The 140,386-nt window shown below is 40.4% G+C and overlaps 13 protein-coding genes, 4 long non-coding RNA genes and 1 pseudogene across 27 annotated transcripts in view; 10 read left to right on the top strand and 8 right to left on the bottom strand.

Moving 5' to 3' along the window:
* The window catches only part of LOC119028974 (hydroxylysine kinase-like), a 17,268-nt gene extending 16,656 nt beyond the window's left edge, over window positions 1-612 (bottom strand). For 3 of the 4 annotated variants that reach the window (XR_005077870.1, XR_005077869.1, XM_037115466.1), the window contains exon 1: window positions 479-596. The gene's annotated coding sequence lies outside the window, so the exon portion shown is untranslated. Of the gene's footprint in view, window positions 1-478 lie in introns of all 4 variants that reach the window. The other variant, XM_037115467.1, reaches the window with a different exon arrangement.
* LOC119028975 (hydroxylysine kinase-like) overlaps window positions 1-612 on the bottom strand; it is a 15,440-nt gene extending 14,828 nt beyond the window's left edge. Inside the window, exon 1 of the mRNA XM_037115468.1 lies at window positions 479-612. The gene's annotated coding sequence lies outside the window, so the exon portion shown is untranslated. The remainder of the gene's footprint in view (window positions 1-478) is intronic.
* Window positions 613-10,825: 10,213 nt separating this feature from the next.
* Window positions 10,826-13,731, bottom strand: LOC119029319 (vicilin-like seed storage protein At2g18540). Of its 3 annotated transcripts, XM_037116068.1 has the most exons (7): window positions 13,405-13,730; window positions 12,795-13,115; window positions 12,429-12,692; window positions 12,053-12,298; window positions 11,658-11,921; window positions 11,267-11,530; window positions 10,826-11,133 (listed from the first exon to the last, which is right to left on the bottom strand). In XM_037116068.1, exons 1-7 carry the CDS (start codon window positions 13,432-13,434, stop codon window positions 10,939-10,941), a joined length of 1,584 nt encoding a protein of 527 aa, XP_036971963.1. In that variant the 5' UTR covers window positions 13,435-13,730; the 3' UTR covers window positions 10,826-10,938. The 3 variants fall into 3 exon arrangements, with proteins under 3 accessions (XP_036971963.1, XP_036971964.1, XP_036971965.1); XM_037116069.1 differs by lacking the exon at window positions 12,053-12,298 and having other exon boundaries at window positions 13,405-13,731; XM_037116070.1 differs by lacking the exon at window positions 11,658-11,921.
* A 17,797-nt stretch (window positions 13,732-31,528) lies between these two features.
* nmur1a (neuromedin U receptor 1a) lies at window positions 31,529-41,321 on the top strand. Its single transcript, XM_037114950.1, has 3 exons — window positions 31,529-31,602; window positions 35,700-36,647; window positions 39,897-41,321. Exons 1-3 carry the CDS (start codon window positions 31,596-31,598, stop codon window positions 40,280-40,282), a joined length of 1,341 nt encoding a protein of 446 aa, XP_036970845.1. The 5' UTR covers window positions 31,529-31,595; the 3' UTR covers window positions 40,283-41,321.
* A 17,695-nt stretch (window positions 41,322-59,016) lies between these two features.
* dynlt2b (dynein light chain Tctex-type 2B) lies at window positions 59,017-61,755 on the bottom strand. Its single transcript, XM_037114874.1, has 5 exons — window positions 61,597-61,755; window positions 60,968-61,101; window positions 60,140-60,209; window positions 59,723-59,786; window positions 59,017-59,622 (listed from the first exon to the last, which is right to left on the bottom strand). The coding sequence occupies exons 1-5, from the start codon at window positions 61,647-61,649 to the stop codon at window positions 59,575-59,577; spliced, it is 369 nt and encodes a 122-aa protein (XP_036970769.1). The 5' UTR covers window positions 61,650-61,755; the 3' UTR covers window positions 59,017-59,574.
* A 1,586-nt stretch (window positions 61,756-63,341) lies between these two features.
* Window positions 63,342-64,937, top strand: LOC119028713 (annotated as a pseudogene).
* Window positions 64,938-68,169: 3,232 nt separating this feature from the next.
* Window positions 68,170-71,003, top strand: LOC119029100 (receptor-transporting protein 2-like). Its single transcript, XM_037115690.1, has 2 exons — window positions 68,170-68,424; window positions 70,425-71,003. Exons 1-2 carry the CDS (start codon window positions 68,237-68,239, stop codon window positions 70,750-70,752), a joined length of 516 nt encoding a protein of 171 aa, XP_036971585.1. The 5' UTR covers window positions 68,170-68,236; the 3' UTR covers window positions 70,753-71,003.
* Window positions 71,004-74,954: 3,951 nt separating this feature from the next.
* LOC119029099 (receptor-transporting protein 3-like) lies at window positions 74,955-77,272 on the top strand. The gene is made up of 2 exons (XM_037115689.1): window positions 74,955-75,313; window positions 76,354-77,272. Exons 1-2 carry the CDS (start codon window positions 75,165-75,167, stop codon window positions 76,721-76,723), a joined length of 519 nt encoding a protein of 172 aa, XP_036971584.1. The 5' UTR covers window positions 74,955-75,164; the 3' UTR covers window positions 76,724-77,272.
* A 240-nt stretch (window positions 77,273-77,512) lies between these two features.
* On the top strand, window positions 77,513-81,347 carry LOC119029101 (receptor-transporting protein 3-like). Its single transcript, XM_037115691.1, has 2 exons — window positions 77,513-77,784; window positions 80,283-81,347. The coding sequence occupies exons 1-2, from the start codon at window positions 77,636-77,638 to the stop codon at window positions 80,635-80,637; spliced, it is 504 nt and encodes a 167-aa protein (XP_036971586.1). The 5' UTR covers window positions 77,513-77,635; the 3' UTR covers window positions 80,638-81,347.
* A 546-nt stretch (window positions 81,348-81,893) lies between these two features.
* LOC119029102 (receptor-transporting protein 3-like) lies at window positions 81,894-83,892 on the top strand. Its single transcript, XM_037115692.1, has 2 exons — window positions 81,894-82,231; window positions 83,355-83,892. The coding sequence occupies exons 1-2, from the start codon at window positions 82,074-82,076 to the stop codon at window positions 83,680-83,682; spliced, it is 486 nt and encodes a 161-aa protein (XP_036971587.1). The 5' UTR covers window positions 81,894-82,073; the 3' UTR covers window positions 83,683-83,892.
* Window positions 83,893-85,273: 1,381 nt separating this feature from the next.
* LOC119029265 (5-hydroxytryptamine receptor 3C-like) lies at window positions 85,274-96,961 on the top strand. Of its 3 annotated transcripts, none has more exons than XM_037115976.1 (20): window positions 85,274-85,695; window positions 85,879-85,953; window positions 86,128-86,182; window positions 86,476-86,639; window positions 86,997-87,041; window positions 87,144-87,250; window positions 88,073-88,242; window positions 88,369-88,532; window positions 88,900-89,110; window positions 89,327-89,527; window positions 89,646-89,836; window positions 91,744-91,807; window positions 92,183-92,346; window positions 92,577-92,621; window positions 93,978-94,084; window positions 94,197-94,366; window positions 94,551-94,714; window positions 95,846-96,056; window positions 96,196-96,405; window positions 96,502-96,961. In XM_037115976.1, exons 2-20 carry the CDS (start codon window positions 85,927-85,929, stop codon window positions 96,756-96,758), a joined length of 2,727 nt encoding a protein of 908 aa, XP_036971871.1. In that variant the 5' UTR covers window positions 85,274-85,695; window positions 85,879-85,926; the 3' UTR covers window positions 96,759-96,961. The 3 variants fall into 3 exon arrangements, with proteins under 3 accessions (XP_036971871.1, XP_036971872.1, XP_036971873.1); XM_037115977.1 differs by having other exon boundaries at window positions 85,274-85,777; XM_037115978.1 differs by lacking the exon at window positions 86,128-86,182.
* Window positions 89,353-93,029, bottom strand: LOC119029269. Its single transcript, XR_005077943.1, has 3 exons — window positions 92,951-93,029; window positions 92,552-92,716; window positions 89,353-89,491 (listed from the first exon to the last, which is right to left on the bottom strand). It is a non-coding gene; the product is annotated as an uncharacterized LOC119029269 (long non-coding RNA).
* LOC119029270 lies at window positions 96,628-101,126 on the bottom strand. The gene is made up of 3 exons (XR_005077944.1): window positions 100,920-101,126; window positions 100,423-100,514; window positions 96,628-96,749 (listed from the first exon to the last, which is right to left on the bottom strand). It is a non-coding gene; the product is annotated as an uncharacterized LOC119029270 (long non-coding RNA).
* Window positions 99,254-102,231, top strand: LOC119029266 (5-hydroxytryptamine receptor 3A). The gene is made up of 8 exons (XM_037115979.1): window positions 99,254-99,401; window positions 99,532-99,576; window positions 99,758-99,867; window positions 100,032-100,201; window positions 100,358-100,518; window positions 100,991-101,201; window positions 101,335-101,625; window positions 101,752-102,231. The coding sequence occupies exons 1-8, from the start codon at window positions 99,300-99,302 to the stop codon at window positions 101,967-101,969; spliced, it is 1,308 nt and encodes a 435-aa protein (XP_036971874.1). The 5' UTR covers window positions 99,254-99,299; the 3' UTR covers window positions 101,970-102,231.
* A 695-nt stretch (window positions 102,232-102,926) lies between these two features.
* On the top strand, window positions 102,927-109,792 carry LOC119029267 (5-hydroxytryptamine receptor 3A). The gene is made up of 9 exons (XM_037115980.1): window positions 102,927-103,224; window positions 104,134-104,294; window positions 104,390-104,434; window positions 104,657-104,763; window positions 105,093-105,262; window positions 106,558-106,718; window positions 107,232-107,442; window positions 108,678-108,887; window positions 109,184-109,792. Exons 1-9 carry the CDS (start codon window positions 103,170-103,172, stop codon window positions 109,492-109,494), a joined length of 1,431 nt encoding a protein of 476 aa, XP_036971875.1. The 5' UTR covers window positions 102,927-103,169; the 3' UTR covers window positions 109,495-109,792.
* LOC119029268 lies at window positions 105,135-107,318 on the bottom strand. The gene is made up of 3 exons (XR_005077942.1): window positions 107,175-107,318; window positions 106,385-106,676; window positions 105,135-105,268 (listed from the first exon to the last, which is right to left on the bottom strand). It is a non-coding gene; the product is annotated as an uncharacterized LOC119029268 (long non-coding RNA).
* A 1,938-nt stretch (window positions 109,793-111,730) lies between the features above and the next one.
* On the bottom strand, window positions 111,731-135,038 carry rubcn (rubicon autophagy regulator). 4 transcript variants are annotated; one of them, XM_037114112.1, is made up of 23 exons: window positions 134,818-135,038; window positions 132,787-132,940; window positions 132,032-132,115; window positions 129,926-130,085; window positions 129,610-129,716; window positions 129,102-129,333; window positions 128,060-128,485; window positions 127,301-127,348; window positions 126,465-126,557; window positions 125,835-125,950; window positions 125,469-125,667; window positions 124,805-124,912; window positions 123,860-123,934; window positions 121,283-121,343; window positions 120,990-121,122; window positions 120,746-120,891; window positions 120,029-120,093; window positions 119,508-119,746; window positions 118,085-118,146; window positions 117,799-117,952; window positions 117,518-117,611; window positions 114,557-114,700; window positions 111,731-114,469 (listed from the first exon to the last, which is right to left on the bottom strand). In XM_037114112.1, exons 1-22 carry the CDS (start codon window positions 134,853-134,855, stop codon window positions 114,567-114,569), a joined length of 2,928 nt encoding a protein of 975 aa, XP_036970007.1. In that variant the 5' UTR covers window positions 134,856-135,038; the 3' UTR covers window positions 111,731-114,469; window positions 114,557-114,566. The 4 variants fall into 4 exon arrangements, with proteins under 4 accessions (XP_036970007.1, XP_036970006.1, XP_036970009.1 ...); XM_037114111.1 differs by having other exon boundaries at window positions 111,731-114,700; window positions 134,818-135,037; XM_037114114.1 differs by lacking the exon at window positions 123,860-123,934 and having other exon boundaries at window positions 111,731-114,700; window positions 134,818-135,037.
* On the top strand, window positions 135,018-137,129 carry LOC119028296. The gene is made up of 3 exons (XR_005077658.1): window positions 135,018-135,135; window positions 136,065-136,164; window positions 136,551-137,129. It is a non-coding gene; the product is annotated as an uncharacterized LOC119028296 (long non-coding RNA).
* The last annotated feature ends 3,257 nt before the right edge of the window (window positions 137,130-140,386 follow it).

Raw genomic sequence — 140,386 nt, 5'->3', positions numbered from 1 at the left:
CTTATCATCCTACATAGTAAATTACTGAACCAGGTAAATTTCAACTCATGTGCAGCCCAACATAACGTTGAATTCCTAGAGATGATTTTCACACGTGCAGGCGGTTATTTTTCCAACTGCTCTCTTGCGAAGTGTTGAGATTCTGCACGGTCCTTCTCCCTGAACGTTAGGTCGTCAGCAGGAAACACGTCCAGTAATAACAAGGGAGAGGAAAATGTCGACGTGACCCGCACTGACATGCACCACGACAAACTTAAAGATGAGGACGGTGCCTGTTAAATAACGTGACAGCGTGAGGGTTGGAAAACCCAACCTGTCACATACCGAGTCACATTTGTTACACGTTGACCGTCGTCTCTATATATATGGCGACGTAATTCCACACACCGCACCAGATAACGGTCCGCTAGATCCATGAAATAGCCACCATCGCGGTTTAAAGTGCAAGACAAGGTTATTCATATGTTAGTCGACCTACCTCAGGCTGTGCGACCACACAAGGGGAGTGAAATCTAAGAGGTAAAAGAAAACGGGACGGCTCCACTGCTGGCACCCCGCCAACTCCACGAGCCAGGACATCCAGCCACATCCGGGGGGGAGTTTTCAAAATACAACTAACTACGTGCAGAGCAAAGGCTTGTGTGAAGAATGAAGGATTTGTGAAAGCGATTCAATTCCAATTTAAAATCCTAGTGCTGATTTTAAGATGTACGCGTCTTGTAATTAATGAGTTCTTTTCACAGCATATAATTGATTGATTGATTTTAGGTCTAGCATGTCAAGTGAGAAAAAAAATAACTTCCGGTGTCCAATTTGGACGTAGTGCCATTGACAGAATAAAGTAAATGTATTTCTTTTGTTGGCAAATATTTCCCTAAAAGTTGATCATTTTCAACTGTTAAAAAGAAAAAAATAAAAGAAAGAAAGAGAGAAAAACTCGAAAATAATTTTCAAAATAAAGTAGAGGCCAATGTGTAATTTCGACTTTCTTTTTGACTTTTTAATCTCTAGATCTGAAGTAATTTTTTTACTAAACATTCTGATCAGAAATCACCTTGCTTGTCGACCCTTTTCACCTTGTGGATCCATATTGACCTCACACAGTCCCAATTTACACTTTAAGGGGTCAATGTGTAAACACTCTTTTTGGTAATTCTCTTAACATCGCGGGTGTAATCTATAAATCAAATGTTGTGAAAAATTAAATTTAAAAAAATCCTGCATCTGTGGCTGTTTAAGACGTGTCTATATGAAAAGATCCGACAGGTTACCTTACTGTCTTAATATCTTATCAACCTCAGCTATAATTAGTCAATCAGTTGGTCATCAACATTGAAGTTGAGGTTAGAGGAGGACCTCACTCTCCTGTGCTTGCTTGGCTTGAAAGACACCAACACTCTATCATACCTCTCCAAAAAGAACCATTTTACAACGTGGGAATGAGAACGGGTTGAAGAAACTATCATAGATCTTTCTTTTTTCCCCATACTCAGTAGCAACTGCTGGCAATCATGGGCACCTGTGCAAGACATTGCACAAATTGCACATTCACACTGATGTGGGCTGCCTGCCATTTTGCCTGTCTGCTCATTTTCCTTATCTTGGGGGCTTTCAGATATGAGCGGGACTTCTTTTCATGAGCCACCCCACACTTTGACGGTTTTGTGGTAAACTTATGCGATGGTAAAGCTGTGTTATAGAGATTATTTGAATTATGTTAATGTTATGATTCATGACAAATTTGATTATATGAAATATGCTGGGCATGGATCACTATATTTATTTACTCCATTTGTTTCATCTCTCTGTCTTTCTTTGCATTGATAATTACATTTTTTTAAAATGGTGAAACAGCAGGAAACTTCACTGTATTGTTGTTATTTTCACTGATAACTCACAGGAAGATGTGGATGTTTTGTATCTTATCATTAATACATCCTGCATACTTGACTGTGATGTGCCAGCTATAACAATGCATTGATTGTCGGTGGAGATGAGCTTCACAATATATTCAGAAATGTTCATCAAATTTGTCAGCTCCTTCTTGGCTGCAGATACATAGGCGTCTCATGCTGACTTGGGATGCATACAGATTAATACTTGGTTCCTCCCCTTCCAAGGGGCAAATTAACAGGACAGAAGAAGCTACGGCAGATGCTTGTCATACTGTCACATTGCTTCAATCAGTGGATGTGGCTCTGCTTTGATCCTGATTACACTGACATAATGAATTTGGCTTCTCATACAGGCCAAGTAGCAGGTCTTTGAGCAAAACATTTGTGCATGTAGGCCAGCCAGGTTGTAACATTTTTACTGATATCTCTGTTTTGCATTTTTCTTTTGGGCTGCATATTTCTGGTTTATTTCTCAGAGGCAGCTCCTCCCTCTGTCAGCAATAAATTAACAGACTTTGAGCTTACAGCCCTCATCCACAGTACTCCACATTATCTTTTTTTATCCTCCATCTGGTCCTCACCTGAGAGATAAGCCTCGCAGTGTGACTGATAAATGTTCACCAGCTCGTTGCTAACTTTGCCCTCTGCCATATAATGCCAGACAAGCCCAGTCTCAGTCCCAGGGTGTCCAATACGAATGTTTTGTCATGTCCCTCAGGGTCTCACAAAGACACAGAAGGTATCCTTTGCAGTCAAATTCAGAGATGCATATGGCATTACCACTGGAATATGACATGATTAGAGCACCTGCTCCACTAGTCCCAGCAGGGATGGATGTGAAGTTATACACAGGACCCTCACCCTGGGGACGAAGGTTTGTGTCGTGTCAAAAAAAAGTTAATGATCTTTTTTTTCAACATTTGTGTCAAAAAACTAACTGATGTTTAGAGGACTTTCATTTTGCAGATGCTAAAGGTTTACTTTGCATCTATTTGAAACACCAGGGGGCTGCCAAAGCAGGATCAGCATAGGTGTTGTGCTGCGGCCAGCTCTGCTACTTTTTCTATGTAAAGGAGTGTGGATATTAAATGTTCACATTTTGAACAATGTGGTTGAAAATCATGCACAATATAGACACTTTAAGATCCAATCATCACCAAAGGGGCTGTCATGCATGTCAGTCAAAGATACTAACAAATAAAATACAAAACATGGCTCACAGGAGCATGTTCACACACACATTGAGGGTGCGCTCCGGTACTTTTACAAATAGCACTACACCCCTGGGCATCGGAACTTGACAACCTGGAATGACAACATGTTGGCTGGAGTCTTTAATCAGTCTTTTTTGCCATCTGCTGTGGATTGAATGATGTTGATTAGTGAGACTGGATCAAATTATTGTTGTGGGCCATAAAAAAACAAATCATGGCTGTGATGGTGTGTGTGTGTGTGTGTGTGTGTGTGTGTGTGTGTGTGTGTGTGTGTGTGTGTGTGTGTGTGTGTGTGTGTGTGTGTGTGTGTAGCATCAAATTAGCTGTCTAACCCTAACCCAACCCTAACCCTAACCTGAGAACAGTGGACAAACACATTAATTGAACACATTTGCATTACCTCAACCAAAGTTTAAAGTCCTGTGCTTAGCCGTGCTATACTATGCTATCTAAGCCCAGTTAAATGTTGCCAGTCTTTGAAGAAAAGGTGGTGGTGGTTGCAGGAGAAGGTTGGGATTCCAAAGTTGAATGCCGTTCTTGCTGTGCAAGGACTGATGAAAGTGGGAAGAGGAGAAAACAGTTCACTCGTTTCCTTTGCAAAGATAGCACCTCGGTGCTAACTTAATTGGTGTTCCTCAGATTGTGAAGTTAGCTGGCAAGCTTTGCACTGCAGCTGCTGGAGCTGACTGATCTGAAACACTGGCAGGACCTCGTGTCGCTGCAGTGAGGAGAAGTTCTTTAGGCCTGCTGCAGCAGCTTGCAGCTCTCCACAGCTGTTAGGCTTAGTAGAAGAGATCTTGAGGGCAGACAGCCCCGTGGGGGGAGATGAAGAGGAACCCTTGAGGATAAGAAGTTGAAGGAGTAGAGGACGTCGAGTGAGAGACTGAGTTTTGACTATCTGGTCAGAGGGGGCTCTGTCACACCGACGAATAGTAGCTCAAAGCTGAATGTTGCACCTAGGTGTGAGGAATGGCAAACTCTGGGACACTAAGTTCTGTTCAGAGTCCATTTTGAAAACTACAATGAATGACTTCATCTGTGGGTCCCAACACTACCAACACGCTGAGGCAGAAACCTCTCCATCCCAAAGACAAAACATACAGACACAAAGTATCCTTAGCAAAAAGTAGTATACCTGAAGTTCATTTTATTAAGTATGCTTGAGTATAAGTATAGCAAGTATACTATGAACCATGTACTTGTAGCCTACTAGAAAGTATACTAATTTAATACTTCTTCGGACTAAATTGGAACATTTTAAGTTTATAAAAGTATACTTAAAGTATACTTTATAAGGTCATTTTAAGTTTACAGAAGTACACTTTCAAGTATACAGCAAGTACACTCACCTATATACTACCAGTGTACTAAGTATATACTTCTAGTCCACATTTTAGTTTATTAACATGTAAGTTTATAACAGGGGTAATACCTTAATGCAAATACGTGTACTGAAAAACATTTTTACTCTGTTAACTTAAATGTAAGCACAAGTCAATGACTTGACCTTAATCTGCACTTAAATGAGGATATACTAAGAATTAGAATTTGTTTTTTGGCAAGTTCCGGCCAGAGATTCACCAAATATTATCACACCCACAGATAACTTAACTGACGGGAAGTATCTTCCGGAAAACATCCCTTCACTCACGGTGCCAACATTTTTCTCATCTTTGTTTACTTGACACAGTTTAACCACAGAACAATGATGTGAATTAACCACAACTGTCTTACACATGATCTTATTCACAAACTCATTCACAAACCATAACACTAAGGCACACTGACAACAGAGCCGAAAAATGCCCCACCATTGCCCACGTCAAAGAGGAGAAATAAGCAGACTGACCAAGAAAAGCAGTGTAAAAAAAATTGGACCGAGCCAGAGAGAAAACTAGAATGAATATTGGAGCGTCATTTCAGAGGTGGAGGGAGCTGCGAGATTTGTAAGGACTCAAGAGCGACACAGAATTAGCTGTTTTTCTGCTGGACAAGTAAGGACCCCTGCTTGATATATGTTTTATTCTATATTTTAACCACAAGGCTATGGTGGCAGCAGTTACAGTAATACTCACAATGGCGCATATGGCTGTACAATGCTGCAGTCGAGCTACGTAGCTTGTTAGCTTGTTTGCTGACTCCGATGTTTAGCTCTGTCTTGATGGCTTCTGGTTAGCAAAAGTGTCATTCAAGTGACCGGGCAGTTGTAACATTAATTGTGTTTGGTATGCTCTTAAGTGGTTAAATTGGTTTAGAGAAATAACGTTACTTATGCTTAGCTGTTAACTCCGTCTACCGCGATATGAGGAATACAGTTTTTATTCAGAATATCTACAGTGATCAGCATGAGGCACTCATCATTGTAATTTATTTGTATTGGTCAGAAACAGAACAATCGGGGCTTATGTTGTTATTGTTATATTGAATGCACCATCATGGTTATCTGGCTTCCTCTGTTACCGTGGTTACATTCCTGCTCCTGCTTTGAAGGCAGGGCTGAAGCGCAGCAGAGAGGAGGAAGGAGGGACCTGGGAGCTGTGCTCGTTCAAATATTCTGGCTAAGTGCACTTTTTTCTCAAAACTCGAGACTGCAGCTTTAACAACCATACACACCTGGGCTCACGTAACCCTAGCAACCCCCATGAAGGCCAGTTGAGTCAATGACCTACAAGTGGCCCTCACGACTCTGAATTTCAAAGCTCACTCTGTAATGACATCCCCACACAGAGTTTCTAAGCCTGCCAGTTCCCCTCTGATTAGTTAGAACTGATGAAGCCTCTTGGATGAGAGGTGAAACAAGCCCAGTTGCCTACGATACAGCACTTAGAACATCCACATGATAAATATTTACTGCATCTACATTTTAGTTAACAAGAGATACATTCAACTACGACAACTTCAATATGTTTGAATTATCAGAATCAGAATCAGAAACAGATTTATTGCGAAAAAGGGTTTTATACCAGTGAGGAAATTGTTTTGGTGAATAAGGTGCAAACACTGAGACAATTAACAATAAACAAACAGTGACTATTATATATATAGTATACAATATAAACACTACAAATAAAGGGGGACATAAGTGTGGGATGACTGATAAATAAAGATGGAAGAGCTGTACAGGAATGACAAAAAATAGATGAAAAAATAAAAATAAAGGATAGCTAAAAATTACAAAAAATGTACAAATTCTGCATAGATGCCTAGATTCAAGGGCAGTGATTAGTATGAGTGCACGAGTCAGAGTCAGTGGGGGTGGGGGTCCCTGGACCTGTTAAGGATCCCAACTGCAGAAGGGAAGAAACTGTTCATGTGGCAGGAGGTTTTGGTCCTAATGGACTCCTGCCAGAAGGGAGAGTGTCAAAATGTCTGTGACCAGGATGGGAGGGTCCAGCCACAATCCTACCTGCATGCCTCAGAGCCCTGGAGTTGTGCAGGTCCTGAAGGGACGGAAGGTTGCAGCCAATCACCTTCTCACCAGAGTGTATGATACGCTGCAGTCTGCCTTAGCAGCGGCAGCATGACAGCTAGATTAACTTGTTTTCTATAATAAGAGGGCAAATAAATGTTTGGATAATGTCAACAGTGGGGTTTAAAATATATTTAATGTATATTCTCATCTGGAATCTACTGCAAGCTTCATCTTGTGAATGCCTCCTCTTCATCAGACTGCTGGACAGACCCTGCAGTAAAACAAATGATGACACTCTGACACTCTCTAAAGTATCAATGTGATGCAGTGATGGAAAGACTGCCATTACACAAGGATCCACCATGCAGCCACTTACTGTGACTCATTTTCCTTTAGATAGCGTCATAATTGATATTGAGGTCAGGAGTCCCTGGCCATTACTTTATCACTCCTCAAACTAGCAAAGTGGGATAACATTAAGTAATCTCAGTGGGATCATGTATTGGCTAATGAACTCTTGGCTTACAAGAGAGATTCAGAGGAGGCCTTTTGTTGTTTCACAGTTAAATTTGATTTCCCAATTCATGTGCTGCGGAGCACTAAAAGAAAGCAAAGCAGGTCATCATCAAGCAAGTCAAGGTGGTCAAAGTTTCAATTATGTTAGTCGGTGGGATCCCATCAAATAGTAGACAGCCGCTTGAGGTAAACACCAAAGGTGTAGTACAAAACTATGACAATTCCCCGCCGGGGAATCGCGAGAGTGGGCTGTGCGCTTTGCCCCGTGACAAAAAAAACTATGAAAGCTAAGGCAAAAGTATGATATCATGTTGATAATTTGGAGTTTTATCGACAGTTTAAAGTTTGAATGGTGTTTTTAGGTGAATGTATGCCAGAGCAGGAGATGTTACAAAATGCTGAAGATTTGCGACTTTTTTTACCCCGTCCCATTCATTCCTTATGGGAAATGTTTGGCAGTTTTTCGCGTCGTAAGAAGAGGAAATTGATATTCTGAAAAACTGAATGATAGCATACTGAGTCAGATCGAACCGCACGTTTTCATGTAATGTTTGTTTGTGTGCGCTCAACGGTGCGGGACGAGTTAGCGACAGAAAAAATGGCTCTCAATATACAGTGGCTTGTAAAATAAACAGAGAGAGAGAGACACAGACAGATAGAGAGAGAGAGGCAGACAGACAGAAAGACAGATAGAGAGAGAGAGAGAGAGAGAGACAGACAGACAGATAGAGAGAGACAGATAGAAAGAGAGACAGAGACAGACAGACAGGTAGAGAGTGACAGAGACAGACAGACAGACAGACAGACAGAGACAGACAGACAGAGAGAGAGAGACAGATAGAAAGAGAGACAGAGACAGACAGACAGGTAGAGAGTGACAGAGACAGACAGACAGACAGACAGACAGACAGAGACAGACAGACAGACAGAGACAGACAGACAGACAGACAGACAGACAGACAGATAGAGACAGACAGACAGAGAGAGAGAGACAGAGAGAGAGAGAGAGAGAGAGAGACTGAGACAGACAGATAGAGACAAACAGATAGAGAGAGGCAGACAGACAGATAGAGAGAGAGAGAGACAGACAGACAGATAGAGCGACAGACAGACAGATAGAGAGAGATATATGTATAGACAGACAGATAGAGAGAGAGAGACAGACAGACTGTCTGTGCTGGCCCAGCTGATCTCGGTTGCCACGGTGATCGTGCTGCTGCGCGAACATTCCGCCATACACACTCATTGAAAACCCTGAATTTTCCCCAGATCACTCATCATCGTTAAGGGGTCAGAGTTCAAAAACTATACATCGTAGGAAAAAAGTTCAAATACGTTTTAAAGTTTGAATGTTGTTTCTAGGTGAACGTATGCCAGAGCAGGAGATGTTTGAAAAATGTTGCAGATTTGCGACATTTTTGACCTCGTCCTATTCATTCCTTATGGGAAATTTTTCGCAGTTTCAAAATCAAAATTTCAAAAATCTGAATGATAGCATACCGAGTCAGATCGAGACGCACGTTTTGATATATTTTTTGTTTGTGTGCAACAAACGGTGCGAGACGAGTTAACTGCCAAAAAATCACAGGAGGAAGAATAATAAGAAGAAGAGGCGCGAGGAATAATAATAGTTATTATGGACACTATGTTATAGTTATTATGTTAATAGTTATTATGGACACTATGGACACCCTATAGCTCTGCTATAGAGGTGTCCATAGTGGGCTGGCGAGCACAGCCCACTAATAAGAAGAGGCGCGAGGAATAATAATAGTTATTATGGACACTATGTTATAGTTATTATGTTAATAGTTATTATGTTAATAGTTATTATGGACACTATGGACACCCTATAGCTCTGCTATAGAGGTGTCTATAGTGGGCTGGCAAGCACAGCCCACTAATTAGGGTGAAAATAATTAGATATAATGTTTGCTAGTCAGTTGGACTGAAAACGGATGCTGTCGTCATCTACTCAATCAATCAACCTTTATTTATATGGCACTTTTCATACAGAAAAAAAAAATGTTTCCCTCATGTGGTGCAGATCTGCTTCTAGTCCACACGGACCACACAACAGCTCTGTGATTGTGTATTTGGCTTTTAGTACTGCCTGTGCGCACCTGTGTAGTCCTGAGAGGTATTGCAATGCTCGGTTTTGTGCTGTAACAACTTTTCAAATTCTACTTTAATAAGACAGGGGCATTTCACAATAACAGGTTGTCTTCATAAGGATTAGTCTAATTCAAATATTTGTCAAAAATAAAGTTTCCAGAGTTCAACAAATAAGACCACCATTCAAGGATTCAGCAATAGTCATGTCAGACTTTGATCAGTAATGTTGGTTATTTAAGATGTATTTGGAGTACAGCAATAGGATTGTATAAGGGCCGCTGAATTTAATAGAAGTTTCAACATGATTTTATTTTTCCAAGAAAATCCATGCTGTACACCATCACAGTTTGGCCTGTAAGCTTGCCTGCAGGGGACCACAAAGATAGTGAAGTTCATAATGAGAGGTATATGAGAGACCAATTTTCTCTACATCCCGTAGATATTTCACCAAAGTGGAAGAGCGACTGATGGACCAGCAGTACAGGTCTAGAGCCAGGCTGTTATCATGGACTAATATCTAAAGTACATGATGTAAATCTTCAGTTATTACTGTAGTTCTCCTCATGTAAATTCATTTTGTTTCCCATGTGGTATGAAATCCATTTTAAAAACCTGAATTTTGCTTCGGCTTGTTTCTTTTTTGTCAGATGACCTTTTCGACTTGAAGTTCATTTGCCCATCCTCACCCAGATCATTCTATCTAACTCCCCACATCATGGCAGCCAAACAGGCGGCCTTTCAATTCAATAGCAGCTACATGGACAGATTCTGGAGAACCACTTAGAAACAGTTCATATGAGTGCTGGCTTTGAGACCAGCTGTTACACTGTGTGAGTGTTAATAAACAGACAGAGAATTCAGTATTTATTTTTAATATCATACATGTATTCATGTATCATATATTTATTCTTAAACATAAACATAACATAAACATATATATATATATATATATATATATATATATATATATATATATATATATATATATATATATATATATATATATATAATAGTACAAACAATATTACTAATAATAAATATAAGGATTAAAATACTAATTGTAAAAATTATAACAGTAAAAATAATAATTTCAATAATATATTCAATAATAACAATAATAATAATAATAATAATAATAATAATAATGAGAAGAAGAAGAACAAATCTAATAATAATACTAGCTATAATCCTAAAATAAATAAATAGAGAACTATCTAACTAAATAAATTATTTAATAGATAAATAACTGACTAACTAACTAAATAAATAAATAAATAGATAAATTACTGAATAAATAAATAGATAGATAAATAGATAAATAACTAAGCAACTAAGTAACTAAGTTACTAAATAAATAAATAAATTGATAGAGAACTAAGTAACTAACTAACTAACTAAATCGATAGATAACTAACTAACTAAATAAATAAATTGATAAATAACTAAGCAACTAAGTAACTAACTAACTAACTAAATAATTAAATAAATAAATAAATAAATCGATAGATAACTAACTAACTAACTAACTAAATTGATAACTAACTTACTAACTAACTAACTAAGTGAATAAATAAATAATTCGATAGATAACTAAGTAAGTATCTAACGAAATAAATAAATAAATGTGGATGGAGACGGTAGCGGGTGGGGCGAGGCTGGTGCGGAGGGTTTAGGGTAGCAGGGTTGTGGGTACAGAGTAGGGAAGACTGAGCCAGGAGAGGGTCAGGTAGGAGGCAGGTTGGAGTTTTGGGGGGAGTCCAACCATTCCTACTTACTACTGAACATTTCAGTGATTCCTTCTTCTCGCTCTCCTTTTGTGATGACTCTTTGTATGTTTCCTTTCTCTCGCTCCACTTTTAACCTCCACATTAATATCCTCCACATCATTATCCACCTTTGTGCTCTCTTCCTCCCTTTTCTTCTCAATCATCTCCTCCTCTTTCTTCTTCTCCTCCTCCTGGTCCGCAACTTTAGTGACTTCCTATAGAAAGAGAAAAGAAATGTATATTTCTTTTTACTTTACATAACAAAAGCTGATTCTGAAGCAGCCCAACACAAGATGTTAGAATCCAACAGGAGATTATTAAGTAAATTGATGATATAAAGCAGCTTACCTGCAGGTGGGTGGAGTTAGAGACATGGTTCTCTTCCAGACGGTCACACCGGCTCTTCTGCAGTCCTTCAATCCTGTTGAGCTCAGTTTCTTTGAGAGAAAGCTGGTGCAGGGTCTCTACGTGGGCTTTGGTTCTCAACCGACGTTTTTCTATTTCCCTGTCGAGGAGGCCAGTTTTTTCCTGAAGCTCCTCTTGGAGACGGCTCACCTCCACCTGCCTGTTGGTCAACACCTTCTCCTGCTCTCGTAGTTTGATGTTGAGCTCCTGAAAAGATAAAAACAGTATTTTTATTTTACTTCACATAAAAAAGCTGATTCTGAAGCAGTCCAACACAAGCTGTTAGAATCCAACAGATTATTTTGAAGTAAAGTGATGATATGAGGCAACTTACCTGCAGCAGGGTGGATTTGGAGACATGGATGTCTACCAGACGGTCACACCGGCTCTTCCACTGTTCTTCAATCCTGTTGAGCTCAGTTTCTTTGAGAGAAAGCTGGTGCAGGGTCTCTACGTGGGCTTTGGTTCTCAACCGACGTTTTTCTATTTCCCTGTCGAGGAGGCCAGTTTTTTCCTGAAGCTCCTCTTGGAGACGGCTCACCTCCACCTGCCTGTTGGTCAACACATTCTCCTGCTCTCGTAGTTTGATGTTGAGCTCCTGAAAAGAGAAAAAACAGTATTTTTATTTTACTTTACATGAAAGACCTGATTGTGAAGCAGTCCAACACAAGCTGTTAGAATCCAACAGGAGATTATTGTGAAGTAAAGTGATGATATGAGGCAGCTTACCTGCAGCTGGGTGGAGTTGGAGACATGCTTCTCTTCCGGAGCATCACACCAGCTCCTCTTGAGCTCTTGCTCTGTCTGAGCCGACTGGTCCTGGGTATCCATATGGTCTTTCGTGTTGACCCTCCTTTTCAGGACGGCCGTCATGAGGACGTGTTCATTGTGGTTCAGTTTTTCTTGGAGACGGCTCACCTCCACCTGCCTGTTGGTCAACACCTGCTCCTGCTCTTGTAGTTTGGCGTTGAGCTCCTGAGAAGAGAAAAACAGAATTTTTATTTTACTTTACATAAAAAAGCTGATTGTGAAGCAGTCCAACACAAGCTGTTAGAATCCAACAGGAGCTTATTGTGAAGTAAATTGATGATGTGAGGCAGCTTACCTGCAGCTGGGTGGATTTGGAGACATGGCTCTCTTCCAGAGCGTCACACCGGCTCTTCCACTGTCCTTCGATCCTGTTGAGCTGGGTTTCTTTGCGAGACAGCTTCTGCAGGGTCTCTACGTGGGCTTTGGTTGTAGCCTGATGTTTTTGTATTTCCATGTTGAGGAGGAAAGTTTTTTCCCGAACTTCCTCTTGGAGACGGCTCACCTCCACCTGCCTGCCATTCAACACCTGCTTCTGCTCTTGCAGTTTGATGTTGAGCTCCTGAAAAGAGAAAAACAATATTTTTATTTTAATATTCAATGCAGCTGTTAGAATCCAACAGGAGATTATCGTGAAGTAAATTGATGATCTAAGGCAGCTTACCTGCAGCTGGATCGTGTTGGCGGCGAGGCCCTTCTCCATGACCTCACATCTCGTTCTCCACTCCTCTGATGCGTAACTGAGCACACTGTTGGCGGTTTTGGCCCTTTCTAGAGCTTTCTCCTTGCTGGTCAGCTCTTTCTTGAGTTCACTATTCTCAGTCATCAGAGATTTGTTCTGATCTCTCAGAGACTTAATCTCATTGATGGCTGAGTACAGGGACTCTCTGAGTCCCGGGTGAGGGGGCTCCTCATGGGTCCTCAGCTGTACTACTGCCGGCATGTCTGGGCTGTTAGCGACAGCAACAAACTGCATTTGCAATGGCTGAAAGACAGAAAAACATGCGTCAGTCATGAAGTCTCGGGTTGACATTGGATAGACAGAAGGGAAAACCTGTGCACTCGTTAACACAATAAAATATACTGTAGTCTACGGCCAGCAGTTCATACAGAGCAACATGACATTGTCAAGTAATTAAAATCAAACATATTCTCCGAAAACATTGAATAAGACAAGTTTTAGGACATATTAGTCCTTGACTTAAACATTATGCTGGACTAGAGAGGCACACTGCTGAAAAAAAGTCTCTTCAGGTCAAATAAGAAAATCTTACCAGGTTATTTTCACTGAAACGTCTGTCCATGGCAACACAGTGACTATTTCAAAGTTGGAATGAGAATAGTCGTCAAAATCAAAGTTTAAAAGCTCAACTTGTGAGCGAAACGGAGTTTCGATTGTCGAGCAGAGAGACTTTGATAGATTGCGTTAATCCAAAAAGGTATCCGTTAAATATCGAGTAATCCAGAAGGTATCCGTTGAATACAAAATATCCAGAAGGTATCCACTGAATGTCGAGTAATTAAACGCTTCTTCTCAGAAATGACAATAAGACCTTGACAGCTCAGATTGTCGAACGCAAATGAGGTTTTTACAGGAGCACAGGCAATTTAAAGTTTCACCGTGGTGTCAAAATTCCGATCGTCGTGGCAACAGGGGTTCTCAAAGTTCTAAAAATTTGAAATCAAAGTCAGAATTCAAATTCAAGCAATGAACAAAGGCATGCAGAGACAGTGTTTATATTTAAATTGTGCTGGGGTTCAAAAGACTTCTGCTCTACATGGTACAGATGGAGACAGTGAAGACGACAGAAAATAAAAACTTTCACGGTCTGGCCGTCAAATCATATATTAGAACTCACTAACCCAGAGCCCACGTTCTTAAACACATAAAACAAGTCTGTGATGAAAATATGTCTAGTGTTTATCAGATTTTTAAGAGATTTGTTTGTATAATCAGAGGTAGACTATATCACTCACATACATCATATACCTGATTCTGTGTACAGCTTCTTCTAGCTTTGTATGAAGTTATCACAGACATCAAATATCTTAAGTACCAATCTGTATGGCTAGAGATGAGGTGAGAGGATCACTACAGTCGTTAGGATGCATCCTCTGGGAACCATCAATGTCTGTACAATGTTTTTACTGAGAAATTTTGAGATATTTCACTGGTTGGTTTTAGATGAAGAGTCAGGGCTTCACCAAATACAAGAGGATGAATCCTCTGGAGAGAATGAATGCCTGTACAGAGTTTGCTGATAGACAGTCTGTTGAGATATCTCAGTGTGGACCACAGTGGTGAAAGCCAACTACTTAGTACAGGTATCAAGATTCCCCAAATCCTCGATTCGATTACATTTACGATTCTAAGGTCATGGTTTGATTAGATTCTCGATTTTTACATTTAAAGACAGGTTGCTATGCCAGTTTTTGTCTAGACTTTTAAGAAATATAATATCTGACCATTGTTCGCAATGTACCACACTACATTGTCAAATTTAAAACATTTATTAACTACATAATATAACACCTGCCATCTAGTTTCTGCACAGCTTTCTAAACTGTGACTTTTTTTGTCAACATAACTCAATATCCAAATTACTTCCACACCTGCAACTTCAGTGAAAGAGGAGGGGGTTCAAGTTCTGTCGATGGGTTTCCAGTTGCCATCGTTGTAAGAGTGATGTAGCCCCTTTCAGGAATAGGGCGGCGTGTGAGGTGTGTGTGCGTAAAGTTCGTAAGGTGTGAGTGGGCGAGTGAGAGTGAGGGAACGTGCGTACGTGCGGACAGTGAATGAATGGGAGAGGAAGGAGAAGCCACGGTGTAACACCATGCTATCGTTTGGCTGGTTGTAGCTAATAGCTACTGGCTTAGCTAGTAGCTAAGTTGGAGGAGGTTGACTCGCAGCGCTTCAACACGTGTGTGTTTTTTTCCGCTTGGCAAGCCGACCGGACGTGACATGGGGGTGTGGCAGCATCGACGATCCCATTTTTTAATTCAAAGTTTGAGACTGTGACTTCATTTCGGTCTATTTTGATTGCAAATCGAAATCATGACACCCTTACTACTTAGTGGAGCTGTTAAGATCAATAATCTTGCTTTTTATGAAAGAAACATGAAAGTTTCAGGGTTTGTTCTTCAGAACATAAGCTTTAATTTAAGATGTACAAATATGTATTTCCAAGCTTCTGGGCATGAGGAACTCATTCATGCCACTGATAGCACTCTAACAGGTCACATCATTAAGTGCAGTGAAGGTTACAAGGAATGTGAGCAGTGGCGGTCCTAGCTTTCATGACGCCCTGGGCGAACCTCAACTCCAAACCCTCCCGGCACATTTGCTCCAAGGTGAGGGCGGCAATTTGCCAGCCTGTCTTTCTAAAACGGAGGCGTAATATTCCTCCTTTTCAGAAAGCCGCCTCTGTGGTTGGCATAAACATGTGACGTGAAGCTCGAAGTTGGGCTGTGAACGGTGACCAAAACAGACCCCCAATTTGCCGCCCTGTCTAAAACCACGGACCGAGCCGCCAAAAGGACGGGCGGCTTGGTGCTCTGTCTAAAAACGGCTAGTTATGGCTACAATAAAACATATATACAATCAAAAATACAAATAGGTACCAACAATCAAAACAACTAGTATAGTAGAATGAAATACAAATACAATAGTGAATCAAATTTTTAAATTGCTCAAATCCTTCATCACACAAGTACAATAACACTTAAGAGAGTATAATAATTTTAATACACTTTGTACAAGTAACACAAAATGAATACCAACCAACTTCTAGATATATTTTCCCCACTAACCAATGACTTCCTGAAGTATTGATGGTGGCAACTTCTTCCATCACTGTCATTTCAAGGGAATACAAAGTCAGATGTTACCTGACTTGGTCCCCTGGAAACCAGTTGCGTCTGTATTCTCACAGTCAGAACTGAAGGCCAGTTAGCAGGTCAGTGCACAGAGGCTCATTCTCAAGAGACGATCCTGCTCCAGGCATTTCTAATGGAGAGCACAAGGGCATTAGTATACACACATTATTCACAGCGTTTATATTGCAGAACATCACACATACCAAGTGAGAAATTACATAGTCTTCCTGTTAGTGATCAAATGTGCTGTAAGGACAGGAGGAGGAAGTTGGAGAATGACATTTTGCTTGAGGTGTCGTAAGACAGGATACACCCAAACATCAAAGAGTCATTATTATGTAAAGAAAATGTTTATGACTGTTGTAAATAAAGGTAACCTCCTCTCTGATTCTGTACTTAAAGGATAACAATTTAGAGTTTGAGAGAGAACGCTTTTGCCTTCTTCTCCATGCTGCGTGTTATTAAAGAGATCTGATTCATACACTGAAGTCTTAAGTTCTTCAAAACTTAGCAACTCTACCTCACAAAGGAGAATTTCCACAACATGCTTTGCAGGGATGTACACACACACACACACACACACACACACACACACTCACAGACATACCTGCACACAAACTCACTTGAGTTTTGCTTAATTACATGACACTCCAAATGACTCAGCAAGCTACATCACGAAATATCTGTGCTTTTGAATTAGCTTACAGACTTGATAATTCACTTTACTGAGCAGCACAGGGCCTAACGTGATGTTTAACAAGCACTATGTGAGCTAGTCATATTCCTATCTCACTAACTGTTTTAGAAGTGTGACAAGCAACACATGAAACCTATTGCAGGATGTGCTGTCGTTGTATTGGCATATTTCCTGAAGACATATATTACTTTGGAAAAAACACCAAAATGCAGATGTCTGAACCTTTCATATATTGACACTGAAGAGTCGGGTGGACATATCGATAGCAGCATGTTATAATTATGAATAGAATTGAGTAGAAGATATAAAAAGTGCACTGAATGGAATATATATTATAAAAAGATAGTAATCCCTTTAGCCCCCATTTCCTTGGCAGTATAAAGGGATTGTATACAAAATTGCAAGATCTAGATGTTACCCATAAATAGTTATTTTAAGGCACATTATAAACTGAGAAGGAGCAGTGCAGGTGACAAATACATAGGTAACAAACAAGATGCCATCACTTTTGTTGCCCCTGTTAATTTGCTTGAAAAGTGTCACTAGCATCAAATTCAGAATAAGCAAAATCAGTGAAGTTGATGAGGTGAAACAATAAATATATAGTCGTTGTACTGTTATTGATTTCTTTTTAAAACAGGGTTGTGTGTGATGTACAATAGAATTCTGGCACATTTATTAGAAAAACTTCACATGACCATCAGTAACAACAGGCTGCTATCAATTTTAAAGCTGCTTTAATCAATACCAGTGGCCAAAATGGCTATATGTATTGTGACAGCCTTAAACAGAATGTGACAACAAAAGAATATGATTATCTTTATAGAAATGGGAAACCTTAGTGAACTGCTCCTGCATTTGACCTCTAATGGTGCATCAGAGCCTCTGAGTGGAAAAAAGAGAAAAAGGTCAAAATTAAAATGCATTGTGTTTGTAGCCTCCATCTGCCATCTTGCTCCTATTTATGATATGGCCTTAACTAGTCCAGTCATCACCCTGTCTACCCTCCCTTTGCTTATTACTTGAGAAATATCCCATGAGCGCCTTGCATCTGGCATTGAAGCTGTGAAACAGACACTGGTGACAGTCAGCGTAAATACTGCATATGAAAATCCTTCAGTAACCAAGGACAGTGACCACCATGGATCATGTTAAAACTTACCTTGCCTATTCAATATACCTTCAGCCATATTAAATAATTCATTGAACTAATCTCAATTCTGAATTGTAAAAACTGAACAGTTATTCATGCTAATAATGCTAATCTCTATTTTCCTCATGTTGTTTTTTAAAAAGTGGGATAAATGCCCAGTGAGCAGAGATGGTTTCCTGTCTCTGCAGGATGGGTACATTTTTTTTAAATCTGAGAAACAGTCCTAACCTTTTGAGATTATTTTGGATACTAAAGGTTCCCTGTGGAGTATCAGACATCTAGTAGCTGTTTTTCCACAGTCTTGTCAATGGTGTTTTACTATTCCACCAATCAACAGGTAAGCAAAGTCATGTTAGAAAAAGACTGCACAGCCAACATGGATTAACCACTGAGGGTATTAAATACCTCAAAAATCACCTGTAAAGGATTATCTCAAAATTTACAGAGATAAATACATATACAATATGTGTTCACTTGTGGGTTGTTGATTAAAACATCACACACCATCATACACACCACTTTTGTGATGAAATGTCATGACTAAAAACTAGTACAGTCATTTTCCCTGCTGAAATAACATATTGGTACATACAATTTTCTGGCTACATAAATTAGCAACTGCTGTGAACCATTTTTTACCAATGACTGCAGTCAATCATCATGTTTCATAAATAATCTCCATTTTATGCATTTTTAGAACTGTAGTAATTTGCAGGCAAATTAAATATCTGTAATATCCCAGTTAGAGTTCTTCCCAGTACATGTTTTCCAGCTTAGCAAAGTAAATGTTTCTCACAATAGTAAAAATCCATAAACATGAGCATTTCAGGCAAATACCGGAGGGATTGATTTGATGAAGCTGCTTTTCATAAAATGATTAAGATGGTTTATGAATAAGAGGATTCTTACGGCACTATAGTGAGTGCTCCTGTAACAATGAGTGTGGCTAGTACATACAGTATATACATAGTTATGGTTGGACAATGGTGTGCTTCAGGTTTGGTTACAACTGGCACAAAACCACCTAGTCAGGGTCAGGACAAAATCATGTTTTGCCTCACTAGGCTCTGTCTTGTCCTGATGTTTTGTTAAAAATATCCAGTGGTGTTATGCGCAGAATACAGATCTCAGACAGTGGTCTCTGGCTTGGCTCTGGTAATATGACACTTAAAAATGTTTATGTATCCAGCGTTTGCAGACACGTTAAATAAATAGCAGGATATTTTATTCTTGCGACTGTGCTGTAGGTAATGGTGTCGATGTCTTCCTAAAAATACCCACCACCATTCTGTCCAGCTCCCAACATGAAAGTTTGGTCATAAACCTGTAATATGATCCGTTCAACACAAACTGGGATTTCAACCCGTAGATTTTCAGTCTGAAGATCGCTTTTTGCTGTATTTTCAACTTCTAAAATGCGCTTATAACATATAATATCTGTGTACTGCTAACAAAAAGCTCCTTATGTAAGATAAGCGACTGCACTTGTTCACGCACAGGTTCTTAGAGCTTCACAGCCTCATCTACTCCACACCATGAGTTGCAGAGCAAACTTCACGTTATAGAAGTAAACAGGAGCTGTCAGCCATTATTATTGTGGAGGCTGTGCTGGTGATATAAGTTTAGTGCCAGTGTTGTGAGAAACTTTTAATGGTGAGGATAGCGGTTTACAAGGTACGTATCATGAAGTGGTTTGCAGAAATGTTAATGACCAAAATTTTATTCTCTGGACTGGGCTGATGGATAGTATTTATAGTATATGTCTTGTCCATTGTTATAAGTGAGGAGATAACATTTTTTTTTTTTTTTTAATTGGAAAATTGAAGTCTAGATATGTGGTTCATGTGTAGTTGATGTTTTTACCATTAAAGGCCACCAGTATGTGAGAACGTGCTTCATGGAACGTGACAGAAACATCTTTGTTGAGCATACCATTGCAACCTCTGATGTTGAGGACTCTCAAGCAGCCGATCTGTGTTGTCAGATATAATGGATTTCACTGAAAGCACAAGCTTTCAAGTTGTCATGGCTATAACTGAATCTACACTGACAGCATAGTGCCCAAAACAAGAAATCTGCCAGTCCTGCTCAGCATGTCACCCTCTTAGTGCTGCACTATTAGTGACTTAAGTACAGAATTGTAATGTTTTGAATATAAAATGGGATCCATTTTGAGCAAGAGCAAAGCTTTATACAGCTGCATACATACACGCACAGGTAATGTGAGGATTTCACTGTATCTGTGGCTGATGGTCTGCATTTGTTTGTTCACACAGAACCAAGCACCTCTGGCATAAAGCCGGACCAGTGTATCAATTCATACAGCAAGCTGGCGCTGTGGATCGAAGAGAGGCGTGACAGTACACGTCATGATGTTTTTTTCAACGTGCTGCCCCCAGTGCCCTCCTGTTAATCTAAACATGTACCGATTGACTCTTTATAATCATATGGATGCTGTTATAATGTGCTGTCAATGAAATCCTGATCGACCATGCATCCTGGAAAGTGACAAATTTACGTTTTTCGCTCTTAATTACATAGCTTCATGATCGGTATCAGTAAACTGGATACTGTCTGACTTTCTCACTCGCAGGGCTGTAATCTGGGAGAAAGTTCACTGAAGTCTCGGTCTGGAGGGATGACAGTCACAGTGATTTTTTTCAAGATAGTTGCTACAACAACACAATAGTGGAAGGAGACAAAGTTAAAGTTTTTTTTTTGTTTGCGGGAGACAGGTGCTGTTTTTCAGGCAGAAATGTGACAAAGAGTCGCTTGGATAAGATGACAGATGCTTCTCTGCGTGTAACTGCGGTATTTTTTATGCAAGTTGCCAAAGACACGACCAGTTACAAATACAACATTACTGTTGTTTGGTCCTGCAACGTTGCTTTGTGGATAATTTTTCTCTTTTATTTGATGAGCGGAGGATCTGTTTCGTAATCAGACTGTGAACACCATGAGATGGACACGCTCCCGCTCTGTGCCTCCAGTTTATCCATTCAAACAGATGCCAGCTCACCTCTCCTGGGGCTTTGACACTACCTCCAGAGTGCGCATCAGAGCTCCAGTAAAACTTTCCTCCTCTCCGCATCTGAAACTTTCACACAGAGGACAATACGGGCAAAGGGCAGTGTAAATGGGGCTAGTGATTAGCCAGCAGTTCGCGATAGCATTTATACTAATAACAAGTCCATCTCTGAAACTTTGTTGTCAGCTCAATTTTGCTCACTGCAAAATACAGGATTCTCTCTTTTTTACACTACAGTGGTGTATGGAAATCCACTTCTGTCATATGAATTCTCATAACTTTTATCTCATAATTGTAACTTTTTAATCATGATGTGGGATTTATTCAAAATCAAGTATTCATCAATTTATTTTTACTGGCAGAAAAGGGCTTTCTAACTAGAAGACAATGCAGGGCTGATAGAAATGTAACATCTTATCATTACTGTTATTATGATAAACCTGAATTATTTATTATTCATATAAATCAAACAAAATTCAACACGATAGCTCTGTTTTGACATTTAGAGTCAAAGGTGTACTTGGATCTGATTATTAAACCCTGTGAAACCCCATGTAAATGATATACGTGTGCGAATGGTCAGTATGATCACTTGTTAACATGCATCAGTCTTGTCAGTGCTCGGTAAACATCTGCTCAGCGGACATTTATTATTCATGAAAAACAGAAATGCTATGTGATACCATGTGTGGTATTAAATTATTCACTCTTATCATCTGTATCATTTACACATGAAATGAGGATTATTTCATGAAGGTTCATTAAACATGACATGATTACCCACCAGTGTCAAACTGATCACTGAATACGGAATCAGGCTCTTTGAGGTGGTGTGATTACTGCAATAGATAGTCTAGCACACTGGGAGCTCTCTCTCTCATGGAGTCATCATGCCTCAGGCTTCTGTGTTTTGATTTTCAAAAGTATCTGCAGTTTTTTGTTTTTGTTTCAATTATCAGTACTGATTGTAAATGAATTAACATTTCCTTTCCCACAGACTTTGTAAATTTTGTGATATGGTCCTCTCTTTACAAATCACAAGAATAATTATTCTGTAGTAATTAGTTGTCAGAGGTATTTATCAATCACAAGGACATTTTAATATAACTAACTGGTGAGGACCTGGCTGGCTTCAAAACTATGTGTGGGAGTGTCCTTACAGAGTCATTATGGATGCTTGAGCGATCTGAACATCAAAAATGCTGAGGCAGAAACTTGTCCATCCTAAGGACAAAACACTCAGGCATAAACAGAGTAATGCTAATGCTAATTTTTGCTGTTCACTATGGGGTGGCGAACACAACAATTCAGTCACACTTTTCTAGCTGATATATTTTGAATATTTAGCTCACTTTTCTCACATTTAGCTCACTATCCTCACATTTAGCTCATTTTCTCCACATTTAAGGTACAAATTAAATGGCCAATCTAAATGGCAAACTTAAATCTAAATGCTAAATCTAAATGTTAAATCTTAGTATAAATGCTAAATCTAAATGTTAAATCTAAATGTTAAATCTAAATATAAATGCTAAATCTAAATGTTAAATCCAAATGTTAAATCTGATCTAAATGTTAAATGTTAAATCTAAATGTTAAATCTTAGTATAAATGCTAAATCTAAATGTTAAATCTAAATGTTAAATATAAATGTTAAATATAAATATAAATGCTAAATCTAAATCTAAATGTTAAATCCGAATGTTAAATCTAATCTAAATGTTAAATCCAAATGTTAAATCTAATCTAAATGTTAAATGTTAAATCTAAATGTTAAATCTAAATCTAAATGCTAAATCCAAATGCTAAATCTAAATGTAAATGTTAAATCTAAATGTAAATGCTAAATCTAAATCTAAATCTAAATCTAAATCCTAAATCTAAATATTAAATGTAATTCAAATGTATCAAATGTAATTGTTTAATCTAAATGTAAATATAAATGTTTAGAAAATATTCAAATAGCCCATGCCTGTCAGCATGCACAGACCCATCCATACCCCTGACCGACTGTGCTGTGGATGCGGAGGCAAAAAGAAGAAGGACCGAACATGGCTGGCTCACTCCAATTAGGAGATATTGAGCAAGTGGCTATGGAAGTTGTGCATGCTGCACTCCAAGGTGCACTTCCACCGGTACTCTCCACACTGTTAACGGTAAGTTACTTAGCTAAAAGTTGAACTTTTTACTGTATTCTGGGGGAAGCTATTGTTAGCTAACCGACCTAGCAAGCTAACGTTTGCCATTAGGGATATATTAGGGAGACAAACTCCTCAGTCCTCAGGACTCTGCTGTCCACTTACATCTGGAAAAGTAATTTCCTTGAGGACAACAATGTGTACATCTTGGCCAGAGAAGACAGATGTTTTGAAGAGGAATAAAATAATTTGTCTATGTCAAATTGGAACATCTGTCTTTGAACAGAGGAGGTGCTCTACGACATCACTTTTCACCCACCTACAATGCTGTACTGAGTTCTCTCCCCAGACAGCTTGACAACCATTCACACCTGGGCTCACCTAGCCCTAGAAACCAGTCATAGAGGTCATGGTAAATCTAAGTGCTGCATTGTAGGCATCTGGAGTTGTTTCAGATTCTCAAAGACATTTCACCTCTCATCCAAGAGGCCTCATCAGTTCTAACTGGAGGGGACTGTGCGGGAGTCTCCTCACAGTGTCCTTAATGACACATGTGAGTTTTCAACATAATATGAAATCCATGTCTATGACTTTCGCTTGTATAGTGTCGGAGTCACAATTTGAAGTTAATTTGCCCTGATTGTTTTATCTACTCTCAGCCTTTCTCTTCACAAGCAGCTACTCTGACAGATTCAGCACAAGCAGCTCCCCATGGGTGAAGGACTGTTGACCTAGAGACTGGCTGCTACAGTGTGTGTGATTGTAATTGTTTGTGAATAAACACCGAGTTAAGTTTAAATTGAAGACCCTTAGGAACAGTATCGATCCTGCTGGTGCTGACCATGACTCATTCGATCAATACCACTCTCACACAAAGAAACGTAGGGTTTTTGTTAATAATCTTAAGACGAAAGTTTCTTTTTAGCATGTTAGCAGCCTCATCTTCATACCTATTTTTCCTCCAAAAAGCTGCCCTGTCCAATCAGCTGCTAGCCACAGTAACACAAAAGCAGCACAGTGCACTTTGGTTCTGGAAGTTGAGTACCTCATTCAACAACGGTGCAGCATTTACTGATAGTGACAGTGATACAGTAGGAACATTATTCAGTCACTTGTTCCGATTCTCTCTGCAAGTCTCTCTCTGACTTTAGTGACACTTAAACTACATTCATAAGAATATGTTTCTATATGATGCTCTGAAGTTAAAGGTACTGTGGAGATTTTGACCACTGGATGCCCAATAGAGTAATGTTTGTTAACATGGAAGTAAAACACCCACATCTCAAATTATTTTTAAAAAATCAGCTTGGCAAATGTTTCCTAATTGAATAAATGCACTCATCAGATTAAACAAAAGCATTGTGCTTAAATAAGAGAAGCATGTCATGAGCTTTTAGCAACATGTATTCATTGTTGTTTTGAATCTGACTCCGTTGAGCAGTGTTCTGTCTGAGGTGCAGTAGGTGTCAGAGCTTTCAGTATGTCCCTTCTTATGACGACAAAAAACAAGCAAACCAAGATTAGGCTCAGATGAAGATAATCAGTGTATTTTTCTTTCTGCTGTGAGACACCTCCCTCCCTTGGTCCCTTGAAAGAGGGGAGAATAAATGACAGCAAAAAGGGCAACGTTTGGATTATGGAGGGTGCTGAGATAGAGAGACAAGGAAGATGCAAAGCTTGCTGACACTTAAATGATGCTGTCTCTCATCATTAAGAATTCCAAGTAAAAAAAAAACAAACAAAAAAAAAAAACAATGCCTTACATCAACAATCTCACATTTTGAGAACAGAGCTTGGTTCCCAAAAGCCATTCTAAAATTAATAATACAGTGCAAAATATGACTTTAGTATAAGTAAGAGCAATACATGCACTTAATTATCAAAAGTAGAGGTAAAAGTAAATCATAGGCTACATATATTTACACCGATGTAAACTGTATACTATATGAGTTTAGCCCGCCAATTAAATACATTATTTTCAACCTGTGGTACAGAAATGAACAAATTCCAAGTACCTAAATATTGTACTTTCAGACATGTTACCTAGACAAACCTAATCATACGCACATACGCATTTTGGAGCAGTCTACAGTGAATGACCTCACCTGACTTAGTTCAAATCAATCATATCTCTCAGAATATCAATTGCTGAATACCCCTCATTATAAAGTACTGCACACACACACACACTCACAGGTGCTGTAAGGGGTTGTGTGCACTGGCATGTTAATTAAGCAGCTGGAAAATGCAGATAACACAAGCTTGGAACTTTTCATTTGGCCTTTTCTTGCCCATCAGATATGAATAGTATACATGTTCACAAACTGCAGACCCACTGGAGAAAAATAAACATGGGCATATTAATAAGAAAGCAACAATTAATTTGTCTGTAAAGTGACATCCAGAACATTTAAACAAATTGATATTAGTCTATTAATTGATGTTATATTGAATTGAAATTCCTCAGTGCTTTTGGTAATTGAAGCGATTTCATTTTATGTAGCTGAATCATATTCCACAGTTTTCCCCAAGGGGCTTTTACAGTCTGGACAGCATACTACAACCTCTGTCCCTTGAGGACAGAGTAGGGATCCTGCTCCTAGCATGTACACACATGCCAAAATAAAATTGCAAAATAAACTTATTTTGATGACAAAAAAAATGCAGATTGTAAAATATAGTCCTATAGTGCAGAGTCAACAGGTACAGCATTCACAAAGATAGAGGCGACTGACTAACACAGTGGGAAGAAGAGAGACATGATTGCATGCAAACGAGAGAGGGAGAGGGAGAAGAGGTGAGGCTGAGTCTCCCGGGGGCTATGGTCTAGATACAAACATTTGGATGTGGCACTTACAGCCAGTAGAGAATATACGGGCCACTGAACCAATGGTAGTGCGCCTTCACCTGACATTAATTAAGGCAGAGTTGGTGCTTTGGGCAAACCCAAATGTCAGCCTCTTATCTCCAGGAGGAGCATCAGCCTTTTGCCACCTGTGGATGCTGCTCTCAGCCACAATATAGCCACACTTCTGCTACCTCATACTTCGTATCCACTACATTTATGTGATAACCTTTGTTATTAGCTACTTTGCAGATTATCACATTTTTAAATCAGCCTATTTTATCAGAAATCTGATGGAAAAAACATTGATATAAATTATTAGAAAGTTCTGAATATCGGCCCTGATTACCAGCCAGGTCTAGCTCTATCTTGTGCTATGAAGGGAGTACCAACTTTACATTTTTGCCCCTGAGCAAATACAATAGTATATCAATCACCATTGGAGTCACTCTGTATCTGCTCTCAGTGTTATGAGTGATGGTTTGACTGTCAGTAAGTGAGTTTACAGCTGCTAGCCAAAGCTCACGTCCCTTCATCACTCATGCAGACTCAAGGTAAGACACTGTTCCCCAGTAACTATGGTACCCTCGTATGAGAACGACAGTATAGTGATCTGTTGATCTTATTCTTACTGCTCTGTTGTATCTCTTGCCAGGCTATCTCTCTGGGGAGGAAAAATATCAGTGTTTTTTTCATGGACACCCATTAATCTGATCAGCCTGTACCATGTTCCTGATGTAAAGGAATTGCACTGATTAAGCAAACTTGGTGAATACAGTCATTCGCTTTCCAAAATCAAGTGAAGGTAGGTGAGCACTACGTAAGGTTTCACCTGCTCACTCGTAAGTCTTGTCTATTTGTATGAGACCGCTCCAATTAAGAATCCTTTCATTCCTAGTGGGCACAACATACGTATAGCAGCCCACCTGTTTCTTCTAATGTGCTTCTTTATGGACCATTGCAACCTAAAAGCCAATCAATTAGCCCCGAATTACAGGGTGCGTACGGTACAGCGGGTGCCAATCGGGCATTTAATTATATGCCTGCCACATCCGACAAATGTATATATATACATAACAGGCAATGTCACAAAAAGGGATGTGTGAATATAGATTATGTGTCTACATAACCTCCAACAATGTCTCTGGTTGCCACAGGGTATCAGTGAATCACTGTTTATATCTACCTTTAAATCCTTACTGGTACTCAGTAGGTCCATTACTGATTAGGGCAGAATAATTTGATCACCCGCCCCCCCTCTATCAAATGACAGTCACTCGTGGACTGTGGTGGCCAGCTCATGCACAGCATCATCACTCCTGGATCGCTGTTGTTGGAGGATGGTGGAAGGACGGACAGATGGCAATGGTCTAGAGGTGTGCAGGACAGCTGGTGCTTTTTTCTTACATGTTCACACTGAAAACAAAGCAGATTTTCATCCTGCATTACTCTTTATTCACTTTACTTGCAAATATTTGTTTGCCCTAATCAGCCAGAAAACGTTCCTGTGCATTAGCCAGTAAGTAATGGCATGTGGATTGTGTGTGTTTGTCAGTGTTTCTGAATTCTAGTCAACCTCTCATTCAACTCAGCACTCACCAGAATTTCCTGTTCGCTCTCCTCTTTTCACCATCTCCTCTGTAGGTCCTCTGAGATGGACCTCTGGCTCTTGTCAGCAATCAAGTGCAGATAGTCAAGGCAGTACATTAACATTCAGCAAAGGAGCTCACCTAAATCCCCAAATTTAAAAAGGTAATCACTGAGTTTTCCTCTTGCCTGTAAATGGCTCCACATCAAATAAAGAAGCAACCTTGTCATTTGTGCCACATAGTTTGAATAGAGGTGAATTTGTGTGCATTGATTTTGATTGGAGTTTTGGATGCTGGCTGTGTGCTGAAAGACATGCCTGCAAGAAGTCAATGCAAAGTACTTAAGTATGCATAGGAAGCGTGTTGCAGGGATTTTTTATTCTTGTAAGGTGTGGACACAATGCTCCAGAGCTAACCCCAGAGAAGAGGCCAGGCCATGGAGACATCTGCAAGTCTATCTCCTGAATTACTAAACTGGACATCAATTTGACAAGGTTGTCTGCCTATCTTGGCATGCAGAATCGCTCAGGACACAGGGAAAGAGTTTCATATAACAGTACAGTAATGCAGCTATTCCTAAAGAGGAACTTGTCAGTCAGGAGACAGGTAAGCTGGCCCTGTCTAGAGTAGATGAACAGACAAGAGCAGTAATTACCAACGGAGTGCGGCACTTTGGGAATCACTGCTGTAGCGCTTCCCAGCAGAGAACCAACACATTCAACTGTAACGCTGTGGTTGCCATCTCCACTGCCCTCCACTCAGTCTTCACACTTCATTTCAGAATTTAGTCGTTTTTCTCCACTTCTTCACCTGTGCCATTTGCGGCTATATTAGTGAGAGTGTTGTCAAATTAATCATAACAATGGTTTGTATATCCGCATTCCCAATTCTTCTGGTTTCCCTTCTTTGAATGGCAGTTACAGAAAACGTCTGCTTGGTGGTGTGGAGAATTATTGGCGACACAACAGTTAGCTTGCATCGCATCGCCAGGAAGCAAAAATTCCTTTATGGAGGAGTGAAAGAAAGCATCCTGACTGCAAATAGTAAGAACTGGCATGGGGTATGCACTGCCAAGGACAGGAGGGCTCTGCAGCAGGTGACTACAACCACACAGAACCAAAGGATGCTAAGAGACACCACGTAGCCAGCCACAGCCAATCTATGATACAGAGGTATCCGCTGCTGTATCATCAGAGTAGCTTCTTTTGTCCTGCTTTGAGACTTCTGAGCTCATCCTTCACACCTCACCATAAGAAGCAGTTTTTCTTGCGTAGCATAAAGTGACTCCAACTAATATTTAATTGGGTGACCATGTCTTGTAGAATGACAAAGAAATTAACTGTGAACCGTGTAGGATTCCATGTGGATTATGTGAAAATGAATACTGAAGCATGAGGCTACAGTACACTCAGCTTCGTCCTCAGCAGGTGAGGGAGTGTTGACTTACTGTGATGGCACACAGCCCAGATCATTATGCAATTAACATACATTATAGTAATATAATTATAAGGTTTGAATGTCCGTCTGTTCATGTGTGAGACAGGTGAGGCTGGATGAGGGAGAGAGAGAGGGAGAGAGAGAGAGTGCGCGTGTGTGTTTTTATGTGTGTGTACTGTATGTATGTGATGCGATTGTGAGAGAGGCTTGAGGAGGGAGCAACAGAGCAGGAGGAGAGTAAACGGAGAGAGAGCAGCACATTGTTCACACTCCAACCAAGACACTAATCTGTGTTTACACCAGGGAAAAACAACAAGGGAGCGCATTAGAGGTAAGACGAATTATACTCTTTGGATAGCTAATTATCACTAGTGCAGGGATAAATCATTGTCATCCATATTAACAATCTGTTATCGAACATAATTTCATCATTGGGTACCTCAAAAATACAGGGTTGTGGTCACACAATACCATTTGTACTTCAACTTTCTTTTGAAGTCTCTTTTAATTCAAAGCATTTAAATAATCAAAGATATCACATTTTGAGTTTTAAAAAAACACTTTTAAAATAATACAATTAAGTGAACAGGGACTCACCATCTACTGAATCTACTGAATGTGATTACCAAGTATAGAAACGTTCTTTTATAATATTTGTGTTCATAAATCATTTGGTAAATTGATGGTTCATGTCATGGACCGTGCGCATTTAAAACATATATGTTGCTGTTTTATTTATGCATTAAATCAACAACATGGGATTTGGTTAAGGCGGTAATTGAATTTGTGTCCAGTGCATCACCTTCATTTACGAAGCGTTGCCTTTCTGTAAAAGCCAGAGCCAAGTTGAGCATAACAGGATTGCAGGGAACAAAGTCAGTGAGCTAAAACCACTAAAATGTAATGAGATCTTGACAAGGAAGAGAAACAAAATCTCAAAATCATTCTGCCTCTCTATGTGCTAACCTTTTCTTAGTCCTGGTGACTCATTCAACTAAAAATCGTACAATGTAAGAAAGATATTCTGAGGTTAGGGGGTCCTCTGTTGTTAGCTCTCGTGCCTCGTACTATCTAACTTTGAAATAAAACCAAATATGAATAAATAAGTAGACCTGTATAAATGAAAATGAAATGACGGTGACCAGAAAACCACATTGTCTTGAATTAACTGGGGGGGGGGCATAAATATCAAGTGAAATCCTGACAGATGCAGCTTGCACATATAGAGACAAAGAAGGTTTAAAGGACTTGTGGGTGGAGACGAACGCCTGGAAAATTCTACATTAAAGGCATTATTGCACTGGAACACGTTTGTAAGTGATGACATTTATGTATAGAGCACTTTTCTTAAGAGGTGAACAAGTGCAAAAGAAAAGAAAACAAACAGACGAGACAAATCAAATGTGAATAACTATAACACTAGAATAACAATAACTTTAATAAAACAGTTTAAATAAATATATATCCATTAAACAATTCCAAAAGCTTTCACAATGATATGAGTTTTAAATGATTTAAATAAAGCTAGCGATCAGGTGTGTCTTAGTTCATTATAGACAGAGAGCTCCGTTAAGTCACATTTTCTACCTGCGTAGTCAGCAGGATCATGATGACCCCCAAAAGCTGGAACACAATTTTATTTGGGTCTGTGCCCTTTTCTCAGGGTAGACAAACATGCTTTGGTGTTGTGATGTGGACTGTTCATGAAATCATTCTTAAAATCTCTTGGGAGGAGGCTGAGAGATGTTTGCTAGATATGAATTTCTATGTCCCAGTGATAGTTGTGAAGTCTCCCGGGTGAAAAGCCATTTTGAAGACTGCAGTGGTTGAGGTGTTTGTAGGCTGGTCATATAAAGGTTGAACGACTGTATCGACTGCAAGTAATAGGCAACAACTGCAGCATAGCTTTTGTGAGTGTGAAAAAAACCCTGTTTAGGAAATGAATTTGTGTAGAGAGGTGAAGTCGCAGCCCTTCCTGTGGACCACCTTATTTCAGAAAAATGTGCATAGCATTGAACGGCAGTTTGAAATGTACCATGAATCACACATATTATGTTTGTCAATTCAAAAGGTATTTTTTTCGACTTGAGAGAGTCACAGTTCGGATGAACACCCTTCATGCTCCATCAGTGATTAAAATTCATAACCAAAAGATTCAAGGGCCGGCCTGTACATAAGTTAGCTCACAAAACTGACTGACCATCAATTCACATGACAACACTTTCAAAATGGCAGGATTTAGTATGATTTTCACCTTTCAGGTGATGTTGGTGTTGGTGACGTATATTGAGCATGACGATGTAGTTCACTCTGTCATGTCTCCTGTTTGTGTTGTCCTTGTTTCTGGTTTTTGGGTTTTGGGTTTTGATTCAAGTCCTTTTTTCTATGTCTTGTTGTGTTCTGTGTTTTGTTTTTCCATGTCTTGTGTCTCATGTTTTGATTTTTCCATGCCTTCATGTGTCCTTTAAGTTCTCCTGTGTTCTCCCCTCTGGCTCCCTCTGTCTGTCGTCTTGTTCCCTCCTGGTCTGTTCCTCTGTGCTCCTCCCCCTCATTATCACACCTGGCTTCCTTCCTCCTCTCTCTCCTCACCTGTTCCTCGTCATGTCATTAGTGTCTGTGTATTTAGTCTCTGTGTTCCCCTCACTCCTTGTCCAGTCATTGTTTTCTGTTTTCTCTTGTCCAGGCTCTTGTCCAGGCTCTTGATGAATGGTATGTGTTCTTTGGATTTTGATTTCTGGTTTCTGTTGTTTGAGTTGAACTTTGATTTCTGATTTGCTACTTTGTCTTGCTGGTTTTGCTTTGCTACTTTGTCTCGTTCTTGGTTGCTACTTTGTTTTTCATCCCTGTTTGTCTGCTTTTGGTTTTTGTAAACAGCTTTTAAATAAAGCTCGCCTTTTGTTTACCTGATCCTGCCTCCGTTAACTGCGTTTGGGTCCACTTCCCCTTCCATAGTCTTCCCTTTTTAACCCAACCCTGACACACTGAGTGGTTCAACACAAATCTAACGATTAAGCAGAACACAAGGTTCCCTCATTTTTATCGATCTTGCTGAGAAATCAATGAAGTATATTCTACCACCTAACCTGTAAGGTTTTCGTCTGTGTCCGGAGCAGAATAAATTTGACATTCAGAAATCCTTTCTCAGACAGCCACTTTCCTTTATGCATTTCAGGTCAGTGCAAGTCATGACTTTGTTTCATTCATTGCAGATGAAATGAAGTGAAAACACCAATTAACTTTAGAAGCATCGTAATAAGTGCTTTTATAGATGAATGTTTGAAAACTAAGGGCATATCTTATCATTTATAACTTATAACTATAAAAATCTCTGCTCTGTCTAGTTTTCTGGAGAGTTCTCACCAAGCCTATAAGAGATAGATATGTGATGACTTGCAGAAAGCTCAAGAGAAATAATATGATGTGTCATCCATAAATGCATCATCTCCACTGTAGATCCCGTGTCCTGCAGGTCTGAAATATTCATTATAGTCCTAGATCTATATTTATAAAGCATACTATGTTATTCTTTATAATATACACTGTACGGAATGCTAATACACTCAGGCATCCTACATCCCAAGCTCTGGGCTTTCTATCTGTAGATTATGCTAATTTAATAAAACACTTGGGGATTTTTATTCAGCCTCCAGTCAGTGTGACGGACAAGTAACAACAGTCTAATGGATATCGGAGCCTATGGAGAAGTCATGGCCGCACACAAGTCACAGGGGAAGAGCCTATGGGATGCAATTGATTGTAATAATGTGGATGTGCTGCTATAGTTCTCTGACAACATGCCTGTCCACCTATTATGTTTAAAGCTTATTGTTTGACTAGATAGAAGGCTTTAGTCAACAGACACAAAATGCATTCTTATGAGCCACATAATAGCCTCTAGTAATTCTCTGCCAGAGACAGAAAAGACCACTGACTGTTGTATCTAAATGTATGAAAAAATCAATGCTGTGATTCCTGCTTACTGTCAACAGTCATTCCTATGTAACTGGCAGGAAAGTGTTATCCTTCGCTCCATATTTCTCATTTAACGTAAAACTGTACCACAATATTCAAAGTGTAGATTCAGATGATGGAGTCAGGAGGCCAATGTTTTTTATTGTTTGTTTATGTGTTTGTTTTTGCCTATGTCCCTGCATATTTTGAAACAAATGTCTCAGCTTTTATGTCATTAAATTTCCTTTATCTTGTGAAAAAACAACATGCCAAAAATAGAAGCAAATAGAAGCAAACAATCATTAATGATGAATCATCAACGTGTCAGAGTTCAGAAGATTATACTGTATATGGAATGGATCACTGCTTTTTGATGTGCGCTGCTTTCTTCTCAAGGACAATGAGAACCTGCTGATTTGTTCCTGTAATGCACCAGCAGTGGCCTAAAGGTTTGAAAAAGGTCACTGGTTTGATTTCCAGACTGGCAGGATCTGAGAAGTGAAAGTGCAGTGCTGGCATGCCCTCATTATCACTGACTGAGGTGCCCTTAGAGGAATAGTTAAACATTTTGGGAAATGCTTATACACCTTTCTTTTTTTTTTCCCAGAGTTAGATGACCACATTTTTCATGTCTGCTCAGGTCTGTGCAGTGCATTTAGAGCTATAGCCACCAGGATGATACTTTAGCTTAGCATGAAGTAAATTTGAGGAAACAGCTGGCCTGGTTCTGCCTAAGCATAACAAAATCTACTTACCAGCACCTCTGAAACTCACTAAATAACATGTTACATGTCTTGTTCAATTCTTTGATGTGTCCCCCGAAAAGACATGGTCCATAGAGCCAAAGGTCGAACAGAGCGCTGTTACATGAGATGGTCTGATCCACTTTGAATTTCCAACGTACATCACCAGCTCCACCTGACCTGGACCAATCGTGCCCTTTCAACAAGTTTAAATTTCTTTAAAGCAGTTGGGCTGATCTCTGGAGAAACTCTTAACAGCTTGTTGCAAAGTTGTGCGGTTTGTGCAAATTCAATTCCTATTTCATTCTCACAGTTTTATCAGTAATCACCCGATACCTTGATCAATAACTGATATCCAATAAGAGGGTTCCGTGAGGGCTGCTCCAGTGTGTCCTCGCTCGCTCGAGATCGCTCCTTGCTCCTCAGAGCACAAATAAAAACTTTGGGACTAAGTGAGGAAACAGCAAATAAGAGCAATGACCAGTAATCACAAAGTTCATGCTAGATAAGTGATGTACTGAACTATGAAGAATAGTTTGTCTCCTTTGGTAGATAATACTATTAAACCCCCTCTCATGAACCACTTTAGTCTAGTGACTCATAAAGTAATGTTAGGAAAATGGATCTGAACAAACTGTGAACAACCACGCTGAGATTCATTATGTACTGGGTCACACAGGAAACACAGTGCCAACCAATTTGACTGCTGCTCTCCACCCACTGAGCTGCAAAGGTTCATGGGAATCAAATAATACCACAGAGGACCTTTAATGGAAGTCTCTGGGTATTAAGCACATTGCACTGTGCTCCTGCCAATGAAAACAATTATTTGGACAACCAACAACTGATTGGACAAAGAAATGCAGAAATAGGAAAATATCTGGTGAAATTTCATCTTTTTTACTGCCAGTAAATCCCATGCAGAGACTTCACAATGGGTGGATACAGGACTGATTTGTGATATAGCAGCTCATTCCTTTGTCCTCTGTGTTTGTCCAGAACTACTAAAATGACACCACTTGTTGACATGTGCTTACACATTGTGTATCCTAAAAAAGTCACCAATACTCAACACCACTCGCTCCACAAAAAATAATGGTGCCCAGATTTTAGGAACCTTTTCCATAATTTCTATTAAAGTGGCATGGCTTACCTTCAAATTTCACAAAAGACAAAACTATGGTTAACAATCAGACAAATGTTTACTACTGCTAACTCAAAAGTTGTATTACTTTAACTGTGCAGCAACTGTCAGTAGACTGTAAACAATGTGCAGTCGGGGTGATCTCATGCCAGGAGATCTCGCAATATTAAAATGTGACAATAATTTGTTGAACTCAAAAACAGCATAGAAGATGCCCCCCGCCACTTGTAAATTGTTTGTGTGGCAGCGTTCTGGGTACACAGTGGAAACAGTAAAAAGCAACAGAGCAAATGACAATACATGAACATTATGTAAGCACTGTAAGAAAACAGCAGCGTACATCGTGAGATGAGCAATATGCAAAGACACCTACAGAACCACCATAGCTCTGTAAAGTTGACTGCTGTACGGTGCTGAGCAGGTTGTGTTGATGGTGAGAAAAATACAAATTCAACATGAGCCACATTCCTCAAAGTTCAGCCTCAGCCTCAGCCGTCGGCCTCTCATTGCACATTTGTCCTGTTAACCGTATTTTGAGCACTGGCTGGCATCATCTCTCTGATGTTTGCTTTGCAATTGGTTTAAAGAAAATCCTGCACATTTGTGTTTATTGTAGCACACAGGCAAAGCTTGTGAAGGTTTTGAGCCATACTACAGGGACGGGAAATAGATGCCAGTTCAAGCTTATTCAATCACTCAGTCTCCTGCTCACTGTCAGAAGTGAATTCAAAACTCATTGGTAGTAACAGCAGTTAATCAAATTCAGAGTTTTGGGAATTGGTCAGGAAACGTGATGAAGAGAGATGAATGTCAAGCTGTGAAACGACTCCTTCCTCATTTGTGCAAAACTGAACTCTGATTCCTGTTTAACTTTAATTAGCGGTCTGTTTTGTATAATGTCGTTACCCACTGGCCGTTGCTCGAAAATGTCATTTGTGCTGATGAATGTATGATCTTTTTTTTCTCAGATTCCACGCCTGACTACTTCAGCAACATGTCCGCTTCGTACAACTGCTCTTTGGACCTAATTGCCGAGAGAGGTGGGTGGCTCTGTCCTCAAAGGGAAAAATGTGCCAATCTCACATCCAGCATGAATGGCAGTCATGTGGATCTGGATCCTGCATGTCTAACAGACGAAGAGTACTTAGATTATTGCCTTGGTCCTCGTCGATCGCCTGTGTTCCTTCCCGTGTGCCTTGTCTACCTAGTCATCTTCTTGGTGGGCGTGTTGGGGAATGTGCTGACGTGCACCGTCATTGCACGCAACAAAGTGATGTGGACGCCAACAAACTACTATCTGTTCAGTCTGGCGGTGTCAGACCTGCTGGTGCTCCTGCTCGGCATGCCCCTAGAGCTGTATGAGCTGTGGCAGAACTACCCCTTCCTCCTGGGGAAGGGCGGCTGCTATTTCAAAACATTCCTATTCGAGACTGTGTGCTTGGCTTCCATCCTGAATGTGACAGCGCTGAGCGTGGAGCGTTACATTGCTGTGGTTCACCCCCTGAGGGCAAAGTATGTTGTAACGCGCACCCACGCCAAGCGGCTCATTCTGGCGGTGTGGGGTGTGTCGGTGTTGTTTGCCCTGCCTAACACAAGTCTCCATGGAATTGACATGCTGTACAGGAATTTCACCAGTCCTGCTGGAAATATAAGCGTGGTGATCCCTGACTCAGCAATCTGCACGCTATTAAAACCGCAGTGGATGTACAACCTGACCATCCAGGTGACCACCTTGCTATTTTTCATTCTGCCCATGCTTACCATCAGCACCCTCTACATGCTAATCGGGCTGCAGCTGAAGCGAGAGAAAATGCGTCAGGCACTGGAGGCGAAGTCGGGCTTTGGACAGGACAGCTTCTGTAACATCCGAACTCAGCAGCAGAAGGCGCGTCGCCGGCAGGTCACTAAGATGTTGTGTGAGTATCAAAACTTCCTTCTCTTTGCTGAGTCTTTTAACCACAGCTGTGTGCCAAACTCTTCTGTAAACAAACCAGCTCATGGGACAACTACAACCCCAAATCCCCAAAAAGTTGGGACACTGTTAAACATAAGATGGAAGACTGGGAAAGTGGTGAAATATTAAAAAAAAAAAAAAAGCAAAACAAAAAAAAAACATCTGTTTGGAACATTCTACAAGTAAATACAGTGAAGGGATCCTTCGACAGGCTCAGGGGCTGTTAGCACCACAACGTTTTTTTGCAAAAAACTGTGAACTTTTGTTAGGTTTTTGCCATTTGTCACATGACAATGCCGTTTTGAGTGCCAGAAAATACTAACTTTGGACGCTAGACTCCAGGAGGACAACAAGAAAAAAGGCAAAACTAAAATCATCTCACAGATCAGTGTTTCTGGGGGCTTTCTTTTTATAGACAACAAAGGGGAGACAGCCCCAATACCCTAACCCTATAACTAGTGAAACTGGGTGTGGTCATCGGCTCGTGTTTATTTTCTGCAGGAAATAACTTGCTTGGGTCACCACAGGGTGGCCAGCAATGAGAAATGATTACAGATTGTTACTTGGTTTTTACTCCAGAAGTAGCACTTCAGTCAGATGCTGCTGCTGCACATAGTAATTAACAATGTTAGAAGTGAAAATGTTATGCATGAACACCGTCTGAAATGTTGATGGAAGTGGAATTAATGAGGCATTTCTTTTCCCCCAAACATATCTTACTTACAGTTGCTTACAAACATTAATATTAATGAGATGACACTGAAAACTGACACCAACCATGCCCGTAATATTAACCAGGTTATTCCACAGACACATTGACATCTAACGGGCTTCGAAACAGACCGTCATATAAGCCTACTGACGGAGGTGAAGGTGAAAGCATATGTAGAAGTCGAGAGTGGGAGAGTGAGAACGTATTCATCTTGTTCTTATCTTAATACGATGCTCTGACATTGATTTAGATGCTTGGCTTGCACGGACACATAATGTGTTGAGTTTTTGACCTGAATAAAACAAACAACCTTCCAAGACTTGATGTCAGCAAAGTCAGCTGTCAAAATTCAGGCGTCTACAAATCACACTTCTCCTCAGAGACATCACCAATGAGACGTCTGGGGCTGTGATTCTGATTTCAAGCGACATTTGGTCAAGACAGTAAAACATTTATGTTTTCTATCTTTATAAAGATCAGAGTTTTCAACAACAGCAGTGCTGATTTCAGTGATAGTTTGATAGAATTTTTTGCATGATGTCCCAAATTAGCTGCTGTGATTCTCTAGTCTTTAAAACCACACTGAGAGAAACGTGAGGGTTCTCTTAATAACGTTCCTTTTATTTCTCATTATGCAATAGAAGCTCTTTATTACATTACGCCAGCCCATAGGCTGGCCCTGATCACATGTATGTCACGGGGGCCACCGGCCCTCCCCTATTTAAAGAGCTGATGTGCATTCAAACAATCATTATTCAAAAACCTCTTAGCTCAACTGTTCAAAGACGCAAGCAACCACCTCGGTCCCTGAATGCTTTTTTCTGGGTCTCTGCTCAGTCTGTAGGGCAGCTCAAACATGGTAGCCAGCTAGAAGCAATTAAAGTTGTCTGCCTCAGGCTAGCGGTGGGAGTAGCAATACATATCTCTAGCCAAAGACATAAGAAAAGTCGCAATACTCCCCACAGGCTAGCTAGCAATACCTCAGACAGTTGAACATTAGCCCACAGACAAGCAATACTTTCCCAGAGCTCACATTAGCATAAGCTACATGGATAAACATCACTGTTTCCCCATAGAGAAAGAGAGAACAGTACAAGTATTTTTCCCCAACTCACTAACTAAGCAGTAGTAATTCTACTCTTCATACCCTTATACATCCACTGTGTGTGATTTTCCCTCAAGCTGGTGCCGTGAAGGCTAGCACGTCAGGTTGACCTTTGGAGAGGGAAGCCACTCTTGGGAACAGCGAGAACACGACAAGAGCAGCTAGAGCTCACTGCTAGCTTGCCAGAGGTGTTGATGAACAACTGCCTCTCGCGGACACTTACACTGCAGGGTAGTCTGTATACTTAACAGACCTCACTTTCCATGCCCTGAATGTGTCTTGGCACCTGATGGCCTATCAGGCAGAATTGGAGGAAGAGTTGATAGCGAAGCTGGTCACAAAGATGTGGTTAAGAGATCTGCATAGTCACAGACCACTCCCTTCACCTCCATTGATTTGCTGTCCAGGCCACAGGCAGAGCAATGGGCCTGGTGGTCCTACAAGAGAGAGCCAGGTGTTTAAACCTCACCAAGATACCTCACGAGATATAGAGGATCTCCTGGATACACCTGTTGTCCCACAGGGTCTTTTTGGCTCAGCTGTAGCGTAAAGAAGAGATATGAGGACAAGAAAAGGGAGGATGAAGCCCTAAAGCTCTGCCTGCCCAGGAGGGATAAGCAGGTGGTGGCATGACCCCCTCTACCCAGTCAGGGGATGAAGAGGAAGAAGAGGGCTGTTTCACATATGGTTGGTAAAAGAGGAGTGGGCAGACACCAGTGTTTTCCCTCAAACCTACTCCCTCCTCCACCGTTCAAGTTGTAACAGATGTTGCAACCAGGCGACATGCTGAGGGTGCAGTTGATGTTAAAAAGAAAAAAGGAAATTGTGGATAAACAATACAGTATCCCACATAAACCCAGTGGGCAGAGAGAGTATGACGGCCCCACAGATGAGGCCTTGCCAGGTGTCGCCTCAAGAGGGTCCTATTACACAACCGGTGAGTTGGCCAGTCAGCCCCCTCTAGCTGCGGATAATGGAGTGGAGCTCTTGTACAAAGTAAGAATGGGTGTTGAGAACGTAAGAGAAGGGCTACAGGCTTCACTTTGCTATCGTTCTGCCATAGATCAAGGGAATAACTTACTATCAGGCTGAGGGAGAGTATTTTACTAGAAGGGATCCACTCTCTAAGCCATAAGAGTAATCCTGCCTGGTCAGAAGATGGCATGTCGGCACTTTATACAGTGGGAGGCTGGTGGCCCCTATGACAAATACGTCATCAGGGCCAGCCTGTGGGCTGGCAATAACAGAATTAAACCAAAGTCTCTCATTGACACACAGCCTCCAAAGGGGCAAATCAATTTGAGACAAGAGAGAGCAAATAATCAATGTGCTGCCATTAAAATCCCCTCTACCCATCCCACATTGTCTCTTTCTCTCTCTTGCTTTTCTTCCAGTCGTTTTGGTGGTGGTTTTTGCCATCTGCTGGGCCCCATTTCACACTGACCGCCTCATGTGGAGTTTCATCAGCGACTGGACTGACAAGAACCGTGAAATCTTCGAGTATGTGCACATCGTCTCCGGAGTGTTTTTCTACCTCAGCTCAACAGTCAACCCGATCCTGTACAACCTCATGTCCACACGCTTTCGAGAAATGTTCAAGGAGGTCATGTGCCATCGGCCACATCACATCGCTCCAAGGAAGCACTCGCTCAGTGTCACCCGGGTGACGCTCCGCAGCACTCTAAGCGATGCGCCACTCAGCAATGGGGCTGCTGTTGTTGAAGCCGAGGCAGAAGATGCAGATGTGAGGATGAAAGATGAGACGAGTTTCACGTGCTGAAGGAAAAAAAATCTTGAAGGGTATGTCAAGGGGGACATAATACTGGTGAGATAACATGGTGTTTAGAAAGACTGTCCAGTTCAGAACCACCACATTCATCAGCTGTCATCAACATCCTCTTTCAACTGGTGCTTGAGCTACATAACTTAAAATAGTCTGACTGGAGGAATGCAGAAAAAAAGGCCTGCTCTTCTGCTGAGGCTCTCAAACTGCTGCTTTTGAAAACTTTATATGTAGCTCAGCAAATCACTTACTGAAGATGGACTCTTTTCAAGCACACCACTAACTCCAACCTTTGGGAATCATGCATAAATATAGATTTGAATGTCATCCTAAGCTCCCCAGTGTAAACAACATCCAAAGTTCAGTGTTCAAAAGCCATTTTAATGACAACACATGCTCTACTCTTTATTTTTCTGAAAAATATAATATAATACAATTCACAAATCTCTACATTTTCACATGATTTGATGAGCCAGGCAGACCAATGAATCCAAAAGCTGGCCTTCGCCAGACAGAGGTTTCACTTGGTTATGTACTATAAGGATACATGAAACACAATGGTATAACAATACACATTATAAAGGATGAGGATTATACAAAAAAGGGTATTACATGTAAATAATGATGACGGATGGATATAAGATCATTGAGTAGTCAATGTCTATTCCATTCACAAGAATGCTTCTGTAATCATCCATGATGTAATGGTTAGCCACATTGTATACAGTAAGAGATAAATTGTATTGTCAATTAAAAAGATTTCCATCACTTGCATTGTGTTTAAAGATGTATGCTGTAAAGAAAATTGCCATGTTCAGGTAACAAAAATGCTTGTCGGGTATGTTTTGTGCTTACAGTGTTGATACACGTGTTCAAGTAATGTCATCTCTATGTTGTAATGTTTTTTGGGGTTCAAAGTATTCTTTGTGCTGAGACGTTATCCATCACTATGGAAAAAAACATGACTTGACATGAATTTTGAATTAAATACATTTTCAAAAGTTTTTAGATGATTTCAAGTTGTTTTTTTTTCTTTTTTAGCCCTAGCTCTCATTTCCCAGTGTCCTCTTTCCCCTCAGAACAGTTTTAAGGAGTAGTGGTGAAAAACTCTCCCTGTGAAGAAGGACAAAATTGTTATCAGTTGTCGTCAATAGCATTTATGTAAAAAGACATGACTGGACACTCCCAATTTTCCATTCTTGAGCTGTGGTGATTTCTCTTGTGTTACTGTGGCAATCAGGGTATAACCACAAACCATTTGCAATATCTGATAGAGATAGAAAAGCATGGATGCTTCCAAATCGTCCACTTTCAATCACGTCATCAAATAAAGTGATGTTTTATGGTCTAATATTAGCAACGTATGCTCCTCCTCTGCCTGTCTGCACTGACATTGGAGTGGTGTCAAGTAACTTGCAGCACTGCTCAACTTTAGTTAAATTTCAAGTGTCATGTACAGAAATCAGCAGAACAATGTAGCATTAACTAGCTGGCAATCCACCACAGAGACATTAGCAAACTAGTAGTGATTGTTTTATGCTCATTATAAAGACTGGGACCATAACATATTATAACAATAGAGAGTTGTCATAACCCTTAATTTTATGTGTGCCTCTGAAAAACCCACATTTCTATCCATTGTCTAGCCTTCCAACACTTGTCTCAATTACGCACAGATTATTACATTGGTGGCAGAAGCTGCCATGTAATTTGATGATCCGCTCAACATGAGCAATACGGTGCTTCCTATCCAAAGCGCCTCATGATATTTCTATGGGAAGCCATTCACATACACTCACACACAGATGGATCAGCCACTGTGAGGAAATAGGGCTTCACTATCTTGCCCAAGGCCACTTCACACCATCAACCTTCTGATTAGCAGATGACCCGCTCTAACTTCCTGAACTACAGGAGCCTAAAGAAACTTCAAAAACTAAATGTTTACCCTTTCTCATTGTTTGGAACAATCCACAAAATGTTCAGGATGTAAGCCATGACAAAATGACCTGGTGACACCAATGCGCCATACCTGGGGTTGCTATTGGAAACCATTCCCACAGAAGGGTCAAAAATCAACGGATGCCATTTCTCACTGACGCGTTCTACCAGAGGCTCCCGCTTAAAAGAAGTTACACAATTGGAGAAGCTTTTTAGAAGCACTGAAAAACATCAAATCTTTGAGAGCTTACCATCTCTGTGGTGATTCAGATAGTTCAGTGTAGATTTACCAGCTTTGAATCCTCCATCTGTACTGTGGAAGAATGTGATGGATGCGGCTTTCTTCTCCTTGAGTGCTCTGTTAGACCATCATCACCCGTATCTGCTACTGGCAACAAGGTGCTCTAAAGCAACAGCAATTTTCTTGGGTACCTCCTTGTCATTATTTGAAATGGATTCGTCCATTCCACACTAACCATAGTCATTTACTTGTCTTCCACTGTGAAGGATTCAAAGCTGTCACAGTTTTGGTGTCAAATGCTATGAATCAAGGTTTCAATCTCAGTCCTACAGTGGTTTTCTGTCATCACAGCAGCTTAATTTTACTCAAATTCAAATTTACAGTGGTATTCAAAAAAAAAGAAAAGCATTTAAAAATATATTATGTCTGAATTCTACATCAATATGTCTAAAAACTAGTAATTAGACCATAGTTAAATATTTTGTTGAGTTCACTCACATCATCACAAATGTTTCAAACAAAATTTTGTTAATTTTATTTATTTAAAAAATATTTAAATTTTTTTTTAAGAAGCTTGCATTTTTTCTCCAAAACTACATAGTGCCCCTTATTTAACATATAAATAAGTGCATAGTTAAGTGACAATAGATGCATAATCGAACATTGAGTAATTTGATAAGGTACTAAAAATAGCACTAACATTAAGAAATCTGATATCACAGTTCTGTCTATAAAACAATAATGCATTAATTGTGCTATGATTAACTCTGACACAGCCGCTCTAATGTTAATAAGCATCTTCACTGTAACAAATTGCTGTATGTTTATGGTGGATTTACAACAGTATCTTACTGTATTTTAAAATAATTGTAAAATAATGTTAAATATTCATCCCTCACAAGTAAATTAACAGTTAACTCAGTCATTTACAATTACAGTAGATAACTGTAATTTAACAGCATAAAACTATTTGTAATGCATTTACGGTGGATTACAACAGTATCTCACTTTGTATTAAAATTATTGTAAAATAATGGTAAATAATATTATTCTTTAATCTCTTCTCAAGTCCAGTCATTATCCATCAGCATCTTACTTATGATTGCAGGCTTATGTTTCTATTTTGAAGATAACACTTCTTTACTAATCAAAGGCCTCAAACTACTCATTTTTGATTGACATTATGTAACCTAACTGGCTATTCCTGAACATGACTTTGGAGAGCACAGCTAGGTCATATCATTCCAGCCAGAGAAGTCCATGTGGAGTTCAACAAAGCAGGTAAAGTTAAGTTATGCTTATCTCCTGAAATTGTGTCCAGTGTCATTTTGTCTGCATGATTATTGAACTGTTGACATTTCAGATGTTTCATTAGGTCTGTTTCATTAGTTCAGGTTGCTAAATAGGGCTAAGTGAAGCGAGCTCTGTAACTAGCTTGAGCTCAATTAGCCATAGGTGTTGCTGACCTTCATAAAGTTTTTTTTATTTTTTTTTGTTTTTATTGTAAAATGCATGTGTTAGTATCTTATCATTTATTAATTCAACTTCATTAACTTCATTGCACACCAGTGTTCCAGAGGAAACCCTCCCTAAACTATAAATAACTACCCTCTCTCCTTTCTGTCTCTGGCTTTTCTCTTCTTTGCACTTTTCGTCCTGTCTTTAACCATTTTCTCTCTCCCTTGAACAGTTTATTGGCCCATTTCTCTCCCCTCCTTTTTATGCTTCTTTCTCTCCCTCCATTAGTCTTTCATATTTTTATATTTTACCAGAGATGTTATGTTGCTAATTTTATTTATTTATTTATTTACAGGCACTCGTCATCGGTGACTGAGGAGACCAGCTGAACACTGCTGTCAAGCAGTCACTCACTGTTAGCTCTTTCTTTCTCCCCCTCTTTCCTTTCTCCACATCCACTTTCTATTGTTCACATGCAAAAGACGTTTTCAAGCTAGACTGTTACACTGTTCTTGATGGCATTTTAAATCAGTGTTACACAGTTCTTGATGCTATTTTAATTCAGTGTCTGAGGTTATGCTCATGAGTTCAGTAAAACTTGTCACTAATGATTTTACTGGAGACAGTTTCTTCAAAATGTGGTAATGCAATACCTTGTCATTTTTCATTTTTGTAATACAAATGTTCTCTGTTACTAATTATACAAAGTCTGCTGTACAAATGAGCACTTTGTAATAAACAACAGCAATGTTATGGAATGTATATTCTCTTGTGTTCTATACCAGGGTTCTCAAACGTATTACTTAAAGGTCTACATCTGATTTTTATTCAAGGTCAGAGGTTAGGGATGATTGGCAATAGCAACAAAATTTAATCAGTTCAGTTAAGATTATGTCTCTTCATTGAGCCAGCATGCATAGAAACCCTATGTTGATGATAGAAACTGAGGCAGACACAGCTCAGACAGTTTGGTAGAAGTTATTATTTGCAGGTTCTTCCAGTAATTACTTTGTTCTCAGTTATTCCACACTGTACATGAGAACAGTGGCTGGACATGTTCTACTTCACCTACAGCAGCTGATCAGCCTCAGCTGTGCAGTTTCACAGATGGCAAGCAGAGGTCAACAAGGCGAGAGAGAGAGAGAAGCTCCTCAGAAATACACTTCAACACCCTTGTACAATCTACTAGAGAGTCCTACATACTAGGGTCACACAATTTGTTTGTTACACAAGCTCATCTGGATCTTCTTACCATGTAGAATTAGTTAAATAATCCATCTAATTCATTTCAGAAAGGCTTTCTCTACTTACTGTGATGACTCTCACCTGAACCTCTCATGATGCACTTAATGTGTTTTGTATTCACATTTCCTGAAAAGTGCTAAACAGTTAAGAGGTCTTTTCTTGGAGGCGTGTGGCCTTCAGTAAACAGTTCAATGTAAGCAAACCTTTCTCTTTTTAACCCTAACCCACTCCATGGAGATCCCATGTAGGATGACATTCAATGCAGTTTTAGTCTTACCTAGGAAATGTATGAGGGTGTCACAAGTATCAGTAAACACAGCATTTGCAGAATGAGCAGCAATGCTGCCAAAGCTGAACGTGCATGAGTCATGGCCGAACATGTGATTACTCTACCTTTTAGCTCCACACTGTGGGTTTATCGAGTGCAAGAAAAAACGCAATTCATCCTTAAAGCAGACATACATTTCCTTATTGTGACGCACGTTTCTTCCTCACGTAAGTAATTAATTCAGGGAAATTATGGTACATGTAGGACATTTGCATCCATCTTGCAGGCACAGTGTGTTACCCCCCTAGCCCCCGTATTAATGATAGAGTGTTAATGATGACAATGCTTCAATACATCTGATCATATTACACCAATCCTAACCTCACTGCACTGACTCCCAATTCATGTCTGATCAGAATTTAAGGTGCTGCTGATGGCATAAAAAAACTTACACGGGCTGTCCTATCTCATTAAACCATATAGTCCACCTCAGGCATTACCCTGTCACAATTCAGGGCTGCTGATGGTTCCCAGGGTCAAAGAGAAGTCAGGTGGCTGCATGCTTTTTCCTTTCATGCCCTTTCCTCTGGAATAATCTCCCAGCTGACATCAGACAATCTGTCTCCATTGACGCCTTTAAATCTAAACTCAAAACATACTTCTGTGACTTAACCTTTGATAAGTCCTTGACTGGGTCGGTCTCAGTCTCAGTGAATCTCCTACCTCTAGTATTAGAATTCATATTGTCCTGCTAGTATGTTTGTTTATTCAGATTAACACGGCTTTTCTGTACCTTTGTGCTTTGTTTTCTGTCCCATCAAGTTGCAAGCGCTGTTGCTCTCTCACTGTCCGCTCTCCATAGCTTTCTCCTCCTCCTTTTTTTTCAGTCAGGCTCCAGTCAGGCTATATTGGTCCATTCTGATGGACCAATATAGCCCCATGGGAACATTTCAGTCCTGGCTCCCACTGTCTTGCATATTAACAGATCTGGATTGTCATACCCTGGGTTCTGCTGGATCACTGAGCTACTCCTTATATCTGTAAAATATATATCTAAAAATGTGATCCCTCTTCATTCTGAGGTTTTTCTTTTTTGTTGTTAATTATCTTGTGTGGCCTCTTCCAGGTCACCACGGAGGTTCTCAGTCATCTATTGCATGTAGGGATCCCTCCTCTCTTCCTGATGTTTCGTCCATCTGTTTTTTTTTTTTGTTTTTTTTTCTCAATGTGGCAATGTTCTGTCACTTGAATAGAGGGTGTAAGGACAGAGGATGTCGCTCGCTGTACAGATTGTAAAGCCCGCTGATGCAATGTGACAAATAGATTTTGATTTGATTTGAATGTGTGGAGTGATTGCCTCAAAAGCTCACCAGGGCTTCAAATAACACCTTTTGGCTAGGCAAGAGCTTCCTCTGTGACATCAGCTTTAATCAGCCACACTGACAATCAAAGGTAATCTTTTCTCTTATTCAACCAGCAGAATGTGCTTGATTAGTATTACATGAGGAGCAGATGATGTTCTTCAAATATCACTTCTCTTCTGTCTTTCTTACCTGTAGACTTGCGGTTTAGCTACAACGCACCATCACCTCATCTACCATGTCCCTCGGGATTATCTCGGTGAATCAAATAAAAGGTTTCCTCTTCCATTTGCTGGCGCTACTCCACCGGCAGCAACATTCAGACTCCAGGGGATTCCACCTACTGTATGTCCTCACTTCAGCGGCCTGTGCTTATTGAAGATGCGTCATCTAATCAGCAAAGTCAGGCTCTGCTGTCAGTAAACGTAGTTATACACTTTCACCTGATTTCTTCTCATTGATGAAGCACTTAATAGTGTACAAATGCAAATGCAGGGCCTAGGAAATAAATGACGGGTTCTTATCTAAATGGCTTTATTCTCATTGGTGTCAGTTAAATATAAAGCTACAGCAAACAGCAACTTAGCTTAGCTCAGCACTGAGATTAGATACGGGGGAATGGCTGCTGTGAATCCACCTATGCGAGTCACTAATGGCTACCACTTTTTCACCAAAATTAATAGGTATGTCCACAGTCTTTAGACATGGGTAGAGCAACTACAAATATGCCTTTGACTTTTTCAAATGCCATGAGGAAAGTAAGTCTTATTCAACAATATTCTGAATTAGACACATTGGTTTTTCCTTAGCTGAAAAACAGATGTTGCTATGGAGTGAGACATCTCGCATTGTAGCCTCTGTCACCAATGTATGAGTGTGTGTAAAGCCTTTTGAATTGTCGCTAAGACCAGAAAAGCGCTATATAATTGCAGTCCATTTACCATTTAATATTCCCGGAGTCTGTGATGGTTGCCTGTTCGCTCCGAGAAATGAAATTCTCAGTTAGGCACATAACCCTTAGTAAAAGAAAAAAATGGTGGATTCTTGCTTAATTTGCCTCCATTTAAACTCTTAGTGAGGGCGCCAGTGTCACATGGAGAGCAGAAAACAAAACAAGCCTGAAAATATGTAAGTAATAATGCAGTGTTCCAATTTGAAACAAATGACAACAAATAAGAGAATGAGAGTTCAATATGTGCACACAACAAGTAAAGGGATTAAGAAAGCCCATAAACTGCTTTAAACTGTGTGAAATGAAACACAGAGCCACAGATGACTTGAATCATGGCAGATGCTTGAAACCCTCGGACCAGTTGGCAAGTTAGATTAGGCTTCACTAAAAATCTGTGAGCGACAACGGGTACCACTGAAATACTCCTCTTGTAAATAACAGCCAGTGATCATCACATAGCCAGCTCTCCCCAGGGTGGTGGGGGGGGGATTGGAAAATAAGGCCTCATCAATGCACAGACACAACTCCAAACAGAGTCCATCAGTAAATTGTGAATGCAGACACACAACCTCCACTTGGACCCATCTGGAAAAGGGCCAACAAATGCTTAACTCTGAGGTGAAATTACGTTGTCACATTGGAGGAATATTAAACTCAGACTGCTGAATCGAACCCGCCGAGCTCTCAAACAAGGTGGACAATATTTCTAGCATACATTTCTGTTTTTTTACTGTCTCTTTTGAAAGAAGTCATTGTCGACCAGACAATGAAACCAACATTTGGCGTTCATCAGCCATCATCACTCAATATACAGCTCTGAGACCCTAAGGAATAAGGGAAGCACACGCAAGGGATTGACTAAATAAAAAGTGTTTTATTCAACAGGGGTTCTATTTAAAGGGAAGAAATGTGAGAGAATAAAAAGTTATACCTCACAAATTCATCTGGCAGAAAAAAAATACTGCAAAGTTCACTAACATAATGTCTACTAGTCTATACGGAGAATCGAAAGAACAGAAATGCCAGGTTTTCCAGCTGCCTCCGATTTCATGATGACTTCCCCTGCCCATCCTTCCCACATAAGATGCTAGTGGAGGAGTCGAGGAAGAGACAGGAGAGACGAGTCGAGGCAACGGGCACACAAAAAATTAGGCTACTCTGCCTCCCAGACGTTTTTGGAAGCGACATGTGACACAGCTGCAATAAGAACTGGTATAGCAAAGGCAGAGACACAAGTTCCTTATTGCTCCAACAAGAGATCATGTGTGCAACTTAGCTTGGAAGCAGTCTGGCAGACAATCCTCCAGGTGTGCAGGATGATCCACTAGTTACCTGAATCTTGTAAGCAATTAGTTAACAAGTGAAAAGTGTATCATACCTCAGTGAAATACTAATGTCCAGGTGATTGGGTGTCATATTAAAGTTTCTGTCATGGTTCATGATTCAGTGTGTTGTGTTGTGTCTTGTTGTGTCTCATGTTTTGATTTTCCATGCCCTCTTGTGTCCTTTCAGTCTCTCCTGTGTTCTTCGCTCTGTGCTTTCCCTCTTGTGCATATTTGTCTCCCTCTGTCTGTCAGTGTTGTTCCCTCCATGCTTTCTCCCCTATGATTCCCCTTCATTATCGTACCTGCTGTTCCACCTCACCTGAGGGAGTGGGTCCTATACTGCAGAGTCCATGTTGGACTGGCAAGTTGCTAAATTGTGAAGTGAGGAGTATTCAGTTGGTTCTGCTTTTCAACCTCACCTTTAGGTCACACCAAATCCTACATACTGGACCACTCAATGCACTGAGATTCTTTGAATAGAAACTGGGCCCTAGAGTTACTGACCACTGCTAAAAACATCACCCAACAACTTAATCAATAAATAAATGTAAGCTGACAAATTATCACCAACAGCTGTTTCCAAGTTTAAGATTTTTATGGGCTTTTCTTTCATCATTCTTTCTTAAATCACTCCAAATACAAGAAATATGTGGCTCTGTCTCTGGGTAGTGAGTCATTGGAAGATGTTGCTACAGAAACTGACAAATCAATGAACTCAAAGGTGAAGGCAAACATGAGGTGTCCCCTGTGTCCTCTGCAGGTTCATCCACAGCAACAAAGACACCAATTGTGCTCTGAGATGAAATTTCCTCCTCACATTGTGCTCACAGAGAAGGTTAAGGCAATTGGCAATTTACGGAATGAACGTTTTCTGGACTTCTCCGTCCAGCAAAAACCAATTCAAGGTTGTTCCTGAGTATCCTTTTGTTGCAAGAATCAACAATCGCTAATGTCCCTGAGGAGGGTATTTTAAATGAAAGCACTGGAAATGTCCTTAAATTTGCCCTCGCAACAAAAGAAGACAGGATGATGATTAACATTAGAACTGGTACCTATACACTGAGAAGTTGTTGTTCATGATTTGTCATTCGCCCCCCTGACATTCACTTTTTCCATACGAAACTCATAGCAGTAGCATGAACATAAGTGAATCACACAATCATCACATTTCTCTTAAATGCACACAGCAGAGAGCTGACACTTTCATGTGCCGAGGTGCAGTATGACTCTGGAACAGAGATCATTTCACATCTTCCTTAAGATTACCTTAACTTAAATGATCACAGTTGTGTACTCCTATCTAGCAATGCTTGGGCCATTACATTAATTTTAAGGTCACCATATGTAATAAAATTATTTGACTGAGCTCCTGTTTGTTCTTTTGGATTTCAGACAATAGCTTTGTTGTTAAAGCTTGCTTTTTTTGTAATCTGCCCACCTTGGTGTGTCTGACATTTTGGGCCCTCGCATTTTTGCAACTGTAAAAATCTTAAAAAATCAAAATGACGCCAAGATATCAGCCTCAGAAACACACAACGACACCGTCATTTAGATAATAAGATGCTTAACTGGTACAAAAGAAAAGACAATTTCATGGTCAATTCTCTTGTCTGTGTGAATTTCACTGTATTGCACTGTGAATGATTGTGTGTGTCAAAATGAATTTTGGCCTTTTAAAAATAAAGAAGCTGCCATCTCATGATGATAGGCAAAAGAAAAATGTGAGCAGTTATGGCTGTGCAGGACTTCTGTTGCAGATCGGACTAGATTTAAAAGCAATCTTTACATTTCACGCACCGATGGAAAATTGTGTCTTTATAACTTACTTTAATGGTTTTGTCATTGTAATACATGAAAAGTGCAAATCATCAAATGATTGGGCATGTCATTCCTTTTCTCATTTCTTTTCATTGTCAAGTAAAAACATGTTGACTCTGTGTTTATGTGCATGTGTTCATTCTTGTGCTTATATGTTTTCCATATTTTGGAAATGTTGTATCAAAAATAGATAAGCAGCTGAAGCGCTGGATGAAGACTTTAATTATATCTTGTCACTGGGTGTTAGGGTTAGGGTTAGGGGCAATTATAAGTTTGAAAGTTAAACATGGTGATAAGGGAAAAAGCCACTTTAGCACCAGTCAGCAAAAAACAGAACAAAATGGCACTCACAGCACCAGCTCTCTGAGAACACTTAGACAGGCTGCAGCTGCGAAATAAAATAACTGTGAAGAAAAATGTTAAAAGATATAAACAGAGCATATAAGGTCTGTCCAGATGTGTTTGTATCTGTATACTTAATAACATTCTTCTCAGTTACACACAAGCAAAGCGATTTCCACTCCTGTGCAGCAAACTTGCATTGATTTTAAACCCAGATGAATTAAATGCATGCTGCTCTCTAGAAAAATGACTAACTAAAAGAAATATTACAACAATTAATGGAACACAAGAGAGTAACCTTACCATAAGTTATTTAAAGAAAAACTGGTAAGCTTAGTCTATACTGCATAAAAGCAATCTGTCAGGTCAACATTTTTATCCATTATGGACTAATTGTAATTGATGTACATTCTCACACACTCTTTAACCTATCGATGAAGTCTATCACTCTGGCCTGAGGTTCACATCTATGTAAATTAAAGTATACAAGTAAATTGTCACCTTGATTGCCATTTTTTAATTCACACGGGTTTAAAAAATGTTCTGAGTCTTTTGTGCTACATCTATTTCAGAAAATGGTCTCTTGATGATGAATTGAGGAGTCTCGCAGTCTGGGAATAAAGCAGAGGATACTTTTGTATCTATGTGTAATTCTAAATGTCTTGTAATAGATACAAATTTGGGTGTTTACTTGTATTGTAATTTGATTTCAGTCATCTTTATATGTTTTTATATGTGTTGTTATCAGGGCTTCAATGCAAAACAAAATGTTCAGGTGTTACTTTTTAATTGCTAGGATAGAGGGGTGCTTTCACAGGAAGGAGAATATTCACACTGCAACTGAATGTATTTTCACCTTTTAATCATACTAACCACCAGTTTTTAATAGCCAGTCTGGAAATGATGCTTACCAATGCACTGACTGATTTAAAAATATACCTACTGAGAGGGAGTTTGATTACCATCGCACTGCTCTGGGTAATTAAAAGGGAGTCAGCATACATATTGTTATGCTGATTACATGTTACCCTTATAAATGGTGGATTTGAAGATACGTAATAGAGTTTGAAAAGAAAGCCAGCATTTTCAGATTTCCATTTTAGGGACAGGTGTAACACCCACTTTTCAAATCTCCAGCGCACCGGCTCACTGAAAGCATCAGGTTTGCAATCATCTTACAAATACTGAGCAGTCTGATGCATCATTTCTTAAGGTCAAAATCCTATGAGGGATAAGACCGAAACTGGCAACGAAGCAGGTGACAATGTCCCTCCGCTGCATTCTCTTTTGATGAAGACATTCTGTATTTTGCAAAAAACCTTTTAACCGAGTGGAGGCTGTGAAGTAGTCTGTGACAACAATCTAAACATGGAAGTGACCGTGTCTTTTCATATTTTAAGCAGCTCATCCATTCACGTAATGTAGTCATGGCAGAATGAGGTGAATAATCCCTCCCCCAGCTTCACGTTTACTCACAGAATTTAATTGACAGGGGAGTTGTCCTCTTCAGCTTCTTGCATCTCTGAAACGTCTCGCACCAGAGCAGTTCTGGCTATGTTTTGAAGGACGAGTACTGCGGCGAGAGTCTGTCAGTCTGTTGCTGAACATGTGTTTCTTAATGAGTGTAAAGGTCAGTTTCAGTGTAGGGATTTCAGTGACTCATTACATGAAGAAGCTTATTATCAACCCATTTTGTGATGTTTACCACTGTGTCATCAGCCAAAACATGATGTTTTCCCAGTACACTAAAACTGATCCTACAGAATCGTCAAGAAATTTAAGTTTGAACATATATGTGGTTTGCAGGAACATTCTTTGTTAACATTTATTTGGGCAATTGGCTTGCAAATGGAGATTCAGTGTCCTGGCCACTGCCCCTTGTGGACGTGGACAGGATGAGTCCACATGTCCAGAGAGCATCTTTCTGTAGCGTTTCTTGTCCTCTATGCTGTAACCAAGTGGGTTTTATTTGTGCCTAAACCTAACCTAAGCATAAGCACAGTGTTGTGACAGGAAAGACAAACAAGTGTAAAGTTGAAATGGGGTTTTTTTTGGCTTATGTGTGGTTTTGCTGAAATGTACTTAGCTGACATTTGTTCTGGCCACTGAATTGTGTATTCAGGATATTTTGGCTTTGTCTCTTGGACAGTGGAGACATGTGGCCCAAAACCACTTCATACAGTTCACTTTACAGTTTCACGTTTTGACAGCAATCAAATCATATCAGTTTCTTCTTTTCATGATCAAGTCATATGTACTTGTACTTACGTACCAGTTGAATCCTGCTAATGTGGAAAAATACACTCGTCAACCCCTTCAACCTTTATGAGAACAAGGCCCTATTCTAAGCTGCCTTGTCAACAAAACCAGACAGAGCCAGTTTTCCTCAAGCTTATCACAAGAAATTAGGACGACTCAAGGTCTTAGCAGTCTGAGCCGTTTCTCACGCCCAAGAGCAAGGGCCACTTTCAATTATTCAGCAGATGATTTAACAATGACTCAGAAGTTTTAAATATTCATCTCTACCACAGAATTGCTGACAAATGGGAAAATACAAAACATGACCAGTCCAACACCAGGTCCTCTAATCTGAGTTAGTTTAAATTCTGGAAGCCGTTCTTATATGAATAACTCCACGAGCTAGTCTAAAATCCTTTACAAAGGTAGTCATTTTGTGAAACTTACTTTAAATTCAGCTAACAAAACAAAATCCACTGTGGCATCTAAATCTATTTAAGCCACTGAAGCAAATCAAGCCATGCCAGTGGCAATATTCTCCAATGTATAATATACGTGTGTGTGTGTGTGTGTGTGTGTGTGTGTGTGTGTGTGTGTGTGTGTGTGTGTGTGTATTATATATGTATGTATATATATTACATATGTATATGCGTGTGTATATATATATGTGTGTGTGTGTGTGTGTGTGTACATATATATATTTTCTCAAACACAACGGCATTGCCTTCAAAACAACATGCAGTAGAGAGGAGAGAGCAGGGTTTAATAGAGGGTGTGCAGCAGTTGCCACGATCACTGCTCCCTGAGTGGCAAACAACATCTGTCATCCCGGATTCACATCGAAAAACAACATCGAAACAACTGCTTAAATTGTAAAGAGCTGCTGTGCATCAGACTGCAAACAGATTCAGAAAGAATTGAGGCACAAGTACAATAAAGGCTGCTGAAAGAGAAGAGAAGCCATGTGAGGTTAGAATATTATTTTTGAAGTATAACTTCTTAAGGTAATAAAATCAGTGAGCAGCTTAGCAAACTTTCAAAATTTGCAACCCGACACAGCTCTACAGTACTCCTCCTCTCCCTCTATTATCCACATTTGACTTTGATTCATAATCACACAGCAAAAGAAAAAAAAAAGACCAAGACACTAAAGGATGCATAATGCAAATCCTGTTGCCTTCTGCAAATACATGTATATCACACACAGAACAGTTCATACAATTCAAAACATGTCTGTGGAAGGTGACACTGGAAAGCTTTTTTACAGGGACTTCAATCTGATTTTGTCCAGTTACTGCATGTCATCGTAATTGCTCAAGAAATTATTCATCAGAAAGTTCAGGATTCAAAAATTACTCGGGTTGAAATTAAAGACACCAAAGAGGGCGAACATGAACATGAAGCACGGCGTTAGTTCAGTCAGGGAGACGATCTTATTGTTCATTCCTTCTTCTCAATAAGCTGACTGGACGTTTACTCTTTCAGTTAAACCAACCAGATTCTGCTCTCCATTAAATCAATCAAGTCGTTGCATTCAAACTTTAAATCTGCTCTCCAGTCGGTTGTCACTTAACATTTTACAAATTTGTTGGACGCAAATTTGTTCATACACAGGTTGCAGCTGTGCCGACTAGCAAATCAGGAGCAGTTTGCGGTTCAGTATCTTGCCCAAGGACACCTCGACATGCAGATCAGGGAAATCGAACCAGCGACCTTCTGATAACAAGAAGCTGGCTCTACTCTGGAGCCACGGCCGCTCCTCAGTGCAAAAATTGCTGCGACCCTCCGCTACCCCAGTACCCAAGTCCACCTCATCACTTCCAGATCTTCAGCCATCATTTCATCATCTCTGTCCCATCACCACCACCGCCACCACAGCATCTAGGCTCCATCAGGAGGGTTCCCTATATAACACATGGCTTCACCCTCCCTCCTAAAGTACAATGGACATCGCGATGGGGCCTAATCGCAAAAGACACATACTTTTCATCTGACACAGAGCAATAAATATCTAATCTTCCAAAACTAACCTTTGAAGAAGGTTTTTTTGTTTGTTTGTTTTTGTTCAGTGAGTACGGTCATGAAAAGCTATCGGTGGAGACTTTTCTCTTCTTACTTTCTCTAATTCGCCAAAACTGCCATAGTGTACCAAGCGCTGTGCACGTGGAAAAAAGAAATGGGAATGATACAAATTTCTGTGCTATCAACTGCTCTTCACTGTGAGATTAAATTCAGTTAATCTAATAATAATACATTGTGCAACATATTCACGGAGTGTAACTACAAACATATGTACTTTTTGATAGAATGTGAGAGGGGACTAATGTGGTCAGAGCGTGTTTGTGGTGCGTTTGAGCTTCTAGATGATCACACTCACATCTCAGCTGTGCTTGCAGCCAGAATCGGAGCACAGCCTGCTTGCAATGTAAATGTAATCAGACTGAGTCATTTGACTAATTGATTGAGCTAATCTTGATCACTTCAATTGCTCACTTCTGTCTCATTAGTCTTTATGTATAGTCTGAAAAGCATCTACTTTTCTAGCTGAAATTAATGAAAGAGACCCAGGAATAATAACAAAAGAATCAAGACTGTCCGAAATGACCTTCTGCCTCACTGAGCCCAGACATCTCAAAAGACGTTACAGGGAGGAGGAGTTGGCAAACGTCTCGCTGTTGGACTGCTGGAATCTTTGCTCAACAGAAAACTGGCTATTTTTGTAAATACTGAAGTTAATTGGGAGCGTGTGGAGAAATTATAGAGAGGTTTATAGTCAGCCTTTCAAGAGTCATGCATCTGAAGTGAAATGAGCAAAAGCAGTTTGAGACTGTTTTTGATGAAGCAAATGTGCCACAGAACAAGTCTTTCTGTAATATCCTGTATCTGCAAAAAATCAGTCTCCAGAATAAAATATTGTATATACGTTCCTGCAAAACATGGGTAAAGCTTTTCTAGACGTGGTTGAAGCAACAAGACTACATCTTTTAAGCCAAAACATCTTTTCCCGACACTAACCAAGTGTTTTCATGCCTAACCAGACCAAATGTTTCACAGAGAGGCACGTTGCCGACATTTATTCAGACGATTGGGTTGAAACCTCCCTGACATGTCTAACTGTTGTGGTCACTGTTTGTTTGCTGACATGTCACTGGCGCTGAAGTCAACTTTGACAGAGACTTCCAGACATTACTCCTGTCGAAGGGGCACAGGCTATTTGATCTGACAAGACACACTAACGCATGAGACAGCAGGTTATGCTCCCACTGTCTCAGTGGATCCATCATCAGTTGTGGGTGTTACAGCAAATAACAGGAATGTTTGCATCCACCAGTTTTGGACGGTTTGAAATGATGCAGAGACTCTAATGTCCCTCAAACTCAAGCAAAAATGCACCCTCTTCTTCTGCAATGAGTGGAGAGTTAATTTAAGTGCAACACTCCTTATTTTTGGATGACAGGCGTGGATGTAAACCTGCATTCATTTGGATGGAAAATGAATGCAGAACACTTTTGTGTTTGTTGGGTTTTTTACTTCATTGTTTTTGTCCGGTTATGACTTGTGTTTTCCTAATTTGGGTTATTTGTGTGCGTGTGCGTGTGTGTGTGTTTCTTCACCTTCTTGCTGAATAGTTGCTACCTGAGTATCAACTAGATTTATCATGCTGCCAATGACAGACTTAATTGTGGGCCAGTCTTGACCAAGGGCATGACCACGAGGGAACAGAAAATTGTGTTAGCGGAGGCCGAAATTGTGCCTGCATCAGCTAATCAGCTATCGTTTACTAACAGTTGCCAAATCAATCTCTGACTGAAAGCCTTCAGAGACTACAGAGTGCCCTGAGAAGAAAGACAATCAGACATAGAGACTGATAGGTGAAGGTGAAGGGGCAGCTGTTTCCTCCTTCATTACCACCAGCAGACAGAGCACCTACAGTACAGTGCAGCAACACAATTTAGTTTATATTAGTGGACTCCATTTCTTAACTTAAGTTTAGCCACTACTCTGTTAGGGTATTGTGAAAGTGATATGGGAAATTACACGTACACCCTTGAACAACCCCACTTATCTGTACAAGTAGAGGACTTTGAAGGAGGTCCAATCAATCCTGGCAGATTCTAGTCAGCGGCGGTTCAAAAAGTTCAAGGTTCTTCCGTGTGACTGCCAATCTCTGATACGCTCAAGTACTCATTTGTCTCAGCTGTAGTGCGACTTTTTTTTTGTACTCTTCTTAAGAGGTTTGTTTGTTACGTGATTACTGCTGGCTGTATGACAAATTGCCTCCCTGGGATAATGAAGATAACTGATGATGGCTTAAAAGCCTATACTGTCGTCTTATCAAATGTTTATGTGAATAGACTAGTGCAGTATGTGCAGTCTCAGAGCAACAATAGACACATTACAGCTCTTTCTAAACCAATATCCCATCATTTTATCCCTGGTTTGGTTCACGGCTGAGCTCAGGTTCACCAGCAACTCATTTACGCTGCTCCATGCAGGGCAGGTGTGTCTATATTTTTGAAATGGTTTTAACAGGGAGCCTCAGTGGCGGCTCCAGAGATTTTCTGTTGCAGATGCTATGGGGAATGTCACCTGTAGCACAAGCCATAACGTTAGCAAAAAACGATCAATTTTTGGTGTATTATACTTTGTTAAATGTTCAAGCTCGATATCAACAAGCTGCCATGTTGAGGTCAAAGGTTCACCGCACGCTGTGCCCATTGGCCAAAGAAGATCAGCTGTTTGGGCCTAATGTTTTTTTAGACTAAAATATATTTTTTTAATTATTTAATTCCATTTTTTAAACAACATTGAAAAGACTATTCAAACGTGACATGAAATACACATGAAACATAAAAATAAAAAATCACAGACATTTCTTGGGGGTGCTGGGTGGGTGCTATGGCTATTATAGGGGGAGCTATAGCACCACCTAGCTCCTCCCTGGCGCAGCCACTGGTGAACCTAGACAATGACCTGAAAGCTTTGGAAAAATGCAAAGATGTGCAGAGGGGTGGCTGTAGCTCAGTGGGTCGACTAGTGATCGGAAGGTCGCTGGTTCAAATCCCGGTTCCGGGTAGGGCTGAGCTGCATGTTGAAGTGTCCTTGAGCGAGATGCTGAACCCCACATTACTCATCAGTGAGCATTGCCCCTGTGATGAGCTGGCGACTTGTCCCAGGGAGTACTCTGGACATTGGCTCCTTGAAAAGGGATAAGCGGCTACGGACAATGCCATGCCATGCAAAGAGGAGCAGATTTGATTCTATATAAAATTGGCACAATCAGCACTGCGTAGCATCCATTACTCATTTCTCACTTCTGCAAAGATCCTACGATGAGCTGTATGATGTACACGTTAAAGATATGTTGAGTTATGGTTTCTTTGTTTGTGGCAGATCGGCAAATGCTAAATATGGTAATAATTAATTTATTTCATATTGTTACATTAATATATACACTGTACATAAAAAAATGGCAAGGTCAACTGTAGGTAACATTTAGACCACTCAGATTTTTACATGCCCACACTAAGAGAAAACAATGTAATGGTGTCAAACTCATTTAATATTTATGAGGACTTCAGCCATATCACAACACAGAGGCAGATGTGTTTATAAAGTGGTGATCATAATGGTGAGTGCACTTGACAAACAATGGACAACATTTTTTTGTAAATTCTTTCTCATTCAATGCCTGTTGCTGGCTGATAGTAAGTGTCCCTGTCACGATGTTGACAATCAGAGACAAACACTGACCTCTACTGTAGCTGCTGTGCTTAGTCAAGCACCAAAAGTGTAGTACATAAGTATTGTACTGCCTTACATTAAGCTCTTTTCACTGTTTTTGCAGCTGAAAGTACAACAAAGTACTGGATACACTGGGGGTTCCCACTTCACTGTGACATCTTGTTTGGTGACATAAGAAAACTGCCATGTTTTGAGGTATTTCACTGGATGTCATCTGTGTTGATCTCAAGATACAGAAATGACACAGCTGCTTCAGATTAACGCATCCTGGACCCCGAAATGCTGATCGTGAGCAGCATCCTTTGGATTTTCCCCTCACATCTTTCAGAATACTCTTTCATCCTTCCTTTGGTCTTCAGTAGTAATAGCTTCCGAAAACAGCTACCACACAGAACAAGCTGTCCTGCGGAGATAAAGCACAATTAACTGTAAAACAAAAAACAGTCTTTCAGGGTTATTTTTTTTCACTCCCACATCTGAATAACCAGAACATAGGCACTTACATTCATGAAAACATCTTCTGCATAGCTGTCTGTGTCAGCATCCCATAAACACCTTGAAGACATCCTGGTTAAACACAAGAGAAGACAGTGCAGAGAGTGTCTCAACAGGGATTTATTTAACCCAGAATTAGCATCACAATGTTTTAAAGTATACAGGAGGCATTGTCAGTCCTAGCTGATAATACAACTAAAATATCTCTTTGAAACTGTAATCCTGCAGTAAAATGGAAGACCACAAATTAAATAATATTAGTTTACTAATGCTGTCAGCTCAGTAGAATTGTTTTCTAAAATATCCTCTTAATACTTTTGTATATAATGGAGTACAAGCTCAAACCTGCTTTCCCCAGACAGCAGAGTACCCCACTTTGCAAACTGACCACTTTTTTTGTTTACCAGAACTCAATGATCACTCACTTGACTCCTTGTCCTCGCTGCTCTCCGATGACCACCTGCACAACAAGCTTATATCTGTCGAATCCTAAATCTGTTGAAAAAAATGATGTAATGGTGTAAATCAGGGGTTGTGAAAACCCTATGTAGGGACAATAAGGGGATGAGTACTAATATGCTTAATTTCTGTGTAGCATTTACATAAGTAAGACATTGTCCTAGAACGACTTGTTTAACTTGCTGTTATATTTACTGACAAAAATCTTCTTTTTACTTTCATTCAGCTTTATTTTTCTGGCAAAAACATCTTGTGTATGTTGCCTCTACAATCAGGAGGATAATGAATGCATATAACCTTCTATTCAACATTTTCAAAGTAATCTAGTTAAACCCAAGAGGGAACATTTATGTTCCAACTATAGCGTAGTCCGAATCAATTTCACAATCATGTTTTGTTTACATTTTATAGTTTGAGGGCTACCATTCTATTCCACTTGTATTATGAAAATTAAATAAATAAATACAAATATTTGCACTGAGAATTCTGTTTTACATAATCTAAATAAAAAGCACACATTCCTTTAAGCTGAACAATTTGTTTGAAATTTGTGATTTCCTTTATGTGTTCAGTTTATCTATTTTCCTTGCAAGACAGTGGTGATACAGTATTTTGTAATTCAATTTATTTCATGTGTTTTGGTTGATATTTGTAAAAGCGGAAGTCGACGTACATTTGGTATTATGATTGTGTCTTATATATACATAAGTTGTTATCTTGAACCATCCTCTAAAGCAGTCCTTGGATGTTCTGTCTTTCTTGGTGATGAGGCAGAGGCAGAGAGCATTACTCACGCTTCACTTTGTCCTTAATGCTTTCTGCCAGTGAACGGGACAGCTCTGGGACTTCCTCTGGGTCATACTGCATCCCTGACAGTCGCTCCCTCACAATTTCACGAATACACTCCTTCACAATAGCTGGCTTAAACCTGGAAGATAGATCAATAGAAAGACACAAGTCAGGAAATCGACTTCCACAGGACCCAGTGGTAGCAGTACATCAGCCCATCTCAGTGTGGCTTATAGAGTTTACATAGCGTATATAAATCTTAACGTCAGTCACGGTTGTGCACATTATGTGTTTTATATTTTAAACGCATGCGGTTTCCTTGAACTAACGCTGGGTAACAAGTGGAGACGCTGGCATAGTGAAGTGACACAAGTACAGTGGCTAGCTAGCTAACTTACAGAATTGACCCCAAATACTGTAGCTGACGTAAACTTGTAAACGTTAGAGACAAATTAGAAGCTGGTGTAAATGTAGAAACGGCACTGCAAGTTTGGCCAAGCAAGAGGAAACTTGGCTTAATACTGCGTGACTTAAACACTGGCTGAAAATATTTCGATAGCCATAAACTCGCCGGCTAAAATCTAAGTTACCTCCCCCTGATGTAAATTGTATCTAACGACTTTGACTCACTCACTTGTGCTGGTGATTAGGTCGTATGAGGTATGTGTCCGTGTCCGTGTCCGTCATCGCATATTTTCAATATAATGACAATAATAGCGAGGACATAAAGAGGAGAGAGGTTGCTAACAAGCTAATCCTTGAGTTGTATCCGTTACCATAGCGACGCCTTTTACCAACTTCCGGTTTCAAAATAAGAGGGCGGTAAAAACGTTTTTACGGCTTAAGGTTTATTTAGTATTTTCTACCAGTATTCATGAGGTGTTTCTTTTCATTTCATGTTCTTATTTTTTTTTTCAAGTTTAGCTATATAAAAGTCTTGTAAAGCCTTTTTTCTCAATACGCGTCTTGTGTTATTCCCTTGTCTTTCTGGGAAATGGGAATACATTCTGTTGAAAGCTCCAGAAAATGCACGCAATGGACCGTAGGTTGAGAATGTGGGGTCTGTTTAAATGTAATCTTCTGTTTTAATTCCTTGTTTCGGTGTTTAAGTAGTGGTTACTTAACTGACTTATTTTGAAATTTGGCAGAAATTAAAACTTTTGTCATTGCACTGTCATCATTTTTTGGTCAATAGACCCATCCAAAGAAAGTTGAAAGCTCCAGAGAAAGCCAGTAGGCCTGAGTAAAACAAGAGCTGTTTTGTCAGTCTCTGTCATTCTCTGTCAGTGACTTAAATGTCACTGTCTGCTAAATTGTCACTATCACTTCCACCACTTTCACCATCCCTCACGCCCATGTGGACTGGTATCGGTCCTGGGGTGGTAAAGACATAACACATTGATTTGAGTAAGATAGGGTTGGATTTTCACCACACACATTTAAAAGGAAAGGCCAAGGCATTTTCCACATCACACAGTGTAGTCAAAGTCAAAGCATTTTTTCTGCATCTTCCAACATCTAATGTCGCTAAATGTTTTTGATGGACTACACCATCTAGTCACACAAAACTAATCCAACAATTTTGCCTAAAGTCTACAGGAAGATGTATTGGAGTAATTAAAGCTACTCATTTTGAATTCCAGATCAATTGTGCTTGTGTCAGAAAGCCTGAAGGGTAAACACCATGTTCTCATTTTAAATGCCTGACTGCAGGTCTGCAGGCTAACATGAGGGAATCATTTGCGTGTCTGATAATACTGCACTAATGGCCTAATAGTGAGACACATTACATTCAGTATTGATAATCACTACCTACAGGCCCTGGGAGAGGTATTACAAATAACAGTGATTGATTTTTCGCTGTTCTAACATTATACCTGCAAAAGAGGTTAAATGAGCCATTAGACCATGTGTTTTTTGTGTTGCTTTTGCCAATAAGTGTCCTCATGCATAATTCTCCCAACAGAGATTAAAGATGTAAATGTGTTATTACATTTTAAACATGAGAGCAAAATGTGACTCAGGTTAGTATGCAAACAGTGAGGGCGGCCATGATGCTGGCATCCTCAGAATGATTTGGTGCACAACCAAGAACAATAAGCAGTTTTTAATCTCAGGTTTGATTAGTTTTTGTATGTTTATTTGTTTGTTTGTTTGTTTTTCGGATAAAGCAGAAGTTCGAACTGCATTCTAAGTGGAGGTGGAGCCATTCACAGAAGGCTGAATCTCTGAGCTACGCTATGCACAATAAAATGTGTGCTGTGTCCGGGTTTTAATGTAACATCATTTGCTTACCTCTTCACCCCAACACATCTACCTCTCAATTACTAGTAGTCAAGCAGGTGACCTTAAATGGCTCTTTCTGGTCCCACTGACAAAATGACAGGGCATGGTCAAGATGAGACGCATCCGTCAGAATTGCAGGGAGTGCGATACAGCTCCACTGTTAAAGCCCCAAATCCCTGTCAAACTCGTGGTGTCTGGAGTTCGATGATACTCTTGTGCCTAAATCCCCAAACCCGGGCTGGAAGGAGTACATCAGGAACACAGGTGCAAGGTCAGTGGGCTGGGCTGCTGTATATAAAGTATTCTATATTTGTATATTTGTATTTTGCTTTGTAAAATACATATTGAAGTGGTTGCTTCAGGTTTCCTGAGGTTTTGCCTGTATATGCATGTTCTTGAACTACCATGTGGCTATTTGGGGGCAAAAACTGGTCAACAACAGCTAAACCATTCAAATTTGGAGTAAAGACTTGTTTTTTGGTAAGGGTCAGGTTACAGTTAATGATTAATAAATGTAACTTAGGGTCAGGTCCAGTGTGACAAAAAGTGGATTATTTTGAAGGTAGAGATATATTTAGGGAAAAAATTATCTCACAGAATATGATATGATACCATATAATATGGTAATATGCACAAGACATTATAATAGGTATATGAGAACATTTCCTCATAATATCAAGTAATAATGTCACTGAAGTAATGCTTAGTGAAAAATGCATTCATCATTCTACAAAATGAATACATACTTCATAACACACAAACTTCTTGGACTTTGATTGAAGGCGTGTGAGATTAAAACTGTTCAAATCACTGAGGCGTTCTTGTGTTCTTTGCCCTCCATCTTGACAGGCTGCTATACGATTTACACACCAGCAGATGTCACTGTGCTGCTGAGTATGTGGGGCACAGAGCTTTAAAGGCTTCATCCAACCATCACTAATAATGAGGAAGGAGGCTCTTTATCCTCTCAATAACTTTTCATAACATAATGAAGTCAATGATTCAGTTGGTGAGAGATGGACAGAGGAAATGGAGAGAAGAAAGAATATTTCACAACATTTCCGATGACCTGGAGAGCAAAATTCCTGTTTCTCATGTGAAGTTTTAAAGGAAAGGGGCAAAAAATGAATGAAAGAAAAGTGATAAATATGACTTGATGCCACAAATTTTAGCCAGAGGGTGAATTATCCTGTGTTGTTTCTGCGAATGCAAAGAAAATTTCTAATTAACTGACATAGAAATGCAACTGCAATTTAGTGAATGTGAAACATTCCAGTGTACGTTTGTTTGGTTGTCATTTTGTCTTTAACTTGGGTCTCCTGCCATTTTCCAGGTTCAGGTGCAGCAAGTGTGGGAGAGGCTGGTCGTCCAACTGGGTGATGGTGGTCTTCCACATGCGCCTTATAAGGAGAGAGGATGTAGTCAAGGTGAGCTGCAAGAAGTGCCCCTCAGCACCAATGAAGAAGCCCGAGATCCTTCCCAAGAACATTGACATCCTCATGGATAACCTGGTGAAGAAGATAAGAATAAAATGTTATGGTGAAAGATTGGGTGGGGGGGTTCAGGCTTCCTCAAAACTTGGAGGTCAGTAGTCCACATGAGCCGGCCCATTGTGAGGCCTGCAAGCTCAGCATCTGTGAAAGAAATACAGTTATGAACAATTCTTCAACTTATACGCTTTTCTTTTAAGAAATATTATCCTCCTGTTTCATGGCTTCCTCTCATGTATGTATTGTTATAAAGTTCATGTGAGTGTTCACACATGTTTTGTTTGAGTTTGGACTTGAATTTGTGTGGACAAAAACACATTGTATTGCTATAGGGACGATAAACTCAATTTCGGTGTAAATGCTTGTTTTTCTCATTCTTCGGATAAGGGTAAGGTTAGGGTTAAGGATTAATGAATATAAGGCCGTGTCCTGTGGGACAAAAGATGGATTATTTCATAGAAAGAGATCATTTGAAGCCCCTTTCACACTGCCTTTTTCAAGGCGGAAATCTGTGATTTCTGTGATATGTGGTGCGTTTTAGATCAGAAAACTTTCCCTAACAATGTCTTTGTCGCCTTCTGCTGTTGTGTTGTTGTAGTTGATGTCTCTGGCAACATATATGTATAAAAAAAATTAAAAATCACCAGATTTAATAAGGAAAAGTCACAGTGACGGTTTCAATTAAAATGTATGCCTAAACTAATATCAGCAAATTGTTGACTTTCCTTCCTGTCACTCTGTTTTACTGCATTAGCTTCCTCAATAATATGAAGAAATCAAATGTTTAGAATATTCTTATTGGCACTCAGTAAAATATGAATTTGTCTGCTTGAATGCATTAAACAAGCCTTCTTATATAAATCATTAAAGCTTAAACAAGCAATGAACTTAAGACTTTGGTATTATTCTGTTCTCAAATAAATTGGTGTCATTCATTTATCATTTAAATACAAATGTTTTTTAGCAAGGCAGCTGCTCGTCTTCCCCTCTTGTCCACAACAGTAGTACTTGCACCCTCTATTGGCAGGACAACTTACCAGAGCACCATGTCTGTGAGCAAAAGCCCCTAATGACAGATAGAACACCGAGGAAGTTTACATCGCCTGGATTGGCTTTACAGGGGCCCCACCCTGGAGCCAGGCCTGGGGTTGGGGCTCGCAGGCAAGGCCGGGCGCAGCCCGAACGAGCGAAGTTTACCCCAGTGAATGAGAGGGTCGTTTCCCTGTGCCTTCGGGTCAGGGATAGGTCTCACACTGTTGTCTCGGCTTATGGGCCGAACAGCAGTGCAGAGTACTCGGTCTTCCTAGAGTCCCTGGGAGGGGTACTGGAGAGTGCTCCAACCGGGGATTCCTTTGTTCTACTGGGGGACTTCAACGCTCACGTGGGCAGCGACAGGAGTGTGATTGGGAGGAAAGGCCTCCCCGATCTGAACCCGAGTGGTGTTTTGTTATTGGACTTCTGTGCTAGTCACAGTTTGTCCATAACAAACACCATGTTCAAGCATAATGGTGTCCATATGCGCACGTGGCACCAGGACACCCTAGCCTGGAGGTCAATGATCGACTTTGTGGTCGTGTTATCAGAGAAGGACTGAGCTGTCAACTGATCACGACCTGGTGGTGAGTAGGATCCGCTGGCAGGGGAGGAAGCTGGACAGACCTGGCAGACCCAGACCCAGAGCTGAGTCGAAAGGCGAAGCTCTCAATTTACCGGTCAATCTAAGTTCCTACCCTCACCAATGGTCATGAACTTTGGGTCATGGCCGAAAGAATAAGATCCCAGATACAAGCAGCTGAAATAAGTTTCCTCCGCAGGGTGGCGGGGCGCTCCCTTAGAGATAGGCTCCCTTAGAGATAGGGTGAGGAGCTCTGTCACCCGGGACGAGCTCGGAGTTGAGCTGCTGATCCTCCACATCGAGAGGAGCCAGCTGAAGTGGCTCGGGCATCTGTTTCAGATGTCCCCAGGATGCCTCCCTTGGGAGGTGTTCCTGGCATGTCCTGCTGGGAGGAGACCCCGAGGAAGACCCAGGACACACTGGAGTGACTATGTGGCCTAGCTGGCCTGGGAACGCCTTGGGATCCTCCCGGAAGAGCTGGAGGAAGTGTACGGGGAGAGGGAAGTCTGGGTGTCGACGAAAATGGATGGATGGATGGATGGATGGACCACGTCTGTGAGCAAATCAAGTGCCATGTAATCTGAACACAACATATAAGCAGTATTATGGAGTCCCTAAGGCAGAAGTACATCATAAGGAGAGGTGAACCAGGCAAACATTTCGAGCACCTTGAAGACATCAGAGATTCTGTGAACCACTGCTGCCTCAAATTAACACTTTATGTGTTGATGATCACTGGCCTCATCATAAAGGAGCATTTTGTTATTAATTTAGATTTTGAAGGACTTATATCTAAGAACTCGTCAATAACCTACACTTTCGGGGTTTTTGGTGGCAGACTTGTCCTACCATCCCCAAGCATTGGGAATGAGACTTAAAAGTTTATTGTCTTACAAATGGAACCTTTAATTGCTCTTGTTTTTAGGTTTAGATATGAAAATTCCACTAATGTGAGCATGAAAAAAACAAAAGGTTTGGATTTCACATATTTTTTGTTGGTGACACATTATTTGACACAATGGTGATGAACGGTGGCAGGAGAGGCCCCGAGGAATTTCTGCCTTCCACTCCAACAGACTCTAAAGTCACCACTGCACTCAGGTGATTTGTGAACAGCAGAATACGTTTTATTTAAAAGGTGCATGATTCACTGAAATAAACAGATTCTCTTTGTTTCCAGGACTGAATAAACAAACGGACCTTAAAGGACAACACAGTTTCATACTGTTTTATTTTTCAACTACATTTACTCAAGCTGCTGTACAATTTTGAGGTATAGGGTTTTGAGTATTACTTTAACTGCTACTTCCGCACTACATTTAGTGACTTTTCTGATTATGTGATGAGTCAAATGAGTGGCTTTGTAAATAAAGATATTTTTCAACACTTATTCAGATTATAAAGAAAAGGCTGAATATTGATAATAATTGGTACCTGATAATTGGTACCTATAGTGCACTAATATTTACATACATGTGAATATAGTGTATAACTAACTTGCCTGAGTAACTACATTAATATCTCGTTAAGGCATTACTCAAAACTATTTGTATGAGTTACTTTCACTTTTACCCAATTAATATTCGAACACAATGTCTTTACTTTTACTCAGTTTGACTTCTGGGTACTTCTTATAACACTTACTCTATCTATGCAAATATACACAAAGCAGTTACATTGCTTTGCATACACAAATACAGAGCTGCTCATTCTATTTGTTCCTGTGTATCAGTAGGCCGGATAGGAAACTAGGCGTGGATTTTCAAAACAAACCAGGTGTCTAGTTTCGTTTTCCTCAAATGTACTGGTAGGATCATGGAAGGCTGATCAGTTTTTCTATGTAGTTGACTGTATACTGGACAGATCAGATCAGCTGTCAGGGTATGGCCTCTTCTTCAGCCACCAGCACCACTGACATTGACAGGATGGATTCTTTGTGGTCAAGAATCTTCGAGACTCAAGCAAATGATCTTAAACAAGGAGACTCCTGGCACCTGGAGTTTGATGAAAAGATTGTCCCTCGTCACCCAAATTCGGGCTGGAAGAAGTACATCGGGAAGACAAGTGCAAGGTCAGTGTGCTGAACTACTGTTGTCGGTGTGTATTCATGTTGTATATGATAGGTTACTATAAATAGTAGTCTAGTGGATGTATTAGGTTTCTCAAGGTGTATCACCATACCATATATGTGTCTGAGTTTGGACTTCAAGTTGTGTGGACAAAAATCTGTCACATGATGGTGATATAAAGAACAGCTGGACAGTGGTGTGTCGGTCTGATTGCGTCCAAAGTCTAAACAGATCCTCACACACACCCAAAAAACATCGCCTGTTGCCAGGCAGCTCCCGCTGTTGCCTCTATGTGATGCATTTAAGAGCAAACGACTTTCCTTCACAATGTCTTTGCGGCCTTCTGCTATAATAAGCCGACCAAGATTTCATTGGTCGATTGGTCGCAGGAAAAAAACAAAAAACATTTGGAGCCTTGTCTTGTCAAAATTAAGTCAAAATCTATGTGACTGGCGGCTGCCCTGTGTATAAAAGGCTGGAGGGCTTTTAATTTGAAGGGCCAGATACAGGCAGTCATGACACTCACTCACTGTCAGTGTTTTTTTTTAACATGGCAGGTCCCTTCGACATTGCGGTTAGACAGTTAACAATTAATAGTCAACCATGTTGGGAAAGACGTCTAAAATATGGGATCATTTTGAAAAGAAGAAGGATGACATGCAAACTTTGCAAGAAAAACTTGGCCTATCACTCCTACCCGACGAACATTATCTACCACCTTAAACATGTAAGTAGCCTAGCTACCTGTCCATGGCGGCCTGAATGTTTGAAAGCAGAGATAAATACACCGATGACGGACAGACGCTCGTCACCATCAGGGGGGAACACACACTTTTTTTGTGAGAAGACCGCAGCAGCCCACAAACACCCGCTATAAAGCAGCTTACATTGAAAATGAGTATAGTGGCGCTGAGCTAGCAGTATAGCGGTGCAGCTCCGTTGTTCCACCATCTGGGGAGAACCCTGTATATGCGTCGATTAGTCGACTAACTGCTCTAAATGACGACCACTGGTCGACCAAGAAAATCCTTGGTCGGAGGCAGCCCTAGAAAAGTCACTGGGACGGTCAGCCCTCCTGGCCAACACTTCAGTGAACTTCCTCCCGGTAGATAGTATCCCTCTCCGTACATGAGAGCCAGACAGGGTCTCCTTTTTCCCCATCAATTTCAGTTGAACCATAGCTATCTCACTTGCAACACTGCTGCAACTTGCAACACAGATAAAGGATTCTGGTTTTGTGATGTAGGCAGGGGTTGTTGTAGGGGTGACAACAAATGTCTTTTTCTGCATAGTAACTTCAAGGCTCAAGCACATGATTAACCAACAAGACTCCTGGTATCTGGAGTTTGATGAAAGGGTTGGCTTGACAGTGGCTGTCATCCTGTCTGTCTTAGCGACTCTTCCTCACACTTGCATCCAAAACTTGCATCTGTCCCTGGCAGTGAGAACCAGACAGCTGTTGCCTGTAATTGATTAGTTGATGCATTTTAGAGCAAAAAATTTTCCCTCACAATGTCTTTGTTGCCATCTGCTATTGTGTTGTGGCTGGCTTCAATCTTACATCATTGTTTCGTAAAGAACTTGGCGAACTGATTCCTAAACCCAAATCTTCTCCTGGAGCATGGCTGCTTCCAAGAAGTGCCTTGAGAGCTTAAACTTTAGTTTCCAATGTGAGTTTGGAGGGTCGTCATTTTGTCAAAAAGCCACTTCAGACTGTCTTTAACTTGGGTTAACATGAGGGAATCATTTGCATGTCTGATAATACTGCACTTATGGCCTAATAGTGAGATGCATTACATTGAACCATAGATATTTGACTTGCAACACTGCTGCAACTTGCAACACAGATAAAAGATTCTGGTTTTGTGATGTAGGCAAGGGGATGACAATCTTAGTTCTTCAATCTTCTAATTTTAGTTTCCAGTGTAAGTTTGGTGGGTGATCATTTTGTCGAGAAGCCACTTCAGACTGTCTTTAACTTGGGTTCACTGTGATTTTCAAGGTTTAGATGCACTAAATGTAGAAGAAGAGTGTGGAATTCCAACCATGTGACGGTGGTCTTCCACATGCACCTGGAATCCGGACAGGGTACCGTCAAGGTGAAATGCCTCGGTCAGAAATGCATCGATTGCTGTGATGGTTCAATGGAGACCCCGGACATCGACTCCCAGAACATCAAAATCCTTGTGGAGAATCTGATGGAGGAGATAAGAATTCACTGCTACAATGAAAACCTGAACAAGGTGGAGAGGCTTCCTGAAAGTCTTCCCATCACCAGACGCCATGAGCCTTCTCATTGTCAGGCCTGTATTGAAGGCACCTGTGGATAGTAGAAGACATGAGCGTCTTACCTTCAAATCAGCCTTTTATTGCTTTAAAGAAAATTAATGTTTGTCTCAGACAGTCTTATTTCTATTCTTCAGGGGTAGTTTGTTTTTAATCAAGGCTTTCAATTAAACATGTATGTCACTCTGTTTTGCTGCATTAGCTTCCTCTATAATATAAAATAATCAAATGCTTATAATATTCTTGTTGGTACTCAGTTAAATATGAATTTGTCTGCTCCAGTGCATTACATAAGCCTTCTATATAATTACCAAATAAAGCTTAAACAATAAACTTGCAACTTTGGTACCATTCATTTATCATTTAAATACAACTGTTTTTTAGCCACGCAGCTCCATCTGTATTTCCTATCACACACATACTGCTCTTCTTCCCCTCTTGTCCACAACAGCAGTTCCTTCACCAACAGCACCCTCTATTGGCAGGATATTTTACAAGATGTCATCATGTCATTGTCCGTAACCGCGTATCCTTTTCCATGGTGTCGCGGGGTGTTGCTGCTGGAGCCAATCCCAGCCTTGTGTCAGGGCGAGGGCAGGGTACTCCCTGGACAAGTCGCCAGCTCATCATTGATGAGCAATGTGGGGTTCAGTATCTTGCTCAAAGACACTTCAACATGCAGCTCAGCCTTGTCCGGAGTGGGAATTTGAACTATGACCTCTCAATCACTAGTCGACCTGCTCTACCCACTGAGCTACAGCCACCCCTAAGATATATATCTGTGAGCAAATCAAGTGCCATGTAATCTGAACACAACATATAAGCAGTATTATGGAGTCCCTAAGGCAGACGCACACCATCAGGAGAAATGAACCAGGCAGATTCTGTGAACTGCTGCTGCCTCAAAATTAACGCTTTATGTGTTTATGATCACTGGCCTCATTATAAAGGAGCGTTTTGTTATTACTTTAGATTTTGAAGGACTTATTTCTAAGAACTCGTCAATAACCTACATTTTGGGATGGTGGTGTACCCGTCCTACCATCCCAAAGCATTGGGAATGAGTCTCAGAAATCTATTTTCTTACAAATGGGACCTTTAATTGTTCTGGTGTTTAGCTTTATGGATGAAAATTCTACTAAAGTGAGCATGGAAAAACAAAAAGTTTGGATTTCATAAATGTTTTGTTAGTGACACATTATCTATAGCATAATGGTGATGAACGATGGTAGGTGAGGTCCCCGAGGAATTTCTGCCCTTCACCCCAGCAGACTCTAAAGTCACCACTGCACTCTGGTGATATGTGAACAGCAGAATACTTTTTATTTTAAAGGTGCATGAACACAAGGCCTTAAAGGACAACGCAGTTTCATACTGTTTTATTTTTTAACTACATTTACTCAAGTATTGTACAATTTTGAGGTACTTGTACTTTTGAGTATTACTTTTTTCTGCTACTCTATACTTCCACACTACATTTTTTTATTAACTACATTCATTTGATGTTAGTTACTAGTTATTTTTCTGATTACGTGTCGAGTCAAACGAGTGGCTTTTTAAATTAACATATATTTTCAACACTGATTCGTATTATCAAGAAATGGCTGAATTTTGGATCTGATATTTGCCCAGGCTGATAATAGGTACACATACTACACCACTATTTATATACATGTAAATATACTGTATAATTAACTTATCTAAGTAACTACATTAATATCACTTTAAGACATTACTCAACACTATTTGTATGGGTTACTTACACATTTACCCAATTAATATTCAAACATGATGTCTTTGCTTTTGCTCAGTTTGACTTATGGGTACTTCTCATAACACTGACTCTAACTACGCAAATATACATAAAGCAGTAACTGCTTTGCATACACACATACAGAGCTGCTCATCCTCTTCATGCCTGTGTATGAAGAGGCTGGATTATAAACTAGGCGTGGATTTTCAAAACAAACCAGGTGTCCAGTTTCGTTTTCCTCAAATGTACTGGTTGGATCACAGATCAGATCATCTGTCAGGGTTTTCTCTCTTCTTCAGCCACCAGCATCACAAACATTGACAGGATGAATTCTGTGTGGTATAGTAACTTCAAGGCTTAAGCACATGATTAACCAAGGAGACTCCTGGTATCTGGAGTTTGATGAAAGGATTGGCTTGACAGTGGCTGTCATCCTGTCTGTCCTACCGAGTCTTCCTCACACTTGCATCCAAAACTTGCACCTGTCACTGGCAGCGAGAGCCAGACAACTGTTGCCTGTAATTGATTATGTTATGCATTTTAGAGCAAAAAAACTTTCCCTCACAATGTCTTTGTTGCCTTCTGCTATTGTGTTGTGGTAGCTAATGTCTCTGCCAACTTATATAGAAAAATAAATCACCCAATTTAATGAGGAAAAGTCATCAGCCCTTCTGACAGAAACTTCAGGATGAACAAACAAGGGTGCGCCTCTGTTGCGGTCATGGTGAAGAATTTCCCCATCAGTTTCAGTTTACCCGTAGGTATTTGACTCGCAATACCTGAATGGCAGAGAAAGGATTCTGGTTTCGTTATGTATGCAGGGAGGAGATGGCATTAAATGCTGCTTCCATTCACCTTTGTCACTGGCTTCAATCTTACATCATCGTTTTGTAAAGAACTTGGCTAATTGACTCCTAAACCCAAATCTTCTCCTTGAGCATGGCTGCTTCCAAGAAGTGCCTTGAGAGCTTAAACTTTAGTTTCCAGTGTGAGTTTGGTGGGTCGTCATTTTGTCAAAAAGCCACTTCAGACTGTCTTTAACTTGGGCTAACATGAGGGAATTGTTTGCATGTCTGATAGTACAGCACTAATGGCCTAATAGTGAGACACATTACATTCAGTCTTGATAGTCACTACCTACAGGCCCTGGAAGAGGTATTGCAAATAACAGTGATTGATTTACTCACTGTTCTAACATTATACCTGGAAAGAGGTTAAATAAGCCATAAGACTATAATGTTTTCTGTATTGCTTTTGCCAACTAATGTCTACATGCATAATTCTCCTGACAGAGATTAAAGATGTAAATGTGTTATTAAATTTTAAACACCATTTACTCGATCACTCATTCGATGATAGCAAAATGTGACTCAGGTTAATAAGCAAACAGTGAGGGTTTTAATCTCATGTTTGATTATTTTTTGTTTGTTTGTTTGTTTGTTTTCCCGACAAAACAGAGGTTCAAATTGGGTTCTAAGTTGAGGTGGAGCCATGCACAGAAGGCTGAATTTCTGAGGAGCTACTCTATGCTCAATAAAATGTGTGCTGTGTCCTTATTTTAATGTAACATCATTTACTTACCTCTTCATCCCAACACATCTACCTCTCAATTACTAGTAGTCAAGCAGGTGACCTCAAATGGCTCTTTCTGGTCCCACTAACCTTTTTAACAACATTATTAAGTCTACTGACTAAAACCCTATTGTGTAGGATGAATTTCCTCGACCAGAGCAATGTTTCTTGATTCTCTGATTGAATCAGTCAGTCAGTATACCTTTATTGTCCCACAAATGGGGAAATGTCTTTGCCACAGCAGCAAAACAAAAGCACAGTAGTGTTTTAAAAAAAACAATAACAATAATGACAAATAAACAAAATAATTTGAAAGGAAGAGATAGAAGAGAAAGAATAAACTATATACATATGAACATATTTAGTGTACAAAAGTTACAAAAAAAACAGGCAGGGGAGTAATGGTGGACCGCTGCTTTTACACGAAGGTTTGACTCGTATTCAATCGCAAATAAAGCCTCTGTTGCTTTTTGGTGAGAGTTTCACTTTAATCTGGCTATTGGCTTCATATAAGAATGATTAATGTGTAATCCACCCTCATCAACACTCCTTAATATGTCCTAATAGCATGAAAGACAGAGAACAGTGATGCATCATAATACTAGCAGGGAGCAGTACAACAAGAAATCAGTTTCAATTTCCTTTCTCTCATAAAACACATCTTATTTTCAGTTAACTCAGAATTAACTTTGAGTTGCTGATAATCATAAGGCATGCTTCCTAAACATAAAGAAAGTATTGTGTATAGTTATCTACGTATATTTCCATTGCACTGACTTTCCCCTCTCTTAATATGTGTACAAATAATAATAATAATAATAGCAATAATAATAATAATAATAATAATAAGGCCATTTGTCAGTCTTATAACTGCTGTTTCATGTAATCTTAACATCTGCAGTAGCAAAACAAGCTTTCCCCACATTCCCCATCACATTACTAGCACAAAAACAAAAATGAATCTTAAGGAAAACACTTAAGTTTCATTTTCTCCAAAGCCTCAATCGGCTTCCACGCCCTAATGCTGATAAAACGCCCTCACAAGCTGTTTATATACTGATACACAGATCAGCTGTCAGCTCTTCAGCTGATCTCTCCTCTGCAGCCACCAGCACCACTGACACTGACAGGATGGCACAAGCAGACTGGACAACTATCTTCGAGGATAAAGCGAGAGATCTTAAACAAGGAGACTCCTGGCGTCTGGAGTTCGATGATACTCTTGTGCCTGCGTCACCAAACCCGGGCTGGAAGGAGTACATCAGGAACACAGGTGCAAGGTCAGTGGGCTGGACTGCTTTATATAAAGTATTCTATTTGTAAAATACATATTGGTGGTGGTTGCTTTAGGTTTCTCAAGGTTTTGTCTGTACATGCATGGTCTTGAACTACTATGTGACTATTTGGGGGCATAAACTGGTCAACAACAGCTAAACCATTCAAATTTAGGGTTAAGACTTGTTTTTTGGTCAGGATTAGGGTCAGGTTACGGTTAATGATTAATAAATGTACATTAGGGTCATGTCCAGTGTGACAAAAAGTGGATTATTTTGAAGGTAGAGATATATTGGGGGTAGAAATGATGTCATAAAATATGATATGATACCATATAAAATGGCAATGTTTACAAGACATTATCATAGGTATATGAGAACATTTCCTCATAATATCAAGGAATAATGTCATTGAAGTAATGCTTAATGAACAACGCATTCATCATTCTACAATATGATTACATATTTCATGACACACACGCTTCTTGGACTTTGATTGAAGGCGTGTGAGATTAAAACTGTTCAAATCACTGAGGCGTCAGTGTTCTTCGCCCTCCATCTTGACAGGCTGCTATACGATTTGCAACCCAGCAGATGTCACTGTGCTGCTGAGTATGTGGGCCTCAGAGCTTTATAGGCTTCATCCAACCATCACTAATAATGAGGAAGGAGGCTCTTTATCCTTCCATTTAACTTTTCACAACATAATGAAATCAGTGATTCAGTCAGTGACAGATGGACAGATAAAAAAAATGGAGAGGAGAAAGAATATTTCAAAACATTTACGATGGCCTGGAGAACAGAATTCCTGTTTCTCATGTGAAGTTTTAAAGGGGCAAAAAATGAATGACTGAAAAGTGATAAATATAACTTGATGCCACAGATTTTAGCCAGAGGGTGAATTATCTTGTGTTGTTTTCTGCAAATGCAAAGAAAATTTTGAATTAATTGACATATAAATGCAATTGCAATTTAGTGAATGTGACACATTCCAGTTTGTTTGGTTGTCATTTTGTCTTTGACTTGGGTCTCCTGCCATTTTCCAGGTTCAGGTGCAGAAAGTGTGGGAGAAGCTGGCCTTCCAACCGGGTGATGGTGGTCTTCCACATGCGCCTTATAGGGAGAGAGGGCGTGGTCAAGGTGAGACGCTTCCGTCAGAACTGCAAGAAGTGCCCCTCAGCACCAATGGAGAATCCTGAGATCCCTCCCGAGAACATCGACATCCTCATGGACAACCTGGTGAAGAAGATAAGAATAAAATGTTACGGTGAAAGACTGGACGGAGGGTTCAGGCCTCCTCAAAACCTGGAGGTCAATAGTCCACATGAGCCGGCCCATTGTGAGGCCTGCCAGCTCGGCATCTGTGAAAGAAATACAGCTACAAACAATCCTTCAACTTTTAAGTATTTCTTTTAGAAATAATATGCTCCTGTTTCATGGCTTCCTCTCATGTATATATTGTTATAACGTTCATATGAGCATTCACATTTACTTTGTTTGAGTTTGGACTTTAAGTTGTGTGGACAAAAACACATTCTGGTGACAGAGGGACGATAACTAAATTTCAGTGTAAATGCTTGTTTTTCTTGTTCTTAGAATAAGGGTGGGTTTAGGGTTAAAGATTAATGAACGTACGTTAGAGCTGTGTCCTATGTAACAAAAGATGGATTATTTCGTAGAAAGGGATCATCTGAAGCCCCTTTCACACTGCCTTTTTCAAGGCGGAAATCTATGATCATGTGATGCATTTTAGAGCAAAAAACTTTCCCTCACAATACCTTTCCTGCCACTCTGTTTTACTGCGTTAGCTTCCTCTATAGTATGAAATAATCAAATGCTTATACTATTCTTGTTGGCATTCAGTTAAACATGAATGCATAAACAAGAAATAAACTTGCATCTTTGGTATTTTCTTTTCTCAAATAAATTGGTGTCATTCATTTATCATTTAAATACAACTGGTTTTCAGCAAGGCAGCCTCATCTGTATGTCCTATCACACACATGCTGCTCTTCTTCCCCTCTTGCATTGGATATCCCTTCTCTTCATTCATATTTATAAATAATCTATGAAATAATATCAGGCCATTTGTCAGTCTGATAACTGCTGTTTCATGTAATCTTAACATCTGCAGTAGCAAAACAAGCTTCACATTCCCCATCACATCACTAGCACAAAAACAAACCTGCAACACTTAAGTTTCATTTTCTCCAAAGTCACCATTGGCCTCCATGCGCTCTCAAGCTGTTTACAACTGATATCAGATCAGCTGTCATTTCTTCAGCTGATCTCTCCTCTGCAGCCACCAGCACCACTGACACTGACAGGATGGCACAAGCAGACTGGACAACTATCTTCGAGGATAAAGTGGCACTTTTTAAAAGAGGACACTCCTGGCGTCTGGAGTTCGATGGCAATCTTGTGCCCAAGTCCCCAAAGCGGGGCTGGAAGGAGTACATCAGGAACACATGTGCATGGTCAGTGGGCTGGACTGCTGTATATTCTACATTTAAGCTTTGTAAAACACATATTGAAGTGGTTGCTTTAGGTTTCTCGAGGTTTTGTCTGTGCATGCATGGTCTTGAACTACCACGTGGCCCTATAAAGACAGCAGGAGTCAGGAGCAGAGAAAAGAAAGAAGAAGAAACTGTGAGATGATGCACGTGCATCACTTGCAGGTAAGTTTATGTTTAATCATGCTTAAATACGAGAAATATGCTGCTAATGTGATGGTTAGCCCAGCATACACCTCGAACTAGCTGACGTTATTGCTAATATTGGCAAACTCAAATGTGTGATAACTTAGGTACAAGCTAAAGTGAGATTTTACTTTTAAACATTATCTATACATTTTACAAGTTAACTGACACCAACTAGCTGTTACTTTACTTTAGATATTGAGCAGTAGTTCATGGTGTATTTTGGCGTGACGGTGGTCAGTGCTTTAGCAGTAACAGTCAGCAGTCAGTGCACAAAGTCGGCTAACAATTCCTCTAGCTTCAGACCATTTATTACCATGTAGCATGCGGTTAATAGTCTTTAGCCAGGTATTTAGCAAAGTTTACCTAGCATAGTGTCATTTGAGAACGCATATTTTGGCTTTTGCAATACCAAACCCATGACCATCTTTAGGATTCAGCAGAATGTAGGCTACAGTCACTCACACAAATTAGGTGAGGTGACGGATGTGCAGTGGGACAGGAAATGTCTCTTGATGATGTGAAGTCTGAAGAACTCCGTTTTAGTTTTAGTGTTACAACTGCAGCTAGCTTAGTCATAGCTGAATGTGACAGAGGCTACATGACTAAATGAACTGGCATTTTGATTGCATATATGTCAGGATGCAAAGGCATGGGCAGTCGGCCGGTGAAATAGAAAAACCTTTTGTAGTACACGAAATGCTCTCATAACCAGATTTAACGTGTATTCAATTCAATGGTAAAATAATGTTTAAGATTCAGAAATGTAGTTGTGCGTAAGGTGTATCAGTTTGCTGTTATTCCTGTAGGTAAGATATAAATATAAAATATCATTATGAATGATATAAAGCAAACTTTATTGTTGAATTGTATGCAATATTGCTATATTTATATTAGATTAGATTTATAAAATAGTTGATAAATAAGTAATACAGGGGGAGAGCTCCTTGGCCGCATTCTTTCAGTTTTAAATGTTTATTATTTTTTTCGGTTGGGGGTATTTTTTTTTTTGAATATTTTGTCTCTTTCTATGCTGATCCTTTTTCTTCGCATTTCTAAATTAATGCAGGGTCAATGCTGAGATATGTACAAGGAGAAGCAGATGGCCAAGAGGAAGACACAGATGATGAGCAGCCATCTACAAACAGTTCAGGCACACATCAACCCCAGCCAGTCCGTAGACTACCAAACCCTGATCAACCACCCTCAATCAGCAGTTTAGGGCCGGACACACAGCAGAGAACCACCACGTCTGAAAGCACAAGTCCTGTCACTGAGGGTCCATCAGCAAGCGACAATGTAGAGACTTGTGTGACCTGTTCTGTGTTTACAAAGTTGATTTTCCTTTTTTGTTTTATTGTTCTTAGGTGTTAAATTGTGGTGCTGCTATTGTGTTATTGGTATTGACTTATATGTTTGGTAATAAAAAGTTAAACTGGCCAAAACAAACCTTTTTATTTATTTATTTTTCTTGGCGGGGCATCATAAAGGAATTATGCTTAGGGCACCAAAATGGCTAGCAGCGGTACGGCATGTTGCTATTTGGGGGCATAAACTGGTCAACAGCAGCTAAACCATTCAGATTTAGAGGAAAGTCTTGTTTTTTGGTCAGGATTAGGGTCAGGTTATGGTTAATGATTAATAAATGTAAATTAGGGTCATGTCCAGTGTAACAAAAAGTGGATTATTTTGAAGATAGAGAAACATAGAGGGAAGAAATGATTTCACAGAATATGATATGATACCATATGATATGGTGCACAAGACATTATCATAGGTATATGAGAATATTTCCTCATAATATTAAGGAATAATGTCATTGAAGTAATACTTAATGAACAACGCATTCATCATTCTACAAAATGAATACATATTTCATAACACACACGCTTCTTGGACTTTGATCGAAGGCGTGTGAGATTAAAACTGTTCAAATCACTGAGGCGTCAGTGTTCTTTGCCCTCCATCTTGACAGGCTGCTATACGATTTACAAACCAGCAGATATCACTGTGCTGCTGAGTATGTGGGGCACAGAGATTTATGGCTTCATCCAACCATCACTAATAATGAGGAAGGAGGCTCTTTATCCTTCCATTAACTTTTCACAATATTTTTAAGTCAATGATTCAGTAAGTGAGAGATGGCCAGAGAAATGAAGAGGAGAAAGAATATTTCAAAACATTTCACTTTGCAATTTAGTGAACGTGACACATTCCAGTGTACGTATGTTTGGTTGTCATTTTGTCTTTGACTTGGGTCTCCTGCCATTTTCCAGGTTCAGGTGCAGAAAGTGTGGGAGAAGCTGGCCTTCCAACCGGGTGATGGTGGTCTTCCACATGTGCCTTATAGGGAGAGAGGGCGTGGTCAAGGTGAGACGCTTCCGTCAGAACTGCAAGAAGTGCCCCTCAGCACCAATGGAGAAGCCCAAAATCCTTCCCGAGAACATCGACATCCTGATGGACAACCTGGTGAAGAAGATAAGAATAAAATGCTACGGTGAAAGACTGGACGGAGGGTTCAGGCCTCCTCAAAACCTGGAGGTCAGAAGTCCACATGAGCCGGCCCATTGTGAGGCCTGCCAGCTCGGCATCTGTGAAAGAAATACAGCTACAAACAATCCTTCAACTTAAAGATTTTTCTTTCAAAAAACAACATGCTTCTGTTGGCTTCCTCTTGTGTATATTGTTATAAAGTTCACTTGAGCATTCAAATTTGTTTTATTTGAGTTTGGACTTGAAGTTGTGTAGAGGCACACCATCAGGAGAGGTGAACCAGGCTATGATTTTGGGCTCCCTAAAGAAATTTTGGAAAAGGGGCCACTCATTTTGTCACATTTAGTAATGACAGCTGTAAACCCTCTTAAAACTCCCAAAAAGGTGCCATTCAACACTTTATGTCTTGATGATCACTGGCCTCATAATAAATGAGCATTTTGTTATTATCAACATTTTGAAGGACTCATTTCTAATAACTCATCAATAACCTACACTTTGGGATGTGGCGGACCCGTCCTACCATCCCCAAGCGTTGGGAATGAGACTTGAAAGACTATTTTTGTACAAATGGGACTTTCAGTTGTGCTGGTTTTTAGCTTTATATATGAAAATTCTACTAATGTGAGCATGGAAAAAACAAAGGTTTGGATTTCAAAAATGTTTTGTTGGTGACACATTTATAGCATAATGGGGAAGAACAATGGCAGGAGAGGCTCCTGGGGAATTTCTGCCTTTCACCCCAACAGACTCTAAAGTCACCACTGCACTCAGGTGATCTGTGAACAACAGAATAATTTTTTCATTTTAGAGGTGTATCATTCACTGAAATAAACACATTCCCTTCATTTCCAGGTCTGAATACTGTACTCATACTGTTTTATTTTTTAACTACATTTACTCAAGTACTGTAAAATTTTGAGTACTACTTTTTTCTGCTACTTACAACTTCCACACTACAGTTTTGACAGCAAATTTAGATTTATTTTTTATTTACTACTTTAATTTGAGTTTAGTCACTAGTTACTTTTCTGATTACGTGTTGAGTCAAATGAGTGGGTTTAAAAATGCAATTTTTAAATTAACATATATTTTGAACACCACTTCAGATTATTAGGAAAAGGCTGAATTTTGGATCTGATGATTGCCTAGCCCGATAATCGGTACACACACACACACACACACACACACACACACACATATATATATATATGATATTAATGTAGTTACACAGGTAAGTTAATTTAACAGTAATATTTACATATATATATATATATACGTACATACATATATGTATATACATATATACACACAAATCAGTTACTTTGCTTTGCGGACACACATACAGAGCCGCTCATTCTCCTCTTTGCTGTGCATGAACAGGGTGGACAAAATTTAGCATTGCATAAGTCTATAAAACTAGGTGTGGACTGTCAAGAAAGTACTTGTCCAGTTTCGTTTTCCTCAAAGGCAGATCAATCCTTCTATCTAGTTGACTGTATACTGTACAGATCAGATCAGCTGTTAGTGTTTTGCTTCTTCTTCAGCCACCAGCACCACTGACATTGACCAGGATGGCAATAATGAATGATTATCAGTGGCGTAGCATATTCAAGACTCAAGTAAATAATCTCAACCAAGGAGACTCCTGGCACCTGCAGTTTGATCGAAAAATTGTTCCTCATCACCCAAATCTGGGATGGAGGGAGTACATCGGGAAGACAAGTGCAAGGTTAGTGTGCTTGTTTTTGTGTATTCACAATATTGTATATGATAGATTAATATCATTTATAGTCTAGTGGATCTATTGGGTTTTCTCAAGGTTAATGTATGAGTCTGATTTGGACTTAAAGTTGCGTGGACAGAAACACATTGTGGTGATACAAGGACGATATACTAAACTTCAGTGTAAAGGCTAGTGAAGGGTAGCAGGACAGGTGTGTGTTGGTCTGATGGCATTCAGTCAGGCAGTTACACAGATCCTTCACTCAGCAATTAAAAGTGAAATGTCCCACATTTCAACCCACAAAGCAAAGTTACAAGACCAAAAAACATTAATGTGTTAGCAGGTCGTGTCTTCAGCATCTTATGTAAGGTAAAGACATACTGTATTTATACGTGGAAAAGTGGCTGTCATCCTGTCTGTCCTACTGACTCTTCCTCACACTTGCATCCGAAACTTCCATCTGTCCCTGGCAGCGAGAGTCAGACAGCTGTTGCCTGTAGGTGATTAGTTGATGCATTTTAGAGCAAAAAACTTTGCCTCACAATGTTTTTGTCACCTTCTGCTATTGTGTTGTACCTAATATCTCTGGCAACTTACAGAGAAAAATATCACCAAATGTAATGAGGAACAGTCACTGCGGCAGTCAGCCCTCCTGAGAGAAACTTCAGTGCACTTCCTCCCGGAAGCCAGTAGGCCTCTCCGTACGTGAGAGCCTGACAGGGTTGACTGATGATGATGTAATATAATGTTTGTGAGGATGAACAAACAAGGGTGAGCCTCTGTTGCGGCCATGGTGAAGAATTTCCCCATCGGTTTCAGTTGAACCGTAGGTATTTGACTTGCAATACCTGAATGGCAGAGAAAGAATTCTGGTTTTGATATGTGTGCAGGGAGGAGATGGCATTAAATGCTGCTCCCATTCACCTTTGTCACTGGCTTCAATCTTACATAATTATTTAGTCAATAACTTGGCCAACTGACTCTTAAAATCTTCTCCTGGAGCATGGCTGTTTCTAAAATATGCCTTCAGAGCTTAAATGTTAGTTTCCAGTGTAAGTTTGGTGGGTGATCATTTTGTCAAGAAGCCACTTCAGACTGTCTTTAACTTGGATTCACTGTGATTTTCAAGGTTTAGATGCACTGAATGTAGAAGAAGAGTGTGGAATTCCAACCATGTGACGGTGGTCTTCCACATGCACCTGGAATCCGGACAGGGTACTGTCAAGGTGAAATGCCTCGGTCAGAAATGCATCATTTGCTGTGATGGTTCAATGGAGACCCCGGTCATCGACTCCCAGAACATCAAAATCCTTGTGGAGAATCTGATGGAGGAGATAAGAATTCAGTGCTACAATGAAAACCTGAACAAGGTGGAGAGGCTTCCTCAAAGTCTTCACATCACCAGACGCCATGAGCCTTCTCATTGTCAGGCCTGTATTGAAGGCACCTGTGGATAGTAGAAGACATGAGCGTCTTACCTTCAAATCAGCCTTTTATTTCTTAAAAGAAAATTAATGTTTGTCTCAGACAGTCTTATTTCTATTCTTCATGGGTAGTTTGTTTTTAATCAAGGCTTTCAGTTAAAATGTATGCCTAAACTAATATTAGCAAATTGTTGACTTTGCTTCCTGTCACTCTGTTTTGCTGCATTAGCTTCCTCTGTAATATAAAATAATCAAATGCTTATAATATTCTTGTTGGTACTCAGTTAAATATGAATGTGTCTGCTCCAGTGCATTACATAAGCCTTCTATATAATTACCAAATAAAGCTTAAACAAGCTATGAACTTGCAACTTTGGTATCATTCACTTATCATTTAAATACAACTGTTTTTCAGCCAGGCAGCTCCATCTGTATTTCCTATCACACACATGCTGCTCTTCTTCCCCTCTTGTCCACAACAGCAGTTCCTTCACCAACAGCACCCTCTATTGGCAGGATATCTTACAATCGCACAATATCTGTGAGCAAATCAAGTGTCTTCTGAACACAACATATAAGCAGTACTACCGTCCTACCATCCCAAAGTGTTGGAAATGAGACTCAAAAATCAATTTTCTTACAAATGGGACCTTTAATTGTTCTGGTTTTAGCTTTATATAGGAAACTTCTACTAATGTGAGTATGGAAAAAACAAAAGGTTTGGATTTGAAAAAAAAATTGTTGGTGACACATTATTCATAGCATAATGGTGATGAACAATGGTAGGTGAGGCCCCCCGAGGAATTTCTGCCTTTCTTTTTATAATCAAAGTTTTTATTGATTTTTGTTTTTTCACAGGAAACACAACATACACATCATATAACACTTTGTGCTATACACACTTCACAGGCATCCGGGCAAAAAACCACAAAACCCGTAATACAATTACATAACCATAAGAAAAGATAATAATGGATAAAATAATACAAACTAAATGAAATAGAATAAAATAAAAAATATGAAATAAAAGGAGTGTGGGGGGGATTTCGCATGATAATACTTTCCTTATGGGGCACTAGTCAATTGAGATTTAATAAAATGTAGGAAGTGGGACCAGACCTGGTAAAATTTACCAATACCATCATTTAGTCTTGCAATAAGATCTTCAAAGGAGGTTGTGTCTGTCATCAACTTTAGACAGCCTGTGAGAGAATTTCTGCCTTTCACCCCAGCTGACTCTAAAGTCACCAGTGCACTCAGGTGATCTGTGAACAGCAGTATATTTTTATTTTAAAGGTGCGTGATTCACTGAAATGAACACATTCTCTTCGTCTCTAAGACTTAAACAAATGGATCTTAAAGGACAACACAGTTTCATAGTGTTTTATTGTGTTTATACATGGCAGACCCTGCCACCTTTCTAGCTTTGAACAGTGTTCTGGGCACCTTATTGTCCTTTGAGAACAGCTATTTTATTCAGTATATATATTTCTTAGTATGTAACTATTATTAGAGATTAAAAATCAGGACTGTTATGCTTCCCTGTCTGTGGCCGACAGGACCACCAGTGTACTGAATGCTTAAAAGTGTCTCTCCTAATACAATTTCAATAGGGGGACGAAAATGACTATTTTTGTACATTTTCTGTCACTAAGTTCTTTACCAGATACCAGAGCTTGTAAACTTGTAGCAGCAGTTATGTTATATAAACAAAGGTTGTTTTGGAGCCGAGTTATGTAACTTGTTTAATATGATAAAATGTAAAAAGGCTGGCAGGCAGGAGGCTCGGTGTGACACCTGAGGACACCTGTTTCTCACAGGCCATCCACCGTTTATTTGCGTACGTCCAGCAGGTGTGACCCCGATGCAGCTGTGGTCGATATTCACCATCCGCAGGTCACACGCCGTGGTTCAACACCCTAACCGTGGTCTGTCTCTGTTTTGTATGAAACCACTGACAGGGAAGGTAGCCGCCTCGAGGAATTTTCCGTTTCCCACTTCATTTGCCAGGGGGTTTGTCCACATCACGCTCGGTTTCCAGCGGTAGTAAGTATATCTTTGGCCGCCGAAGCTGAATTTAGTCTTGCAGGAGTTGGATCGCAAGGCAAGTGGAGGTCATGCTTTAGCTGTGAGTCCGTGGTTTTAGATGCCTTAACTACTCATACAGGTGACAACTTAAAGTAAATGTTCCCACAATGCAGTGTGGTAATTATTCTTTGTTCTTTACAGATTCTGAAGTAACGTCATCTGACATCTGTAGAGAGACTTGTTGACATCATGACATCCAAGGATACTACAGCGAAGGTAAAGTATCTTCTCAAGGTACATATTTTGAATTTCACCAAGTTCTTTCCAAGGCTAAAAAAATGTTTAAATAAATAAACAGATACATAAATAATATTAAATGCTCTCTTTAACGTAAACACTTCTCCATTTTTTTTTTTAGTTGCTCATATTCAAACAATTGTTTTATTCTAGAGTCTCCCTCCATCAGTCCGGCCCACTCTGGTCATGTTTCTCATTCTTGTGCCAGGTAAGTTTTTTTGGCAGGCACAAGATTGAAAACTATGTGGGAGGTCTTACTTAACATCTAAAGGTTTGCTCAGAAATCATAACCAACAAGGTAACAAACCTGAGAAGTGCATAAGAATGTATACTACACATATAGTAATGCAATATTGTAAGCAAGATACCAGAAGATTTAAATCCCAGTGTCTTGTGCATTAAAGCAGACATGAGAGATGATCCACGTTTTGAGTGGCGGGTCTGCTGTGCATGAACAGCATATTCTTGGATGGATTTTTAATGTTTGAATCCTCTCATCAGCTCTGTGCGGTGCCATCGATGTGAACTGCTCCGAGCCGACCCAACCGGCCCTGCTGGAGGCTCTGGCCCCCATATTTAATCTGAGCGCCATACGACCCGTCATGAGCATGACAACCGCCACCAACGTTAGCACCTACTTCACCTTGTACGGTATACTTGGAGTGGTATGTCCAGCTTTCAGTAGATAAGAATGAGAGGTTGATGCATTGTGCCACTGGTTATTTTGGGCCACTTCTGAAACTCTTCAGGTGCAAAGTATTTTTTGGTAAATAACTGATAATTTCTTAACCAGGATTAGCTTTATAAATGTCTAATTTATTTTCATATATATAATATTGTCACCAGAGAAGAAAACACCATCTTTTGTTCTGTTTTCAATTAAATATACACCTGAATTAAACCAGCTGATTAAACCACTTTTATGTTGTGGTGCTCCACTGAGACTCTGTTAGGGATTTGTGTCGTCATGGAAATGAATAAATAAATGAATACAGAAGAAAAAAAACTATCTTGTCTCACAGGATGAAAAGGCTCAACTCCTGATCACATTCCTTTGGCTAAATTATGTAAGTACTGCGATCATCCATCATAATTTCCAAATTGGGCATAATTGTGATAGCATGGCACATCATCTTCTGTGCACTTACACCAGCTTATTGTTGTTTTAGTGGTGGGTGAACGAGTATGTCAGCTGGGACCCGGTCCAGTGCGGCACCAATAAGATTTCTCTTCCCAGAGACAAATTTTGGGTACCAGACATTGTAATCAATGAATTGTGAGTTCCATCATTCTTGACCATATCAAACCATCCGCTGTGTGTGCTGTACTGTACAATAACAAGAGTCATCTCAACATGCTCTTATGATACATCTATGTTGAGGGATAAAGCCAGTATGCCATATTTGTCTCGATGTCAACACATCCCATGAAAACAACAAAAGCAACACTGCTGTTTTCATCACGGCGAGATGAACGACGTCCTTGATTTTGCTTTGTTACCACCGACGATGTTTTATACACCACTGCAATGCATTTTTAAGCACCTGCATCAGAATTTTGGGTAATGCTCTGAAACAAGGCTCCTGTGATAACTATTCCTTGATAGGTGATGAGTCCTAATAAGAACATTTTTTACCATTGATAAGACTGTGGAATTGTTTATGATAACATAATAAACATAGATTTTAAGTTTTATAAACACTTGTGTGAATGTTTGGCTTATAATAGCAATACAAAGACAATCAGATGCAAAAAACATAGTTAAGTGGTAATAAATACTTTAAAAATGTGTGTTAATCTAAATAAAGCAACGAAAAAGCTCAATAAATATATCTGAAAAGCTGCTATAAACAATTTTAGGAAACTCGCCAGGTTTTTATTCATTGACTTCTGTCAATTGTAAAGGTACTTCTAGATGTCTATAATCTAACTATAACCATGTTTATGATGTGATTATGAATGCTGATATAGTCTAAGCAATGTTAATTAACATCTAATAAGGACTTACAATGGCTTTATTACCTATTAACTAAGTCGCCATGCCCTCATTTTAAAGACATGACACTCATGACTCCTCTACCTTCTCTCCGTCCTGCAGCATGGATGAAAACACAGCCCCCAAAGTCCCGTATGTCTACCTGTACAGCACTGGGGTGGTGCACGACGCTAAACCAGTCAGAGTTGTCAGCTCCTGTAACCTCGACATCTACACCTTCCCCTTCGACATACAGAACTGCACTTTGACTTTTAACTCCTACCTCCACTATTGTAAGGCGCCCACGCACCAAATATCCCACGTCTTTAAAGACCTTTATTGTTGATGCACGATGTAACATGGATCTGCGCTTGTATCGCTCTCAGCTTTATAACGATGCGCTGTTCTTCTCTCCCCAGCGACGGACATAGAAATTTTCCTGGGGAAGACTGCAGAAAACATCACAAAGTACTCTAAGCAGGTGATTACCACCATGGGGGAGTGGGAGCTGCTGGACATCACCTCCCACAAAAACATCATAAGTTCTTCAAGCGGTCCACACATTGATGAGCTCGTATTTCATGTAGGTTCAATTGTAACATCTTTATATTGGGGTTCACGAAATGTAAATTGCATTTCAGGCTCAGGTTTTAAAGTGAAGGCTTAATTAAAAAAAAAAAAAGACCTCTGTTTTGATTTATTTTTTCCTAAATCATGTTGTTTCTTCCTGATTGCAAGTGCAGAGGACAGCGTATGGGAGTATTTTGTCCTAACTTGAAAATAAGATTGGATGTTTTGTTTGATCATCATTTGGTTTGTGATGTGTAACTGTGTTGCTGATCGGTATGTTCGTGTCATGTCAGATGATCTGAAGTTACACCCTCTTTCAACCCCAGGTGTGCACAGAGAACTTACCTGACAAAGTCTTTATTTAATGTTCCCCCTCGCAGATCAGAGTAAGGCGCCGGGCCACCCTGTATGTGGTGAACCTGCTGATCCCCAGCTGCTTCCTCATCACAGTGGACCTCTTCAGCTTCCTGCTGCCCCCACAGGCTGTGGACCGGTCCTCCTTCAAGATGACCCTCATCCTGGGCTACACTGTCTTCCTGCTCATCATGAACGACCTGCTGCCCATCACTGGAAACACTATACCTCTCATAAGTCAGTTTCAACCTGCACATGAGATGTGGACTTTGTTTATAGCTTACAGATTTTCTTTGCAGCAAATTTGCAAAATTGGCAGATTTCATGTCCATGGTTATGTTTGGACTACATATGCGTCTTCAGTGTTTAACCACCTGTTGATTACACAGTAACACCTAAAACATTTCCTGACAGTGCAAACTTTTGATTTTTTTCTCGCTTTCTCTTTGTCAGACGTGTTCTTCTCTCTCTGCCTGGCTCTGATGGTGGCCAGTCTGCTGGAGACTATCCTCGTCACCAATCTGTTGAGCTGCTCTGCTAACTTCTCTTCCGTCCCTCGCTGGGTCCAAGTGTTTGTTCTGCAGATTCTGGCCCTTCTCGTTTGCATGCCTCGGAAGACTAAAGAAACAAAGGGTTCTGGTAAACAGTTTTGTGGTGAGTGAGTGGAAATTTGGGAGTGTAAGCTCACAAATGGCTGATTAAGAGGAGCTGATCAGTTGGTTAATGTCAGTAGTTTCTGAATTGATTTTGAAAAACGTTTTTTTTCCTCAAGAGCGGGACATGAAACTCAACACTGTGGTTGCACAGCAAAAAGCTGCTGATGGGCTTCCAGGGGAAAAGGGGCCAGCGGTGGACAGCATGGCCGTCCAAGAGCTGAGGAGCCTGGGCAGGGACCTCCAGGCCATCCGCCTCCACGTGGAGCAGCAGCAGGGGGACAGCAAGAGCTCGGAGGAGTGGATTCAGGTGGGTTTCATCATTGACCGCCTGCTGTTCGGCGTCTACATCCTCTTCATCTCAGTCAGCTTCATTACCATCATGATAATCTGGTCCAACTCATACAGTCAATAGACGACCGCTGTATGTTTTGAAGAGCTCCATTTGTGTAGCTAGTGACTCAAATGTTTGTTGTTTGATCAGTCCGTGAGAATTCTGCTGTGTGTTACGATTTCTTTGTTTGGAGCCAAGACATTCATACGTACTCTAACGTTACTGTTTTATCATTATCATTATCTCATGTTATTGCTACTGGACATTAAATTAGCTCTTCTACATTGACAAGATGTAGTTTTAAGCCTTTTGTGTTATATTGTGCCTGTCAGAACATGGAGAAAACCATTGTATACAAAATAAAATCACTTGAAAAAAATTCATTCAGCTTTCGATTGATACTCATTTCAAACATAAAAATCACATCCGGTCCACAGGCAACAGAATCAACTGAACCATGTGTAATCAATAAGCAGCTGTCATCAGATCTTTTTAGACTTTAAGACCAGTTTTAAAGATCAACAACAAACATTTGTGGAGTCACACACAAACAAAAATAATTTGGTACACTGAAAAGGTTACACTTTACTGTAAACTGACACCCAGTCTAATCATTGTATACCCTGGCTGCAGAGATTTATTGAGGTCAGACACTGATATTTGGATACAAGGCCTGGATCTGGTCAGCTTTCAAAATCACCACAAGGTTTTAGCAGGGCTGAGATCAGCAACTTCCTGAATGGAGGCAAGTGGCCTTGAAAACAGAAATCTCCATACATTGGGTAATGTAGTGTAACTTATCTCCCAAATTTGATCAAATATATGGTATGTGGCCACTTGCAATAATGTAAGCTGATTTTATGTAGAAAACATGTTTTCATAATGAAGAATAACACTCCATGTGATTAGATTTGGAGTCATCATAATGTAAGCAGGAGGGAGACATTTTTATGCCTAGATCTTCTTCACCTGCTGGATCACATCTAAAGGGTAACTCCACCAATTTCACTCATTAAAGTGTGTTAACAGGTCTTGGGAAGTACTACTGCATATGTGAGAATGTACATATATTACATATCATCTCTTAAAATGCAGTAAGTCTGCACATTTTTCCACCAGACAGGTTTCACCACCAGCGCACTATTCAAACTAACGATCACTTTCATCCTGATTTTAATGATTTTAACAGTGATGAAATGTAACTATGTACAATAACAAATATCTGTAATCACAAATTCAAGGTTCATGTATTTTTGTTGATTATTCCAATTTTTTTGAAACGTAATACTTCTATTTAACTACATCTCAGAGGAAAACAATGTGCTTTTTATGGCTTTAGCTGCCAGTTACTCTGAATACTGCAGTTTTTCCTATCAGTCCTGTCCACTTAAAACCATGTATCTAAATTTGGACCCATTGTAATTTTACATGTCTCTGCTGAACTGGAAGATTACGGTTCCTTCTTCAGCTGCATTAACTCAACCCACCTTGGACTAGCTGGAAAACTCATGGTTTCCTTGGTGACTACAAATATATGATGATCTTACAAAATTTGATGCAATCATTTAGATTAAACTACTCAATACGAGATAGTAACCAGTACTATCATGGTAGTAACCGACACTAAACATCGACAGCGGTGCAATGTAGCAAACACATGAATGCAGCAGTAACGTTAATCCAAACACAGGGACCAATTTTACAGAGTGAATAATTTTACTTTTGATGCTCAAATTTAATTTTGCTGATCATTATCATCTTACTCCCTTGTAATACTGCGTTCATGCAGGACTTTTAGTTGTAGTGGAGTAGTTTCATATTGTGGTACTGATACGTTTGCTCAAGTGAAGGATCTGAATGCTTTTTCCGTCACTGCTTTTTAGTGTCGCCTGTTGAAAGTCAAGCCCCCTAAGCTTCTGTTCATCTTCATCTCTGTACTCATGCACGGTGAGTACAGCGCCTATACAGTGATGTGTACATACCTCCATACATGTCTATTTATGACTAGTTAAATACATACACGGTATATTGTATTGTTATGTAATGTCATGGTAAAAACAGGATTGACACCAAAAGAATTGGGGCCCTTTTGAGTGGTCTGATGAAAAAAAAAGTTTGTCTCCACCAACAATAAGTGACAATGAAAAGAAGAAAAACTGAAAACTTTGCAACATCGTTCTTTCAAGAAGAACGCATACTGTACTATGCAGGCGTTACGTAAGTAACTATACAGTTTGGGGTTTGTGACATTCTTGCTGCTGATGCAGCCACCGTGAGTCTACTATTATAATTATGATGGCACATTACTTCTTCCCTCCATAGCTCCATGCAGCTCCTTAATGGTGAACTGCTCTCAACCCGACCTGCCGTCTTTGCTGGAGGCTCTGACACCGGTCTTCACCCTGAGCTCCATTCGACCTGTCATGAACACGTCGACCCCCACCCGCGTCAGCATCGACTTCACCATGTACGGCATTTTGGGAGTGGTGAGTGACCCAACCTTAACCTAAAACAAAGTCACTGCTAGGCAACGCTGCTTCAAAATGCAGACTTATAAATAACCTGTTCATTGTATGTCTTAACAGCTTTCTGTCTGTGTACAAACTCACAGCAATTATGTCGCTCAGCAGGAGCAGTTTGTCTTTTATAGTTTCTTAATGGTGAAAATGTCAGTGAAGAAGCAATACATACTACCAAATGTTGGTTCTTTTTCCAGGACGAAAAGGCCCAAATCCTGACGACGTACATCTGGCAAGATTTAGTGAGTACTTGCGTTACTATCAACTTCACCGTTGTCTTGCAATTACAAACTTGTTGATCTCTCCCCTTGTCAGGTTGGGGGTTTAAAGAGGAAAGCTATGGAAAGGGGAGATGGACCCAAATGCAGTTACACAGGAGGCAAGATGAGGGGAACAAAAGGCGAGCTTTTATTAAACAAAAAACCCCAAAACAGACAAAAATGGGACAAAAGGCAAAGTAGCAAAACAAAACCAGCAAGACAAAGTAGCAACAAAAGAAAACAGCAAGACAAAGTACAAATCAAAAATTAAAGTTCAGCTCAAACATGGAAAACTCAAAACCAAAACATACCAAACAGGGGACAGGAGCTCGAACAGGAGCTCGAACAGGAGCACGGACAGGAGCACGGACAGGAGCACGGACAGGAGCACGGACAGGAGCACGGACAGGAGCACGGACTTACGAAGACAAAGACAGAAACGAGTGAAGGGAAACACACAGACTAAGTAGACAGACACTGATTACAAGACGAGGAACAGGTGAGGAGAGAGAGGAGGAAGGAAGCCAGGTGTGATAACGAAGGGGAGGAGCACAGAGGAACAGACCAGGAGGGAACAAGGCTGACAGACAGAGGGAGCCAGAGGGGAGAACAAGGAGACACTTAAAAGACAAGAGACACAAGAAGGCATGGAAATTCAACAAGGGAAATAAACAGGGAAAATTAAAGGACACATGAGGGCATGGAAAAACAAAACATGACACAGGACATAAATCAAATACAAGAAACCAAAAACCAGATACCAGAACACAACACAAACAGGAATCATGACACCCCAGCCTTAAAGATTTTGAAGTTGTCAAACTGGATCATGTCTTCACGGTAAATCAATAGAGTATGAAAGGAAACCAGATACTGCCTGATGTAATCTAACAAAAAAAGCAGCACTTGAACTCTGTCAAACTGGGACCATCTGAGCTAAAGAGCTAATACGCCCACCAGACAACCCTTACCACCTGAAAACCCTGTATGTAGTAGGGATGGAACAATAAAAGATTTTATCACTGATCCTGCTCACAATTACTTGCACATGGTGAATTTAAATTTCAGGATAATCGTGATTCGAGATAATCTTGACTATCCTCCCAAAATTGACTCTGCCAAAAAGGCGGAGTAGCTCACCAACATTTGAGATCAAAAATCTTTGTTTTTTCTGTGATATAATAAAAATGTGTTCCCTTACAAAATGTAAGGTTTAAGTGACCCTAGTATGTTTGGGTTTTTTGGGTTTTTTTTTGCCATTTTGGGAATATTTTGATGACAATGGATAATATTGGGAATCAGGATAGTCATGAAATGAAATGTTCACATTGTTTGCAGACATGGAGAAATGAGTTTGTCGAATGGGACCCAGAACAGTGCGGTTCTGCATGGATTACAATTCCAAGAAAACTGCTCTGGACACCAGATGTGGTCATCAATGAATGGTAACCCCGCTTCACTGTAGAGCAGCGCAGGCTCAGCTGTTTATTCACTTTATACACGTCACTGTCTCACATCTTATATTCACTCTTTTTTATGTCTTTTCTCATCCTGCAGCATGGAGCAGAACTCAGCTCCATTTGTCCCGTACACTTATGTGTATCACGATGGCTTCGTGTATGATGGACAGCCCGTCAGAGTGGTCAGCTCCTGCAGGCTCGACATCTACACGTTTCCATTCGACACCCAGAACTGCAGCTTCACCTTCAACTCCTACTTACTTCGTAGTAAGCAGAAACCCATCCGAATCCGTTAACTGTGCTTCGACAGTACTTGAGATTAACGGACAGGGATGTTTGTTGCATCTTTTTTTCACACAGTTGAATGTTGCAGATTGGTGTTTTGTAAATCATGTAATTCAAAAGGGTTAAACCTCACCTGAGCTTTAATTATATCATATTTTCCTTTCAGTGGCTGCTATGGAGATTCGCCACACGTTAACTGCAGAGGAAATCTTACAATATTCTAAAGACGTGATGGCGACCATGGGGGAGTGGTACCTGGTTGGACTCACGGCTGAGACATTACATTCCGCAGCCTCGGATGGAGAGGCTTACCAATTTGTTCGCTTTTTTGTAAGGAAATCATTTAGATTGTAATATAACCACACAACACAATATATAACAGGAAAGATGGCAGGCAGAGGGACAGGATTAACACAGTCTTTTGAAAAGTGATCCAAAAACAAGGGTTTCGTCTATGTTTAGTATTTGTTTACTCAATTATTTGGACGTAAAGAATTTTAGGAGTGAGGTTGAAGAGAACAATGAAAACATGAAAACATGAAATTACCGTGCAAAATATGAACTATTTCACTGGCTTACAATTATTGCTGATACAGATCGTCTGCCTTGTCCACTCATGGACTCAACCATTGGCGTATTCTTATTTTACATGATCTTCTTTACCTACAAGACTGCATCTTTCAAAAAAGCACAGGGGGTAAAGGCCTTCGCTCTCAGGATTTATTTCTACTAACTGTCCTAAAAGTCCACACGATACTTGGTAAACGGGTATCTGAGTATGTTGCTCCCTCAGCCTGGAATCAGTTACGAAACTGTCTGAATCTCTGGCAGCTCGTCTCACTGAAGGGTGATTCTAAACGACTTGAAAGAAATGTAACCTCGCCGTAGATTTTTTTGAATGTTGATTCATGTTCAATGACTTGGCAGTTTGTTATCTGTCTTCATTTTAACTGATATATTGTAATAATAATATATAATGTTGGTTTGATGTCTGTGCCGCAGCCTGTTTTGGCCAGATGTTTCATCTCAGTGAGTTTTTCCTGGTTAAATGAAGGTTAAATAAATTCAAATATGAGCAGTATCTGTAAAGCCGTTACACCGTTGGCATTTAATGCACCAAATTGTACTTTTTTACCTGAAAATTGACAGTCCAGTCTTGTATGTTGTGTTAAAATCTCAGTGTACTCGGCACTGACATGAACTGGTTTTGAACCACCGAAACCTGAATACTACATGTCTTTAAATGTGCTGTAGCTTTTAGAAATTCTTTAATGAAATCAACAAAACAAAACTTCTTAGAGTAATAACGTACCTAATACTCACATATTTACATACATTCTTTTTCACAGGCAGTATTAAATGGAGAAAAACACGACTTTAGGCTAGAAAATAGTATGCATCGCCATCAGCACCAGAGAAACAAGAGGTGAGGTTTACCAGCTGCTGTCGACTCTTCTGCAGGTCTCGGTGAAGCGTCGGTCCACCCTGTATGTGGTGAACCTGCTGATCCCCAGCTGCCTCCTCATCACAGTGGACCTGTTCAGCTTCCTGCTGTCTCCCCACAGCGGCGACCGCTCCTTTTTCAAGGTGACCCTCATCCTGGGCTACACGGTCTTCCTGCTCATCATGAACGACCTGCTGCCCGTCAGTGGAGACAGAATACCTCTCATGAGTAAGTTGACAATACCAGTGCGAGTTACCCCAGTACTTTGAGGCTGTTGTCCTCTGAGTATGCGATCAACATTTACCTTTTGCCAGTTTGACAAATTTATAAACTGATTGTGAGACAGCATATGTTATCATTGTCCCAGATGTCTTCCTGTGTCTGTGCCTGGCTCTGATGATGACCAGTCTACTGGAGACCATCCTCATCACCAACCTGCTGTTTGGCTCCGCTCACTACTCTCCGGTCCCCCGCTGGGTCCGAGTGTTTGTTCTCCACATCCTGGGTCGCCTGGTCTGGCTTCCTCCAAAGTCCAGAATGCAGGAGACCACCGTCATCCAAAATCCTGCTGCTCAAGGTAGGATGTCTGACCTGCAATGTGGTTTAACACAAGCGAGACTATTCACGTAGACATGTTCACGCATCACCTGCTACCTCATGTCCTCCGAAACAGATATAAACGTCCCCTCTCGGGTGGAAGAGAACAACGAGGCTCCGGAACAGAAGGGGCCACTGGATGAGGACAAGGCCCTGCAGGAGCTGAGGAGCCTGGGCAGAGACCTTGAGGCCCTCAAACTTCAGATGAAGCGGCAGCTGAGTGCAGAGGAGTGGATCCAGGTTGGTTTCATCATAGACCGCCTGCTGTTCCTCCTCTACATCCTCTTCATATCCGCCAGCTTCATTACTATAATCTTCTTCTGGCTGAAATAATACCAATTATAATCTGTTAACAAGCTTTGTCAAATTACTTAACTTATATATTTGACACCTGGGTTAGGGTTAGGGTTAGGGTTACCTGAGACCTCTGTTATAATCTATTTAAATGTTTTAAATGTTATTTTATTTAAAATGATCTTGTTTACAAGAAATTCCTGCTGACTCCTCTCTACAAGCGTGTAGACTTACAGTTGACACTGTTCTGCTCCTCAGTGATGGGTTAATTGCAGTGAAGAAGTTTCACTACATTGTATGATTGTTTGTGACGAAAAGAGAAATGAAATAAAAATACAGAAACGATTTTTCTGATAATCTCGACTACACAAGAAAACACTACTGTGTTGTTCACGTGTCGCACAAATTCTTCTGTCTCTTTGTAAGCTTGATACCACAGGTTATGTTTGTGGAGAGCAATTCCTCAACGATGTTTGTGGCAAACGTGATCTTTTCCTAACCCTGACCAAGCAGTTTTTGTGCCGCCACAAATATTACAGGAGACATCGGGAGGTCCTGATTAAAAACACTTGTTTTTTGTCATCCAAGAAATGGTTAGAAATATCCCCACAATCTCCTCAATAATAAGTGTAGTTGCTTATGTTTGCAAAAAAAATGCTGCAACGAATGTGGACTGCGCAGTGAAATAAGAAAAAATGCAATCTGATGAATGACTTAAGACATTGCCATGTTGTTAACATGCCATTTGCTGAGACCAGGCTGAGAGAACGCGATGATGTGCCCTCTTGGTCGACCTTCCAGTGGTGAAACATGTAGGCTGCCCCTCTACAAAAGTGATAAACTGGTCAAATGAGAGCTTCACCTTCATGCTCAGCCCCTTCTTCACAACAACAGGCAGCACAACATCTACACTACACTGCCTGTCGACCTCATGCTCCATTTTTACCCCCACCTGTAACCAGACATTGGCCTCTAACCTTTGACCAGCATGTATTAAACAGTTAATGCTGACTGTTGATCAGAGTCACAGGTATTAAAATCAGCAACAAAATAAAAAACAAGAAGAGCAAACAGCCCTGGAGTATGGAACAGATGTGTAACTTCCATGGGTGGAGGTGTTGAAAAATAAAACGGGTGAGTGGTTACTGGAGGTGTGGAACAACAAGTGCTGTGTTGTCCTGTGTGTGTGTGTTTATGATCCATCTGCGAACACTGTAATTTTGTGTTTTGCATCTCTATTCACGAGAACAGAATCTCCTCAAAAGGACAGAAACATCATGTCAATATGAAGACTGAAAAGCTCCTTTTTTTACTTGAGGTTTGCTTTTTACTTAAAAAGTAAAATATAACCACAATTCTTAGCTGGTTAACGGGGCAACTAGGTGAACAGCCTGTTTACTCATTTGTAACGAGGCCAGTTTTGCCTTCGTTTGCAGAGATCTAATCTGCATGTGACTTTGTGTAAGTACTTTGGTAGTTTGTCATGTTTTGGAGACAAAAAACACGTTCACATTATGAGGTTGCATTTAACATCTGGGTAAACACATTTTATAGACTCATTTTCTTTTTTAGCACTTAGGGACAATCGTGTTATGGGTTGGATTTGGGCAAGTAGTGGAGGTGGTTAAGGTAAGTGCGAGTCTCCAGAGAACTGAGGTTTAGTCGTTTCAGTGTCCTGTTAAGTGGCAAAAACAAGTGTGTGGATTTCCTCTGCTGGTTGGAGCTATCTCTGCTTCTGCGTTACACATGACTTCATCAATAGTCGGTCCTTCAAGAAACATCCAGCATGAGTCCGTCTCAGCAGAGAGTCAGCATCCTCTCAGGTTTATTACTCTTACTGTCAGGTAATGATTCCTTATATTCACTCCTTTATTGTTTGGACTTATTGAGCAGTTTATTTTGTGGCTAATTTGATTTGTTATGCTACATTATGTTTGAAGAGTTACAGACACAGCTAACAGATACGGTACCATCGCTTTGTTGCATTTGAATCGTTTTCAATCAAACCTGTAACTGTGACGTGCAGATATCAAGGTGCACCTGTATTCAGATTCATGCAAAATATCCTCTATAACACATTTTATATCACCATATTTATTCTTGGTGCCGAGGAGGTTTTATAAAGGATTTTATTTAGGGTGTAGAGTTTGCCTCTGTATTAGGTTATCAAGTGAATGTGTACAAGAAAGGATATAGTAAATTGAGAACTTGTTCATTACTTGCCCTATCGTTGTATTTTATTAATAATCAATTATGTAATGTAATCTAATAACTTGACCTGGACCTGCCTCACAGCAGACCAGTGTGCCTCGCCGCACCATTTGAGAACCACCACTGCTGTAAATGCACAATGTTTTGTTTTATATATTTTATATAGTTTACTGTTGCTTTATATATAGAAAAAACATTTCTCAAAATTTGAAATGGGAAAGTTTCCAAAATTCCAAAAGTAATGAAAGCAACTGTCTAGTTTTTTGTTGTTTTTTTTTTTTTTTTTTAATAAACTTTCTCCTGTTAGTGTCTCTCTGCTATAGTATACTGGCCTGTAAAGAAGGCCACAGTGGTCCAACCTACGAGTCCATGCAGGCTGTGTTTGACCTACAGCCCTTCAGACCAGCAGTGAACCTCAGCAATCCCACCATAGCCAACATCTCCTTCACCCTGTATGCCGTCTTGGGCGTGGTGAGAGGAACGTTTTCTAAATCCATATTTAAGAAGTTCAGCGTCAAAACGACATGTTTGCAGACATTTGATGTAGCAACAGGTGCGATCAGCTTCACTTGAGGTTTATCTGTTGTTTAATGTATTTCAGAATGAGAAGACTCAGATCCTCACTACTTTCCTGTGGCTTCGACTGGTAAGTAGCATGAGAAGACGTAACACCCTGTCAAAAGATGTGACGCAGTCTGATGCAAATTCATCATTTGCCTGTAACCACAACAGGATCAGATACAGAGATTATGAAATTAGTAGGCAGGCCTTTTCCATTTCATAATAAAAGTTGAGGAGTGCATCGTTCCTCTTTCGTTTCACTGTAGTACTGGCACCACGAGTTCCTGATCTGGGATCCTGATGAGTGTGACGGCGTCACCAAGATTTCTCTCCCCGTGAAGAATCTCTGGTCTCCAGACATCATCGTGTATGAGTTGTAAGTTCTCCAGCCGTAACAAGTCCCCAGGGGGTCGAGTATGAATAAATTCATTAATTTATTCAGGCTAATGCAGAAAGACTGTGACAGTGTCTCAAAGTGTTTTTTCTTTCCCTGTGTTTTCATCTATTCAATCCTCATCTTTCCGCTTCCAACGCTACCAGTGTGGATGACGATGTTTCCCAAGCGTGCCCTTATGTGTACGTGAACCACACAGGTCACATCCGCTGGGACAGGATGCTGCGGCTCGTCTCAGCCTGCAACCTAAAGATCTTCAGTTTTCCCTTCGATGTGCAGAACTGCACTTTTACGTTTGGCTCCTACATGCACACCAGTAAGAAAAGGCATCACCCAATGATAAACTCATCCAGTGATTAGCTTTGCTTGGACTTGTTAGTTGTTACATTTAGCTAACTTGTTTATTAAAGGCTAAATTGTACTCTTTGTTTCTTTGTTTCTAGCTCTCTCTCACTGTGTTTTCTCTCCACAGTAAGGGATGTGAGGGTCAGTCCAGCACTGACATTTAAGGAAATGTCTGAAAACTCTAAGCGTTACCTGGAGGCCAGTGGAGAGTGGGAGCTGGTGGACATACTGGGGGATACCTCCATCCTCCAGTTTGGGATCGACGAGTGGGATATCATCACCTTCTGGGTAAGGAAAACCACTGTGTTTTCTGTTCTGTCTATATATATATATATATATATATATATATATATATATATATATATATATATATATATATATATATATATATATATATATATATATATATACTGTTATAACTGTTAAGTGTATAATGTACAGACAGGATAATGATACCAATCAAAAGCGATGGGTGTATTTCCTAAAATGTCCATTTATTATTCAAAAAGCAGCTATGACCTGTATTTTGCACCATTGCATGAAATCCTTGAGCCAAAACAATGTGACAATCATTCATACTGATGAACATACAGAGAATTAGATTCTGAATCCTAAAAAAATATATTATATACCTCAACACACAGTTAGGTTGTAACTTAAACATCTGTCAGTTATGAAAAGTAACCTACCTTTATTTTTGATCTAAAAGTTGTGCACAACAAAGATGGTGAGTCTCTTCACACTGATTCTTGTCCGCTAGGTGGTCATAAGGCGGCGCCCAGTGCTCTACGTGGTCAACCTGCTGATCCCGAGCTCCTTCCTCATGCTCATCGACATCCTGTCTTTCTACCTGCCCCCCCACAGCGTCGACCGCGCCTCCTTCAAGATGACCCTCATCCTGGGCTACACCGTCTTCCTGCTCATAATGAACGACCTGCTGCCCAGCACGGCAAACGGCACGCCCATCATAGGTCAGACCACAGAAGTGAAAACTCAAAAGAAATCACATCCAACTCTGCCAACTCCCCATAGATTTATTTTGGCCGTCTTCTGGTTTAACATCAAGTTGATCCTTTTAATCTCTTGATCTATCCCTCAACATAGGCATCTATTTCTCTGTGTGTCTGGCCCTCATGGTCATCAGTCTACTGGAGACGGTCATCATCACCAACGTCCTCCACCACAACTCGATGAAATATCAAGAGGTTCCGAACTGGGTGAGGGTGGTTGTCCTCAAATACATCGGCAACCTCATCTGCTACCGGTGGCCAGAGGACATCCAGGCCCCGTCTGTAACACGAACAGATAAAGCTGAAAGCTCGAATCTAGGCTCAGGGCCGTGGATCATCCCGCCAGCCAGCCAGGCACCCGCTCAGATCCCAGCCAGCAACGGAGGTAATTACGCAGATACAGATCCCACAACAGATCCCTCATATAACCTTTATCAGTTGGTTCTAAAGGTTGCAGCAGGCGGTCACTGCGTGTAAACTGTGATCCCTCATCTCGCCATTCTCCTACCAGGCACGGTTGCTCTGCCTGAATTGCAACAGATCTGTCAGTATCTGGGTGACCTCCGAGCCCACCTCACCTCGATGCAGAAGGAAAGCGAACTGCAGGAACAGTGGTGCCACGTGGGCTATGTCCTCGACTACCTGCTCTTCCGCATCTATCTGCTCCTCATCTCCTGTTACGCCCTGGTCATCATCTGCATGTGGTGCATCTGGATCAGCCAGACCTAAGTGGACACGGTTTGGATTCAGTTTGCGGGCAAATCATAATATGCCTGAATAACATTTCAAAAAAGCCAGTTGGAAAAACCAGTGGGTTGTGGTTATTTAACCTACTTTCTCTGTTAGGGTTAAGGACCCCTAGGGACCTCTTTTCTCGTCTGATTACAAACAGCCTGATACTTAGAATGAATTTCCATTTCATTCCCATTGCTTTACTTGATTTGATTGAAGGTAATCTGCGTTGAGCTGAGTCCAAATCAATCGCTCCTGAGTCCAGAATTGTTTTATATTGAGATGGAGATAATTTTGTGGTTGGCGGGATGTTACCCTGAAATGTTTTATGTAAATGAATGAACAACATTTCAAAATAAATCTATGTATCAGAATTTTGACATGTGGCATTCTTTCTTCAAATCAATCTATATTGCTTCCCATACTTGTCTTTAGGTTATTAAATACCCTGATGTCCCGACAGCACGTGAGTTGGTGGACAAAATTCTTATTTTATTTCTCATACATCGCAAACTCTGTTTTCTTAAGTAAGGACACATCTCTGACTGATTCTTGTTGGGATAGAGGGCCAGGTGAAGTGTTAGGGCACGCTAGCTGGCTTACATTACATTGTTATTGCTAATTTGTGCACGACAGTCCCACATTTTGACTTATTTAAATGTTGTATTTGTGGCAAGTGACGCCAGTCCAGGCGCGTCATCCTGTCCTGGGCGCGAGACTGTCAGCAGCCCTGATTGACAGTACTTTATGACTAAATTGACAGATGACATTCCCATCAGCCTCAGTTGTACTGTGTAAGTGCTTAGCAAATATAAGGATCTTAAAACTATTGAATAACTATTGAGGCAAAGCCACCTACTCAGTACCTACAGTCCTCTACAGACTGACAGCTACAAGCCTTATGCAAACTGTTGTTTGCTTTGGCAGAAGATGATTGAAAAACCTGTTGTACAATTCAAGCATGCTTTACTCACACATCAGATCATCAGATGATGGTAATTTGCAAACAAATGCCCTAGGACACGCTACCGGGTGATATATTCTACAGTCAATATTGTCCTGTGGAGGTGGTTTCACACCTCACCTGTTTATCGGTAAAGTCATGTCTCTCTGTCAAAACGTCTCAGTCAGATGGAGATAGCTGAGGACTACTTTTGTTTTGTACTTTTCAAGATAAAGACTTAACTTAGACTGAAAATGGGCGAGGTAAAGCCCACTGAGCTCATCGTCATCTGTTTCATGCTGCTTCACGGTAAGACCTTTTGACTTTCCACAAGATCTGCAAAGATGAATGACCTGTTGGCAGGTCAGTTACTGAAGCGCCTCCATGGTGGGAACTGTTCAAAATACAGAAATAATGATAACGTTTTATTGAAGTCTCTTTAAATTAGATAGTACACATTCAGTTGTGTAACAGCTACATGGCACATAAAGAAACACAGTTTGCGTATATTCATTAATTATTCCTCACTTTTATTTTCAAAGAGAAATCTGAAATTTCATGTCTTTTATTTTGTTTATTAAAAGACAATCAAAGTCTGGTATCTATTATATAGCTGTCTGGTTTAAGAAGCAGTACCCACTGTCTTATCTAATAAGGCGGCCTTTATAAACAGTTAACACCTTGTAACTAATGGCTTTTTTAATTAGTCATTATTATATATACTAAAGTATTATATTTTGTTTTGGGGGACATTTAACAATATGCTTTTATTACTGACAGGAAATGAGGGACAGAGAAATGCACAGAAATAAGCTGTTAATAAGAACTAATTTGGTTGCCAGGTTGTGTAGATTAACGATTGATAAAGCCTAAAGCTTTAATTAAAACGCTTTTGTGTGTGACTCGAAAGGAATTTCAGTTTACAGATGTATCAGAGGAGAGTCGGAGTGTAGTAACTAAATCTCATCAGCATGTTTCTTTTAACAGAGAACAGCCACAGTTGTGGTCATTTCATTTTTACCCCATTATCTCTGTTACATGTGCTAATTATCTCATCATACAAGAAGGTTCAGAGGAGCTGATGGGCTGGCGAGTTATTGTGAGGCCATGTTATTGTCGTACCAACAGCCGTATTTGGTGACATAGTGTGCACAGCAGACGAATGTACAGGAGCAGCCTCATGAATCTCGTTTTCTGCTTTTCCGCTTACAAACTCAGGTTTTGTTGCTGCATTGAACTGCACCAGCCCGACCCCTAAAGCCCTGTTGCACGCACTTGAGAGCAGCTTGTTACCTGAAAAACGTGTGCGTCCTGTGAAAAGCTTTTCAGATCCATTGAACGTAACCATCAGCATCACTGTGGTGGGGATTTTAGGAGTGGTGAGTTCATGCAAAACCTTTTCATTCAAGCGTTTAGAGAGACATGGATTCAAATCCGTACTCAATGTTTATTACTGGCTCTGTCTCACTGACAGGATGAAAAAGCCCAAACGCTCACAACGGTCTTGTGGGAAGTTCTGGTAAGTTGTCAGTGGACTGACGGAAAGAGCAATTCAAAGTCTTTGTCCTTTTTTATGTGGTAATATTGATTTTTTTTTTCTTAAATTTTTTCTAACAAAATGAATATATCTTTGTTTCTGGATGAAATGTTATTTTTGTCTTTGTGAAGTTATGGAGTGACACAGCTAACATGGATGGCATTTTCTGAGCTGTACTTCACAATATTGTTCTGTTGAACATAGGAGTGGAAGATAGAGGGACTGAGCTGGGACGAGAAGGAATGTGGAACCACAAGGGTGTCCCTCCCCCGGGAGATGCTTTGGACTCCTGACGTAATCATCTCCGAATTGTATGTAAAAAGGGAGTTCCCAAAATTATCCTCCGAACTGGAGAAACAAGTAAAATGAAAACCTGAAATGTTGTCGGCATTTGGAAAGTAATCTTAGCTTGATGGAAAAAATATATATATCTACATGCATTTTTTGCTTTTTTTTAAATGCACTCTTTAATTCAATTTAATGGAAATAAAATAGTTGGACTTCTTTGCAAATGACAAAAATGAGCAAAGAGTTTGAGAGGGATTCTTGCCTTTGCTTTCCCCTCTCCTATTAGAAATCAAAATAATTATTCACACATGTGCATACAGTTAATGTTTGGTTTTATTCTCTTTGTTTGCAGCATGGAAGAGGACAAATCTCCCGGGACTCCCTACGTCTACTTGAACAACACAGGTCATGTATTTGATGACAAGCCAAAGCGAGTTGTCAGCTCCTGCCAGTTAGGGATCTACACTTTCCCCTTCGATGTCCAGAACTGCACTCTGACCTTTGGGGCGTATCTACACTTTGGTATGGCTGATGGAATACAAACACACCAAAAAAATCACCACCGGACGAAATGTAGCGGTCTAATGTAAACAGTGATTGGAGTTGGCAAATGTTGACTGGAGATTAACGCAATTCTTAATCCTCAACTTGAGGCATACATACATAAGTGCTGGTAAAGAAACATGTTGGCTACGAACATTGCTCGCTCAGTGTATCGTAGAGTGCTGCAGGGATGATGTATCATCGTTCCCCTGACAGAAAGGGTGTTTGCCTCCGCTTTTTGTTAGCTAACATAGCTTAAGCTAGCATTAGCTTCTAAACACTAATACTACAAAAATAACAAAGCAACATATTTTACACTTTAATGCGTAAAGACACCAGTTCTCACGCCAATTTAATGTCAATTTACAATTTTACTGTTGTTAGCAGTAGGGAGAGACACAGCTCAGTAATATGGAGAAACACAGTTAGCTTAGCAGTAGGGAGAGAAACAGTTAGCTCAGTAATATGGAGAAACACAGTTAGCTTAGCAGTAGGGAGAGAAACAGTTAGCTCAGTAATATGGAGTAACACGGTTAGCTTAGTAGTAGGGAGAGACACAGTTAGCTTAGCAGTAGGGAGAGGCAGTTAGCTTAGCAGTGGGGAGAGACACACTTAGCTTAGCAGTAGGGAGAGGCAGTTAGCTTTGCAGTAGGGAGAGACACACCTAGCTTAGCAGTAGGGAGAGACACAGTTAGCTTAGCAGTAGGGAGAGACAGTTAGCTTAGCAGTAGGGAGAGACACAGTTAGCTTAGCAGTAGGGAGAGACAGTTAGCTTAGTAGTAGGGAGAGACAGTTAGCTTAGCATTAGGGAGAGACACAGTTAGCTCAGCAGTAGGAGAGACAGTTAGCTTAACAGTAGTCAGAGACACACTTACCTTCCTCAGAGGACAAAGAACAGCATTATAACATTTGATACACGTTACATGATACAAAAGCAAATATCTTTAAAGACATTAATTTTGAATTATAATAACACATATACAACACACATCTTGGACACTTTAAACCTGGAAGTAAACAGCACTTTATGTAATTAAACAGTACTGTTGGTTGAATGCTAACGTTGGCTAAAGGGCTATCTAATATGTTGGGTTATTTTACCTTTTTAATCTTTTCAGTTGCTCATCAGTCAGGAATTGTTGGAATGATCATTTTTCAGAATGCAGTGTGTTTATATGACTTGCAATAAGGAACATGTTCTGGATGTAGATGGTTGTGAACACAAAACTTCACTTTGGGCTTCGAGTAACTCGGAACTAAAACTGTTCTTCAAGCTTCGGACATCAGGATGATTCAGGGCTACTCAGCTGCTATGACACTGGAGGAGTCCAAAGAAGTGATGCAGACCAAAGGGGAGTGGGAGCTGGTAGACATCACTGTGGGTCAAACCACCCTGACAATAGACGTGGGAAGTTACTCTGAGATCAAATACCATGTGAGCACTGTTAATCATCCTTCATGACCCCAAAGCAAATCTCTATGTGATTTTAAAGAAATACCTGCATGTAAATCAAAAGACTTAACTGTATGTTTAGCTGTGTTCAGGAGCTACAATCATGATCATTATCATCATTTTTATGTTATATTTTATTATGTTATATTACACGCATACCGTATAGAATTCAGAATCACAGTCACGTTTGGAAAGAAAATATAACTTTATTACTAGATGAAATATCTAAGTTAATATACAGTGGCCTCGATGTCTAAAAGGTCCAAGAGGTTGTGTTTTCTGAAATGCGGTTGTGTTTTGACCCTCAGGGCCACCGTACAATTCTCATTTTTTGCAATTATTCTATTATCACTTTTCTGACAAGAATTCAGACTTCATGACTGACATGAATACATGACTTCAGCATCAAAAAATGTCAGCGGTTGCAGGGTAACCTACCTCTAACATCATAGAGAATTTAAATCTCAAGGCATTGTTCTTCTGTGCCTCCCTAAGATCATTCTGAAACGGAGGCCGACCCTCTACGTGGTGAACCTGCTGATCCCCAGCTGCTTCCTCGTCACGCTGGATCTCTTCAGCTTCATGCTGCCTCCCCACAGCGTGGACCGCGCCTCCTTCAAGATGACCCTCATCCTGGGCTACACGGTCTTCTTGCTCATCATGAACGACCTGCTCCCCGTCACCGGGGAGCAAACGCCTCTCATAAGTGAGCGACACCTGTGACAATGTCACGTCTTTTAAATCAGGGAGGGGGTGAAGGAATATGCGATCGAATTCTAAGAGTGAGGGAGGAAAAGATTTCTGTGTAAGAGACAGAGACCGAGAGACAGAACTGCCTTAATCCTTCGTGGCATATATTCAACAAGGTACTGGAAACATTCCTCAGAGAGTTTGGTCCATATTGACATGATAGCATCACGCAGTTGCTGCAGATTTGTCGGCTGCACATCCATGATGCGAATCTCCCGTTCCACCACATCCCAAAGGTGCTCTATTGGATTGAGATCTGGTGATTGTGGAGGCCATTTCAGTACAGTGAACTCATTGTCATGTTCAAGAAACCAGTCTGAGATGATTCACCAGCCGTGGTACAACCCAAAATGCTCGCGTGTCACTGAGCTCCAGGCTTCTCTGAGTGTGTTTGCTTTAACATTAGCAGCTCTGGTTCTGCTCCAGGTCTTGTCATAAGACTGGTCCTGGCAGCTGTGATAATTATGTACACAGACAGACAGTGCCAGCCCAAGTCAATTTGAAATGCCCCCCCACACACGCACCTTATTTCTACGAAAGTGGCTGCAAATGGGGGATGGGGGATCTCGAGGTCCTCCCCCCAAAAATTCTGAATTTGGTAGATGTGATTTCCTGTATTCTGGTTCCTTTTTGGGAAAATCAGCTGGAGAAGGGCAATACCTACATTTGCTCAGATTCACAGCCTTTTGCTTTTTGACTTATTGAGGTAGTGAATTCACACAACAACTTCAGGCCCCTTGACCTCTTGGGTCATTCAGGCTCATACAGTAAACCATCCTTGTTTTGTCTGTGCATGCGAGGTGTCCAGTTTATGCTCCTGACTCTAATGCTGCCAGACACAGCAGTTGTAGGCAGGTGTATTGATCATGAAATCAGAATCATCTGGTCTTAAATTATTCATTCATTCAGTAATTTATGCCACTTGTTTAATGTATTTAATATGTTAAAAAAAAAAAAATTTAAAAAATCATTTTATCATTTTTTTTTTTTCTTCAGCTTGCTTTCTTCTTTAGTTTGCTTATGCCTCAGGCTAGCTCTGCCAGCAGATGAATGAGCAGGTTTTTCTGGTTTCTAACTTAAACACCATTTCCAAAAAAAGGATCACAAAAAAAGGCAAGCCTGAAAACGGTAAAAAGACTCACTGAAACGTCCTCCTTTTTTGTTTTGTTTTGCTGTCACTGTTTCCCGCAGATGTCTTCTTCTCCCTCACCCTGGCGCTGATGGTGGCCAGCCTGTTGGAGACGGTGTTCATCACTAACATCCAGTTCAGCTCCAGCCAGTACGGAACCGTGCCTCCCTGGCTCAGGGTCCTCGTGCTGCGGTATCTGGCTTTTTTGGTTTGTCTCAAGCCAAAGAAACCGAGCAACAAAGTCACAGTCAACCTCAGCTCATCTAACACAGGTAGATATATCATTATAACTATTGATTTTCATTATAAATCACATGAGTACTTGACTAGTTAGTTGATTCAGTAACTGAAAGGACAACGTGTTACGCTCCAGGGAAAATAATACTGCTTTGTTTTCGTCCCCCTTATGTCGACTTCCAGGAATCACAACATTTTGTAAGAACACATCTCCATGTGAAGTTCCTGCAAAATATTGTGTATATGTAAAATATCAGGCCCGTAAAAAGTGTCTTCTGTAGAGCAGCCTACATTTAAATTTTCTTTATCACCACATTCTTTGTTTTCACAGAGCCAGCCGTGAATTCCAGCATCACCAGCATCTCAGTTCAAAACATCTCTAGTAACGCCAAACTACAGGAAGCCCCACCCGCGGCCCCTCCGGACCCGGGCCTGGTTGAACTGAGGAAGCTGAGCAGAGACCTCACGGCCATCCGCTGCCAGGTGGACAAACACTCCCAGGGGAACAGTTCCTCGCAGGACTGGCTAATGGTCGGGGTTGTCATCGACCGTCTGCTGTTCTGCTTGTACATTGTCTTCATCAGCGCCAGCTTCATCACCATCATCTGTATCTGGGCCTTCAACAACTCCATTGGAGCATGATTTTCTTTCTGGCAATACGTGCATGATATTGTTTGTGAGTCAATCTCGAAAAACACGCATTAGAGAAGATGAAGGCCTGTGAACACAAACAAAAAGAGCCACAACCTGAAACCTGTAATAAGGTCAGATTCTAACTGTAATGTGTGTGTTAAAGTGAAAATCTAGCCAAAATGCAACTCAGGCGTTGAATGTATGCAAGTCAAACCTTCGTGTAAAAGCATAATTACAACAAAAGAGGCACTTATAAGATTTACTGTATTTTTGTTTTTGGGTCAAAATCATTTGCAATGGGAGTGCATGGGGCACTTTCACAATAGCATTTAAAATGCTATTTTTAAAACACTGAGAAGGCTCAACACAACATGAAACTTTGCTCGTAGTATTACCAGGGTCTCTACACATGAACACGAGCATTGAGAACATTGTTTGTGTACACAGAGTTTACTAAAAAGAAAGTTTTTGAACAACTCACGTTAGCAGTAGCTTGTTCCGCTAGCCGTCATCATGGCAGACGAAAAGTGTCGATTTCCAAATGTGACTTAACATGGAGTTAAAGTGGACCGCTCCTAAAGCTTAGTTCCATATAAATGCACAGATAATTCATTTTTTTGTCATTAGTGAAAAACAATATTGACCTTGAAGTTGAAAAAGGAGCCTCATATAGGAATCAATACTAAAATCAAAAGCCAGAAGTCACGTGGGATATAGCGTGGATAGTTGTTGCTGGAAGCCAGTAGCGTTCCACCTTAACTGTACTCCAGGTTATTTCAAATACATTTACAAATACTTGTGATTGGCTGGTTAGCTGCAGGGTGACTAGCTGACTGTCTGGTCAGACCTGACTAGATTGTAAATACATGACGGAAGCCTGCCTTTTAATATATTCATTATAATTTCTGTTTGTTTGTTTGTTTGATTTCAACCAAACTTATAATGATTTAAAATTGGCTACTGCTGCTTTAATTGTATTAACAGAGGAGCTAGATAGAAACTTTGGGTTGCCTTTAATAACATGTATACTACATACTGAAAATCATCCAGATCATTGTTTCGTGTTGCTGTAAAAACATGCAGCAAATGTTGGTCTGTTTTTTTAATACTGATCTCAAGAAACATTTTCGAGGTTGTCCAGCCCACACAGTTCAGCTCTACTGCTCGTCAGTTGTGGTCAGTGAGGTTTAAGTTCTGCTGAAACACAGATGATGTTGCATTACATCCAGGAGATGACACCGCTGCTTTAACGAACAGTGCCACGTGCTGGATTTAGGCATGCAGGATTACATGAGGTTAGATTATAACTACAGTACGTCTCTCAAACTGTCAACATACCTCGTTATACTAGAGTCTCAAGACACGTGTTACATTTTTGATCCCTTAACATGGACGTTGCACGATCAGTGATGGAAAGAAAGTACATTTACAGAAGCACTGTACAGTTTGAGTACTTGTACTCAAGTATTTCCATTTTCTGTTTACTTTATACTTTTTGTCCACTACATTAATTTTAAGTACATCTGAAGTTTCCAAGCCACCCAGCATGAGATGTTTTAATTAAATAGCAACATTAATTATTACATTAATTATATAAACATTATTCTAGATAGGCCATTCTGCACAATAAGTACTTTAATTTTAGTATTTTAGGTATACTTGGAGGAGTTTACGTGATTTTTATTAAGAATATTTCTCCACTGTAGTAACAGTACAGAGAGGCATTACTATTGTAGCACACATTACATACTGTCAGTTACTCATTGTTTTTACTGAATCTTTACTGTCAAGCTGTTTTTTTTCCTACAAACCTTATAAGAACTGTGTTGAATTGTTCAATTTGTATCTGTACGATGGACTGTACCAAATAACTCATTACTAAAGTCTTTTTCACAGTTTCATTTTGGAGACGTGATAATTTCATTCCAGTTAATTCACCTGTCAACAAGTGTGCAGCTTGTCTGTTAATCAATTAATTGATTAATTGAAGGTTCTCATTTGGGAGAATTGGCCCATTTTCTCTGTTTTACAGTAAAATAAATCTTTTTGACTATGGGAAGAAAAAGTCACATTAGGCTCGGAGAAATTCTGATCCACAGTTATAAAGACCAAATGAATAATCCAGAACATGAAAGTCAGGTTAGCAGATAATATAATTATCAAATACAGTCCTGCTTCAGTTCAGCATTATTCATTAATAAAAATTCACCTCTTCTATAAGCACACAAAAGCAAGAACCCTCATCAACAGTCTGGCCAGTCTTTTATTACCAACATAATTACAGAACAAAGGCAAATAAACACAAATAATCATAATAGTCACAAAAACAATAATTAAACTTTTTTTTTTTTTTTTTAATAATAGACATTTTAATCTGTAGTGCACTTCAAACCTCCGCTCACCTCCGTGTTAAAGGCAGTACAAGGACAGTCTGCTGAGCTGAGAAGGCGTTTCAGCCGTCACTTTGTTCAGGAGATGACATCGGTGTTGTGTTCAAAACACACGGGTGCAGTTTGTCTCACTAACATTTCAGGGACACGAATGTCACATTTATTGCTCTAAGTAGTGTCTCCTAAGACTGTGATCATCTCATGGGGATTGTACACATAAAGCAAAGCCTGTTGAGGATGGTATGCACTTATCTATGAATAGGCTGGTACAAGAAACCAAGATCTAAATCTAATGTGTGATTAATTCAGAGGGCTACCCATTAGTTTGCCCACAGCTTTCTCATCATCATTAAATATTGCATTAATTTCATATATTCATTTTTTTTCCCATGTTCACACTTCGTTGTCAATCTAATTCACTAAAGAGTCGCTTTTTAGACATTTGTGATCAAGTATTTACTGGGCAATGAGACATTTTTGAAATTTTCAAATAAGCCATAACAAATGAAATGTATCTATTAAATTGTATACAAGATCAGTGGTGCCAAACCGAAGAGGTCTGAGGATAATTCTGAGGGGGCATCAGATAATTAAAAGTGCAACAAAGCAAGAAAGCATTAGTTATAAATCCATCAATAATGAATTGACTGATGTTTAATTCATTAACTCCGCAAAGGAGATTATGTTTACGCTCGTGTCCATTTGTTGTTTGGTTGGTTTGTCAGCAGGATTACACAAAATCTGTTGAACAGATTTCCACGAAACTTGATCAGAGGACGAGTCTGAGCCCAGAACAGATCACATTAACTTCTGGTGTGAATCCAGATAAAGGATCTCAAAAGGAAGAAAAGAAATCTGTCGTATTCAGGAGGCTGGTATCTATGAGTGGGTACTATTTGATGCTGATCCAAATAAAAATCTGAATCCAGCAGATTTTTGTTTGTTTAGGCTTGACTGAATTAAAGAGAAACTGTTGGGCCTTGGCAGAGGTATGAGCTCTACCAAATGTTTAACTTTGATAATGATGTCTGCAACACTTTAAAAGAGTATAACCTATTATCTACTTAACTGAGGCTCTTTAAGTTTGAACCCACAATGTGTTGTAACCCAGGTGACAGGTGTTTCATCAAAGAAACATTTTGAGGTGAAATTTCACATTCTTAAAAAACGAACATTAGAAAAATCCCCAAAAAGTGACGTCCCGACTCGCCCCTCCAACAACAGACAGACGAGATCAGTGCATTAAAACTCTTTCTCTCTCTATTGTTCCAAAACGCACATTAGAAAACAGGCAAGTGCTGATTAGGCTGGTGCAAACCACCTGTGCATGGCTGCATGTACAGCAGGTAGACATGTGCGAACACACACCCTCTCTCTCACACACACACACACACACACACAAAAGCAGCACAGAAATGGTGCATTTGCAGTTTTGTTAAAATATTTGCAGCACTGACACTGAACCCTCTTTCTGAAGTCCAGTCTCTTTATAAATCTGATTTTCCAATGGAACTCTACTTGCTCCTCCAGTCTAAGTTCATTGGTCCCAGAGGCACATAAGCGCAGCTAAAATAGCTTAAAACAAGACAGTAAGGAGCAGTGAAAATAAATGATTAGTTAAAAATCTTCAAATCAAAATAAACACCTCAACATAAAGGACAGGGTTGCTCAAATACAGTATCAGCTCTGAAAACCAGTCAAATCATAAAATGAAAACTAAGATTTTACTGACTATTTGATTCTTTTAAAAAAATAGATCCTGCCATTTTAGGTCACAAAAACAAACTTCAGCTAAGCCAGTAGCCAAGAAAATCACCAGAGTTGAAGCAGTTGCCAAAAAGCTGTAATTGTAGGAAGGAGAAATATCACACCTGGGTACAATAGTCTAAATGTACTTTTCTGATCGACTTCAATCTTAAATATGTAAGTTTTTGTAAGTGCCAAGACGTTTATGGTAACTGCAACACGACTGTGGTCAAATATCCTCCGTGAGGCGCGGAGGATACTGTCATTCACACTCTCTCATGCGGAACAATTCAGTGTTGATTTTTCAGTTTTGTTCAGTGCTCAAACAAAAGGTGGAATATAATAAAACAAAATAAAGTACAATTGGAGCAACGGGGATTGGTGTCTGGCGTGATGACTTTTTTGATACTGCCACTAGGTGTCGCCAATGTATATTAAAAAACATTAATACTTAGTACTAGTAAGGAAATCTAATTTAATAAATATTTTAAAGAATTAAATATTGAGAATGAACCAAAGTCAAGTTGCTGGATTTCCTTTAAGAAATTCTTAATATTTAAGTGTGGAACCTGAGCTACTTTTTCATTTTCATGGAAATTCAACCCCACAAAATTTCCAATTGAAATATGACTTGGACACAAACAACTGCCAGTACTCACAGAGTAAAGTGCATGTGTGAGAGGGGCATAGCTTCTACTAAATGCATCTGAAAATCAACATTCGACATGTTCCTGTTGAAGGCACCAACACACCTGATGCCCTGACGTAGGTAAAACCTGCACATCTGGCAATGTACTAAGGTCAGAACATCTGTTGGCAGCGAGTATTGTCACCCAGGTCTGAGAGGACTGGAACGGAGAGAGAGGCGGTCAAGTCACTACAATCATGGTCGCATTGTGCTCATCTTCTTTAATCTCTGAGGTTTCTCCTGTTACCAGCCGTAGGTCACCCGCCGCCCTCGTCTTCCTGTTCCTCCATGTTTTTGCGTGCCATCCTTTCCCTCCGCTCCGCCAGCCGCTGACATCGGGGGCAGTCTTTACCTGCCCGGAAGCAGCTGCGATGGTAACACGCGTGGCACTCTGAAAAGAGGAAAGAAAAGAGTCAGTGATGTGACAACACAAAGCATTTACAACACACTGAGGAAGATAACAGTATTTACAGCTCTCATCTGCTAAACCAAACAATGCAACAGTATTCAGAGGTTAACCAGTTTGACCAGTTCACTGACAGTGACATGCAATGTTTCAGCCAATCACAATCAGACCTGAGGGAGGGAGGGTGAGAGGGGAAGTATAAAAGGCAGAGACGCTGCAGGCAGCAAGGCAGAAGGGGCGCAGGTATGAGAGAAAGCTGATATCCTGAGAAACACACACCCTCTAAACCTGTTCAGACTCATCCCATTCTACCTAAGGGAGGACACCAGAGTGTTTTAAAACTCTTCTGTGTCTTAACTTGTCTGCTCCAACTGATAGTTATGAGTTATGTTTTTTTTTTTCTTAAATGATATGAAATGTAGATGAAATGACAGGAAACTCAAATTCAGAAATGGTGTTTATTTCATGATCACATGAAGATGAAGCTTAAATAAATAGCAGGCAGATGTAAAAGCAACTAAAAGCATAAATGACACATTCATTCTGGCACATAACAGTCAGTCAACCAGCTCACACAATAAGACAATCCTCCTCCAATAAAGAATATAAATTAAAAACAAAAATGGCTTTAAAAACAATCACAGATGAGGCAGCGAGACAACAGGCAACGTCTCCTCAGGTGGAGGACAAGGGGAAGAATCAGCTACAGTAGTGTGAGGCTGGAATACAAATAGGCTCCCCAACTGGTTCAAGGCAAACAGGTTTAACAGACCAATCATACAATCGTTCAAAGCAAACTGAAATGTAAACGTTCATGAGCGATACAACACAAGCTGGAATCATTTATCATCCCTGTGGGCACACAGAGCTGAGAACCAAAGACAGGAAACTAAACCACTGGTGACAGCTTCAGTTTCCGTTATCAAGCTTTTACACCACAACAGAAATAAAACAAGAGGCATCCACCACCAAACAGCTGCCAAATAGCTACCCTCCACCAGCTGTGCATCACTCAGTAATACAGAAGAAATACAAGAAAAACCAACACCACTAAAGTGCAAGGAGCTACCTGAGAACAGTATAGGAGTGTGCTAAATGGTTCAAATCAGCAGATTTGTTGAAATGTGTAAAAACAGTGACAAATCAGGGAGTCAGAATCACAGAGAGGTAGGACTGCACACGCTGACTTTCGTTTGGTTCTCGTACTTAAAGGGAACGCCTCCAGCATTAAGGGAAATAAGCAGATTTGGTCACTCTCATATCTCTCAGCTAAAAGTGAAGCTACAACCACAAGGCTGTCACTGCAGGAAACAGCACAGCACAGCTCCCCTGCAAACAACAGCCTGATGATCTATTATTACGTATTTTAATACCGACTAATCACACAAGATATTACCTGCCATTTAGTGATCCCATTTGTTATCTCTGGACAGAACCAGGCAGTAGTTTCCAGTCTTTAGGCTAAGCTAAGCTAACCAGCTCGAGCGTCACACCTATTGTAAAGACAAACCTATTAAGCATATTTCTCAAAATACTGAACAATTACTTTAATGTTACTTGAACACTTATTTACTAGTTATTGTAAAAAAAATATACACTGTCAGATCTACCAAAATATTCAGCGCTGTCAGTGTAGCTGCAACTGTGCAGCCCTACAGAAACAATATTTGAAATGAACAGACTCCCAAACATGGGAAACAAGAGTGGACTTTTCTTGATAACTAATCCTGATGTCATCAGAGAAGCGTTAAATCCGTTTTATCCAGCAGATCCATTAAATATGAAACTCTCAGCATTTTGTCAACTATAACTTGGTTAGCCGTTTGAAATACTGTACATCTTTACCTTGTATTCACTCTTGCCCTCCACTCTCCTCAATGCATTCATCTACCTCTGCACTGTCTCCTCCACTCTCTGTCCCTTCCCTGTTCTTCCTGCCTTTGGTCACTCTCACGGCTTTGCGAGTTTTCCGACCTCTCCAGGTAGTTCGGGTGATGACGGCCGGCTCTTCCTCCTCAGTATCTACCTCTCTTTTTTCATCATTCTCCCCACGTCTATCCCACTCTGCCCTGCTCTTCCCTTTGGAGAAAAGACCAGACATCCGATGAGGTTTTAACAGTTTCGTAAGCGTAAATTTCTCGTCTGCATCAGGTTTTTCTGTTTCAGCCGTTTGTCCTTTTTCTGAAATATCATCATTCTGCTCATCCTCCTTCCTGGATTCGCTTTCCTCCTTCATTCCCGTTTTGTCCACTTTGTCCAAAAACCCCTCTTCTTCCTCTTTCCCTTCATCGTCAATATCACTTCTTGAGAATCCTTTGGCAAGACTCACTAACCCTGATATCCTCCAACGTCCTTTCCTCTCATGTCCGACTTCATCTAAACTTTCCACGCTGCTCCATGTTTCACTGTCACTTCTGTCTTTAGAGACTCTCTTCCTTAGTCTGTCTATGTGAAAAACCTTCAATAAGTTGACTTTTTCCTTTCCCCTTTCATTGCCATGTACCTCCCTCCCTCCATCTTCTTTTTCTTTATCACAATTTGTCTCCTCCCTCTTCAACTCTGTCCCTCTTCCCTGCATCTCCTCTGCTGCATCCCCCATTTCCTCTCCACATATGACCTCCTGGTTCACAGTTTTCTCTAAATCCTCCTCCCCTCCCTCTCCCTCTCTCCTGTCTTTGGAGAGGGCCTTTGCCAGCCTACGAGGATTGGAGATTTTCCAGTCTCTCCAGGTAAGTGGAAAGAAGGGGCGGGGGGAGGGGGCTCTTGAGCCGCCCAGGCCTGCCACCGGCAGAGAGGGCTCACCTTCGCAGCGCTGGCACTTGTTCAGCTGGAAGGGGAAGATGATATCTTTGTCGTTGCCGCAGAACTCGCACACGAAGCCCTTTGCCTGGCACAGCTGGGGAAGTTCAGGGCAAAGTGAAAGAGAGAGAGAAAAAAAAAACACCGTGTGATTAAGATGGGAATGTCTTAATTTCCTGACATTACAGCAGTTCTTAATACTGCTCACTCTGTATTTAAGTTGTGTGTTTTATCACTGCTATTACTGGATAAACTCCACATCTAAAATAGGATGGTTATCTTACCACACAGCCTTCTACGTGCATGGTACCAAGTTTAAGCAGCTCTTTCATTCGGGGAGCCAGATCACCGTTGCGTACAGCGGTGAGGTCATTGAGGGAGAAGAGGTGAAGGTCCTCGGTCAGGTGACCTGGCAGGCTGTCGAACTGGTCAAGTACCCTGAGCGACACACACACACACACACGCACACACACGCACGCACACGCACGCACACACACACACAGTTGATGGTGTACTTTTGCACGTGAAGATTTTAAAATGGTAATGAAACTGCACGAGCAGACATCTTACTCTTTAGCAAAGCGACAGGTCTTGAAGAGATTTTTCATGTGAAAGAGCCGCACCCTCAAAACCTGAAACAATAACATGGAGAAAACATCATACTGTTACTTTTAACGTTCACTAACAGACACACACAGTTTACTACATAATGGAAGGAACAGGAAGTGTCACTGTGTTCAGTGTCCCTGCACATCTGGCTGAGGTCCGCAAACATTCAGTTCTCCTCTCTCTATTTGCTAGTAGGTATAAACTGCCTTGTCACAGCTTTAAAAACAATTCTGACCAAAGTCCTTATAGGTCTTGCCACACAGCAGCCACCTTGGTCATAACTTTTCTTTCACTATTCACCATGATATAAAAAACACCAAAATATGATCAACAACTGCTAAAACATTTGTCGACTTTGCCCCACAACAAGGTTTAAAACTCTCTTTTTCCCTCAATCCAAAGTGCTGTGATGTGATGACACAAGCTCATCCAACACCTGATGTTATTCAGCTAATAGGACCACTTATAGTTGAGGACTGACTGATGGTCGATGAGATGATATTATTGGTTGAATCTGGTTGGTTCAAGCTTACATAAGCACACGTGACATTTTGTTTTACAGAGAGAAGACATGACTGGACTTTGATTTACAAAAAAACAAATAAATTGATTTGTAATTGTTCTTTGTCATAAACTGTTGAATCGCTGCACAACATGTAATGTAAAATGATCAAAGGGCAATTTTCCATTTCAGCTTGACTTTAATGGGCTTTAGCTTGATGGCCTCCTCTTCCATGCTTATCAAAAGTCCATTTGCACCCGCTTCTTCCTGCCACCAAATCAGTCAACACTGTCGAGAATCTCAACTGAGCACCTGTGTTCACGCAACTACACACACGGCTGATATATTTCTGTGGCTGTTACAAACCAAACGATTGGCTTTTGGAGGTAAAGGTTGTAATATGTTTCATGTAACGACCATCTCCAGTGTTACAAACTTTAAATCTAACATGATCTGCTTGCCTTGTCTTGTCCGTCTGTCTCTCTATATCTTTTAGCGCAATTCTGCCTAAACGCATGACTTCATCACACTGTTGTGCACATAAGAGGCTGAATTCAAAATAAAATAACTTGGCATATAGGAAAAGAAGTTAGATTGTACCATTTCATTTAAAATAGATTAAATTAGTGGTTATAGTCTAATGACCAAAAAAAACATGCAATATATTTCTCATGTCAGAGCTTTGAAAGGATTGCTGTAAGATTAAATCATAATACTTAAGGTTCTTAACGTGTCATTCCATCTTGTATCCACTGTGCAACTTAATCTTTTTAAAACTTCATTGAAACTGGTTATTAGGGTGGGATTCCATCCAATCAATGTTAAAAAGGAATGAACACAGCCAAACATTTGCATCCATCTTGTTAATGTGATATTTCTCACCCTGACGGCCTCCAGAGATTTGTTCTTCTTGTACAGGCCACTGTTGATGTCATTTGGGTTGAAAAGCGGGTCTCCAGCAATCTTGCTCAGCAGGTCCCGGGCAAAGTTGCTGACGTAGTATTTGCTGAAGTCCCACTTCCTCAGAACTCTGCCTGGAACCACCGCCTGGGCATTCTCATGGCAGCACTGGCAGAAGTAACGGCCGAGGTATTCACAGTAACGCAGTCGCTTGATATAATCTGAAGTGTGACAGGAAGCAGAAACAAGATTTTGAAGCAAATTTGTTTGAACAAGGAGGAAAAGTATCTCTGCATACCATGTCCACACATAAAAGGGAAATGCCAGAGGAAAACACCAAGTTCTGTTGGAAAGCAAGTGTCTTTGTTGCACATGTGAAATTAAACTGAAATCAAGAACTGAAACTTTAAATGGGAATGAGACATTCAGTGTTTTGATGCTACTAACTACATGTTAAATTCTAAGTATTGACAACACGTGTTTCCGGGGTTTGCTGGTCATACCTGGATCGATGCGAGTGCCACAGCCAGCGCAGCGGTAGTTCTGTTTGGCCACAACTATCTTCCTCCTGACAGGGAAACAAAACATATAAGTAATATTTGTAGCACAAGACAGTGCGCAGACAGTCTTCTGACCTTTATTTAAGGGAATATGTTTTGTACAACTTCAGACATAGCCCACAGGATCAATACCATCTGATCAATATTTAGGTACATAAACAGTTTTATGCCAAAATACTAAGATAAACAAACAGATCAGCAACTAAATCACATCACATACAGCCACTTATGTTGATCTTTTGCTTATTTGTGCTCTTGCTTACTTGCACAGAGCAAAAGCAATACATACGTAATGTTAAGATTAAATTTGCCCACTTTTTAGAGCAAGATTCTCTCTGTCCCTTTTTGGAAGCCCTTTTATCTAAGCTGTATATACCATGACTGTGATACCAGAAACCAGAGAAGACTCACATTTCTGCCTTTTTTTGTCTCCACACAGTTCCTATGAGAGGCTTCACATAATCAGACAACACTTGCAGTCTCACTATCACTTCTGAACCAGAAAACTTCAAACTTCATTGTTTAAAATGCCATAAGATCACCCACCAATTCCACTGTGATTTGCCTTTCATCAGAGAATATTTGTACACATTAAAACAGGAACAGTAACAGAAAGTGAGAAAGTGATTGAGGGGATGGTAAAAATTGGTTTGAACTCACTTGGGGGCAGGATGAATGTTGAAGATGATCTGCGGTCGGGGTGGCGCCCACTCCAGGTTGCCTCGGACCCGAATCCTCAGTTTGTAGATGTCTGCGTGTTCGCCATCATCGGGCGAGATCGGCAGAGAGTCGGGGATGGGCAGCAGCTACGGGAGAATACAGAATTTGAGTGTGTTTAGTTGCGTAGATCACAAGGAGTGCCATGTGTGGACAACTGCTGATCTGTCAGGGGGAGATGTTGTACCTTCTGCGGAGCGTCGTGTTCTGGAACCAGCCAGTCGAGCTCCGAGGCTGCAGGAAGCTGCATGCCTTCAAACTGCCTGAGTAAACCCATGGCTACTGACTCAGCTGAGTTAGACTGCAGGAAGGATGGAGAGCTGAAAATACACAGAGGCATAGAGAGGAATATTAGTAACAATCAGTGTGAGTGGTGTGTGGTTTTAAGGTTTTAAGTCCCTGTTGAATTCTGATTCTGAAAGATGACATTGTTATCTATTATCAGTAGTGAGCAAAACAAGAAGTGGCTGTGTGACTTACATGGACTCTGAGCTGAGAAAAGACCTGCCGCTAGAGCTGACGCTGCGCTTAATGTCTGCATCTGTAAGACAAAGTAAAAATAAAAGACTTCTTATCAAAAGACTCTTAATACTTGCAAGATAAAACCTAAATTCTACAGTTTGTAGAGTTTGAAATAACGGTCACATTCTAGATGAATTTGAAAATAAAGCAGCAGTTGACTGGTGGATAGCATTAATTTGGCCCCACTTGCTCCAGCTAAGCAGCATTCAGTGTTTTGAGACGAAAATCATTTGAGAGAAAAAATAAAATACAAGAGGACAATTTCTTCCCATTGATCCCCAAAAAGACATCACATGAAGCATTTTTTAAATGTAATTTAGCAGACAACATGCACAAAAGCCAGAGACATTCACAAGCAGAGCACTTCTGCCGCATTTTCTTGTCACACTCCACAAACAACATGTAAGCAAAGACAATAAGCAGCACAGGTTTGGTAGAACAGGAGAACGCCTGTGTGAATTATTGTATGAATGCTTCATTCTATCAGAAGATCAACAATTGAAACGATGTTTGGAATTCCAGGTTATAATCAGTCAAAATTCTTGCAAAGATTTCTAGAGCTGGATAAGCAAGTTACTCAGCTGCACGGCTCAACAAGTGTCCTTTGTCATTTATGAGCAGAAACTGTTCCAACTGGAATGATTTTAAAATGATGTAACACTTGGATAAACACTAATCAAGGTGGCCTGAACAGTGTGTGAGGATCATCTCACATAATCTGTCATTCATCTGACTCCATTTGCATTTACAGTTTAGTGACACAACAGACACCAGCTGATTTTCATTAGTTGCCACAGCAAAAAGCAGATGAGAGCAGACAGGGCACGGAGGTTGATTCTGTTTCCAGAGGAGGGAGGAGTATTTGGAGCACAGTTAGTGCAGATTAATTCAGATTAGGAGGAATATTTAATCACTTGCATTAGGCGAGAACACAGTCAGTTAGAGTACAATTTGTATCTAATCAGCACTGAAATGCAATAGTACACATGATTTCAGGTTTAGTTCAGTTTGGTTAGGTTTAAGGGTTTTGGTTAAGGGAATCAGTCATGAAGTACAGATCATTTGAGATTATTAGGCTGCACAGATGCATCCAACATTCATCTGACAAAACTGAGACAGTTGAATATAATCAGTAAAACATAACCTTTTTATCAACAATATTACCACAGCAAAAGTCCCAAGCATGTCTACTTTCATACTGCATCGCAATGTTATATTAGTCCAACCATAATTAGGTGCAGCCATCTTCATAATGTATGTCTCAGACATAACGGCTTGCATGCGGCTAATAAAATCACTTTTTCGGTGCTAGGTTTTGACATAAACAACCACAATAGAGAATCGAAGTTGTTCAAATAGGAGCAAAAAGGTGTAAGGGAGTGTATGTGTCAGCAATCACACCTCATTTGCACTGTAGTGGGATAATGAATAATGGGGTGGGTGACAGATGAATGAATTAAGTGGATAATTTCTGTAGTTACAGTCACAACAGAATGACACTTGTTAACTTGTCTCCACCCTGAACGCTAACAAGAACAAGCACATTTGTCCTGCTGCACCACCAAAACCCAGAAGCACTAAGCAACAAACATCAACACAAACAGCCAAGTTCACAATTCAGCTGCGGCGAGGAGGCAGCTGGCTCATCTCCAAGCTGAGAATTTACAGTGCTCCCTGCCCTGCCTCGAAACAGTTCTCATAGAATACTTGGGGGCCATACTAGAAAACTAATCTTGTCATCTTAAGGACACAGCCAGTTCAATACAACAACAAAAATAATGGGGTTAAAAAAGTCTTAGCCAAATATTTTTTAAATAATTTAAGCAGTTGGCCTCATCATTTCCAACTTCTAAATGCTTAAATGAATACATGAACTGAACATTTCTCCTGTTGATTCTGATCATCTTGTGAAACATTCTGGTTTTTGGATATCGGCTCAATTTGGAACGTGCACATTTGCACAGTACAAGTAATGGCTCTGTTCATGTTGCATTGTCTTTTGTCCATTATACTTTATCATAATCTCTGTCTGGAACTGCTTATATTATACTTAAACCATTTGGTGTGAGTCCTCAGAACACTCCTTTTAAAATGGCTATTAAATGCACTAGTAAATTACTGAAAAAGTTATTTTAGTTAAAAGATGAACAGTTAATTAAAAAAAACTGGCTTTCGCATCATCATCTTACCATTCGCTTTCTTCAGGATGGTGCTGCAAGTCCTTAAGTGCACACATATGCAGTCATGCAAGTCAACTATTTATCATTCCATCATTGATTAATCTCTAAAATTTTGTAATATGCTCATCACAATTTTCCAGAGCCCTAAGTGATGTCTTCAAATTGCTTCTTTTTCTCAACCAGCAGATTAAAAAAGTATTGCACATAGCCAGAGTTACAGTTTTAGCAGGAGGCATTAAAAGAAAGAGATTCTCAGTTCGGAGTGGAGCCACCAGCTTCCTCTCAGGAGCACCACCACAGCGAACAGTCTGTGTGGAGTGGTGGAGCCTCGCCCACCCGTCCCGCCTGCAGATACCTGAGAAGAGGGAGGCGAGTGACAGGGAGAGGCCGTTCTGAGACACCGCCAGCAGGGACTGACCCTCGCAGCCATCTGAGAGACAGAAACTAACACTCAGCACGACCGTCACCACAAGCTCACACTCATTGTCAACAGTCCACACAGCCATGTGTGTGTCGGCGTCACAGTGTCCTGCACTGACGCAGTACAAGTGCAAGTCATGCAGTTATACAGCTCAAAGATACAACAGAGTGTGTGTGCCAACACCTCAGTGCAGATACACACCAACAGTCAAACACATTAAGTACATGCACATCAAATTTCCCACGACCTACGTTAATAGTATCAAAGCTATGCATGTTCAGAAATGTTAGTGATCAGACACTCAGATACCATTTGTCACACTAAACAGCAGTTTATGTCTATTCTCTTAGTTCGGAGAAAAAATATTCCCAGTAAACTCTGGTCTGGGGAAGCGTCTGTTATATTCCAGGCAAACACACCCTATCAAGTTATCATGACCATATAAATCCTAGATAAGCTGACTCACATGATCGTCTGTATGAATAGTTACTCTAATATAAAACATTTTACAGTCACAAACACTGTAAACATTCATTACTGTGACTTTTGAACTTCATGCTCTTCATGTTTATGGTCCAGAGTTAAACGTGACATGCTTGGTGAGCAACATGAAGCAAGTGTGGTGATGACGTTATGAATTATGATCAAAGCAGAAACAAAGTCATTCACACAGACAAACTATGAATTCTTTAGAGGCTTCTTACACATTTAAAATTAAAAAATGAAATACTTTTTGTCCAATGTAGATGTTTACATTTGCTTTATCTGTAGCCTGTTCATCCTCAAGGCGTTCGGTCAAAATGAATAGCGAAAATCTGAAATATCAAATTCCTTTTTTTGCCATTTTCTCCCTCTGGTTCCCTTATTCCCTCTCTCTACCTCGTAGTTCGCACTCCTCCACCTCCTCAGCTGAGCCAGAGTCCGACAGGCCCTGGGAGGAGTCCTGAGAGCTCCTCCTGGAGCCTCCGCTGTCAGTGGAGTGGAAAACTGTAGGGGAGGAGGGAGGCGAGAAGCAAAACAAAGAATAAGACAGAAATAAACAGTTAGTTGATGAGATGCAGCTAAGGTAGCCCTAAACTGTGAAAATTCATGTCAGAATATTTTCATCAAGCCAGAGAATAAGAAAGCTGTACCAGAACTGCGCACAATCACAGAAAACAGCATTTTCCACAGGATTATCTGCATTGATGGACCTGATAATACATCAGGGGACACTGTCTGCACAGATATGTTAAACTTCAGTAAGAGCACAATGAAGTCCAAGCTGGGAACTGCTGGGAAGCAGTTAGGTGGCACAATTATTCACTTTTAAAGGATGACATTCATGGTCAATTAAAAAGATCAAGAAGCAAAAAGACAGCTCACACACTGCAGGGCTCCAATTTCCAAATTATTTAATGCACCCAAGTAGACAACAGTATATCAAATAATTGGTTGCAGTGTGCTAGCCGTCTCCGTTTTGCCCTCTCTGGCTTGTAAAAACACATCATGCTTCTACCCATGGGACTTCTTTTCCATTCAACAGCCGATAATGTTGCCTTACTGTGCTGAGAGGGTGCGCAGGGCGGCAGGCGGCTGCGTCGGATCTGCTGCCTCCGAAGCCGGATCTTCTGTTTGAGCTGCTGAATCTCACAATCGCTGTCTCCTTCCTCCTCGCCTTCCTCCTCCTGACGCCGCAGGTTGTACTTCATCAGCTCGATGGCTGCAATAAGGGACTCGGAAATGCTGAAATGAGCATTCTCCTACAAAACATGGAGGAAATTAGAAATCTTTTCAGTCTAACAAAGCACTGTAGTTTTCGTTTTGTTAAGGTTTAAGGTTGAGGTTTTGCAGAATTCTAATACCCAATCTTATTTGTAAAACACTCTGAAATGTACTAATTTCTAAGACAAGCATCTTGAGTCCTGACCTTCTCAAGATCAGCACAGCTGCCAAAGTCCTGCTCTGACAGGTAGCTGATGAGGCTCTGACCCTCTGACGGCTTCCTGAACATCCCATCTGGAACAGTGCTGTGCTGGGACCCATCTGAAAAGACCAAAAGCCAACAACGAAAATACACAAATCAGAAAGTTACAATAAGCAGCATTTTATGTTGGATTTTAATGTAATGTATTAATTTTTTGTTATAAAAATGCGTCGGCGACCCAAATTCCCAAATCCTGCTATCAAAATATCTTATCTTCTACACCATAAAGGTCTTCATTGAGTCAGATAAGCTTTATTATAAATTTTGTGTCCAATAAATCATTGACCTTACTATAATCTTCTGGCTCGAGTCCAGAGTGTTATGTTTATGGGTTAGCCGACACGCTGCTCGCTACATTCACATTCAGGAAGTGAAAACAAATTTATCCTCATGACACTTTTCATGTCGGCTTTCCTGTCAAACTTCCTCACATAGTAAAGTTTGCTACAGACTGACTGCACCTTCCTCAAACATCTAACAATCACTGGATGACAGCACTTTTCCCTACTCTTGGAACCATAGCTACAACAAAAGCTTTTAAATTATTGCAAACACATAATCAGTAAAACTCACGAGACTCCATGTAGAGGGACCCGGGGGTGCTGGCATCACTGCACTGAGGTGAGAAAGAGCCGTAGTCCTTCATCGGGTCGTCTCCTGCCGATTCTGACAGACAAACAGTCCATGTTAAAGGCTCGTCTTCATTTAAATGCCACATGCCCTAAAAAAAGAATCATTGAATTCTGATGGAGCATGTGTCCTCATTTATATATAAATGGGATTAAAAGCTGTGTCAAACAATCAGGTAAATCTTTGAAGATGGTTGAATTTTAATGCATGCAGAAACAAAAGCATGACTGCTGACCTCTGTCAGGATAACGACTTGAAGTGATACACTATGTATACATTGGTGGAGTGTGACTGAATTTTCACTTTAACATGAGGAAATAAGCTATATTTTTTTTTATGCACTGCACTGCACAGCTGTACTTTTTTGACAATATGCCCACATCCTCTACACGCAACAAATACAGAAAAACACCTGCTTTGCTCCATGTCTGTACGTAAGGATTTGTTAAATTATGGCCTCAGAGAACATTTTAAAGGGCAATGCCAGTAGTCTCATCAGGACATAAAGAGCATTACTGCAAAAAAAATGAACAACTTACACAACGTTTATATAACATTCATGATAGTGATGAAAAATGTGTGCACGAACACAATGTAACAAAGCCGTAAAAAGAGGTACTTTGAGGCCTTGTTGGGCACAAGAAGGTCGAACACCAAAAGACATTATGAGCTGACGGCAAGACTTGAAACGAAAGGGAATTGTGGTGACTTCATCAGCATGCAGGAGAAAAATGGGGGGGGGGGCAAATGATGGAGCACAGTGGAACTGCACTGCCAACCTGCTACCGGATCTTCAATTATTATGGTGATTTTTCGGTGGCCTCCTCCTTCACACAAATGGTAAAAGTAGAGAGAAAACAGAGGGATAGAGCAGAAGGAGAGAAAGTTACCTCAAGCCAAGAAGGGGAAACAGTGAGCAGAGAATAGAGATGTTAATTCAGAAGCCTTCAAACAGGAAGTGTGGCCCAGCTACAAATAACTCAGACTACATGGGTGCGTCCCCATCTAAAATCACACCTTCATTTCATGCAAATGTCGTGAAAAAAAAAAAAAAAAAAGCTGTTAATCCAATATGTTTCGGTCACCTAAATTCATAAAGCCTCACTCAAAAACATGCTACCAAAAACCAGGCAATATCAACTGTTTACAGTAAGTATTACTAACCATGGCATGTTTTAATCTGTGACATGCAGCACAAAGGAAGAAACTGTAAAAAGTTCACCACTTCAGTATGTATTAGATTCACTCTCAAAGTGTCTGCGTAGGATGCAATCATTACAACTGGACAAGATTATTTAACATTTTTGCTGCAGTTTGAAAATGAAGGATGCATGACTGCTTTAATGCACAAATGTTATTTATATTAATTCTTATATTATCAAATATTTAAATTCTACATTAGAAAACCTAAATGAATGAATAAATAAAGTCCTTACTTCTTTTTGAAGTATCCTTTAAACCCTTATAATTCAATACAACATAACTAACATAGAAATAGATGGAGGGTAGCCCAGCAATTGTCCTTCGAATAAACTCACCATTCCTGAGTTTCTGATTGATCCCTGTGTCAGAAAATGAGCGCGTATGTCCTCGGGACCCCCGGCCCTGCCCCCTCTGACCCTCTGAGAAGGATGAGCGTCTTGGTGGGGGCGGAACCAAGGAACCCCGTTGCGGGGTCAAGTCCGGGGTCTCGCTCTGCTCACTGCTGTGGGTGGAGCTTCGGGAGCTTCGGCGACTGCGTTGTCCCAAGTTGCCAATAGCCAAGTACTCAGGTCCATCGTCATAGTCGCCGTCACACGAGTCCCCAGCCTCAGGCTGAGGGGAGGTGGAGGAGGGGGGCTCTGTGAGGGAGATGCAAGGGACCAAGATGGAGCCAGATGGGGGCGTCACAACTCGCTCGCTCTCCCCTGGCTGGGTCACAAACACCCAGGGAGCTCCAAGGTTGCTAGATGGAGAGGTAGTGTCTGCAACACGACAGGTAGAGAGGGTGAGAAGGATTAAAACAAACGCTGTTACAGGCCTTTTCCTCTGTCAATTCCCAATCATTCGCTCAAGTTTGTCTGATGTGGAAAGGAGATTACTAGAGTTACCTATATATTATATTATGTTGGGTTTACCTTATGATTTCATTTTTTAAAATTACACTAATGTCAAAATATGTTGAGGAAAACAACTCTGAAACAGTTGTATCTACTTTGTTGAGCACAGCCAGATCAGGACGTTGAGTTTTGGAGGCTGCATCACCACATTCTTCAACAACAATCAGGCCTCTGTATGGTTAAGTCAGTCAGTCTATTCACTTGCAAACTGTAGCGCATTCATGGTGCCATCCGCCAACCTCACCCTCTATAGCCCTGAATCTACAGTTTGCAAAATAGCAACATTTCACTTGATTCATTAAAAACCCTTGACTTAAATTGATAAATATGTGAAGTCTGGTCCAACATTAAACTGCTAATATATGATTTGATCCCTCTGTGTCCCAAAGTGTTTGAAGCATTCAGCTGACTCAGAAGATACTACAAATGAAAAGCATCAAATTATTAAAACTACATGTGTCATGCTCCACCCGTTCCTCACTTGTACTGTTGCTGTTGCCGTTTTGGGATCCGCCCCCCGTAGTGTTCCCAGAGTTGTGGCCTGTGGAAACGGCTTCTCTGAGGGAGCAATTGGAGGTGGTGAGTCTGCGATTTAGAGATTCTCCCCTGAAAGTCGAATCACTGCTCCTCCAAGCACCCCCAGCACCTGGCAACACACACAGGCTCTGACTCTTCAACAGGCCCAGACATGGAGGGCCCTTCAGAGGGGACAACTGGAAGGTGACAAGGGACAGAGAAAAACTTTTAAGGTTAAATGCCAAATTTCCTGTTTTAAAATAATCCCCATTTTCAAGAGACCCTCTAAAGATGATGACCCAACGGATGGGGTTGAGACAACAACACTCATCTAACTTTGGGGAAACGACAATAAACAGAGATCACCTCAAGAGCTTAAAAAGGGTCATGAACAATTAATGAACAAAAGATTTTGAACAAAAATAATCATGGATGAGATATAAATGCAGCTAAGTAGACTTAATTTCACCAACCCCAACAGTGTCGACTTGGGCCAGCAGTTTGGGGTTGTTCTGCTCCACAGCTTCCAGACACTGGAACATGGCGGTCACATGGGGCTCGCTCAGCAGAAAGGCATCATCTGAATGACAGAGACAGGCATACAAACAAAGACGGGTAAGGAGATAAGATAATGACGGAGGTAAGTAATTGGACAGATGTGGGTGAGGACAAGGAAAAATGAAAGTGAAAAGAGTCTTCTGGAAGGACAGAAACATTAAGTGAACTAGGAAACAGAAAGTATGTTTTTGGCTGCTTCTTACTCTGGCATACACTTCAACAGAAACTCACCATTATAGTATTTACGCGTATGTCCCAGATGCCGGAGCAGAGGTCGCAGCTGGGCCGACAGCATGTGAACCTGTAAGCTGTGAAGCAGCCAGCGCTCAGCCTTGTAGCTTTCACCAGCACTCTTTGTCCCACTGCTCAGTACAGGCTCCAGGTGACTGAACTGAGGATGGGGAGAGAGAGAGAGAGAGAGAGAGGAAGAAAGTTGTGAAACATGTTGTGGGGGGAGAGGTAGATGGGAAAGAAGCTGGCAGGCTGACAAACACTATTTATCTGATTGTAAAGAGCAGGTTTGTTAGTTAAACAGCATGACAGCCTGTATCATGGGATTGTGTTGACTCCAACACACCGATGTTTGTGTGCAGCCAAAGTAAGTCTGCCAGTTTGGATGATACTTTATCCATTTGTCTAAAAAAGCCATTTGGGAATGGTGTTCCCACAGACATTTCTGATGAGCAATGAGGAGTGAGGAGAAAACATATCAGCAAAAAAACTAGACCAGATGTCAACAACCAATAGACACATGAAGATTACATCATGGTCAGGAGTAAAACCCTGTCTGGTCAGAAACAGAGGGTGAAATAAAGATAATTAAAGTCCAACTACTGTAAATCTCTTTGTTGCACAACCAGGGGACTGGAATTTAAGGGTGACTGTTATTCACAACAACAAAAAACACTGCAAAGAAAGAAAGCAAAAGAAGGAACTGCTATTTGGCAAGCAGTTTCAGAGCGTCATACCACCCATGTTCACTCTCAAACAGGTTCTCTCATACATAACAGATAAACAGATAAATGAGTCAGTTTCCTGCCTCAGCAGCTAGTGGAGCAAAGAACTAAATTTGCAAATGCCAAAATATAACAATGAGCAGTATGGATAACGTAAGTTACAAATTAATCACCTAGTCTAGTGCTGACATGATACTGAATTTCCTAACTTCAATACAATACCTTGAAAAATAGCAATATTTGATGCCATGTTCAACCCCAAATGAAAACACTGATATAACTTTCAGGGCATAAAATGTCTAATTTATGATAAAAGATAAATATAGCACAGCTTGTGTACTGTGTGATGAGCACAACAGCATTTAAAATGATTGTTGCGTGGAGGCGGGCGTATGTGGGCACAACTCCCCTAAGGAAAGCACCTGATTCATTTTGGGCAACACCTAAGGCAAATAAATTCAACATCATTGTAGAGAGCATCAAACTAAATGACCGTTAATAGATTCAACAGCTGTGGCTGGTCCCAAGTGAACTTCTTTAGCAAGTTTTGACTTAAAGCTTGGGTGTTGCTCATTTATCATCTGCCCTCACTCTTACATCTTTTTGACACGGTTATCGCAATAAAAATGGTCAAAAATGACGTGAAACAGAACATGCACGTAAGTCTTCTACAAACCTAGAGAGAACACTGTGTTCTCCTAAAATTAAGGACATCTGACCATCAGATTGAATTATCAGTTTGAATAAAACTAGAGGCATCTGTTGTGTCTAAATATGAATTAAAGAACCGAAACACAGCAGCACCCCCCTCTCCTCCCCTCCTGCGGTAAATATGGACCATGAAAGGTTCTCAAAAATTCCAGCACAGATTTAAGCTTTGAAACGAACCAGGCAACAAGCTGCCTTGTGATAAGGGGACAAATAAAACAGATGTGTCTACATTCCAAAAGAAATGTGTGGTAAGATCTTATAATTAAATTTATGACTCATCAAAGTCAACTTCACAACTGCTGTCATTGTTAGTTTCTTTATGTGGGAGCGACACATGCAATACTGATTACATTACTGTAACCGCATTTGTCTAGTCCTCAACATTAATTGCTTAATGGAGACTCATTACTTTCAGTTGGTATAAACTTGCATGAGAGTATGTTTTGTGCCACAAAACATATTCTCACACAAGTTTTGCCGATAACATGATAAAATCTGCCAGTTTCAGTTCAGTTTAGTTCACAATCTGAGAGCTCTAGGTGAGTCTAGCTCCCATTGTTACATGAGATATAAATGAAAAGGGGATGAAAAGAATGCTGAGGGATAAAAATAGTGAGTCAACATTAAAATGCTTAAAAACAACACTGCACATGGCTGGCAGCGTCCCTACCTGTTCGACGTGCAATGCGAGGTGGGGGCTGATGTAGCGGACGCACCACACAAACGGCCAGTAGTCTCTCTGCTTGTAGTACACCTGCAACACAAACCCAGCTGTTAGCACCATCCGTTTTTCCAGAGAAAACAACGGCTTAAACAAACACAATAAGCTGTTATGAAAGTCAACAGGTAATGGCTGGCAATATCTGTCTGATGTTGTGCTGCAACGATTACTGGATCAAAGAAAAAAACGGCTCCCAACCAGTTTGATACTCATTTAATCATTTTCTAAGCAAAAAAATCTACCATTTGCTCTTTCCAGCCCTGAAGCGCAAGACCTTGCTTCAATGTGATTAACAAATACTGAAAAGAATTGTTAGTTGCAGTCCTACTTCTGTATCCAGATTTTAAAAAGGCTAGGCATTTACAGCTGCAATTAGACTTATTTCAGAGCAATAAAGCGGGCCTTCTCTTCCCACCAAAGCAGAAATGGGTTGTTACAGGTATAATATGTGTCATATGGAAAACTGAAAGCAGTGATATTGCAGTTTGAAGTCTGACAGTGTGGTATTGTGAGGTTATGGGAGACGCCTTGCATCAATGATTCCTCCATGTTCAAACATAGGTTGTTTCTACTGCCTAACCATGCAGTTTTTCAGGGCAAACTTTAAATGCAATTCTTCCAGAACTGGCAAAAAGTGATCAATTATCTGCTTAGAGACTGGATTAAAAACAAATAAATACAAGTCAGAACTCATGAGCTCTGACCTGCTCATTCTTCAGCCCATGGCTCAGGATGTTGTTCATGTCCTTGTGGAGGCGCTGCAGGCCGCCGTAACGTGACCACACGTTAGGGTTGTTGGTGGACAAAAGACCCTCCACCGTAGTCTTCAGGCTGGACAGCAACTTCCAGTGCTCCTTCCTGTCAGGAAAACAGGGCAGCAGGAAGGAGGAGTTGGGTGGACACGAGGGAAGTTTAGGAATGAGGAAGGAGGTAAAGAAATGCTGGTGTTAGCAGTGACTCACGTGAACAATTTTCCTGTAATCAAAACTGAGTATTCAGCATTTTAGTTACAATAACGTAGCTATACTCAGAGCTCAGTCACTGACTAGGAGTGCTGACATCAATTAATGTGATAGTAGTATCGCCACTTCTTAGCCTAAATAGATGACTGTCCCTCTCCATCCCTATAAACACGATGGTAAGAAGAGTCTGCCAGTTAGCAAAGCACAGGCAGAACCTTCTGACCTATTAGTGGCATTTATAATCTTTAATCATTATCCGATATTATCCTGAGCTCCAGTGTGTGCTCAGTATAGCTTTAAAGTTATTTCTTTCAAGCGAGGAAAGTGTCAACATTGATTTCCCATATAACCAACCACAATGGCTGATATGGAGCCACTTGGCATTGATCCACATGGCAACAATTTGCAAGTCCCTTTTCTCAGAGTCAAATCTTATCTTTAGGATAAAGATATGAAAACATTACATCGGGGTCATCTCTCAGAGACATAAAGCTCTGGCTCATATGCTCCTCTTTTTCCCCTGAAGTCAGCAGTCAAACAGAACGCCACTGAAAACCTGTCACATAACTGTAGCAACAGGACAAAAACCATCCTGTGACACTGCACCAACACTTGAGGGTGTATTCTGAATATAAGACAATTTAACTTACTTGATACATTGACTTTTATTTAAGCATGTGGTGTGTGGTGTAATGCATTATAAGATATAAGAATCAGCTTCTTACAATCAGAGATTGTCAGAATGAAAGGTACAAACAGCACACGTATCAACACAACAAGCCTGTCTTTATATATAAGGCAGCAACATCACGAGTTCAGCTACCAAGCTAACTAATCAAATCACATCATGGAACATGGAAGGAGGGAGGCTGAATGTTAGACAACATGGTCCACACTGTGTGCTTGTGTGTGTGTGTGTGTGTGTGTGTGTGTGTGTGTGTGTGTGTGTGTGTGTTTACACGTGTATCAAAAACATCCTCACAAGCCCTCATACTGCTGATACATTGCACACCGTGCTGATATTGAGCCAGCACGTATATTGTGTGTTCACCGTTCACTGTAAGGTCTGTTGTAGCAACTAACTCGGTAGAAAATAAGTGTTTTTATGCAGCATTTCCTCCCAGCAGCACGCTTCGAGTAGCCGTGTTAACAAATGCAAATAATGTAATAACTTCAGGTGCCTCTTGGGACCGTATTCATTGTATTATTTACAATAATTGGTTGTGAATAAACTACACAACAGAATCAGCGACACATCGCAATGTCACCTGACAGCTAGCTTTCAGCCGCTAACACAACCTAGCCTAGCTCGGAGATAGCTAGCATTAACAGTTTGCACTATTAACGCTAATTGCTCTAACGGCTGGCCAATGCATACACTGATTCTTTTGATGAGACAAAACGTCCAGTAATTAGTCAATCAGTTGAACTTTCGTAATTGCCAAGTTGGCAAATATTGCAGATGATTATGTCCAGTAGAAGCTGTCAACCCTGATATGTCAGGTTAGCCTAGCCTAGCTTTAACGCTAGCACTCCGGCGTCGGTAACCCACCGTTGCTATAGCTGTCTAGCTAGCTAGCTCCTTAACATTACTAGAATACTTCAGTTCAAGTGAGTTGCAGCTCGAATAGTCGTTTCTTGCCGTCATTGTTTAACAAGCGTGTGGACTCTGAGTGGTACGGTTTCTACGTGTTGTTGTTTATATATTCACAGTCGCTCTTAGACCGGATAGCCGGATAAGTTAAGCTGCCAAGCCTCGGCTGTCACTCTCACCTGAGCTCCTCCGCCTCTCCCTCTGCCGAGATCTCCATGTCATCGGGCCGGAATCGAGCACCGTACAAAGCTGCCAGCTTCCCCAATAACTACGTCTCTCCTATGAATGGAAAACGGTGTTTTAACCCAGCAATGGGGCGGCTTGAAAGAGTCACCCGGACTTCCAGTCTTCTGCCATGTCTGCCTTGCCTGTCCGAGCTGTGAATCAAAACAGTGCAGGCCGCATGAGCCAGTGGGCGGTGGCGTCGTCCTTCTTCACTCGGGCTTAACAGCAGCCGACGTCCTCAGTGTCGCATCACTGCCACCTGCTGGAGGAAGGTGACTCCTACACTCACACCCAACCCGACACTGCCTCATCCTGCTCCTGTTAGCCTCCTGTGATCTTTCATTAAATGTAATGTGATGTCCACCTCCAATGTTGTGCAAAGTGCCTACAGCTGATTTTCCAGTAGAAGTAAAGATGTCGTGGCAAACTACTGATCTGGTAAAAGTTTTAAAGTATCTGATATTAAATGTTCTTAAACGTCATAGAAGCCAGGCCTGTATACAACATACAAGCATACATACATACATACATACATACATACATACATACATTCATACATACATACATACATACATACATACAAACCTGTATTTTGTTTTTTTATCTTATTGTTGATGAAATAAGTTAATATATATATGGACTAATTTGAGTCAAATGCAGCTAATAATCTGAAAAGTAACTAAAGTTACTAAATTGATAAAGTGAGTAAAAAGTTTAATATTTTCTTTGAATGTTGAAAATGAAAAAATCAAATAAAGTACCTCAAAACTGTATCTTCTGCTGGACGACAGCATGATATTTGTTTTGTTTGGCTAACGATCTTGAGTGGCCAGTCCTCTTCCAGGTCGTCACAGTTGATGGAGGTTGTGTGGCTCAGGCCTGCTCAGTAGTTTCAGGCAACTTTACAAACAGCTTGCACCGAACACTAAACCATACAGTAACATCTAGACACAAAAACATTGATGAAAATAAATGCATACAAAGAATGAAATATGCCATGGATCCACATTCTTCACATATATTTTCTATAATTTACTTGCATCAGATACTCTGCCAGTGAAATGTCTAAACTGTGTGATGTTGTTCAGTTCTGTACAGCTCACATTTATTGCATGTCTGTCCGTCCTGGGAGACGAATTCCTCCCCTGTGGGTCTTTGTCCATCTTTATTCCCCTAATAAATGTTTTTTTTATCATGGCAGGTAAAGCACCGGTGTAACTGATAACATTCTAGATGGATCCATTACTTTCTTGTGGTAGGACGCCATCATGCACAAAACAAGGGCCTTTATACTGGAACAGGTAAATGTGATCCCTCCTCCTGTGTTTTTTTGAAGCAGAAACGTAAAACCTTTGTTCCCTCTTCTGTTTTTCAAGGTAGAAGAAAAAGACCGAAGACTCTTACTGTTTTGTCAACATGCTGATTAAACGGCATTTTAATTGCAACAGTGTGACTCAACATGGTCATAACAAAAGGCCACTCTCAAGTGTGCAGTTTGATCTTGAAAAATATGACATTTATTAAGCACTGAACCTAACATGACTATGGTAATACAGATAAGCAGTTTTCAGTGGAGGCCTACAGCCAAACCTGCGCCAAACAGCTCATCGACATCGTGTGCCATGTGATAACAGACCAGGTATTTTAATGAACGGTAACCCCTAATCTGTTCCTTCCACTCTGGCAGGCACTTCCATGTCGAGCCCGCAAGATGGCACCAAAGTCTGGAGTTATCTCTTGACTTAATGGACTCAATTGGCACAAACCAGTTGTATCACTTGATGGCAGTAGGGAGCCAGAGTGTCTCACTCTCACAGTAAAACCCATCAACAGTAATTGCTGGGCGTGGCTGTGTATGACAGAATGGTGAGTAATTGTCCCTGCATAGCCCACACACACACACACACACACATACATGCGCACACACACACAGATAGAGCTAGCAGTTCCTACATGGCACAAATGACCGCTGTGCTTACACAAGACTTCCTTCCCTGTCCTGAGTGACATGAAGTGACACTTCAGATTCTGTGGAACTAATGAACAGTTCTTACTGGTGAATTTTTTTGGAGCAAAGGGCGAAATCTTTGAGATCTTACTTCATTACTCTCTGGAAGTAATTTAAAACACTGTGGCCCCCCACAGCTGTGCATTTCTCTGAGAGGAGAGCTTGCAAGCAACAGCTCAACAGAACATCTCTGATACAATACACAGATAAATCTATTTAATGTCTATCTAGAATTTTTTTTGTCTCAGTAAATCAGTGTTGGAGGAAGTATTCCGTTCTTAAATACTTCAGTAAAAGCTGTAATATCACAATGTTAAAACACATATAAGAAAAATGTCTTTAAGAAAAGTAAAGAATTTTGTCTTCAAAATATAAGTGCTGATTATGCAGAATAGTCCCTTTATTTTGTTGTATTAATTCTGCTGAGACTGCTATGTTTTCATGTGTGTTGGTTTGTAACAAGGATTACAGCAAAACTACAGAACGGATTTCCAAAAACCTTTGATTTAGGATGGGTGTTGCTCTACAGTAGACTCCATTAGGTTTTGGTGTGGATCCGATCAAGGGAAAGATCCAGGAATCTTTTCTCACCTTCTTCAAAGGTGCAATATGTAACAGTGTTAGTTGGAAACGAAGTTAGAAAAGGAATGTGAAGAAAAAACAGCTCTGATCTTGTGATGTCCATGTTTTGTGTTGCAGTATACCAAAGTTAGCATGCTAACCAGCTTGCCATGGCCCATCATGGTCCAAAGCTCATGTGCAGCCTGACTCAATTAGGTATCAGCAGCTACAGTTATCAGCAGTTAGACGTAACTCTGGTTATATACTTCCTTAATTTGTTTTTTTCATGAGAATGTGGCCACATATTCCTACGAAAAACAAATTAGGGATGGCTCCTTCGACATTGCGAGATAGATCTCCATGAATGTTTTATTAGGCTTCATTGAATCAAATGGGGCTCCAGTGAGTGCCGGTCTAGTTTTATAAAGTCATTATTAGATTGCTTTTATTGATGCATTAGCATGTGAAGAGCATTTTGATTGTATTCTTCTTCCTTCATCCGTCAACAATGGTTTTAATCGTGTAGTTGTGGAGTTTTTGTGTAAAAATGTAATCTGATAAAGTAACGATAAAGTAAGAAGAAGAAGAAGAATATACAGGAGAATTACAAATATGGGCCCTATTTAATACGAACGGTAACCAAAAATACACTTTAAGACAGCAAACACACGCAGGCTCAGCTCATACGGGCTCATGACCTCACATTACATTCTGTTGAACGTGCTCATATGACATGTAGTCTTTTTCAATACATGTCTTGAGTCGACAGTCTGGTGACGTGGACAGCCATGTCACGCTGTTGCACTGAATTCACAATGACGTAAAAAACAAAAAAAAACACGCCCGGCTCTTCCCACAGCTGTGGACGAGCCGCTGTGACTCAGAGCTGTAACCTGCCGCAACATGAACACACATGACGAGCGGGAAGTGGGCGAGGAGGAACCCCAGGCCCAGTCGATCCGGTTTTTTAAGTCTGCAACAAAGGAGCTGTTGTAGTTTGTTCTTTTAAGGTTTATTCCTTCGTGGTGGAGATGGAAAATTGGAGATGCCCTTTTGTTCTGTCTTGCAACAAAGTCAGACGTGCACAGCGGTTGTGGAATTCAGGTCATACAAAATCTATCAGCCAGTGTTTTCTGAGGTTGTCCCTGTTACATAACACAAATTATTCACAGCAATTTTTTATTATACAACACAAAATTGATTTACTCCAAAGGCAAACGGGGACTGTGATGTTCAAACGATAGGAAAAAAAAAAAAAAAACTGAGGCCATCCAAATGTCAAGCCAGGATACTGCAGTGTAAATGAGTCAGCAGGGTCGGTCCAGCTTTGTTTGGACCTCAGTAACGGATGATCTGATTATGTATAACTTTGTAAAACTCTAAAAGGGAGATTGGATTCACATGGTGGTGCCGCCTGCGAACATAACAACCCAGTGAGCCTGGAAAAAAGAAAAGCTGGTGTTTTGTTTTTATATAATGTACAAAACTCTTTTCCTCTAGTTTTGTCTCCATAATGAGGAATATAAAGCTACGGAAGCATCTCTGTTACGTTGTATCAAGATTTTCACATTTTCCCATTATATCAAGATATTTTTATGTTATATCAAGGTGTGTTCTCATTAATACACGATATTTCACATTATATCAAGATTTCTTTTCATTATATTAAGACATTTTCACGTTATATCGAGATGTTTTAATGCTATAACAAGATATTTCACATTATTTCCATATGCTGTCTTGTCATATCAAGCTATATTCCCGTTATGACAAGATATTTCCACGTTACAACAGGATATTTTCAAGTTAGATAAAGATATTTCATGCTATAACAAGATACTTTCACATCTTTCAATATCTTGAAAAAGAAGAAGAAGCTACTGCTAACATGAGTTCTTCAAATATTCTCTTTTTAGTAAACTCTGTGTACACTAACAACGTTGTCACTGCTCGTGTTCATGTGTAGAGACCCTGGTGACACCACGAGCAAAGTTTCATGTTGTGTTGAGCCTTCTTAGTGTTTTAAAAATAGCGATTTTGATGCCAGCATAAAAGTGCCCCACGCGCTCCCATTGAAAATGAGTTTGAGCCGAAAATGAAAATACGGTCAATCTTAAAAGTGCCTCTTTTGTTGTAATTATGCTTTCACACAAAGGTTTGACTATACGTTCACAAAAAAAGCTGCATTTTGGTGAGAGTTTCACTTTAAAACAGGATAGTGATCTGTTTTGGGCAGCGAGGCGCTACTGTATGAAACAGGTGCAGAGGTTCAGAGGGAAATAAAGCACATGTTAAAGGGTCAGTAGGTCAGGGGATTGTGACTCAGTTAGCTGGAAAGCTGCTGATGTTTGTCTTCTCAAGAAGTCATCTCAGTCATCTGCAGCAGCAGGCCGCTAATTCGAAGGAAAAACTGGAGGGAATGAATCAGGTTATCCACGTCGTTGCATTCTCTTCAGGTCACTGGTGAAGGTGTCAGATTATTCAGTTAGTTTCTTTGAAGCTACAACCTTTTTTTTGGCATCACTGGCTCTTTTTTATCCCTTGCGATCATTGCCTGAAGCCTGGTTTACCCACATTTATCTCCACCGCTGCAGGCCCGCACAGAGAAGACAGAGACACAGCGTGTGACGCTGACTATTTGCATACTGCAAAACTTTTTCATCTTTGGCCTGCAGCCATTTTTCACTGCTGACACGGAGGAGTCATTACAGAGCGTGTATTCCCGGTTTGTTGAAAAGCGACTGATGACACGCGGTTTGATTTAAGACGTGACAAACGTGTCAGAGTCTCTGCCAAACACAACAGTCGGTCAGTACCTTGAAGGGGAAATGAGCTGAAAGATTACCTACGAGCTCGGACAATGACACACATACAGAGAGAGAGAGAGAAGATCTTGGCACCAAACAGCAGAGTGTTACTAAAAGAAAGCTCAAAACCATCTCGCATTACTTTAT

This window comes from Acanthopagrus latus, chromosome 11 (assembly GCF_904848185.1).
Source record: "Acanthopagrus latus isolate v.2019 chromosome 11, fAcaLat1.1, whole genome shotgun sequence".
Taxonomy (NCBI): domain Eukaryota; kingdom Metazoa; phylum Chordata; class Actinopteri; order Spariformes; family Sparidae; genus Acanthopagrus; species Acanthopagrus latus.
This window is presented reverse-complemented; position numbering and strand designations above follow the sequence as displayed.

What these genes read in the sequence shown, in the direction of transcription:
- LOC119029100 (XM_037115690.1), top strand. Translation starts at nt 68,237, where the DNA reads ATGGCCTCTTCTTCAGCCACCAGCACCACTGACATTGACAGGATGGAT. An exon ending in ATCGGGAAGACAAGTGCAAG is followed by an intron (nt 68,425 to 70,424) that starts GTCAGTGTGCTG and finishes GTGATTTTCAAG; the next exon opens with GTTTAGATGCACTAAATGTA.
- LOC119029101 (XM_037115691.1), top strand. Translation starts at nt 77,636, where the DNA reads ATGGCACAAGCAGACTGGACAACTATCTTCGAGGATAAAGTGGCACTT. An exon ending in ATCAGGAACACATGTGCATG is followed by an intron (nt 77,785 to 80,282) that starts GTCAGTGGGCTG and finishes GCCATTTTCCAG; the next exon opens with GTTCAGGTGCAGAAAGTGTG.
- dynlt2b (XM_037114874.1), bottom strand. Translation starts at nt 61,649, where the DNA reads ATGACGGACACGGACACGGACACATACCTCATACGACCTAATCACCAG. An exon ending in CGACCTAATCACCAGCACAA is followed by an intron (nt 61,102 to 61,596) that starts GTGAGTGAGTCA and finishes TCTATCTTCCAG; the next exon opens with GTTTAAGCCAGCTATTGTGA. An exon ending in CAGCGAGGACAAGGAGTCAA is followed by an intron (nt 59,787 to 60,139) that starts GTGAGTGATCAT and finishes GTGTTTAACCAG; the next exon opens with GATGTCTTCAAGGTGTTTAT.
- LOC119029102 (XM_037115692.1), top strand. Translation starts at nt 82,074, where the DNA reads ATGGCAATAATGAATGATTATCAGTGGCGTAGCATATTCAAGACTCAA. An exon ending in ATCGGGAAGACAAGTGCAAG is followed by an intron (nt 82,232 to 83,354) that starts GTTAGTGTGCTT and finishes GTGATTTTCAAG; the next exon opens with GTTTAGATGCACTGAATGTA.
- LOC119029319 (XM_037116068.1), bottom strand. Translation starts at nt 13,434, where the DNA reads ATGGACAGACGTTTCAGTGAAAATAACCTG. An exon ending in GTTTCAGTGAAAATAACCTG is followed by an intron (nt 13,116 to 13,404) that starts GTAAGATTTTCT and finishes TCTGTCTTTCAG; the next exon opens with CCATTGCAAATGCAGTTTGT. An exon ending in CCAAATCCACCCTGCTGCAG is followed by an intron (nt 11,531 to 11,657) that starts GTAAGTTGCCTC and finishes TTATCTTTTCAG; the next exon opens with GAGCTCAACATCAAACTACG.
- nmur1a (XM_037114950.1), top strand. An exon ending in GCAGGTCACTAAGATGTTGT is followed by an intron (nt 36,648 to 39,896) that starts GTGAGTATCAAA and finishes CTTTTCTTCCAG; the next exon opens with TCGTTTTGGTGGTGGTTTTT.
- LOC119029265 (XM_037115976.1), top strand. Translation starts at nt 85,927, where the DNA reads ATGACATCCAAGGATACTACAGCGAAG. An exon ending in TTCTGGTAAACAGTTTTGTG is followed by an intron (nt 89,528 to 89,645) that starts GTGAGTGAGTGG and finishes TTTTTCCTCAAG; the next exon opens with AGCGGGACATGAAACTCAAC. An exon ending in CGTACATCTGGCAAGATTTA is followed by an intron (nt 92,622 to 93,977) that starts GTGAGTACTTGC and finishes CATTGTTTGCAG; the next exon opens with ACATGGAGAAATGAGTTTGT.
- LOC119029099 (XM_037115689.1), top strand. Translation starts at nt 75,165, where the DNA reads ATGGCACAAGCAGACTGGACAACTATCTTCGAGGATAAAGCGAGAGAT. An exon ending in ATCAGGAACACAGGTGCAAG is followed by an intron (nt 75,314 to 76,353) that starts GTCAGTGGGCTG and finishes GCCATTTTCCAG; the next exon opens with GTTCAGGTGCAGAAAGTGTG.
- LOC119029266 (XM_037115979.1), top strand. Translation starts at nt 99,300, where the DNA reads ATGCAGGCTGTGTTTGACCTACAGCCCTTCAGACCAGCAGTGAACCTC. An exon ending in TGTATGCCGTCTTGGGCGTG is followed by an intron (nt 99,402 to 99,531) that starts GTGAGAGGAACG and finishes AATGTATTTCAG; the next exon opens with AATGAGAAGACTCAGATCCT. An exon ending in GATCCCAGCCAGCAACGGAG is followed by an intron (nt 101,626 to 101,751) that starts GTAATTACGCAG and finishes TTCTCCTACCAG; the next exon opens with GCACGGTTGCTCTGCCTGAA.
- LOC119029267 (XM_037115980.1), top strand. Translation starts at nt 103,170, where the DNA reads ATGGGCGAGGTAAAGCCCACTGAGCTCATCGTCATCTGTTTCATGCTG. An exon ending in GACGTAATCATCTCCGAATT is followed by an intron (nt 104,764 to 105,092) that starts GTATGTAAAAAG and finishes CTTTGTTTGCAG; the next exon opens with CATGGAAGAGGACAAATCTC. An exon ending in TGGGGCGTATCTACACTTTG is followed by an intron (nt 105,263 to 106,557) that starts GTATGGCTGATG and finishes CTGTTCTTCAAG; the next exon opens with CTTCGGACATCAGGATGATT.
- rubcn (XM_037114112.1), bottom strand. Translation starts at nt 134,855, where the DNA reads ATGGAGATCTCGGCAGAGGGAGAGGCGGAGGAGCTCAG. An exon ending in ATGGGCTGAAGAATGAGCAG is followed by an intron (nt 132,116 to 132,786) that starts GTCAGAGCTCAT and finishes TTTGTGTTGCAG; the next exon opens with GTGTACTACAAGCAGAGAGA. An exon ending in GCTGTGCTGATCTTGAGAAG is followed by an intron (nt 125,668 to 125,834) that starts GTCAGGACTCAA and finishes CATGTTTTGTAG; the next exon opens with GAGAATGCTCATTTCAGCAT.